General features: G+C 44.1%; 1 protein-coding gene across 1 annotated transcript; it reads right to left on the bottom strand.

Annotated features, from left to right (window-relative positions):
• Positions 1 to 44,286: 44,286 nt before the first annotated feature.
• Positions 44,287 to 103,532, bottom strand: LOC141105307 (uncharacterized). Its single transcript, XM_073595181.1, has 5 exons — positions 103,338 to 103,532; positions 98,751 to 98,896; positions 94,287 to 94,391; positions 49,396 to 49,499; positions 44,287 to 45,622 (listed from the first exon to the last, which is right to left on the bottom strand). Exons 1-5 carry the CDS (start codon positions 103,461 to 103,463, stop codon positions 45,450 to 45,452), a joined length of 654 nt encoding a protein of 217 aa, XP_073451282.1. The 5' UTR covers positions 103,464 to 103,532; the 3' UTR covers positions 44,287 to 45,449.
• Positions 103,533 to 144,179: the final 40,647 nt, after the last annotated feature.

Genomic DNA, 144,179 nt, shown 5'->3' with positions numbered 1-144,179 from the left:
TGATAGATCGATACTGCACTTGGGTGGGCTGGGCCGGGCCAGGCGGAGGGGCAAAACGCAGGTGCTAGCAGGTATCTGGGCTGATCCCGCTAACACTGCGTTTTTGGGAACCCTAAACTGCTGGGGACGCTAGTATAGATCTGATCGGATCAGATATTGATCCGTTCAGATACTATACCACTAAGGGAGGCGTATGTTGCATGCGTGGGTGTTAGCGGTACTGGCGCTAACCTGACGCTGCCTGGGGCTGGTGCTTGCCAGTTCACCAAAACGCTACCAAGAAAACTGTTAGCGATCGCAGGGATCAGGCCTGACTCTGCGAACGCTGCAGTTATGCGTTTAGTGTTTTGTAAGTGACAGTGATCGATCGATACTGCACTTGGGTGGGCTGGGCCGGGCGGAGGGGCAAAATGCAGGTGCTAGCAGGTATCTGGCCTGATCCCACTAACACTGCGTTTTTGGGAACCCTAAACTGCTGGGGACGCTAGTATAGATCTGATCGGATCAGATATTGATGCGTTCAGATACTATACCACTAAGGGAGGCGTATGCTGCATGCATGGGTGTTAGCGGTACTGGCGCTAATCTGACGCTGCCTGGGGCGACGCATATCCGCCGGGCGATCAGGGGGCTAAACCTTTATTCGGTAATAAACGGCGGGTGCCCTGACACTATAAAAAATTAACGAACTAACCAGCGCCACCCGTAACGGTTATACGGTGATCAGTGGTGAAAGGGTTAACTAGGGGGCAATCAAGGGGTTAAAACATTTATTAGGTAGTATATGGGGGTCCCTGTCGCTATATAACGCTGACGGCGAACCTAAATATTTACGTCCCTAACTAGCGTCACCAGCGACACTAATACAGCGATCAGAAAAATGATCGCTTAGTGACACTGGCAACAGGGGGTGATCAAGGGGTTAAAACTTTATTAGGGGGGGTTAGGGGGGTACCCTAGACCTACAGGAGGCTAACACTAACTGCCCTACCACTTCTAACTGTCACAAACTGACACCATGCAGCAATCAGAACAAAAAAAACTGCTTGGTGTCAGTGTGACGGGGGGGGGGGGAGGGGTGATTGGGGGGTGATCGGGAGGCGATCGGACCCCCCGCCCGCGGGAAGGCAATCACGTACCAGGTACGTGATTTTGCCTGCCCGTGCCATTGTGTTGACGTATATAGTCCTTAGGCGGTCGGCAAGTGGTTAAATACTCTATGGTAACCTCTTTTTCAACTCAGCATAGAGACATCAAAACCATCATTGAACGCCATTGGGAAGTGCTGAAGAGTGATCGTGTCCTGGGTAACATTCTACCCGAACGACCTAAAGTCATCTACAGAGGAGCTCCCTCCATACAGAATAAAATTGCCCCCAATATAATAGATCCTCCAGACGCCCCACTTTCTTTCACGAGTTGGTGGGTTACTTTCCATGTAAAAAATGTACAGTGTGTCAATACAACATAAATGGTAGACATAAGACACTGGAATTTCGATCAAATGTAACTAACAGAATCTACCCAATTAAAATGTTCTGTACTTGTGCAACGAGGTACGTTGTATACCTTATTACCTGCCCATGCGGGAAACACTATGTAGGCCATACTACTTGGACCTTTTGAGTCCGGGTAGGCGAACATGTTGCAAAACTAATTGGGGGGAATACTAAACATACCGTCCCTAGACATTATAGACAGTACTACAACCGAGATCCGTCTGGATCACAATTTCTTATTATTGACAGATATGTCCCCCCTGGCGGGGAGGGGCCTTAACTCGGGGCCTATCACAGTTAGAGACTTACTGGATATATGAGCTCCAGTCCCTCTCGTCATTGGGGCTCAATGTCCAGTGGGACATTAACGCCTTTATTAATCAATCCTAAATCAGTATGCTTTCTCACGTCTGTCTCCTTTTTGAACTGTAGATGTTTATGTCCACGTTGGATATTATTTACAATATACATTGTGCATATGACTTTTATAGAATATGTATCTGTCATTTGGGATTGCCATGTTGGACCGTGGCTCCATATATATTTTACACATTATATATATATATATATATATATATATATATATATATATATATATATATATATATATACACACACATTTTTAATTTTTTTGTTTTTTCGCATAGACATTATTCTAACGTCATCCTTAAAGGGGTTGTAAAGGTAAAAATTTTTTCACCTTAATGCATTCTATGCATTAAGGTGAAAAAACTTTTGACAGTACCGCCGCCCCCAGCCCCCCCGTTTTACTTACCTGACGCCTCGAATCTTCGCTCCTCGTCCTCGTCAGCTTCATTGCAGCTCAGCCTGGTCGCTGATTGGCTGCAGTGGATGGATTGAAAGCAGCGCAGCCATTGGCTCGCGCTGCTGTCAATCACATCCGATGACGCGGCGCGCCGGGGGGCGGGGCCGAGTGATACAGCGAGCGGCTATAGCCGCCAGCTGTATCACGGGAGCGCGCCCGCAAGCACTCACCACCGTGCGAGGGAGCTCGCATTAAGGTGGTAAATGCTTGCGGGGAGGAGCTGAAACAGCCGCCGAGGGACCCCAGAAGACCAGGTTCGGGGCCACTCTGTGCAGAACGAGCTGCACAGTGAAGGTAAGTATAACATGTTTGTTATTTTAAAAAAAAAAAAAAAACAACTTTACAACCCCTTTAAAGGTAACCTGGTTTACGTATATTTTTGACACAAGGTACATCAATATATACATCTATATTGTTTTAATTTGTAAAAAATAGCGAAATACAAGGTCTAATAATATACATATTTACATTGCCTGTTTGTAAGAATTGGCGAGACATGTTTATTTGTGTTTGATTAAATGTCCACCTTGCAATACAGGACCTTGTACATACATCCTAATTTTATACACATATGTTATTATTCAATATTTTTCAGTAAGACACTCCGTTATTAATCAATTTATGTTAATTTGCGGGAAAGCATCTCACTGTAAACATGGAGGCGGCTCCGCTGTGCGCTCCACCTGTCTCCTTCCACAGTGAGGCCAGGAGGGCAGCATCGTTACGTCACAACGCCGGCCCCTTAACTTAGACGCCACCAGTGATACAGCGATACATTCCGGGCATGTGCACTGTGAGTTTTAACAGAGTAATGCCCCGTACACACGGTCGGACTTTGTTCGGACATTCCGACAACAAAATCCTCGGATTTTTTCCGACGGATGTTGGCTCAAACTTGTTTTGCCTACACACGGTCGCACAAAGTTGTCGGAATTTCCGATCGCCAAGAACGCAGTGACGTCAAGCACGTACGACGAGACTAGAAAAGGCCAGTTCAGAACCAAGCGCGGCACCCTTTGGGCTCCTTTTGCTAATCTCGTGTTAGTAAAAGTTTGGTGAGAGACGATTCGCGCTTTTTCAGACTCGTGGCTTTCAGATCGTTTTCTGCCGTTCAGTTTGTGCTTGTGGGTTTGTATCTGCTCTTCAGTGCGTGCAGTCAGTTCGTATTGGAGTTTTCTGTGCGATCTTGTCCACTCGTTGCTGTTTTTCAGGTCGCTCTTCACAGGCCTTGCTGTTCTTCAGTGCGTTCTGTTACTTCGTTCTGAGCAGCCGACCGTTTTCTAGCCATGTTTCGTATGCGTACTCCTCGAAGAGTTCGTGCTGTGCGGGGGCTTGGTGTTGGGGTCCTGACCTTGACACAAGTCCAGTCCATGAACAGGGTGGGGAGGAGTTCATGGACCAAGAATTGGTTGCTTCAGCGTGACCAGTTCTGTCATATGCCTTTGCTCCGTGAGATCCGTGAGAATAATCCTGATGATTTCAGGAACTTTCTCCGGATGACGGACCCCGTGTTTCACCGTTTGTTGGCTTCGCTGACCCCCTATATTAGCAGGCAGGATACCTGCATGAGGCAAGCCATCACTCCGGAGCAGAGGTTGGTTGCTACCTTGCGGTATTTGGCCACAGGGAGAAGTCTGCAGGACTTGAAGTTCTCGACAGGCATCTCCCCCCAGGCTCTGGGTATCATTATCCCAGAGACCTGTTCTGCCATCATCCAGGTCCTGCAGAAGGAGTATATGAAGGTAAGATTTTTATCCTTTTATATCACATTTTATTGTATTGAATGTTTGATAATATATTGTATTTCTTCCCTCATTCCATAATTACCATGATTGTAATATGCTGTGAATGTCCCCTTTGTTCTCATGCATGCTGGATTTTTATGTAATTATTATTTTAGGTCCTTCATACATATTTGCCCTTCAATAACCTCCCCAGCATGGTGTCTCCTGGCCTATATTCACCTCATGTAGTCACTTAACAATGTATTTTATCAGCTCCATAGTAGTGCTTTACCCCAAACACCCCCTAAAATGTTTTGAAATGTTATTTTTGATTTAAATTCAGGCAGAGTGGCAGAGGCTTTTTTTTGTGGTGTCCCCAAATTTTTTGTAACCCTCCCTCCCCCAACTGCTAAGTCAGCTGATCCCAATTCTCTATCTTCAATCATCTATCTGCTGACTTTGCCAAACCCATACACACTATACCCATCTCTTTAGTGCTCAGATTTATGGATTCATTCCCCAAAGCATGTAGTGCAAGGGCCTGCCTGTATACTTTCCAATGGTACTGTTTAAAGTTCTTGTATCCTATTATGATCTTGATAGGTAATAGCAGAATGTCCAAATGTGCTCAAATGTGTACAGTGTGTATTTATATCTTTGTATTGTGACACTTCTTACCTGTCCAGTGGGCTGCCAATAGTGTAACTAAGGAGGGGCTGTTCCAAGTAATACCCTGTATTTAGGCATTCATCTCTCAATGAAGTGAAGAGGGTTACCTGTCCAAGAGTTCCCCCCCCCCTATAATGTTAGAAATGGCCCATGAGGGGGGGAGGGGGAATATGATAGGTGTACCTTATACTTTGTTGTTGTTAAATTCCCCTTAATAAATGCTATCTGGAGGTTGACCCATAATGTTTGTGTCTAATCTGCTTGCCAGGTTTCTGTGAAAAAATAGTAATGTTTATTGTTTTTTCCTCAACAGTTTCCTTCCACGCCACAGGAATGGCAGACTGTGGCCTCCCACTTTGCCCAGCGGTGGGACTTTCCTAACTGCGGAGGGGCAATTGATGGGAAACACGTCCACATCGTCCCACCACCCAACTCGGGGTCGTACTATTATAATTACAAGGGGTTTAATAGTATAGTGATGTTGGCGGTGGTGTCGGCTAATTACAACTTCTTGTATGTGGACGTGGGGAAGAATGGCCGGATGTCAGATGGTGGAGTCATCGCCCAGACGGAGTTCTACAGGCGTCTCCAGAATGGCAGCTTGGACTTGCCACCTCCAGAGGACAATGTTGAAGGTCTCCCATTTGTGTTCGTTGCTGATGAAGCATTTGCGCTGGGGGACCACCTGATGCAGCCATTCCCGATGAGGACCCTCACCCTGGAACAGAGGGTTTTTAATTACCGGCTGGCCAGAGCCCGAAGAGTGGTGGAGAACACATTTGGAATCCTGGCCAGCCGGTTCCGATTATTTATGACACCCATCCATATGGCGGAGTATAGACTGAACCATATAATACTTGCCTGCTGTGTTCTCCATAATTTTCTACAAAAACATTCAGCCAACTATGCTGGCTCAGTTGGGCCTGAGGCCGGAATCCCAAATACATCAACAATGACGGCACTTGAAAGCGGCCGTCCTGGCTTGCCCTCCCTGAATGCCCGTGATGTCCGGTTACGATACCTGGAGTTCTTTGCGGGTAGGGGGGCTATCAATATGCCAGACAATCTGTGACACCTTTTTCAAATAAAAAACAACCAAAAGAAATTCTTGGTGGACATTTACTGCTTGTGTTTGTTTTAGCTGACCCTGACAGAAATGTGTTGAGTGCAGAAAATGTCGTGATTGGGTAACCTTATAAAAAACAGTGTTGGCTGGTACTTCCTAAATGCAAAAACACATTTCACTACAAGTGCACTTGCAACTGCACTGAACCTGCACTTGTAGTGCAAAGAGGATTTGCCCTTAGGAAATAACCCCCATTTGTGCATAAAACAACAATTACATCACCCCAAAAGTGTTGTAGTGTTGAGACAATAATCCACACATTCTTGAGTAAGGCACTTTTTTATACCTGCACAATCACATGCGCATTTACCAAAGGTTTTTAAAACAAACCAACATGTTTGTTGTATAACAATGTTTGCAGTAGCATTATGAAAAATCAAAATATCCATTTCAGATAAAACAGGCCTGTGTAAAACCAACAAGAAAGCCAAAAAACTTGAACTTACAAAGTTCACATTAGGTAAAACCTGAAGGCTAGATCAGACATCAGTATTTAGGAACTGGGTTTGATCTAGCGTTCAGATGGGGGGAAATCACCCCTGGAAAAGCCAAATTTGGAAGATGCACACCAATTTACGAATGGCAACATGTGCTATCTGCCATCAGGGGGGATCAAGGGACGTGTTTTGGGGGAGAAAGCCTTTCCTCAATGCGACTTTATAATTGAGGAAGGTGTTGCACCCCCAAAACGCGTCCATTGATCTCCCGTGATGGCAGATAGCACATGTTGGCACACTGTGTGCATCCTCCAAATTTGGCTTTTCTAAACATTTTAAAAATTTTTGGAAGATTGGACCACATTAATAAAACAGGTGATTTTGTGGGGTTTAAATTCGCCCCAAAACATCAATGATGTTATTATTTTTTTTAATAACATCACTGATTTGGTTCTGGATGTTTTGCAATTGGAGATTACACCCCATGATCTCCCCGATAAGTATCTGGGCACTTTCTGAAGTAAAGCGTTCAGGATCCCTCACATCACGATCACCTAAAAAGAGATAAAGAACAAAAAAAAGGTCTCAAAAATCTGCCACCATCCATCTCTTTTACCTGAGCCTGTGGTCGCAGACACTCACCTGTTGTGGTGCCAATCTCCACCACGTCTTCTTCTTCCTCCTGCTCTTCTTCTTCGTTTGGGGGTATTTCACCTTCTTCCATAGGTGGGGGGTCTGTGGTCTCCTCGGATGAGGGCTGTCCTCCGAGTCTTTTCTCCCCTATGTAAAACAAAAATGGTATAATTAGCACACAGATATTTGATGGCAGAACTAGAAATAGGAAACATTGCTTGGAAGTGGGGTACAATTGTCTATTTTAGCCGAGTTCCAAGATGTATATTTTTTTTATTGCCCTTTGTCAAGCTGCAATACTTTACATGTTTGGTACAAGCTTCACAGATGGAGACCCCCCTATAGTATACACTGGAGCACCTGTGTGGCCCCCTAATAAAAATGGTGTTCTTGTGTCCCACACTAGTGCTCCAGTGTCCAGATGTGAAAACAGCTGCTCAGTGTCCTCTCTTTACACACAATCTAGTTGTCATTTCATTCTAGTAACAAACCCATCTATACAAACAAATCTTTGGCATCCAAGTAGGCCCCAAAAAATGTGTGAAAATGCATATGGCCTAAACAATGGTGTTCTAGAGGCCGAAATAAAAATGTTTGATACGAACGAATAATGGGCCCATGAACATTAAAGTTGCCCTTTTAAACGTTACAATTAATAAAAGCATATGGAGCAGAACGAACGTAATAAAGACAGAAAGAATAGGAACACAGCACAACTACTTACTTTTTTGCAGCACTCTCCGGATCTTTCGGTACTGCTCTGGCTCTCTCAACTTCAGGTCCGACCACCGCTTCCTGAGCTGATCTTTAGACCTTCGTACCCCGAAATTCCGCTCTAGACTCCTGACCACTTTACCAATGATTTTTGCCTTTCGGATGTTGGGGTTGGGGTAAGGCCCATATTTTCCGTCATAGTCGGACTTCCTCATGATGTGTACCATCTCCAACATCTCCCCAAACGACATATTTGTGGCCTTAAAACGTCTCCTTCTGGATCGGGACGTGCCTGGATCCGGCCTTTCCTCCTCCTCCTCCTCATTGCTATAATTAGCATGCACCTGCTGTAACTCTGCCATCATGCTCTTCACCCACTGCGCCGAACGAAAAGGGGCGGGGAATACACTAGAAAGAACGTCAGGGGCGGGCGGAGTTACACGCATGCGCAGTGTGTATAAAGCGTAACACGCGTGCGTATTACGTACGATCTGTGAGCGGAGGAAGGAGCATTGGACGCGCCGATCGTAAGAACGAAGGTAAGAGACAAACTTGTGCCTATACTGCTTCTAGATTGAGGCCTATATTGTAACAAGATTAGGAGAGTTTTGTCTGACATTAGGCTTTGTCTTGTGTTGTGTCTTGCAGTGAACATGGATATCTTAATGAGAGATACTGACTTCATGTCACTATTCATTGATATGCTAAGTGAGCTGCCCTGTCTGTGGGAGATTACCCACCCCCATTTCAAGAACCAAGCAAAGAGGAAGGCAGCACTGGAGCAATTGTGTGAAATTGTGAAGCAGGTGATCCCCACGGCAGACATCACTTATTTAAAGATTTTCATTGGTGGCCTGAGGAGCACATATCTGAGGGAGCGCAAGAAAGTCCTGGATTCACAGAGATCCAGAGCAGCAGATGACATCTATGTCCCCAGGATGTTGTACTATGACAGGCTGCACTTTCTGGCAGGCCAGACTGAACCAGGTCATCCCTCTCCAGTCTTCCTTCCACGCTTCCTTCCCCCCTGGCTGAGGCTTCTGACGCCCAACCTGGGCCTTCCAGGCCGCATGTGGAGGAGCCCAGATTGAGCCAGGTATAGCATTCCTCTAAATATTTCTGCTTGTCCAATCAATGATGTTAACTAGATGTTAGTTTGGAGTACTAATTTAGGATTGTGATTGATGATGCAAAACATTACAACTATGTCCCTTTTTCATACACAGGGAAGTCTCAGCCAGGAGGTGGCCGGGCCGAGCCGGCTGGCTGATCTGCAGGTCCCTCCACCCCCCCTGAAAAGAGAAAGTGGCAGTAGGACGAGTGCCCTAGAGGAGGCGGCTATCAGATTCTTTTGGAGGGCTACAGAGGTCCTGGGAGCACTCCACACCAGGCAGGAGAACATTGCTGCCTTCATAGCATATAAAATGCAGAGGATGGAGGAGGGCCAAAAAGCCATGTGTGAGGCCCTCATATCAGAGGCTCTGGAGAAAGGTATGAGGGGCCAAATTACACCTCACACACAGCTTTGGGATGGTCCTCCTCCTCCTCCTCCCTCTCCTCCAGGTCCTCCCAGTCCTCCTCCAGGTCCTCCCAGTCCTCCTCCAGGTCCCCCCAGTCCTCCTCCTCCTCCAGGTCCTACTCCTCCTCCTGCCACATCTCCAACTGCACAGCCACAGCCCGGAAGGAAGTGTGAAAGGAAGACCAGACAGTGATTGCCCTGGGTCCAGTCTGGTCGGCCAAAAAATGCAGCCTCTTGTGGTACCACAGCCTGGGGACACAGATGTCATCTGCTGCTATCCGGATCTCTGCGAATCCCGGACCAGACTGCACTCCCTTACATATGGACTCCTCAGGCCACCAATTTTGATGTTGAAGAATTGATGTCTGCCGTGGGGGTCCCAGGCTTCGCTAATTTCTCATGTTGATCCAGTGTTGCCTTCCTCTTTGTTTGGTTCTGATCCCTTAATAAAGGATTTTTGTTTTGAATTATACTCTCCTATGTGTTTTACTTCAAAAATGACAGTTTGTTTGTGAGGATTCAGGTACATTTCTAATATACAATGTGAAATGAACAAGGGACACCAACAACAAACAATCTCCTTGAGATTAAATAATAAAAGATATCAATGGTGTTGGGGTAACTTGCCACACAAAACACACACAAAAATATTCTGGAGTAAAAATAAAAATAACATTGAACAAAGATCAGCCTTGGAAAAAATCCAAACATTAAAGAAAAAAAAAGGCTTAAAAACAAAATAAAAAAAACATAAAAAATATAAAACTGTCAGATGTGACAACTAATAACAATATATTGAGGGAATCCCACTAAAAAAACACAAATAAAAGTTTGTGAGAAGTGTGTGTGAATATGAGCATCAAAACTACTTAATTCTTGTCACATTATAAAGAAGAAGAGAGTGCGCTGTATTAAACCATTTTTTACATTGCAGCGTGACGAAAGTGCTGTATCCATTGCGAACGCTAAGTTTACCAGAACGAGCTGTCCCGTGTCGGAATTTCTTCTGAGCATGCGTGGCACTTTGTGCGTCGGAACAGGCCACACACGGTCGGAATTGACGCGATCGGATTTTGTTGTCGGAAAATTTTATCTCCTGCTGTCCAACTTTGTGTGTCGGAAAATCCGATGGAAAATGTCCGATGGCGCCCACACACGGTCGGAATTTCCGACAACACGCTCCGATCGGACATTGTCCATCGGAAAATCCGACCGTGTGTACGGGGCATAAGAGCGAGACTTACAACACGGGATGCTATCACGTCATATTTTACATCCGTGCACTTCAATATACCTATCCAAAGCGAGGCTTGCAGCACACACGGCCAGCGCCATCTTGCTTACCCGGAAGTTGTTGTTTTTGAACAGCGTCGCCGATTGGAGCCACATAACAACATGGGGGTCTCTTACTGTATATATAGGGCAGTGTAAGCAGTGGTGTGGTACCCCAAATGATGTCCTAGAGGACGAAACGCGTCGGAACGGACTACTGACGCCACTGACACTGCTATACCATCCATTTACTGAGCGCTTTTTTATTCTCCAGAAATGTGAGTGTTTTTTATCTTCAACAAATATGCTTTAAGCTTTTTATACAGTATCACGCTATGTGCTTTCGCATTCTCTCCACATATATTTTGGATGCCTGATTGGACCTCCCTTTTTACCAAATATATCCTTACAAGCACCTGGGCTACCTGTAATTGTGTTCCTTATAACAGTTACCATCAAGGATCCCCACTTTACAAGCTCAATTGACTCAATTGAGTGGGTGTATGCCCATCTGTGTCCAATCTCTTTGGTAAGCCTCCTATAAGAGCGGTGGTGGATCTTCTATCAACACTTCATTTTTAATTTCACACTTCGGTGTAACAACATTTTTTTTTAACTTCACTTCTATACGGACTCACTTTATGTAATTAAGAACACCAAGTATATGTGCGCCACAATTTTGTGTGTCATCGTTATATGGACTCAGTTTATAAGAATGTCAATCATATGTTGTCACATGTTTATGGATCTTATGCACTGATAAGCATTACTTGTTGTATTATACGAAATAGTTTTATTAACTATTTTCTCACTCCTTAGTGCTGCACTTTTCTATACCACTATTCACCACTCCTCCACCACTGCAAAGAAGCTGCTGGCAGGACTTTTTGTGACGTCCTGCCAGCGCAGCGCCCCAGTGTGAAAACACTCGGGCTTTCTCACTGGGTTTGCAGCTGAGGCTTTTTTCAGGCGCTATTTTTAGCCCTGTAGTGCCTGAAAAACGCCTCCAGTGTGAAAGGGGTCTAAGTCCATGAAGTAGCAAGCACCTTGTTGGACTTAAATCATTGTGTGCCCGCACATTTATCAAAGTTGCTTATTTCCTTTTCTTCAACTTTAGGTTGAGATCGATTCCAAAAGGCAAACTTTGGTTTTGAGATATTTGTATGCATGCAAGATTGAGTGGGTAAGACCTGCTATTTTCTCCAGGAGGAAGAAAGGGAAAATCAGGAGCACTGACTCTTTTGTATCTATTAATTTCAATTCTGCCCAGAAGCAGTGGTGGCCTGTCCATTAGGGGCGCCTGTGCGCTGTCCCCTCTCTCCAGGCCACCCCCTATATGCAGTGGATAGATTCATGCATAGCATGAATCTATCCACGGCCACCGTGGTCGCCCCCTATTTATGTGTCCGGCCCCTTTCAGGGCACATGAATTACAGCGGCGGGTTTTTAATGAAGCACCTGATTAGAGCCAGAGGCTCTAATAGGCTTCAAAATAAGGTGGGCTCGGGTCGCAGAGGATGTATCCGGAGCCCACCCAGGTGTGTTGCAACAGTGAATGAATATCCTTCTACCGCCCAATCGGGAAGCAGGTATGAAACCCGTTTCCCAATTGGCCAAAATATCAGGCGATCATATTGGACACCTAGCACTGGGAAGAGCAGAGAGGAGACGCACCGCAGAAGCTTCTCCAGGAGAGGACACTGGAGCAGCTTTCTCCAAGCCCGCCATGCTGGAATATGGCTGTATCTGCTCCGACCACTGCTCTTACCGCCCACATCCAGGGTAAGGACTGCGAGTGGTGGTGGGGTGTTAGTGCCGTGCCGTGCGGGGGGGTAGGTGGCAGTTGTGTTAATACCGCTTCACCGGCGGCCTGGGGGGGTTGTTTAGGGGTTTGAATAGGATAAAGTGCGCTATACACTGTATACTATTGGATTGTACGTCTGCTGCCTGACACAAATTAGATTTTAATGAGGAGATTGAAGTTTTGAATGTTCTTGTTAGAATGATTCACCTTTCAAAGAACTTTTTTAATAGGGGAAGTGAAAGTTAAACTTTAATTTTTTTGCATGTAACATATCCTTGGTATTTCTACACAAGAGGGCGTGTGGTTTAGCAAAATTTTCATTTGCTTTATGCAGAGGCAGAGAGAGTGCTATGGGCCATGAGAGTGGAATGCAGACTGGAATTATTGTAAAATTATTCATTACTCATATTAAAGTGTAACTAAAGGCAAAACTTTTTTTTTTTTTTTTTTTTTTTTTAGGTTTGGATGGATTGGAGAGGGATTAGAACACCTGGCAGTTTTCATTGCTGTCTGTGCCCCAAAGATTCACCCTCTCTCCTATTTACCATTATCATTGAAAGTGAAATTAAAGGAAAAACACTCATTTTGGGTTGCCCCCCAGAGAAGTAATTGAGGGAAAATCTTCCAATGGGGACACTAAGAACGCTAAGAAAGCCTGAGAACGCCCACTTGACTACCCGGATCAAAAGTGTTTTTGACTCATATGTTATAGGATAGAGTCCACATCCTCTGGTGAGTGAGGACACAAGAGAGGGGAGCACAGCACGGTGTCTATATAAGAAGTCACATCATTGGTACAAGAGATTGCACTTTAATACTGCACTAAATAATAGTTGGGACAATATAGGACTATTAAATTATATTTTTTTCCACAAGTATCATACACTACATTGTCAAAAGTATTGGGACACCTGCCTTTACACGCACATGAACTTTAATGTCATCCCAGTCTAGGGTTCAATATTGAGTTGGCCCACCCTTTTAAGCTATAACAGCTTCAACTCTTCTGGGAAGGCTGTCCACAAGGTTTAGGAGTTTGTTAATGGGAATGTTTGACCATTCTTCCAGAAGTGCATTTGTGAGGTCAGGCACTGATGTTGGACAAGAAGGCCTGGCTCGCAGTCTCCACTCTAATTCACCCCAAAGGTGTTCTATTGGGTTGTGCAGGCCGGTCAAGTTCCTCCACCCCAAACTTGCTCATCCATGTCTTTATGGACCTTGCTTTGTGCACTGGTTCGCAGTCATGTTGGAACAGGAAGGGGCCATCCCCAAACTGTTCCCGCAAAGTTGGGAGCATGAAATTGTCCAAAATGTCTTGGTATGCAGACACCTTAAGAGGTCCCTTCACTGGAACTAATGGGCCAAGCCCAACCCCTGAAAAACAAACCCACACCATAATCCCCCCTCCACCAAATGATTTGGGCCAGTGCACAACTGTCAGAAACCATGAATCAGACTGAGGCAGAAGTACAGTTAAATCTCACTTGTTTAATAATAATAAAAAAAGGTAAACCGAGTAAACTTAGTCAAAACGTAGCCAGAGTTCAGGAACCGGAACGGATAGTCAGACAAGCCAAAACGTCAGGGAGCCAGAGATGAGCGTAGTAGAACATCAAGCAGGATCTGGAGCCAGAAGAAATGTCAACCAAGCAAGTCTTTAACAGGAACACAGGAGAGCGTCTCTAGAGATGTGGCCAAGGCGAAGGCAGAGATCATCTGGGCTGGACAGCTTAAGAAGGCAGGGCTGACGAGCAGGATATCATCAACAGGTGAGTCACTGTGGAGAGATAGGAGCTGGCAAATAGTTGACAGCTGAGCGGCCAGCTCAGAGAAGGAAGGGCTGAGCTCAGCCCTTAAAACAAAGCAACGTCCATAAAGACATGGATGAGCGAGTTTGGGGTTGAGGAGCTTGACTAGCGACAGCTCCTAATACTTCCAGGTAGGGATGAGCTTCGAGTTTGAGTCGAACGTAAGTTCGACTCGAACATCGGCCATTAGACCGTTCGTCGACTTGCGAACATTATGGGCCATTTGCGCCAAATTCCAGTGGCGAGTCATGGCCCATAATTCACTGTGGCATCGAAGTGCATTGCTGGCTGATGATTGGCCAAGCATGCACTATGACCCACATGCTTTGGCTAATCACAGTGCGGTAAGAACAGAGTGCCATAACTGGCCACAGGAGGGTTGCTTTGGCCAATTATGTCTCAGGGGATTTAGTACACGCCTCACACTAAATAAGGCCGCCTCGAAGTCGGCCTTGTGTAGTGTGTTCCGGCGTGCTGAGAGAGAGATAGAAAGAGAGAGACAGTGTAATTTCATTTGAATTAGAGTAGGCAGGCAAGTCAGTTAGCTGCAGTCAGTGTATTGTGTATATATATATATATATATATATATATGCATCCCAGGTGTTTTATATATATATATATATATATATATATATATATATATATATATATACACACACACACACACTGTATTCAGTTTAGCTAGATCCGTTCCTGTTATTCTCTTCCTAATATACTTACAGGCAGGCAGCTGCAGTATTTTCAGTCAGTGTACTGTATCCTGTGCAGTGTGCAACTAAAGCTAACTGCAGACAATTGCTGGTGTTCTCTTTCTAATAATATCTCAGGCAGGCAGCTGCAGTATTTTCAGTCAGTGTACTGTATCATGTGCACATTGTGCAACTAAAGCTAACTGCAGACAATTGCTGGTGTTCTTTTTCTAATAATACCTCAGGCAGGCAGCTGCAGTATTTTCAGTCAGTGTACTGTATCCTGCGCACAGTGTGCAACTAAAGCTAACTGCAGCCAATTGCTGGTGTTCTCTTCCTAATATACTTACAGGCAGGCAGCTGCAGTATTTTCAGTCAGTGTACTGTATCCTGTGCATTGTGCAACTAAAGCTAACTGCAGACAATTGATGGTGTTCTCTTTCCAATAATACCTCAGGCAGGCAGCTGCAGCATTTTCTGTCAGTGTACTGTATCCTGTGCACAGTGTGCAACTAAAGCTAACTGCAGCCAATTGCTGGTGTTCTCTTCCTAATAATACCTCAGGCAGGCAGTTGATTCAGCTAACTTCAGTATATTAGTGTACTGTATACTGGGCACAGTGTACAACTAAAGCTAACTGCAGACAATTGCTGGTGTTCTCTTCCTAATAATACCTCAGGCAGGCAGTTGATTCAGCTAGCTTCAGTATATTAGTGTACTGTATACTGGGCACAGTGTACAACTAAAGCTAACTATAGACAATTGCTGGTGTTCTCTTTCTAATAATACTACAGGCAGGAAGGCGATTCAGCTAGCTGCAGTATATTATATATATATATACATACATACATACATACATACATACATACACACACACACATACATACATCCCAGCTTTGTGCAGCTACATCTCACTGCAGGCCATTCCTTGTGTACCTATTCCAATACATCAAAGACAGTATGTCTAGAAGGCCAACAAGGAGAGGCAGACAGTCACAGGCCAATAAAACAGGGCAAGCAGGCTTTGCGTCTAGAGGCAACAGTGCTGGTCGTGGACACGGTGCATCCCCATCAGCACGTGGCCGTGGGGCATGCTTGTCCTTTTTTCTCGGCAGCTGGCCGTGTTGAGCCACAACATGCTGAAGAGTTGGTAGAGTGGATGACCAAGCCGTCCTCATCCTCCGTCCCCAGGCTACCTTAGCTGCCAATGCAGGGGCTGAAGCGGCCTATTCCTTGGACTCGAAGTCATCATCAGTTACTCCTTCCCTAGCCCCACCGGAGGAGTCCCCCGAACTGTTCGACCACAGTGTCGGGTACATGCTGCAGGAGGATGTGCAGGTCTTTGAAAGCTCTGATTATGGTACCCAGCTTGAGGAAGGCAGGTATTTGATCACCTCTGTGGTTTTTATTGTTTGTGCTATAAACAAAAAAAGAGCGACAGTTTAAAAAAAAATAAATAAATAAATATTTTTTATTTTTTGCTATAATACATATCCAAAATGTTTTTTGAAAAAACGAATTTTTCATCAGTTTACACCAATATGTATTCTACATATTTTTGGTAAAAAAAATCATAATATGTGTATATTGATTGGTTTGCGCCAAAGTTATCGCGTCTACAAAATAGGGGATAGATTTATGGCATTTTTATTATTTTTTTTTTTATTATTTTTTTTATTATTATTTTTTTTTTAATTTTTTTTTTTTTACTAGTAATGGCAGAGATCAGCAATTTTTAACAGCACTGCGACATTGCGGCAGATCGGACAGTTTTGACACTTTTTTGGGATCATTGACATCTATACAGCGATCAGAGCTAAAAATAGCCACTGATTACTGTATACAGTGGCTTGCGAAAGTATTCGGCCCCCTTGAACTTTTCAACCTTTTGCCACATTTCAGGCTTCAAACATAAAGATATAAAATTTTAATTTTTTGTGAAGAATCACCAACAAGTGGGACACAATTGTGAAGTGGAACGAAATCTATTGGATATTTTAAACTTTTTTAGCAATTAAAAAACTGAAAAGTGGTGCGTGCAAAATTATTTGGCCCCTTTACTTTCAGTGCAGCAAACTCACTCCAGAAGTTCAGCGAGGATCTCTGAATGATCCAATGTTGTCCTAAATGACTGATGGTGATAAATAGAATCCACCTGTGTGTAATCAAGTCTCTGTATAAATGCACCTGCTCTGTGATAGTCTGAGGCTCGGTTCACATAGGGGCGACTTGTCAGGCGACCTAGTCGCCTGACAAGTCGCCTCCCGTTCTGTGCTACGGAACCGTTCTAATAGGAGCGACGCAAGTCGCTCCGACTTAGAAAAAGGTTCCTGTACTACTTTGGGGGCGACTTGGGGCGACTTGCATAGACTTCTATACAGAAGTCGTTTTGCAAGTCGCCTCAGAAGTCGTTTGCAGGTCGCCTCGCTGAGGCGACCTGCAAGTCGTGCCGCCCCTGTGTGAACCGGCACTCAGGGTTCAGAGAGCATCATGAAGACCAAGGAACACACCAGGCAGGTCCGTAATACTGTTGTGGAGAAGTTTAAAGCCGGATTTGGATACAAAAAGATTTCCCAAGCTTTAAACATCCCAAGGAGCACTGTGCAAGCGATCATTTTGAAATGGAAGGAGTATCAGACCACTGCAAATCTACCAAGACCTGGCTGTCCCTCTAAACTTTCAGCTCAGACAAGGAGAAGACTGATCAGAGATGCAGCCAAGAGGCCCATGATCACTCTGGATGAACTGCAGAGAACTACAGCTGAGGTGGGAGAGTCTGTCCATAGGACAACAATCAGTCGTACACTGCACAAATCTGGCCTTTATGGAAGAGTGGCAAGAAGAAAGCCATTTCTCAAAGATATCCATAAAAAGTCTCGTCTAAAGTTTGCCACAAGCCACCTGGGAGACACACCAAACATGTGGAAGAAGGTGCTCTGGTCCAGTGAAACCAAAATCGAACTTTTTGGCCACAATGCAAAACGATGTTTGGCGTAAAAGCAACACAGCTCATCACACTCAACACACCATCCCCACAGTGAAACATGATGGTGGCAGCATCGTGGTTTGGGCCTGCTTTTCTTCAGCAGGGACAGGGAAGATGGTTAAAATTGAGGGGAAGATGGATGCAGCCAAATACAGGACCATTCTGGATGAAAACCTGTTGGAGTCTGCAAAAGACCTGAAACTGGGACGGAGATTTATCTTCCAACAAGACAATGATCCCAAACATACAGCAAAATCTACAAAGGAATGGTTCACAAATAAACGTATCCAGGTGTTAGAATGGCCAAGTCAAAGTCCAGACCTGAATCCAATCGAGAATCTGTGGAAAGAGCTGAAAACTGCTGTTCACAAACGCTCTCCATCCAACCTCACTGAGCTCGAGCTGTTTTGCAAGGAAGAATGGGCAAGAATTTCAGTCTCTCGATGTGCAAAACTGATAGAGACATACCCCAAGCGACTTGCAGCTGTAATCGCAGCAAAAGGTGGCTCTACAAAGTATTAACGCAAGGGGGCCGAATAATTTTGCACGCCCCACTTTTCATTTTTTTATTAGTTAAAAAAGTTTCAAAAATCCAAAAGATTTCGTTCTACTTCACAATTGTGCCCCACTTGTTGGTGATTCTTCACAAAAAATAAAAATGTTATATCTTTATGTTTGAAGCCTGAAATGTGGCAAAAGGTTGAAAAGTTCAAGGGGGCCGAATACTTTCGCAAGCCACTGTAAATGTCACTGGCAGGGAAGGGGTTAAGACTAGGGGGTGATCAAGGGGTTAAATGTGTTACCTAGGGGGTGTTTCTAACTGTGGGGGGATGGGACTGCCTAGAGGAGGAGACCGATTGCTGTTCCTAATCAGTAGGAACAGTAGATCTGTCTTTCCTCCCCTGACAGAACGTCTATTTACATTGACAGATCTCTGTTCTGTCTCTGTCAGGGGCAATTGTGGGTGGCCGGTGGGCATCGCGTCCACCGGCCACACGCGCCCCTAGAGCTCCTAAAGCGGCCGATGTACAGTTACAGCGATTCGTGCGGGGGAGCCAACCTGCCGCAGTTATATATAACTGCGGCGGCTGGTTCTTAAGTGGTTAAAGTGTAAGTAAACTCTCCTATCATATTCAGTCAAGGAAGCTGCCATCTTTGCCTCTGTTTAATCCACAACTGCCATGATGCTGCACATGTGATCAGTTATGACACTAGCCATTGGATGGTTTGACAGTCTGGTTTAGAGCACAACCAATGGGAGTGTTACATTTCTGGGACGTGCCGGAAATGAAAATGATTTATTTGTGGTGAGTGCATTGGTGTGTCACAATTAACCACTCCTAGAAGGAAGAAAGCACAGACCACTTTTTTCACACTGGTTGTGTGAAACTTTTTCTACGTGCTTTATAATTTTATATGCCATATAACTTTAAAAAGTGTGGCATTAAACTGAATTTGATGTTTTAAGTGTGAGTGCCGAACCTTTTTTCTTTCATATTTCCTATGATAGCGCCAGCTAGTGGTCAAATCGTGGTATAGATACATTTCCTCCATTTGCACATCTTTAATTTACAGTTATGTAAATATACAGTTTTGATGGATGAACAGCTATGCATATGTTTATAAATATACTGCCATGTGTTAGGTTAAGGCAACCCATTAATTTTGAATAGGTTTGCAGTGCATCACAAAGCACCACAACACACAATTAACAGATTTGCATAATTTTCTACTATACAACTTACGGCAACACACAGATGGTTCGCCTCTCTGTTTTGAAGGGCATTAAAATACAAGTTTATTGTTTTGCATTGTGCTGCTTATGTGTGTAAGACCCTTTTCACAATGGGGCATTTTTCAGGCGCTTTTGGGCTAAAAATAGCCTTAAAAACGCCTCCCCTGCAGCCCCAGTGTGAAAGCTCGAGTGCTTTCACACTGGGGCGACGCGCTTGCAGGATGTTAGAAAAAGTCCTCCAAGCAGCATCTTTCAGGCGGTGTGGGAGCAGTGTATATACCACTCCTCCACCGCCCCTGCCATTGAAATCAATGGCGCTTTGTGGGCGCTTTTAACCCTAGTGGGGGTGTAGAAAAGTGTAGAAACAGTGTACACAGAATACAGTGTAGAAAAGCAGGACTTTTTACATTTTTTTCTTCTCAATGGTATGAACCAGCAGAATACTTTAGGCCACACAGACAATGGATTCAGAACACACAGCTTCAGTTGTCCACAGGCTCCCTTTGGCCCAGTCTATCAATACGTGAAAAAGAGGGGGGAGGTTGGGACTTTGAATGAGGTGCGCATGATGCAGCCCAATCACACTCACAGAGGTGCAAACATATGTATGTTTATTAAGGACCAATGATCAACATGGCATAAAAACGCATGGCATACTTTAGACATAAAATAATCGCATATAGACAATAAATCTATGTATATACAACCAAAGGACATGATTAGGTACAATTATGCATCTTAATCCCCCAAGCAAGATAAAAGTCATGTGAAGTAAAGCACATCTGAAAATTGGTCAATGTGTGTTTGATGCATCAAAGGTAGGCCCGACACTGCGTTTCATGGACTTCAATCCACTTTTCAGGAGCCAGATGCACCTAAATTCTATAAAAAATGTATGAGAAGCAATATAGTATCATGGGTCTAACAAAATCAGCGGAACAGGGGGAAATTTGGGCATAATGGGCCATGCCAAAAAGGTTACTCACATGACAGCCAAAACTGGGACCGTGCGACAAAACAAAGCCAGGGGTAAGCCATGGAGCCTGGCCCGGGAGCTGAGAGGTGGACCTCAACGAGGAACACCGGACCGCACACACCAACACCCTGCAGTGGAGGGGATTTCTATAATGTAGGAAATATATAAAATGTATCTATGATGATACAAGTAACAAAAAAGGAGATGATATAAGCTGCGGATATCACCAAGGTGCTTGAAAAAAGCACCCGGAAGATTACCTTGAAGAATGCATGTGATGTTTGAAGCCACATAGATAGTACAGGATCAGGGTGTGCATAGGTTGTATCAGCACTGTCTCTGAATACCATAAAGCAGGGAGTGAGATGGAACGCCAGCTCCCCCTCAGCGTCACGCAGGCACGACACAGTGGAGCAAAACCTAGGCGAACGCCAGAGAAGCCCACGGCATGTCAGCCCAGCTGATATACCGACGTCTGTGTGTGCGACGCCCAACCAAGGAAGTCACATGCACAGTGCCGGGGGCGTGGCGCCGATGCACTTTGGAACGATCCGCCCAGCCAACCACCCCCAACCCCGTGGAGGGGAGGTAGGAGGGCGGACACCAGCATGCATCGCAGCTCCCGGGAAACAGGACATCTGCCCACCCACCGACAATGAGTCACACAGACCCAGTCTGGCCACAGGGAGTAAAAAATGTATAAAGTGGTAAAAGATCAAAGTATGTGAACTGTCAGTGCAATAAACGTTCCATATAAAGCATGCTGAATTACGGCCGGACCCAGTAGGAATCCGCCATAAGAAACGATGGGCTACAATCATGAGCATCTCCATCCCTAATCAATGCAAGCAATGGGGGGAAAGCGAACTTAGGACTTTAATTGGGACGCAAGGGAAAGTTTGCGCCCCCATCCTTAATATCATGAAAAAGAGGGGGGGAGGTTGGGACTTTGAATGAGGTGCGCATGATGCAGCCCAATCACACTCACAGAGGTGCAAACATATGTATGTTAATTAAGGACCAATGATCAACATGGCATAAAAACGCATTGCATACATTAGACATAAAATAATCGCATATAGACAATAAATCTATGTATATACAACCATGGGACATGGGCACTTTTAACCCATTATTCGGCCACTAGTGGGGGTGTAGAAAAGTGTAGAAACAGTGTACACAGAATAGAGTGTAGAAAAGCAGGACTTTTTACAGTTTTTTTCTTCTCAATGGTATGAACCAGCAGAATACTTAAGCCACACAGACAATGGATGCAGAACACACAGCTTCAATTATCCACAGGCTCCCTTTGGCCCAGTCTATCAATACGTTACCAATTGGAAGTCACTTGATTGTATAGGATACCATGCAATGTTCAGATCTGGCAGTTATGGGTTTCTCTGCAGTTTTGAAACCCTTTTCAAAGTTCCTTCTTTTCACACCTGTGTGATGTAGACCCTAATGGACTCACTGGAGCCAAAACCACAATCAAGATACAGAAAACCACATATGACACAAAAAGCATCTCTACATTCCTAATGATGATGTCATTTCCCTTAATTTTATCACATTTTGTCATTCAAAGTGTGAAAACATAGATCCACGTCCTGTCAGAGAGGAGACCGATGTGTGTTCTCAGTATAGAGCAACACAGATCGGTCTCCTCCCCTTGTGAGTCCCCTCCCCCTTCAGTTAGAAACACCTCCCTAGGAACACAGTTAACCCCTCAATCACTCCTTAGTTTTAACCCCTTCCCTGCCAGTCACATTTATACAGTAATCAGTGCATTTTTATATCACGGATTGCTGTATAAATGTGAATGGTCCTAAAAATGTGTCAAAAGTGTCCGATATGTCCGCCACAACATCGTAGTCACAATAAAAATCGCAGATCGCCGCAATTACTAGTAAAAATTAAAAAAAATTTTTTAATTCTATAAATCTATCCCCTATTTTGTAGACGCTATAACTTTTGCGCAAAACAATCAATATGTAGAAGAATACGTATCAGCCTAAACTGAGGAAAAAATGTGTTTAAAAAAAAAAAAAATCTGGATATTTATTATACCAAAAAGTAAAAAATATTGTGCTTTTTTCAAACTTGTCACTCTTCTTTTGTTTATAGCACAAAAAATAAAAAACGCAGAGGTGATCAAATACCACTAAAAGAGAGCTATATTTGTGGGGCAAAAACGATAAAAAATTCATTTTGGGTACAGTGTTGCATGATCGCGCAATTGTCATTCAAAGTGTGACATGCTGAAAGCTGAAAAATGGCTTGGGCAGGAAGGAGGTGAAAGTGCCCTGTATTGAGTTGGTTAAATGTATATTGGGTTTTCAGCTTTTTCCATCCATCCTTGATAGATAAGATGTTTCTTCCAATAGTCCATCATATCACAGAGAGAGTTGGTGAACTCATTTTTTGTAAAAATTCAAAATATGTATATGCCATTGTGCGCAATCAGTTAACCCGAGTGTGTCTCCCATATCCTAGGCCAGTGATGGAGAACCTTGGCACCCCAGATGTTTTGGAACTACATTTCCCATGATACTCATGCACTCTGCAGTGTAGTTCAGCATTATGGGAAATGTAGTTCCAAAACACCTGGAGTGCCAAGGTTCGCCATTGCTGTCCTGAGCTGAAGATAAATGCCCCATTTACCTCTTTATTACAATGGCTCTGAATATGCTACTAGCTGATCTACTCCCCTCATTCTTCTTTCCACTCCTACTGAAACTTGTGTTTGGGGATGAGGCAAACATTTCTAAAAAAAAATGATACATAAGGTGGCAGTGCCAGACACAATAGCCCCTCATCTTGAGCTTCCAACTTACTACATGGTAGCACCCTTAAAAAATAAACAATGTATTTCTCATCATAGGACCATATGGACCATGGATTACAATTGGCTGCATTTCATTTTGATGGTAGTCCTAACTTCTACCAAGAAAAAAGATTGTTCATTAACAAGTTGGAACCTAGGACTACACTGGATTTGAAAGCACATCAGTTGTTTTGTTCTAGCTCACGGTGTGGAGTAAAATCAGAGTAAGCAATTTAAGTACAGAAGAGAACTCTACACAACTGTGCAAAATCGAAGGTAAGGCTTAAGTTTAACTTTAATATTGTCATATAATGTAATGCTTTATTATATTTGTGTGCTTTTGTGTGTGTTTCATTTACTTTAAAATGCCACGCCTTTCCAGGATAATTTCATAAATATTTTATATCTGCTATTAATACATACAAAATAAACAGCGCTCCTGAATCACCCTTTCTTCTTCCTGGAAATAATACCAGGTCTCACTCACTCAGTCTTGAATGTATACAAATATCTAAAATCCAAATTTACTTTCTGGAATTAGACTCAACTTAACCCTCCTCCTACTGGATTCTTGTTTATTAGGCAAATTTACTGTAACATGGGGTGTCATATACTGTACAGTGGCGGCTGGTGCTCAAAATTTTTTGAGGGGTGCAAACAAACTGAGAAATTCTGATAAAAAAACATCAATTGCAGCAACATTGTGCCCATCAAATGCAGCCACTGTGCCCATCAATTGCAGCCACTATGCTCATCAAGCACAGCCACTATGCTCATCAAACACAGCCACTGTGCCCATCAAACGCAGCCACTGTGCCATCAAACCCAGCCACTGTACCCATCAAACGCAGCCACTATGCCCATCAAATGCAGCCACTATGCCCATCAAACGCAGCCACTGTGCCATCAAACCCAGCCACTGTACCCATCAAACGCAGCCACTGTGCCATCAAACGCAGCCACTGTGCCCATTAATTGCAGCCACTTTGCCATCAAACACATCCACTATGCTCATCAAACACAGCCACTGTGCCCATCAAACGCAGCCACTGTGCCATCAATCCCAGCCACTGTACCCATCAAACGCAGCCACTGTGCCATCAAACGCAGCCACTGTGCCCATCAAATGCCACTAATGTGCCCTATTAAATGCCACCACTGTGCCTATCAAAAGTTGCCACTGTGAACCCTCCCCTTTCTGCCCACTCGCCGTCTGCCCGGCACTTACCCTATCTCGGTGGTTACTGCATTGGTTACTGGTTACTGCATTGTGGGCCTCCCGTCCTTCCCTGCCTTCTTGTGATGTGGGAGGGGTGTACCCTTGGTTCCTGCTTAACAACGTCGCGCGAGTTGGCGTCCTCGTGGCCATCCACTACCGGAGCATTACCATCTCCTGGCGAACACATTGGAGAGATGGGCTGGCGCTAATTGCTGGATGGCTGAGCTGCCCAGGTGAAAGCGTTCCTCTCTCCATTGTTGTTTAGGTCCGTGTGATGCTGGGGGTGGGGCCATGGCGGTGCACCTATATAGGCCTTCCCTAGTCTGGGTCACACACACAATGCTCCTTCCTTATGATGGATCACACTCATATTCATGGATCATGGCCTCCTCCTGTTCATAGGTACACTAATTCTTTGTTTATTGTTTTTTTTCATTCTCCTTGGTTTCCTGTCATTGTGTTCATTTGACATATATCTTTCTATATCATTCATTTTCATCCTTCACTCTATGTCCTTCACTTTCACCTTGTTCCATTCTTCCACACACCTTATCACCCATTTGTGTATGTATGTACACACATATGTGCACATCACCATAACATTAATTTTTCTCACTTAGGTCCCCCATTGGGGGGTGTTCTTATTTTCACTTCATCATTGCACACACCAACTTCGGATGTGCCTGTGGCGGTCGCCACCACCCTCATTGGCCCCTGTGGCGTCCGGTGGCATTGCTTTGTGGTATTTTGGCGATCGTCGATGCTGCTCCACTGGTGGGCCGATGCAGACGTAAGTTGGACGCCATCCCCTCATTAAATAAAAAACAAATTTCCATATTTTACAAACTATTAATTAATTAACAATAAATACATTTTTTTTCTTCTCTCTCCACTGTTTAGACTTATTATATGCTTTATGCTCCTGATGTGTGGCTGTGATGCCACGAAACATGTCGAGCCTTTTTATCAATTTTTTACCCCCACCTCAATCATGGAATATCAAGATAACATATGAGCATATCCTTATTATCTGTCATTTTATTTATTCAAGGAAGCCATGCAAACTACTTAAGTTCTAACTATCATGACCTATGTACCATATGTATTGATTGTCACTGTTTGCCCTTTATTACATGTATATGTCTATATGACTGTGGTTCATTCCATACCATCCATAATGTTTTTTAGAGGCTTGATGCCCAAAATGTTTTATAGTGGACTACAGACTACTGTACTAAAATAAACCTTATTTCCCAGTCGCTTGACCAACCTTTTTACTTGCTGTGTGCTTCATTTAAAATCCCACCTCTCTCTCCCCGTATTTAACCAATGATAGGGATGTAGGCGGACACCCCTTTGATGCCCGCTTCATTTAAAGTCCCAAAATTTATTTTCTTCGTTGAATGTGCTACAGCAACTTTGCCTAACAGAGAGGAACACAGTAGGAGTGGAATTAAAGCTAAATTCCAGGAACCCAGACACTTTGATAAAGACATACTATGAGTTAAATCTGCCTGTTCATACAGCTGTCTGTTCTACAGAAGCCAGTCTCACGACCAGCTATGCACCGGAAGCACCATAAACCTGTCAGGTCCACATTAAAGCGATAAGAGTGCTTTCACACTAAAAGCACCCGTGCATCGGCGGTAAAACGAGGCTATTTTTAGCACCGCTTTACCGTCATTTTAGCAGCGCTATTCGGCCGCTAGTGGGGCAGTTTTAACCCCCGCTAGCGGATGAAAAAAGGGTTAAATCCACCTGCAAAATGCCGCTGCAACGGCATTTTGTCGGCGGTATAGCAGCGCTGCCTCGTTGTTTTCAATGGGCAGGAGTGGTGTATTCACTGCTCCTCCACCGCTGCAAAGAAGCTGCTGGCAGGACTTTTTGTGACGTCATGCCAGCGCAGCGCCCCAGTGTGAAAGCACCCGGGCTTTCTCACTGGGTTTGCAGCTGAGGCTTTTTTCAGGCGCTATGCAGGTGCTATTTTTAGCCCTATGCGCCTGAAAAACGCCTCCAGTGTGAAAGGGGTCTAAGTCCATGGAGTAGCATGCACCTTGTTGGACTTAAATCATTGTGTGCCCGCAGATTTATCAAAGTTGCTTATTTCCTTTTGTTCAACTTTAGGTTGAGATCGATTCCAAAAAGCAAACTTTGGTTTTGAGATATTTGTATGCATGCAAGATTGAGTGGGTAAGACCTGTTATTTTCTCCAGGAGGAAGAAAGGGAAAATCAGGAGCACTGACTCTTTTGTATCTATTAATTTCAATTCTGCCCAGAAGCAGTGGTGGCCTGTCCATTAGGGGTGCCCGTGCGCTGCCCCTTCTCTCCAGGCCACCCCCTATATGCAGTGGATAGATTCATGCATAGCATGAATCTATCCACGGACACCGTGGTCGCCCCCTATTCATGTGTCCGGCCCCTTTCAGGGCACATGAATTACAGCGGCGGGTTTTTTATGAAGCACCTGATTAGAGCCAGAGGCTCTAATAGGCTTCAAAATAGGGTGGGCTCGGGTTGCAGAGGATGCATCCGGAGCCCACCCAGGTGTGTTGCAACAGCGAATGAATATTCGCTGTTGCAACACTGATCCTTCTACCACCCAGTCGGGAAGCAGGTATGAAACCCGTTTCCCAATTGGCCAAAACGTCATATTGGACACCTAGCACTGGGAAGAGCAGAGAGGAGACGCACTGCAGAAGCTTCTCCAGGAGAGGACACTGGAGCAGCTTTCCCCAAGCCCGCCATGCTGGAATATGGCTGTATCTGCTCCGACCACTGCTCTCACCACCCGCATCCAGGGTAAGAACTGCGAGTGGTGGTGGGGTGTTAGTGCCGTGCCGTGCGGGGGGGTAGGTGGCAGTTGTGCTAATGCCGCTTCACCGGCAGCCCAGGGGGAGGTGTTTAGGGGATTCAATAGGATAAAGTGCGCTATACACTGTATACTATTGGATTGTACGTCTGCTGCCTGACACAAATTAGATTTTAGTGAGGAGATTGAAGTTTTGAATGTTCTTGCTAGAATGATTCACCTTTCAAAGAACTTTTTTAATAGGGGAAGTGAAAGTTAAACTTTAATTTCTTTGCACTAACATATCCTTGGTATTTCTACACAAGATTACGTGTGGTTTAGCACAAGCTTCCTTTGCTTTATGCAGAGGCAGAGAGAGTGCTATGGGCCATGAGAGTGGAATGCAGACTGGAATTATTGTAATATTAATCATTACTCATATTAAAGTGTAACTAAAGGCAAAACTTTTTTTTTTAGATTTGGATGAATTGGAGAGGGATTAGAACACCTGACAGTTTTCATTGCTGTCTGTGCCCCAAAGATTCACCCTCTCTCCTGTTTACCATTATCATTGAAAGTGAAAGTAAAGGAAAAACACTCATTTTGGGTTGCCCCAAAAAAAGTAATTGAGGGAAAATCTTCCAATGGGGACACTAATAAACCCACAACCATAAAATCAGTCTGTATATGCAGTAAAGTGTGCTTGTTGTACTCACGGTGGAACCTAAGGGGTTCATCCTCTGCATTGTGTTTAAAGGCTGTGTGATCCTATCTCTCTGATCCTCCTCTTCTTCCACTGTCTCCAACCCATCTTGTGATAGAACAGAGCATTAGGGGACAAGCTGCACATGCTCAGTTTGGTGTAGACATGTGCAGTTCATTTTGTTCCAAAATGAAATCTGGGCAAATTTTTTTTTTTTTTTTTTAAATTCAGATGTTTTTGAATCATCGAATTACAATAGTACCGAAATTCAACAAATCCGAAATAACAAAAAAAAAGCGTATGGAATTCAAATTTCAATCGATTCGAATAGGTTTCGATTTCAAATTCAAAACGTTTTAAATTTGAATAGTTTTCTAACTCAAATAGTTTTCAAATTCGAATTTGAATAGAATAGGAAATAAAATCATAGAATAAAAAAGGATAGAATAGAATAAACAAATAGAAAAAGAATAGAATTAAAAAAACAATAGAATAGTGTAGAAAAAATATAACCCTTTCCCAAAATTCAAGTAAAATCAATTAATTTTAAATAGAATAGAAAGAATAGATTAGACTAGGAAGATGGTTATATTCTTTGTATGTTAGTCTATTGCTTTTTTAATTCTATTCTTTTTCTATTTGTTTATTCTATTCTATTCTTTTTTATTCTATGATTTTATTTTCTATTCTGTTCAATTATTGTATCGAAAGAATAGATTAGAATAGGAAGATGGTTATATTCTTTCTATTCTATTCTGTTGTTTTTTTCTATACTATTCTCTTATTTTCTATTCTAATCTATTATTTTCTATTCTATTTAAATTCAAATTTATATTCTATTCAATTGTTTTTTGAATCATATTCTTTTCTATTCTATTCTCTTTGAATTTCAGAAGATGGTTATATTCTTTCTATTCTATTCTATTCCATTCTATTCTGTTATTTTACTTACTATTCTATTTTGTTCTGTTTTACTCTATTATATTCTATTCTTTTATTTTCTGTTAGATTATCTTCTATTCTATTCTATTTTTTCTATTCCATTCCTTTATTTTCTATTTGAATTCGAAAACTATTTGAATTTGAAAACATTTTGAATTTGAAAACTTTTCAAATTAGAAAACTATTCGAATTAGAAAAATATACAAAACTATTCGAATTCAAAAACTATTCAAATTCAAAAACTATTTGAATTTGAAGACTTTTTGAATTTGAAAACTATTTTAATTAAAAAACTATTTGAATTTGAAAACTATTTGAGTTTGGAAACGTGTTGAATTTGAAAACTATTCAAAAACTTTTCAACTTTGAATACTATTCAAAATGAATTTGAAAACTATGTGAATAGATTCAAATTCGATTTCCAAACATTTTGTATAAAATCGTATAAACGAAACGAATAGCCCTATGGTATAAGGAGACATGTATTAAAAAATTGCTGCTCATGCAATTTCATAGATATGCCAGTTACTGCAGACAATGTAGCAATTATCACTTATGTGTTCATACAATAATCACACACACGCAGCTCATTGTACAAATTCAGTGATGCAGAATCTGACTGAACTCCCATGCATGGAGTGACGTCATCTCCTCCTGGCCAATGAAATCAGCCAGCGATTGAGACCTGGATTTAGTAGCATTTTTTAATGAATTACAAAACTTTTTTTGAAAAACGCTATGCGCTATTTTACCGCTGATCTTAAAACTATGGGTAATGTTTCATGAATTGAGCCCATTATTAGTAACAGTACTGTTATAAGATTGTGTTTCTAACCACTAAAAAAGCTAACAGTGCAAATGGCATTAATTCATATACTATATGTTTCTATATTCTAACTTTATTAAACCTCTAATGATTATATTCACAGAAACTTATAAAAAAGTATTACAGCTTTATTTGCATATTTAAAAACATCGAATCTATCAATATTTACCCCAAAAAATTAAACATACCATATATACTCGAGTATAAGTCGATCCGAGTATAAGTCGAGGCCCTAATTTACCACCAAAAAATGGGAAAAAATTATTGACCCGAGTATAAGACGAAGGTGAGAAATGCAGCAGCTACTGTAAGTGGGAAAAGAGGGTCAACAATGCCCATCTGCAGCTGTATACCTCCCTGTGTCCCGTGCATGTGTCATGTGTCCTGTGTATATGTGCATGTGTCATGTACCTGTGTCCTGTGTATATGTGCATGTGTTATGTGTCCTGTACCTGTGTCCTGTGTATATGTGCATGTGTCATGTACCCGTGTCCTGTGTATATGTGCATGTGTCATGTGTCCTGTACCTGTGTCCTGTGTATATGTGCATGTGTCCTGTACCTGTGTCATGTGTATATGTACCTGTGTATATGTGCATGTGTCATGTACCTGTGTCCTGTGTATATGTGCATGTGTCATGTGTATATGTACCTGTGTCCTGTGTATGTGTGCATGTGTCATGTGTATATGGTCCTGTGTATGTGTCTGTGTGCATCCTACCTGTGTCCTGTGCATGCCTCCGTGTGCCGCTCTGCACCGATCAGCGTGTGCTATTCGGCAGCCATTCACTGTTCAAAAGCCGTGCCTCCTTGTAGTCATAGGTGTGCGCAGCCTCTTGCATTAGGGTGTGCACCCCAAAGCTCAAATACATATGCATGTGTATATGTACTGATGGTGTCAGTAGGGCAGTGGACAGTGTCAGTAGTTTTATTTTTATTTTTTTTAAATTATTTTATTTTGTAACATTTTTTTGGGATGAAATATCAGTGCTCTAAACAGGGGGAAATATGCAACACACAAGGCGATTAGGGTGTGCCCAGACACACCTGACACACCCTGTGCGCACGCCTATGCTCGTGTACGATCATGTAGGCAGACGGCGGTGACTCGTGTATAAGTCGAGGGGGGCACTTTTGAGCCCTAAAAAAGGGGCTGAAAAATTTGACTTATACACAAGTATATACGGTAAGTAAATTTAAATTAATGGTGTGAAAATATGTGATGGGTTCACTGCAGTTACAAAGGCGCAATTGCCTCAGCTGATATGCTAAGACCCCATACACGCTATTAGATTTTCTGCAGATTTTTGTTTTCAGATTTACCAAAATCATGTAGTGCAAGGGCCTGCCTGATTGCATACAAATTAAAACTCTTAAAGGTTTGACCTCATATTATATGATAAGTGAAAAAGGAAGAAAAGGGATTTTTACGGTGCAATTTATTCAAATATAAAAGAGAAGGCTATATGTTTTTTTCACTTTCTGTTAAAAAACAGTTTTATTGTTTACATTAAAAACAGACACATATGTCAATAATTTGTGACAATACAATTAAAACAGCGTGGTCAATAATAGAGGATAACATATAGGATATACGCTACGAATTCACAAATAGTCGTTATTGCATACTAGCCCGACATGTTTCGCATTAGTCGCTTTATCAAGGGGTATGCAATTGAGTAGCGAGTCATCCAATACTTTTAAATTATTCCCCAAAATAATTGACCCTAGGTGGACTCGTCAGAACCAGTGTATGCAGACACAGCCGAGCGGGATAGCAAGGGAGGCTAAATATGCAACCACAGGGAGCAGTCAGGTGAAGATCAAAGAGTTATTATAAGTTGCATCTGCGATCCGAGAGATGCAGTTAAACGCCAGAAATGGCAATAGCCGGAAATAAGTAAATGTAATATACGTTTGGAACTGGGAAACAGGACCTAGCTTAAGTCTTCGCTTGCAACCTCCGGCGCTGGCAGGTTGCAAGCGAAGACTGCCAGCGCCGGAGGTTGCAAGCGAAGACTTAAGCTAGGTCCTGTTTCCCAGTTCCAAACGTATATTACATTTACTTATTTCCGGCTATTGCCATTTCTGGCGTTTAACTGCATCTCTCGGATCGCAGATGCAACTTATAATAACTCTTTGATCTTCACCTGACTGCTCCCTGTGGTTGCATATTTAGCCTCCCTTGCTATCCCGCTCGGCTGTGTCTGCATACACTGGTTCTGACGAGTCCACCTAGGGTCAATTATTTTGGGGAATAATTTAAAAGTATTGGATGACTCGCTACTCAATTGCATACCCCTTGATAAAGCGACTAATGCGAAACATGTCGGGCTAGTATGCAATAACGACTATTTGTGAATTCGTAGCGTATATCCTATATGTTATCCTCTATTATTGACCACGCTGTTTTAATTGTATTGTCACAAATTATTGACATATGTGTCTGTTTTTAATGTAAACAATAAAACTGTTTTTTAACAGAAAGTGAAAAAAACATATAGCCTTCTCTTTTATATTTGAATAAATTGCACCGTAAAAATCCCTTTTCTTCCTTTTTCACTTATCTAATCTTTATCTGGGATGAGGTGCCTACTTTAAGGGTGTTTCCCTTTCCGAAACCACAAACCTGTATAACTCATATTATATGGTTTTGGTAAATCTGAAGCCAAAAATCTGCAGAAAATCTAATAGCGTGTATGGGGCTTAAGGCTAGCAATACACAGTTTGAATCTCTGCCCATTAATGGTTTGAACCGGCCGAGATTCGAACCATTAATGGGAAGGCTAAATGTACCAAGTTGATCGATGGATCAACTTGGGTACAACCAGCCTGCCAGATTTGCTTCCGATTATCGCAAGCGGTTGCTATAGCAGCTAGCGAAAATCACTGTCTTCTCCCAATGTTACCCCATTCAACCTAGGTGCTTTTAAACGTGTAAATAGCTATATTCGACAATTACATTAACATAACTACACTTGCAATAGAAATCCAGATATCAACCAGTGACATCACATCCGGCCAGTAAGGCGCACACCGACTTCTGGGTCCGACATTTGTACATGCAATTGCACCTTTTTAACCACTTAAGGACCAAGTCTCTTTTTGACACTTGTTGTTTACACCCTAGGGAATAAAATGGTGGTTGTTGCAATATTTATGTCACACCGTTTTTGTGCAGTGGTCTTACAAGCAATTTTTTGGAGGGAAAAGTTACACTTTTTTGACTTAAAAAATAAGACAACAGTAAAATTAGGTCATTTTTTTATACATATTGTGAAAGATAATGTTACACCAAGTAAATTTATACCAAACATGCCATGCTTCGAAATTGCGCCCACTCGTGGAATGGCGACAAACTTTGACCCTTAAAAATCTCCATAGGCGCATTTAAAAATCTCTACGGGTTACCAGTTTTGAGTTACAGAGGAGGTCTTTTGCTAGAATTATTGCTCTTGCTCTAACGATCGCGGCAATACCTTACATGTGTGGTTAGAACTCCGTTTTCATATGCGAGCGCGACTTACGTTATGCACTTGCTTCTGTGCGCGAGCTCAGCGGGATGGGGCTCTTTACTGTTTTTTTTTTTCTCCTATTTATTTTACTTTTTATTTTTACACTGTCATTTAAAAAAAAAAAAGTTGGAACACTTTTATTCCTATTACAAGGAATGTAAACATCCCTTGTAATAGAAAAAAAGCATGACAGGACCCCTTAAATGTGAGATCTGGGGTCAAAAAAGACCTCAGATCTCACATTTACACTTAAATGCAATAAAATAAAAAAAAATGAAATGTCACTTTTTATGTTGCAAAAAAGAAAAAATTTCCCTTTTAAGACCATTGGGGGAAGTGACGTTTGACAAATCTGCCACAGAGACCACTTTTATCGTATAGAGAACTGCCTTCTGAAAATACTGGGGTTATGACAGCTAGATGCTGCCATAACAAAGGTATTTAGCGTCAAAGTACCGACGTACAGCTACGGAGGTAAGTGGTTAAAATAGTGAGTGTAACCAAGTTTTTCGATATTTTTAAATAAAGTGAATTATACACTATGAGGATTTTTCCTTGTCTATCTTTTTACATGTGAGAGACACTAAGCTTTCTCAAACACTGCCGGGGAAAACAGAGGAAGGAGGAGAGAAGAAAAGGAGAACACAACAAAGGAATACACAGGAGCCTGAGAATGCCCACTTGACTATCTGGATCAAAAGTGTTTTTGACTCATATGTTATAGCCATAGGCGTGCGCACAGGGTGTGCCAGGTGTGCCTGGGCACACCCTAATTGCCTTGTGTGGTGCATATTCCCCCCTGTTTAGACCACTGATATTTCATCCACCCCAAAAATGTTACACAAGCTAAAAATTTTTGGGACAAGAAAATTAACAAAATTACACTGTCCACTGTCCTACTGATACCATCAGTACATATACACATGCATATGTATTTGAGCTTTGGGGTGCACACCCTAATGCAAGAGGCTGCGCACACCTATGGTTATAGCATAGAGTCGACATCCTCTGGTGAGTGAGGGCACAAGAGAGGGGAGCACAGCACGGTGTCTGCACTATATAAGAACTCACATCATTGGTATAAAAGACTGCACTTTAACACTGCACTAAATAATAGTTGAGACAATATTGGACTATTAAATTATACACTACATTGTCAAAAGTATTGGGATACCTGCCTTTACATACACATGAACTTTAATGTCATCCCAGTCTAGGGTTCAATATTGAGTTGGCCCACCCTTTTTAGCTATAACAGCTTCAACTCTTCTGGGAAGGCTGTCCACAAGGTTTAGGAGTTTGTCAATGGGAATGTTTGACCATTCTTCCAGAAGCGCATTTGTGAGGTCAAGCACTGATGTTGGACGAGAAGGCCTGGCTCGCAGTCTCCGCTCTAATTCACCCCAAAGGTGTTCTATCGGGTTGTGCAGGCCAGTCAAGTTCCTCCACCCCAAACTTGCTCATCCATGTCTTTATGGACCTTGCTTTGTGCACTGGTGCGCAGTCATGTTGGAACAGGAAGGGGCCATCCCCAAACTGTTTCCACAAAGTTGGGAGCATGAAATTGTCCAAAATGTTTTGGTATGCAGACACCTTAAAAGTTCCCTTCACTGGAACTAATGGGCCAAGCCCAACCCCTGAAAAACAAACCCACACTATAATCCCCCCTCCACCAAATGATTTGGACCAGTGCACAACTGTCAGAAACCATGAATCAGACTGAGACAGAAGTACAGTTAAATCTCACTTGTATAATAATAATAAAAAAGGTAAACCGAGTAAACTTAGTCAAAACATAGCCAGAGTTCAGGAACCGGAACGGATAATCAGACAAGCCAAAATGTCAGGGAGCCAGAGATGAGCGTAGTAGAACAGCAAGCAGGATCTGGAGCCAGAAGAAATGTCAACCAAGCAAGTCTTTAAGGCCCCTTTCACACTGGGGTGGTGGGGGCGTCGGCGGTAAAACAGCGCTATTTTTAGCGCTGTTTTACCGTCGTTTTTGCGGCTGTATTCGGGCGATAGCGGTGCGGTTTTAACCCCCGCTGGCGGCCGAAAAAGGGTTAAATCCGCTCGTACAGCGCGGCTATAGCCGCGGTATTACCGCGGTATAGCCGTGCTGTCCCATTGATTTCAATGGGCAGGAGCGGTTTAGGATCGGTGAATACACAGCGGAGGCTGTTTAGGGGCAGTTTGCAGGCGGTATTTTTAGCGCAATAATGCCTGCAAACCTCCCCAGTGTGAAAGGGGCCTAACAGGAACACGGAAGGGCGTCTAGAGATGTGGCCAAGGCAAAGGCAGAGATCATCTGGGCTGGACAGCTTAAGTAGGCAGGGCTGACGAGCAGGATATCATCAACAGGTGAGTCACTGTGGAGAGACAGGAGCTGGCAAATAGCCGACAGCTGAGCGGCCAGCTCAGAGAAGGAAGGGCTGATGCCTCAGGGGATTTAGTACACGCCTCACACTACATAAGGCCACCTGGAAGTCGGACTTGTGTAGTATGTTCCGGCGTGCTGAGAGAGAGATAGAGAGAGAGAGAGAGACAGTGTCATTGCATTTGAGTTAGATAGAGTAGGCAGGCAAGTCAGTTAGCTGCAGTCAGTGTATTGTGTATATATATGCATCCCAGGTGTTGTGTGTATGTATATATATATATATATATATATACACTGTATTCAGTTTAGTTAGATCCGTTCCTGTTATTCTCTTCCTAAAGCTAGCTGCAGCCAATTGCTGGTGTTCTCTTCCTAATATACTTACAGGCAGGCAGCTGCAGTATTTTCAGTCAGTGTACTGTATCCTGTGCAGTGTGCAACTAAAGCTAACTGCAGACAATTGCTGGTGTTCTCTTTCTAATAATACCTCAGGCAGGCAGCTGCAGTATTTTCGCTCAGTGTACTGTATCCTGTGCACAGTGTACTGTATCCTGTGCACAGTGTGCAACTAAAGCTAACTGCAGCCAATTGCTGGTGTTCTCTTCCTAATATACTTACAGGCAGCAGCTGCAGTATTTTCAGTCAGTGTACTGTATCCTGCGCACAATGTGCAACTAAAGCTAACTGCAGCCAATTGCTGGTGTTCTCTTCCTAATATACTTACAGGCAGGCAGCTGCAGTATTTTCAGTCAGTGTACTGTATCCTGTGCACAGTGTGCAACTAAAGCTAACTGCAGACAATTGCTGGTGTTCTCTTTCTAATAATACCTCAGACAGGCAGCTGCAGTATTTTTAGTCAGTGTACTGTATCCTGTGCAGTGTGCAACTAAAGCTAACTGCAGACAATTGCTGGTGTTCTCTTCCTAATAATACCTCAGGCAGGCAGTTGATTCAGCTAGCTTCAGTATATTAGTGTACTGTATACTGGGCACAGTGTACAACTAAAGCTAACTGTAGTGAATTGCTGGTGTTCTCTTTCTAATAATACTACAGGCAGGTAGGCGATTCAGCTAGCTGCAGTATAATCAGTATATATATACATCCCAGCTTTGTGCAGCTACATCTCACTGCAGGCCATTCCTTATGTACCTATTCCAATACATCAAAGACAGTATGTCTGGAAGGCCAACAAGGAGAGGCAGACAGTCACAGGCCAATAAAAGAGGGCAAGCAGGCTCTGTGTCTAGAGGCAACAGTGCATCCTCATCAGCACGTGGACGTGGGGCATGCTTGTCCTTTTTTCTCGGCAGCTGGCCGTGTTGAGCCACAACATGCTGAAGAGTTGGTAGAGTGGATGACCAAGCCGTCCCCATCCTCCTCATCCTCTGTCACCCAGGCTACCTTAGCTGCCAATGCAGGTGCTGATGCAGCCTATTCCTTGGACTCAAGGTCATCATCAGTTACTCCTTCCCTATCCCACCGGAGGAGTCCCCCGAACTGTTCGACCACAGTGTCGGGTACATGCTGCAGGAGGATGTGCAGGGTTTTGAAGGCTCCGATGATGGTACCCAACTTGAGGAAGGCAGTAACGTGAGCCCAGAGAGAGGGGTTGGCCAAGAAGGACAACAGCTGCAGCATACTGCCAGGTTTGCTCCAGTGATGAGGAGGGAGGGGATGATGAGCTCACTGACTCTACGTGGGTTCCTGATAGGAGAGAGGAGGAGGAGGAGGCACATCTCCAATGAGGCAGGATGCCCTCCAGGGGCCAGCTTAAGGGCAGCCATCTGACTTCATCACACCGCAGAGCTCCACAAGTGCAGGGCGCTGGTGACTCCACGCATTATTCCAAAAGTTCTTTGGTGTGGGCCTTTTTTGAGACGTGTGCAGCAGATCTGAAGCATATCAAGCGTGGACTAGACAGCAAGTGCTTGGGCACCACATGCTTAATCAGACATATGTCGAGCTCCCATGCAGCCCATTAGCAACACCACCTAAAAGACCCATACCAAAGAACAAGGCGAACCTCTCCTTGCTCCTCCTCATCAGCTGGGATCTCCAACCCCACTATACCATCAGTCCTCTTAGAAACCTGCACTGAGAGGAATGAAGGTGTAGAATTAGGTGTGCCACTGCCAAGTACTTGCGGGAAATATGCTATCGGTACACCAACGTCCGATTCTAGCAGGCAGATTTCCCTACCCCAGTTTCTCCACCGGCGAAAGAAGTTCGCTCCCAGCCATTCATATGCCCAGGGGTTGAATGCTAGCTTGGCTAAATTGCTAGCACTTCAACTGCTGCCTTTTCAGTTGGTAGACTCTGCCCCCTTCCGTAAGTTTGTGGAATGTGCGGTACCTCAGTGGCAGGTTCCCAAATGCCACTTTTTTTCACGGAAGGCAATTCCGGCTCTCTACTGGCATGTGGAAGGCAATGTCCATGCCTCGCTGGACAGGGCGGTCAGCAGTAAGGTGCATATTACCGCTGACTCATGGTCCAGCAGGCATGTACAGGGACGTTTCCTATCTTTCACAGCACACTGGGTGATTCTTCTGGCCGCTGGGAAGGATGCAGGACAGGGTGCAGTAGTGTTGGAGGTTGTTCCACCACCACACCACCAAAATTCTACTAGTGGTGACTCTGCCACACCTCTCTCCTCCACTCCCTCCTCTTCTTCTTCCTCCATGGCCTCTTCCTGTGCTGATTTGTCCTTGGAACCAGCGGTGCTCCGTAGGTGTTCAAGGGGCTACGCAAGCACGCAGGCAAAAAGATGCCATGCAGTGCTTGAGCTGGTGTGCTTGGGGGACAGGAGCCACACTGGGGCAGATATTCTGTCAGCTCTGCAGGGGCAGGTTCAGAGGTGGTTGACACCACGCCAGCTTAAGCCAAGAATGGTGGTTTGCGACAATGGCACCAACCTCCTCTCCGCCCTCCAACAGGGACAACTGACCCATGTGCCCTGTTTGGCTCACATCCTTAACTTGGTAGAGCAGCGGTTCTTGGCCAGGTACCCGGACTTACAGGATGTCCTGAGGCAGGCCAGGAAAGTCTGTGTGCATTTCCGGCGGTCATATAATGCCAGTGCTCGGCTGGCTGACCTCAAAAAGGAATTTAACCTGCCCAAGAACCGCCTCATCTGTGACATGCCCACCAGGTGGAACTCAACGTTGGCCATGCTGCAGTGGCTGCACATGCAGCAGAGGGCCATCAATGAGTACCTATGCAACTATGGCACCAGGACAGGGTCAGGGGAGCTTGTTTTTTTCCCCCACGCCAGTGGGCCATGATCAGGGATGCATGCACTGTCCTGTCACCATTTGAGGAGGCCATGAGGATGGTGAGCAGTGACAGTGAATGCATCAGTGACACTGTCCCTCTTGTCCACATGTTGGAGCACACACTGCATGGAATAATGGACAGGGCACTTGAGGCAGAACAGAGGCAGGAAGAGGAGGCCTTCCTTACCTCTCAAGGCCCCCTTTATCCAGAGAGTGTTCCTGCGTGCCTGCCGATCACACAGGAAGAGGACGAGGAGGAGGATTGTGTCAGCATGGAGGTGGGGCCTAGAACTCAGCATCAGCAGCAGTCTTCAAGGGATCATTTACAGTCCGAAGAAACCCATAGACTTGTACGTGGCTGGGAGGAGGTGACTGCGGATCATGTTGTCCTTAGTGACCCAGAGGACTCCGGACCGAATGCCTCAGCAAACCTACACTGCATGGCCTCCCTGATCCTGCAAAGCCGTCGCAGAGGGAGCAGAGGATGAAACATCTTCGGGAGGCCTTGCAGAAAGGTTTGTGCAACGCGTTTCCAGAGCCTGGGAGGTTACAATTTCCTGTTGTTGCTGAGGCTTCGGTCAGTCACAGAAGGAGCGGTGGAGAAGGTGGCCGTCTTATCGATGCATTCAGACAATTTTTTAGTCCGCAGCCCCAAGGTATGATCGGTTCCAGCAACCATAGCCAGCGTCTGATTCACATGGTGCAGGAATACCTAGTGGCAAGATCAGACTTGGACACCTTTCCCAGCGAAAATCCTCTGGGTTACTGGGTCTTGAGGATGGATCACTGGCCAGAGCTTGCACAATATGCAATTGAGCTACTGGCCTGTCCTGCATCCAGCGTTCTTTCGGAACGCACATTCAGTGCTGCTGGAGGCTTTGTAACCGATCACAGGGTGTGCCTGTCCACCGAATTGGTCGTTCGGCTGACCTTCATAAAAATGAATCAGTCTTGGATCACCAGCTACCAAGCACCTGATGCTGATGTAACCGAATAATTTTTTTTAATGTGAGATCCCTTCAAGACTGCCTATGCTGATGCTGAGTGACTATCCTGTTATGCTGAGTGACTATCCTCTTACTCCTCAATGTTCATGCTGATAGCTTGTAAGAACATTTTTGGTTCTGGGCACCGCCACCAGTGGCTAAAGTTCAGTTTTTCTGCCCCTGTTTAACAGGGGTGTGTAATTACAATTTTTGATGCAATACTTTACAGCAGGGCTCATTCCTGCACTCCAAATAGAGTATCTGTGAGGGGTTGCAGTGTTGTGGCACCAGCACCAGTGCCTAAGGCCCAATTTTTCTGCCCCTGTTTAACAGGGGCGTGTAATTACAATTTTTGATGCAATACTTTACAGCAGGGCTCATTCCTGCGTTCCAACTAGAGTATCTGTGAGGGGTTGCAGTGTTGTGGCACCAGTGCCTTAGGCCCAATTTTCAGCTCCTGTTTAACAGGGGCATGTAATTGCAATTCTTGATCTAATATTTCACAGCAGGGCTCGTTCCTACGCCCACCAAGAGTAACTGCGAGGCCTTACAGTGTTGTGGCAACACCACCACACCGTCCACCACCAAAGGCCCAATTTTTCTGACCCTGTTCAACAGGGCCATGTAATTACTATTCTTGATCTAATATTTCACAGCAAGGCCTGTTCCTGCGCCCACCAAGAGTAACTATGAGGGTTTACAGTGTTGTGGCAACACCAACACCTAAGGCCCAAATTTCTGCAGAGTATATAGGGCAGGCCCCTACTTTCAAACATCCAGCTTACAAACGAATCCTACTTGCAAAGGGAAGGAGACAACAGGAAATGAGAGGAAATCTACCCCTAGGAAGGGAAATTCTCTCCTGCAAGAGTTCTGTGTTTCACTAAAAACCCCAAATTTTCCAATCCAATTCTCATTGGGACAGAAAGTGAGATGAAATCTTCTGAACAGGTGCACAGACAGTAAAACAAATGTTACAGGGGTGATAACCCTTCCTTATGTTTTCCAAAAAGATTAAAAATAGATTTTTTGGCTGGAGCTACACGTAAAAAATGTACAAGAACAAACCTACAGTCCCTGTCTTGTTTGCACTGCCTGTATACTGCTGTTCAGAGTATATAGGGCCTGGGGGCCCCACGCCTTTCCTTTTTTTTTATTTGGGTGCGGGGTTCCCCTTAATACCCATACAAGACCCAAAGGGGCTAGTAATGGGCTGGGGGGGTTCTCAATGATTTTCATCCATATTTCCGGGACCAGAAATGACATTAAAACCGCAAGCAGTTTTAAATGACTTTTTTACCTTTAGAAATGTCTTTTTGAGCAGGGACTGTTCTAAACACGGGAAACACACGTCACTTTACAGGCATACTATAGACACCCCCCAGGCACGATATTTAAAGGAATATTTATCTTTTATTTTTTCACTTTAAGCATCATTAAAATCACTGCTCCTGAAAAAACGTCCATTTTTAAAACATTTTTTTGCATTGATACATGTCCCCTGGGGAAGGACCCGGGTCCTCGAACCCTTTTTAGGACAATAACTTGCATATTAGCCTTTAAAAGTCGCACTTTTGATTTCTCACGTTCGAGTCCCATAGACTTTAACAGAGTTCAAAAGTTTGTGCGAACTTTCGGTCCGTTCGAATGTTCTGATGCGAACCGAACTGGGGGTGTTCGGCTTATCCCTACCTCCAGGTGCAGGGAGTGGCACTGGGGACCACTTGTGCCCCATCGTACGCTAACTTGTATCTGGAAGGGTGGGATAGTTGATCGCATTATCTGCGCCATGTGTTGCTATGGCGCAGATATATAGATGGTATCTTCATTTTTTGCACAGGACCTAGCGATTCATTGTTATCCTTTGTTGATGAATTGAACATTAATAATCTCAATTTGAAATTCACATTTTCCCGGGACAATGAATGTCTTTTATTTGTAGATCTCTACATCAAGAAAGACAATGATGGTTTGATCAGTACAGATGTTTTCTGGAAAACCACGGCTGGTAATTCTTTGCTCCATTACAAAAGTGCTCACTCCTCTTATTTGATCAATTTAATACACAAAGGTCACTACCTTCAAGCCAAACGTAACTGTAGCAACGAGATTTTGATTTTGAAACCAGGCCAGTATTTTATGGGAGCAATTTCTACATAGAGGTTATAGTAAGAATTCTCTCAAAAAGGCATACAATGAAGCAAAGATTAATCCCAGAATGTATTACTTTTCCAGGGTAATCCAGAGCCAGTCCATCTGCCCAATTACTAAATTTAGCAATTAAAGTAAGGAACGCAGGAAGATTTTAAACCAGGAGTCTCAAACTGGTGGCCCTCCAGCTGTTGCAAAACTACAAGTCCCATGAGGCATTGCAAGGCTGACAGTTACAAGCATGACTCCCACAGGCAGAGGCATGATAGGACTTGTAGTTTCACAACAGCTGGAGGGCCATCAGTTTGAGACCCCTGTAAAACACTCACTGGCATCTCTTTCAGGATGATCCAACAATTAATTTATTTGTTGATCTTGAGCCTCGGATTACTTTTAGAAGGAACCAGTCTCTTAGAGACTCATTGGTAGCCAGTCACTTCTCCAAAAATAGGGGTAAAGATCCATGTGGCACACTCCCCCTGTGGCATCTTTAAGTGTGGATCCTGCACTTATCATTGTTATTTTAAATCAGGCACAGATATTACTTTATATAATGGTGAGGTTTTGAAAGCAACACATTTTGTAAATTGTGACACTGTAAGTGTCATTTATTTACTCACATGTGGTTGTGGGTGCTATTACATGGGGAAGACTAAGCGTTATTTTTGGAGACGCAGCAAAAACCACATATCTGACATTTAATGTGGTCTCATAGACAAGCCTATCCCCACACACTTTGCTACTTATCACAAATAAAAAAAATACAAACCTGATCTTTACAATTTCAGGCCTTGGCCAGGGTACATCCTCCAACATGGGGTGGGGGTGATAATTTTGATAATAAAATACTACAAGTAGAAGCTAGATACATTTTTTACTTCCGGGCCACGACATTTCCAAGGCTTAATGATGCCATAAGTTTTGCCTTTTTTCTCTAAACTAAATAGAATTGATTTAGTGTATATAAGAGTATTAGGAAGAGATTTTTCTCTTCCTTGGTGATGGGTATAGTTTTTTTAAATTATTGTGTATATATGATATGTCTTTTCTGATATTATTTTAGTGATTGTTCTTTTTGTGTGAGATCCAAGGTCCTGAGAAAGTGGGTCATCCTGCAAAACACGTCGACCTATGGTATATGGTCTCTGAGTATTTTATATTCATGTCTTTCCACTACCTGTTGTGGCAAAAGTGGCGTCTAATCAGACATTGTGTATCCTTATGTGACATGTTTTTAAATATGCAAATAAAGCTGTATAATTTTTTTATATGTTTCTGTGGTTATAATCATTGGAGGTATATTTACTGTAAAGTCTCACTGTTTTTTTTTTCATATGATTTCACAGGGATGATGCTTTCCAATGTTATAATTGTTGGACGCCACTTCACATAATACTCATTTTAATGAAATTAAATCGTAACAGACACATCAGATAAAGTCATTTATGACCCAGATGAAGTTCATTAGGTAATTTCAATTCACATAGATGGCTTTGAACTGCACAAATGGATTTATGGACAAATTAATTTTTAGTCCAAGCTTCATTCATTACTATGGCTGGGCCCTTCTTATGGTAGACACAGTCATCCAGTGGAGTATGGCCAATCCATACAAATTATGGCACAACAGACACAGGGCCTGCTGGGGACACAGCACAGTGAAGATCTCCAGAGTGGGGCTAAGGGTAAGTATTTTGTGGGTACACCAAGGGTGGAAGCTTTAATAAACAATTTCATTAAAAATGAAGAATTGTTAAACGGGATTGTACAAGTTCACGAAAGGTTGAATTTTTCTTTATCCACTATTAGCATTCATCATACCACATTCAGCTTGGAAGCCCAATTATTTATAGTTAAATCAGGTGGTGCTGTCACAATCAGATGTGACCATGAGCTTTAAAAAATAATTAAATACATTTAAAGTGGTTGTTAAGCCACTATTCATCCCATCCCCTCTGTTAAATAACAATATGTGTTTCCGAGTGTCTGATCTATATAAACAAGATGCAGATATGTACCTTATATCAGAGCATCTCCCAGCGCTCATGTGACTCCTCGGCTCTCTCCTCTCCCCAGCTGACAGCTATAGCAGGAGGGGCTGAGAACTCCCGCTGACGTCAGCCGGGGAAGAGAGAGGAGAGAGAGCTGTTCTGTCACATGAGTGCCAGGAGACGCTCTGATATAAGGTACATATCAGCATCTTTTTTTTGTAGATCAGACACTGGTACACATATTGATGTATAACAGAGGGGATGGGATGCATAGATTATAGTTTTTTTTAAAACAGCAGGAGGGGAGGGGCGGGCAGTGTCTCAAGCTGACAGGCTGACAGGGAGAGGGGAGAGGAAGACAGAGAAGAACGCAGCAGGGCTGCAGATGACAGAGGCACGTAAACTGACCATGGTGTTAGGGCTCAGCAGCCATGATAAACCGTGGTCAGTTTACAGGGGGGGCAGAACCAGGCAGGATGAGCCAGGTTTTATAGGTGATACAAGGTGCCAAATAACACAGCACAAGCACTGTGCTGTTATGCATGCTTTAAGGAACAGGGTGTATATTTTTTTTTTTCAGGGTATCAAACACTTTAACGCAAATGCAAAGTCAAAACAAATCATAGTAAAATACTGAAATATCAGACAATTGTTTTTTTATTTCTTATCAATATTAGCAAGTGTTGGTTAGCTTGATTATCATTACCGGTATATAACTAATTTGTCTACCTAAAAATTTTTTTACATTTTATGGGATATACAGTATATAGCTTTTGTTTTGTCCATTATTTTAACAAGTGATCTGCTTATGCTTTATATATGCTTACAAATGGGAAACATGTTTTATAAATGCACAATTTACACTTAAAATTTTTTTTTTTTAATTCTATATATTTTCAACTATTTTTTATTGTAACTGCAGCCTGCCCCATCATCTGTCAATCTGGCAGTAACAGTCAGATGAGTGGAATGTTATCAACATATTTGGCTGCCATGATCAAATGATCAGGAACCATTGAGCATGGTGCCCAGTCATTAGTTTGAAACCAGTGCTGTCAGTGGGTGCCCACACTGCAATGTCCAGTTAATGCCCAGTTATCACAGCCATGAAAAAATGACCCCTTCAAATGTCACAGTGAATTTTTAAAAATTAACACATATAAATACCAAAAGTAAAATTCTGTGGAAACTACAAACTCCATTTAAAACCATTCTCATGCAGAGAGCACACTTTCTAAGAACTGGGAAGTTATTACAAGTTTAGTAATATGGGGTTACCATGTAAAAATAAAACACCAGTAGTCAAAACTGGGCAGAAGGTATTCAAGAGCCCTTTGTAGTTACCACATAAAGAAAAAAAACCCACTGTAGCCACTTACACAGGGTCCGCAGACAGGAAATGGAAATTGAGTCATGCTAACTGTGGTTGATTGTGTGTTGACTAAAACAAACTGGTTTTTAGCATGATGGAAATGAATTCACTTATGTCCACTGCGCAGTCTCCATTTTTATCTGCCACTTGTAGCATTTCTTCAAGCTCTTTGTTTGTGAAATACAATCCAGCCAATTTGGATGCTTCTCTTAAATCTGCAGCTGTTATTTTTCCATCATTATCTGAATACCAGATAAAGAAAATTATTATACATTTTTAAAAATAAATTTCACACTGCTTCAAAGATTTAATTGGTACTAAACATATCCTAAAGATAAACATATAGTAATATAGCGTGTGTGTGTATATATCTGCTCTTCTGTATTATTGGCACCTTAATGAAAGAATAAGGAAACACTTTGGGAAATAACATGAAGATCATGGGGAAGAGAATGATAGAAGAAATATCTGTTATTTTCTTCCTAAGCACATTAGAAGTTCAGTAGTTTAGGTGAGATCCAGGATGGAAACTGTCATATTTGGTGTCAAATGTATCTGTGCTTCCTTAATCTTTGTTTGGTTCCAAAGATTAGGGATTTGTAAAGCAGACGTAAGGGAACTCCACGTATTGGTTAGTCTAAAGAACTACACCTAATTTGGGATTCCCCAAGGGCTAACCTGGATGGTATCTTAATTTATTACACGTTTTGTACATGTATTTACCCGCTGTTCTATCTATTATTAAATGTAGATACTTAAGTTCACCATCATACTTTATGAGTGTATCTATAAATTATTTCTACATTACATACACAAAAAATCCCTTATACTTTTCAAGTGTCATCAATCTAGCACAAATGCTAGCACAAACTGGTCTTCTGTGTCAGCTTAATTGGTCTGTCCAAGGACTAGAATGACTTGTCTCATGACCACAGAATGTTGTGTTGTAGGGGTCTGGAGTTGAACGGAGCAAATGGGACTGCCTCAAAGAGGCTGCCATCAGTCCCAGGACTCTTCAAGACAAAATTGAAGAGTCTGAATCTGGGAGCAGAATGTCTGAGTAAGGAAAAATCTGGCTTGAGTTGTATCTAGAATAATACCCAGATATTATAAGCAATGAGTTGGTTCCAGCACTGACCTCTGAAGGTCCAGGACCCAGCTGAACCTCTGCAAAGTCTGGACAGTTGTGATAAATATGGTCTTTTAGCACCTTGATGTTTGCTCAGAGGAGGTTGTCTAAATTTCCCTCAGTGGGGATACCTGTGGAGTGCAGCAAGGCAAACACAGGGGCCTGCAATTTGGTTAATACCTGGGGTGCAGAAGACAGCCCAAATGTCAGGGAACCCACAGCAAAGGCAAATAAACACTGGTGCACTGAAAATATGAGGAGATGCAGGTACAGATGCAGGTGTCCTTAAGGTTCACAAAGGCCAGAAAGTCTCCCTGATGAAGGGAGGCTATAACAAACCTCATGAATTCCATGGAGAATTTCTGGGCCTGAATATAGACATTAGAGCCCTGATATTCAAGATGGAGAAGATACCCCTTTTTGTCAGGGTACTGTAAACAGTTTGAGGTAACGCCCCTGGAACCATTCTGCTTTAGGCACTGGGGAGATTATGCTCTGCTCCAAAAGACCCACCAGGACTGTATGGAGATCTGCTAATCCATGTGGTGGCAGGTTGCATGCCATGAATTTGGGATGGGGCTGGGAGTAAAACTCTAGCTTGTAGCTCCTGAAAACTACTTATTGCACCCAAGCATCTGATGTTCAGGTTGTCTATGTGTCTGCAAATATTTCACCTGTCCCCTCACTTTGGAAAGTGATGCGGAAAGGGATTTATCAGAAGGCTTGTGGAACTTAGAAGACCAGCTTTAAAGGGGAGGCTTGGGAGTAATAAAAGCTACTCTTCTAGACCTCTGACAATAATTGGGTCTTCCTAACTAAGCCCTAGGCTTCTTCTACAGTGATGAGGAAGATAGGTACTTTTACTCACAGTAGCATCCTTCATGAGAGTATCCTGGGCAGCTCAGAAAAGAAGTTGTCCCTCTAAGGACATGCTAAGCAATTGATTGGATGGATAATAAGGGGAACCCTGCGCCAAAATTTAAAATAAAATGGCGTAGGGGTCCCCCTCAAAATCCATACCAGACCCTTCAGGTCTGGTGTGCATTTTAAGGGGAACCCTGCGCCAAATTAAAAAAAAAAATGGCTTAGGGGTCCCGCTCAATATCCATACCAGACCCTTCAGGTCTGGTATGGATTTTAAGGGGAACCCCACCAATATAAAAAATAATGGCGCGGGGGTCCCCCTAAAAATCCACACCAGACCCTTATCCGAGCATGCAACCTGGCAGGCCGCAGGAAAAGAGGGGGGACGACCCCCCTCCTGAACTGTACCAGGCTACATGCTCTCAACATGGGGAGGATGTCCCCATGATGGGAACAAGGGCCTCATCCCCACAACCCTTGCCCGGTGGTTGTGGGGGTATGCAGGCGGGGGCTTATCGGAATCTGGAAGCCCCCTTTAACAAGGGGACCCCCAGATCCCACCCCCCGTGTGAAATGGTAATGGGGTACCCCTACCATTTCACAAAAAAAGTGTCAAAAATGTTTAAAAAGACAAGAGATGGTTTTTGACAATTCCTTTATTAATGTCTTCTTCTTTCTCCGCTTCTTCTTCCATCTTCTTGTGGTCTTCATTCGGTTTTCTTCCTCCATCTTGTTCTTCCCCCACTTCTTCCTCTGCTTCTTCCTCCGATCCTCTGCTTCTTCCTTTGGTCTTCTCATCCGCATCTTCCTCCGGCTTCTTCTTCCCCGCTTCGTTCTCCAGACGATCTGCATCCATGGGAGGTTCCCGCTGTGTGACGCTTCTGTTCTTCTGACAGTTCTTATATAATTGAGGGCGGGACCACCCGGTGACCCCGCCCCCTCTGACGCACGGGGACTTCACAGGGACTTCCCTATGGTTTTCCCCGTGGTGTCAGAGGGGGCGGGGTCACCCATTATGTAACCGGGTGACCCCGCCCCCCTCTGACATCATGGGGGAAGAACAAGATGGAGGAAAAAAACTGAATGAAGACCAGAAGAAGATGGAAGAAGAAGCAGGGAAAGAAGAAGACATTAATAAAGGAATTGTCAAAAACCGTCTCTTGTCTTTTTTAACATTTTTGTGAAATGGTAGGGGTACATATGTTATACGTTTATATATTTTTTATTTAATTCATTTTTTTGTTTGTATCTCTGTACAGTTTTTTTCGCTTTTCTGATTCGTATATCCCCTGATGAAGCTATTGCGAAACATGTCAGGTTAATATACGAATAAGCCACTTCTGTTGAAACTGAATATCCGCTAATGACCACCTACTATAAATTGTTGACCACTAGTGATTAAAGTGGCCCTGTTTGTGTTTTAACTATATTTTCATTAAAATTATTGTTATATTTTTAAATTATTGGTTTTTCATTATTATTTGTAAGCACCGTTAAAATCCCTTCTTTCCTCTCCTTACTTTAATAACTTAAAGATTGTTGTTCACAAGCGCAAGCCATCCAACTTGAAGGAGCTGGAGCAGTTTTGCAAGGAAGAATGGGCAAAAATCCCAGTGGTAAGATGTAGCAAGCTCATAGAGACTTATCCAAAGCAACTTGGAGCTGTGAAAGCCGCAAAAGGTGCCACTACATAGTATTGACTTTAGGGGGGGTGAAAAGTTATGCACATTGTCTTTTTCTGTTATTTTGTCCTATTTGTTGTTTGCTTCACAATAATAAAAAAAAAAACATTTTCAAAGTTGTGGGCATGTTCTGTAAATTAAATGATGCAAATCCTCAAACAATCCATGTTAATTCCAGTTTGTGAGGCAACAAAACACGAAAAATGTCAAGGGGGTGAATACTTTTGCAAGGCACTGTATAGAGTCATTGTGCATGGCAGTGCAATTAAATTAGCACTGATAATTTTGTAGGTAATGTTCAGAAATAAATTTTTAAAAATACATAAAATTGTCTTCTTACCAATATCAATTGCTGAAAATCCTTTCTTAAGCTCTCTGTAGAAATTCCGGGCCAAACCATGCCAATCTGAAACAAGTTTTTGGAATGCTTCAAAGCTAAGGCTCCTGAAACAGATCAGTTACAGGAAATTCATAAAAACCCTTTCACAACAGCTGAGAAGATTAATCGACACCTTGTGTGCAGAACATGAGGACATATCAGATAGTTGAGGTTTTACACTGTATTTCCTTCTCTACTTGTTGTCTGATGTTGCTGTCTTGCTTCATAGCACAGTCATCTCTAGCAGGAGAGAACTGGGAAATAGTAGCAGAAGCTGCGGCAACGAATAGGAGCCATTTGCCAAGTTCATGAGTGCCTATTCAACTCATTCAGTAATATTTTTGTGTGTAACAAGATATCTAAAGGAGTGTAAATTCCCCTCAACACATTGCTTGTGGGTTAATGTTTTTTTTAAAGTGCCAGACTTTTTGTTCTTAAAGCGGATCTTCAGCCATTTTTTCATCTTTCCATCTATTAAATCTTCTGCCCTTGTTGTTTTAACTTTGGATAGTAAAACTTTTTTTTTCTGCCAGTAAATACCTTATACAGCCCACTTCCTGTTTCTTGTCTGGTAAAAAAACCTAGGCTTATGACATCATGCACAGCTCTCTCCCTCACTCTCGTGAGAGTTTGCCAGGAAGGGAGGGGGGATGAGTCATAATAGGGCCAATGAGAGCTGCAGAGCTGGAGATGTGCTTCTGTGTGTCTGTGTAAATTCAGGAAGTGAATAGGCAGCAGCTTCAGCTGCCCACAGTTATAATGGATGCAGCCAGACTTCGTAGAGGGAGATTTCTGCAGCATATTTGGCAACTACAGAATCACAGTATTTATAAAATAATATGTGGTTGGAGGGAAGCTTCAGAATGACAAAGATGTTTTTATTACAAATTATGTGAGCATGCTGCAGTGCTGCAGTTCCTCTTTAAATGCTAGAAAGTGGGCAAAGATAAATGATAAAAGGGAAAGGTGACTTTTGACCCTGGAAGCCAGCGGCTATTACATTGAGAATGTGCATCCTGGCATTGCACATTATTTGACATTGCATTCAAGTGTCAGATGATTCCTGAAGACATGGGAAATAGGAGCAAGGGGGATCATCTTCAGATGTTTCTCCAAAGGCTTCAACTCTCTGCTTTCATCAGGAAAAAACTGAGGCATTTCAGATTCACGCTTTAAATACAGGTCCTGTTTGGAATAAAACCCCTTGCATTTCCCCTCCCTTGCCCCCCCCCCCCCCCCCCCAACCTATTAAAAGTCAAAGTGGCCTTTTACAGCATTTACATCCTCAGTGTAGACATGACCAATCCTGTTCATTTCCTACCGCCATTGGAAATAGGTAAGAAGATACATGAACATAAACAAAATGGCGCCCCTTGTGTTTAGTTTCTATCAGTGTTTATCAATCAGCTGCTGCCATTAATTTTTGGTGCATTCCCAAAATATAATATGTTCTATATGTTGAGGCGCAAGCTCAAATACGAATTGGTGAATATGCAAGTAAGTATAAACAATACGTTATATATACAGTGCATCTGGAAAATATTCACATTGCTTCACTTTTTCCACATTTTATTATGTTACATCCTTATTTCAATTTTTTTTACATTCATTATTTTCCTCAAAATTCTACAAACAATACCCCAAAATGACGACATGAAAGAAGTTTGTTTAAAATCTTTGCAAATGTATTAAAAAAAAAATCACATGTACATAGCAGGTGGTAGGGTGTGTGGGGACAGGCTGGGGAGAGAGGTCTGTCAGCAGGGGGGTGTGAGGTGGTCATGGAGGGATATCAATCAGCGGGTGGGGGGAGTAACTGGGAATGATATCTTTTGAAGTAGGGTCTTGCACCTGCAGGTTGTGAAATGGTCACCTGTGATATTAGTTGAAGGGAGGTGGCTAACATGGGAAGTGGCTGTGGATTGACCTGGATGAAGGGGAGTGTGAAATGGATGATGTGTTTCAAGTTTCTTTCTCACTTTCGGTAATACTTACTGCCCTCTGAAAAGTGATCTGTCGTGGATTGCTTTTCAACTAGTGGTATAGCTGCAGCTGACAGGCGTTCATGAGGGTTAATTACCATAAGTAAGTAATATGCAAATAATTATTATATATTGTTTTTAAGGTAATTTACTATATTTTCAAAAACTGTACTCAAGCAGGCGGCTTAACGGACAAATTACTGACGTTTGAAGTTCTAACGTCCAACCAGTAATTTCACAGTAAATAGATAAATAATAAATTATTATGTTATAACATATAGCATAATAATATATGATTTAGCTTAATTATAACAGTACCTTTTCAGCAGCAGAAGAGTCTCATTCTCCCTCTTAAAGTGTTACTAAACCCAGCAATATGAAAATAGTTCATAATAAATCTTCTTTTTACATGAAAATATTGCCACTATATACCTTTTTGATTGATCTGTATACCACGGTTACATCATAAACTGCACAGTCTCTTCAGTGCTGAGAATTCAGGAAGGTGGAGATTTTCAGCCTGTATACACGCCCACATGTGTGATGTCAATATCATGTGACTTGGCTATCTCTGAGAACAATAAACTGTTGCAAATCACTGAGTAATTGGTTCTGAAGAAGCTAATAAGCAAAACGCGTCAACCATTTCTGTGATACCTTTTGTAACTATTCTGTTGAACCTCATAATCATTTGGATGATATTACTGTGTTTTTTCTATGTATGAATTTTTTTGTATAATAAATGTATTTTGAAGTAGTTTGTGAAATAGTTCCTCTCTGGTACCATAATAATCCATCATGTTGGTTCTCTATGCCTGGCTGTGGATAAGAATTTTACCCCCCCACAGTCCGGCGCCCTAAGGCAGCTGCCTATGCTGGCGCCGGCTCTGAGTAAGGTATGCAAAGGCATTTCAACCTTTGGATCAACCTGAATGAGTTCTACAGGAAAGCCAGCAGCACAACAACTAAGTGTGGTATTGTACAGTGTTATGATTTTTTATTTTATATCTAGCTTATATTACGATATATACAAAATCATCATATGTTTGTTATCACATTTTTTCAATCAAATATTGCTTTAGGATCTGTAATGAACCATTCTCCTGATGCATGCTGATTGTTTAGCTAATATGCTGGGGCATAAATAAAGATCATGGGGACCCTTAGCAAAATTCTGAGGGGGGGGGGGCCCTTGGGAGACCTCCGTCTGTGACACCTGGCAATGCCAACTGTGACAATGCTGTCACTGATCTTAACATACTGTATGTATGCTTAACTCAAACGCAGGTAAGAGAGCTGTCAACATAGTTAGTAACTAGGGAACAGTATTGTGGATAATTTGGAAAGGAACGTCAGCAGTGAAGGGAATTCATTTTTACCCTTCATTTTCCAGCTAATGACTCTGTCCTCAATAGCTCACCTGTCATGTTCAGCATATCAGATCTCAGGGACTTTCTCATTTTGCAAATTGTAATCCCTCTCACTGATACGGCCAGCAACACTAATGCCGGTACACAAGATCAGAAAATCATACGAAAAATACAGATTTCGGAGCGATCGTACGATAATCTGATCGTTAGTACAGAGCTGATCAGTTGACAGTTCATCCAATATTATTTGATCAGACATGCATGAAATTTTTTTTGGACGATGCCAGATCGTATGATTTTGGTTTAATCAGTACAGCTGTCATTCGAAAATGCAATACAAATGCATTACAACACATGACATCACTTCCGACTTTTCATTCTGTCGCACCCGAATTTTCGTGACTTTAGTAAACTCATCAGATTCAATCTGAAATTAGCATGCAAAAAAAAAAACAGACAATCATTCGTCCAATAATCTCATCGCGTGGATCGGGCATAAGGCCCCTTTCACACGAGGCGGACTCCGCTGCCACAGAATCCGCCTCGGTATGCCGGCTCAGTGGGAGATCTCTCCATTGATCTCCGCTGAGCCGGCGGATGACAGGTCCCTCTCTGCTCACTGAGCGGGGAGGGGCTTGTCAGGTGCCGCTGCCGCCTATGGAGGGATCGGATGAAAACGGACAGCATGTCCGTTTTCATCAGATCTCACCCGATCCAATCCGCCAGCGATGGACCTGGACGTAGGGCCATCCGTCTGCTTTTAGCGGATCAGACCGGGTCGGATGTCAGCGGACATGTCTCCGCTGACATCCGTCGCTCCATAGGCTAACATGGATTGCCCGTTCAGGTCCGCCGTCAAAACTGACAGGCGGACCTGAACGGTCCGATCGTGTGAAAGGTGCCTAAGAAGTAGTAGTCTAGTGTTCGGTAAAAATGTAAGTACAATACAATAACAATGTAATAATATATTGTATGATTACATAATTGTTGTACTACTACACACAATTACCCTACAACTTAATTCAACTCTACTTTTTTTTGCAGAACTACAAACGTCAGCCATCTTATAAGGTTTTAGCTAAGGAGGCGCTCTGTATTTTACCACTTCAGAATGACTGCATCAAGTATACAGAATTTATTTTTGAGTGGCTGAACTGTAATAGGTTCTGACTGAGGTCGATAAATCCACACTGCAATGACAGCTAAACAAAACAGATAAAGGAAAAGAAATCTGTGACTAGTAAAGATCCTGATGATCCTGCGCATTTAAAATCAGCTTTTCTATACTGCAGACATCATAGTTTAACCATTTCAGAAATGCGTGCCCACATGGGACTGCGAACAGGCGGGTTCTATAGGCATAGCAACGTACCTGTATGTCACTCTGTACTCCTGGGCACAGCGTGTGCGCCCCCACTGACTCCTGCTATGTCCATTCACAGTCAGCAGGTCCTGTGCCAATGATTCATGGTTGAGACCTGCTGATCGGCTGTGTCCAATCACAGCCCAGAGCCCTGTGTTGACAATCAACACAAGGCTCTATATACAGAGGGAACGGTCTCTTTGTTTCTTCTCCTACCAAAGCAGGGAGAAGGAACAAATATATTTTTAGTAACAAGCTTCACTTAATAAACACATTAACACTTGTTAGGCACACACTTAACCCCTTGATTACCCCAAGATTTTAACCCCTTCCCAGCCTGTGACATTAGTACAGTGACAGTGTAGTCCTGGATAAGATGGAGTTGTGAGACAGGACAAAGATTGCCTGACCTAGGAAAGTGGCAACAACTGCTACCATATTAGTGAGAAGTCATATGCCCTTAAGTTGTCTACCTTGAAGTTGTGAAGTTGTGACAGTAAAGCTTTAAAAATCTTTTCACTTAAAAAGCTTCACCTAATACACAAAAATCTATTCACTTAAAAAACTTCACTTAATACACACATAAACACTTGTTGGGCACACACTTAACCCCATGATTACCCTGAGATGCTAACTCCTTCCCAGCCAGTGTCATTAGTACAGTGACAGTGTATAGTATTAGCCCTAATCACTGTATTAGTGTCACTGGTGATGTCAGTGTTAGCTAATCAGTTCCCACCCAGCATCAGTTAGTGTCAGATTGCGCACCACTCTATCACAGTCCCACTATTAGTTGCTGATCATCGCCATTATAAGTATAAAATAAATAAATAAATAAATAAATAAATAAAAATTTCAGTATGTACAGTATACCATAGTTTGTAGACACTATAACTTTCACACAAGCCAATCAATATACACTTATTGGTATTTTTTTTATCAAAGACATGTAGCAAAATACATTTTGCCCTAAATTTTCGAAGGAACTAGATTTTTTTTTATATTGGATATGTTTTAGAGCAGAAAGTAAAAAAATATTGGTTTTAATTTTCAGAATTTTTAGTATTTTTTCATTTTAATAATAAAAAAAACCCCAAAAAATGTGGGGGTTATATACCACCCAACGCTCTATTTGTGTGAAAAAATATGATATATATTTGATTTGTGTACAGTGTTACATGACTGCGCAATTGCCAGTTAACCGCTTGCCGACCTGCAATTGCTCCTAAGAGAGCCAGAACGGGGATCTGTAAATGTAAACAGGCAGATCCCCGTTATGTCAGGGAAGTAGAGAGATCTGCTGTTCTTAGTGATCAGGAACAGCGATCTCTCTCTGCTCCCTCTCCGTACACTGCCCCTACAGTTAGAAACACCTCCCTAGGGAACACTTAACCCCTTGATCACCCCCTAGTGTTAACCCCTTCCCTGCCAATGACAATATATGCTTATTGCGATTTTTTTTTACCAAAAATTTGTAGAAGAATACATATTGGCCTAAACTAAAGGAGAAATTTGTTTATTTTTAATTTTTTTGGATATTTATTATATATAGTATAAAATAAAGTAAAAAATATTATTATTATTTTTTCAAAATTGTTGGTCTTTTTTTGCACAAAAAATAAAAACCACAGAGGTGATCAAATACAACCAATAGAAAGCTCTAAAAAAGGACCTAAATTTTGTTGGGATACAGCACCGCACGACCACGTAATTGTCAGTTAAAGTGACGCAGTGCCGTATCGCAAAAAATGGCCTGGTCATTAAGGGGGCAAATCATTCTGGAGGTCAAGTGGTTATTTTGCATCAACATCTTGCCTTACGGGGTCGCTTCCCTTCCTAATCCTAGGCCCCAGAGAACCTGAGTGGGCTGCTATGGCTAGTATTACACCACTGCAGTTCATTGACAGGTATATTTTGGTGCCTCGTTCACTGGTTTACATCAAAATGCAAGAATTTGGCAATCAAATATACCGTATTTATCGGTGTATAACACGCACTTTTTTCCCCTTAAAATCAAAGGAAAATCATGGGTGCGTGTTATACACCGATCACTGCTCTCTCTGAGGGAAGAGGAGCGAGCCCCGCTGTATTACTGTACATAGAGCCGCGATCTCCTGTGTACCTGTCACTCCGTCACTCACAGCCACGCCTCCTGGCCCCGCATTGGGCCACTGTTCTGTCTATCATATGAGCAGGGCCAGGAGGCGTGGCTGTGAGTGACGGAGCGTCGGGTACACAGGAGATCGCGACTCTGTGTAATTCAGCGGCACTCGCTCCTCCTCTTCCCTTGGAGACAGCAGGGATAATCCGACACTGGCGAGGCTGCAATGATGGGTAAGGTGAGGCTGCAGATGGGCACTGAACAATCTGCATTGTTGGTCAATTTATAGGCTGCAGATGGGCACTGAGCAGGGTGCATTGTTGGTCAGTTTAATGGCTGCAGATGGGCACTGAGCAGGGTGCATTGATGGGCAATTTAGAGGCTGCAGATGGGCACTGAGCAGGATGCATTAATGAGCTGTGACCCTAATTTTCATTCAAAGTAGTTTATTTAAAATGTACGTTTTTTTCCTTAAACTTCCATCCTAAAATTGGGGTGCGTGTTATACATTGATAAATACGGTATTTAAAACAGACTTCAGGCTGATAAGGCCACATATAAAGCATATTCTCTCTCCCAGACTAATTATGCAAAAGAATGTCATAGTGGCATGTTTTTGTACCTCCATTTATTATATTCTGTTCTGAAATTCCAAACTATATGTCAGTTAAGGATGCAAGCCTTGTGTGTACATTTCTCAACATCAGAGACCTAAACTGTTAATCCAGTTAGAGAAAAGCCATGTATGTGCTTAGTCATGTCTGTAATTTATACCTGACTTTGTAAATGTGCTTAAGAACAATAGAATCATTTCCCTTTTGTAGATATACTGAACAAAATTTACCTAACAAATTACTGACATCTAGTCATGTGCATGCCCTTTGTATACTCTCCCAGTGTTTTGACTGATAACAGTAACAATTTTGCAAATACTTGAAATAGAAAGAAAACATTATACTAAAAAAGCTTTTGCAGAATGATCATTTGATGTAGAGAAATATTGATGATTTCTAAAAACAATTTTTTGTGGAAAAGTATTTAAAGATAAAATAATGATGCAGCATTAAAGTGATACTAAAGTCTCGTTTTTCGTTTTTTTTTTTTCTTTAAAAATAACAAACATGTCATACATAACTGCCCTGTGCAGTGGTTTCACACAGAGTACAGAGCAGCCTGGATCCTCCTCTTCTTGGGTCCCTTGCTGGTTCTCCTGGCCCCTCCCTCCTGACAAGCACCCCCACAGCAAGCAGCTTGCTGTGGGGCACCCTAGCTGAGCCGCAGCTCTATGTGTCCATTAACTGACTTTGATTGACAGCAGCGGGAGCCAATCAGGATGAAGAGTCTCAGATGGCCAAAGCACTTGTGCACATTGCACATTGCTGGATCCAGATCCTGGATCCAGGGTATAGTAGCCATTAATGTGTGTTGAAGTTGAAGCTAGTGTAAATGAGCCCTTACACTTGCTTTGGCTTCAACACACATTAACGGCTAGTTTACACTTGCTTCAAAATAAGGCTTCGGACAAGCTTTGTTAAAGCTCTCTGAACGCTAGTCAAAGCTCCTGTCACTAAATAAAATGGTTAGATTACAGTCCTGTTTACACCTTGCTTTTGCTTTGCTTTGCTTCAGCTTCGCTTCAAAAAATGATACCCCATGTAGCTTTAGTGGTGCTTCAAGTGTCTTCAAAGCCTCCACAGAAGTTTATTGCAAAGCTCACTTAAAACCCCACCGAAGCCCCCTGAAGCCTCACCAAAGCCCCACCAAAGGTTAATTGAAGCCCCATCAAAGCTCCACCAAAGCCTCATCGAAGCCCCATGGAAGCCTCATCGAAGCACCAAGCAAAAGCAAAATGTAAACAGGACTGTAAGCTAACCATTTTATTTAGTGACAGGGGCTTTGACTGGCGTTCAGAGAGCTTTAACAAAGCCTGTCCGAAGCCATGTTTTGAAGCAAGTGCTAACCCTAAGAGAAGTTTGTTGATTTTTCTTTTGCGGTGCTCACCCTTTCAATACCCCAGTGCTGTCACTCACGTCCTATAATAATGTATGTTGCTCACATTACATGAGCACCCTTCTGTGCTGCAGTAAGGACTACTCACATACAGCACTAGGCAAGGAGAAGAAGAACATATAAAGTATTGGCAAACAGACAGCTTGAAAAAGAGTGAAGTTGTACTTTAAAATTGTATAATGTGTATCCAGCTTAAAAGAAGATGTAGTGCTTCCAGTGATTGTTTTTTCCTCATCGCATCTTCACCTCCTCGCCAATCTACATCACCTGGGACCCTGACAGCTGCATGACAGCACTTTTTCTCCCCCAGACAGACGAGGATAACAGCGATCTGCATGAGGACTAATCATTATTTGTCTATGACCTCTTAATATCTTGTAAGTGTTTTTAATCCCATTGTTCCTGTAATAAATCTTTTAACCGTTGCACTTAGAGACGCATTTCTCTTTCCTTTATGCTGCCTATCAGTGCCCATCAGAGCCGCCTGTCAGTGCAGCCCCATCAGTGCCCACCAGTGCCACCTCATTAGTCCCCATCAGTGCAGCCTATCAGTGCCCATCAATGCCGCCTCATCAGTGCCCACCAGTGTCCATCAGTGCAGCCTATCAGTGCCCATCAGTGCAGCCCCATCAGCACACATCGGTAAAGGAGAAAAATTACCTCTTTGCAAAATGTTATAACAAACTATGAAAAAATTTTTCATATTTTTTTCAAAATTTTCAGTCTTTATTCATTTATTTAGCAAAAAATAAAAAACACAGCGGTGATTAAATACCACCAAAAGAAAGCTCTATTTGTGTGAAAAAAATGATAAAAATGTTGTTTGGGTACAGTGTTGCAATTGTCATTCAAAATGCGATAGCGCTGAAAGCTGAAAATTGGCCTAGGCAGGAAGGGGTTAAAAGTGCCCAGTAGGCAAGTGGTTAAGCATGTAAATAGATAAGCAGTAATTTTTTAATTAATTTTAAGTTATGCTATGTGAATGGGAACATGTAACAAATATGATGTACTTTATGTGTTATCCCAATCTGACTGTAAAAGTGAACTATATGGTATGTGTGTAAGGCAGTAGTGTATTTAGGTTTTGTGCTGCCCTAGGCCTGACTAAACTCGTGCACCCCCTAATTTAAATATGACCCACTCCTTCCTGTCAAGGCCACACCCCTTGTTGTTTAAGACCCGCCCTGAAATTTTCAAGTGGGGACACTAATTCTGAGGGCCGGGGGGGGGGGGGGGGGGGCAATGGATTCCCTTAATTTGCATAGATTTCCTCTCACTTCCTGTTTGGCTATGGGGCAGGAAGTGAAGGGAAATCTCTGCAATGGGACAGGGATGGTAAAAAAAATAATATAGTTCTACTTTAAGCACAAATTTCTGATTTTATGGAGAGGACTAAGAAGATATAACCATGCCAATGGTGCAGCAGAAAACATACAGCACAGAGAGGAAGGTTTGTGGTCCAGGATGAGAGGAAAGCCAAAATTAGAAGCGGCGCCCCCTCCCACATACTAATTTGTCTCTCAGCCCAGTCCGCTCCACAAGACTGGTGCTACACTAACAGTGAAGCGCAAGCCGGCAGGGACTCTTTCCGTGCTGCCCCCCTGCAAAGTGCTGCCCTAGGCCTGGGCCTTGTTGGCCTAGGCCAGGATACAGCATTGGTGTAAGGAATGTTTAAAAAATAGGTGCAGGAGGAGGTTCAAGGAGAACTCTGTGATAGGGAATAGGATGTAGGACTTATGCGGATGTAGGACTTAAGGGTGGAGATCTGCCATCATCCTATTACCTGTGAGACCAAATTTGATCCACTTTACAAAATGCTATGATTGCTATAGAATCACATTGGAGACTAGGCTCCTATCACACATGCGGGCTGTTTGTTTCATCAGTTCAGTCGAAGTAAATGAAGTTTACATCAGTTTTTCATCCCTTTTTATATCGTTTTTTTTTAAATCCGCCAGCTAGAGTCCCTAACCACTTGAATCCTGAAGTCATTTTGTCATGCAAAAACTGACTGTTTGTCTGCTTACATCTGTTCTTCGCCCGATCCGTTTTTTTAACGGAAGAAAAATAGGGCTTTGATCCATTCCAAATTACGGATGTTGACGGAAGTGGATGTAAATGGATGTAAATGGATGATCATCCATTTACATCCATTTTTCCATAGGGATGCATTGATGTCTATTTTTCATCTGTCAACAGATGGATGAAAAATGGACAAATGGTCCGCATGTGTGAAAGGGTCCTTATAAGGAACTTCATTTTCACTCCAGCTGCACTGTCCGCACTACCCTTACAATGGCTGATCAGCTAAGGATGTACTTTCTGGTCTATTTAAAGCGGAGCTCCACCCAAAAGGGGAAGTTCCACTTTAAGCACTCCTTTCCCCCTCCTATTCCACATTTGGCATGTATTTTTTTGGGGCGGGAGCGGGTACCTAGTTTTGACAGGTACCCGCTCCCACTTCTGCTTGGACCGCCTAGGCGACCCGAGCGGAAGTTCTCCCCTCCCCCTCCCTCCCTGCAATCTTCTGGGACACATCACAGGTTCCAGAAGATTGGCCAACCAATAAGGAGGCGCAACGCAGTGCGCACCCAGCTGTGAAGCTGCAGGCTGTCACAGCCAGGTGCTCACACTTGTAATGCTGGCACCGGTGAGAGGAAATGGAGAGAATCGATGGTTCTGCTGACTTTTAATAAACACAAAATTGACTGGAACTCCTCTTTAAGGCCTCATGCACACTGGACATTTCTAAACTCTCCTAGAAGCCTGGCTGCAGCGTTTTGGCAAAGAAAAGTCTGACACATGTAAAAGTGTGTAACGCATTTACCAGCGTTTGCCCGCATTGAACATTTGGGCATTCATTTATTTCATTGGCCAAAAGAAATAATTTATTATGGTCATTGAAATAAATTAACGCTCAAACGCTGAGCGCGCCTAACATTAATATGCATTTACATGCATTAACGTGCGTCAAGTGTTTTTTCTGCCAAAACTTTGCTGCTCCTGGACGCACTGGCAGCAGGTTTTTTTCTTGGCTCTAAACTCCCCTGCAACTATATGCATCTAAAAGTTTATGTGTGTATGAACATGTAGGCTACCATGAAGGGGAGTTTAGAGGCAGGAAAAAACTACCAACGACCCTAGCAGTAGCTGTAAAAATGTACAGTTTTCATGAGGCTAATAATAATGAGTTGATTACAGCACAGGTCATTCTTTCCATTTGAAAGACATGCAAAAGCATAGAGGTTGCTATGAGTTTTGTGCTAAAACTTATAGACCTTGGTGTCCAACAAGTGACCAGCTGGCCCTCTGCCTGTGGCCTGCAAGCTATTGGGCACCAGGTAGATAGCAGCATGACAGCAAGGTGCTGGGCACTGGAATACTTTCTGTGTTCAAGCACCTGGCATTGAAAGAAAGACCGTACTTTGAGGCATCAAAGGACTTTGAGGACTTGTACTGCCCACAGTACAAGTCCTGGCATGGGGAGAGAGTGGCGCTGGAGCACATGATCAGATAAGTGATCAGAAATGCAGGGGGAGGGGTTAACTTTCACTGCAATGACCACCATTGTCGGGGGGGGGGGGGGGGGTGGAATAGTGGGTTACCTTTCACTGCCATTGACCACCGATGAAGGGGGATAGGGGGATTTCATTTTACTGCCACTGATCACCAATGTAGAAGGGGTTAATAGTACTGACATTAGTGCTGGGAGCTATTAATGCTTCCACTGTATAGAGTATTATACACCAGCTTCTTCAGTGTGCATTATGATACTCTGCGAAAAATGCACCAGGTATGACATTTTGGGGTGTAAAGGTGTTGGGGGCCTCACTTTTCAAGTTGACCACCTCTGGTATAGACAGTCTAGTGGCATGCATGTAAGGCTTGGGGAAATATTGCTAAGGTTACCATAGATGGGAGTGGATATTTCTGTAAAAATTGCAGTAAGTTGTAGCACTGTCTCCATAAGGAGTTGCTAAATTGTTGGTTTCTCAGTAGTGACCCTTAACTGGACCTGACAGCTCCGCACACACCAGTAGAAATAGGCCCCATCAGGGAATTGCTTATTAAACTGTTTCTACAATGACAGGTTGAGTCTGATATCAAACACAAAAACAAAAAATGCTAACACAGGGTCTATGACTCTCGTTTTCTCTGATGGAAGGCCTTGCAAAATACACTGTGAGAAAGAGTGGAACACACTGGCAGCAATTAAATAAACTCAGTAGTCAAATACTCACTATACCTCTCAGCAAATAGCTTGGGGTGTCTACTTTCCAAAATGGGGTCATTTGGGGGGGGGGGGGGGGGGTTGTGCCATCTGGGCATTCCATGGCCTCCGAAACTGTGATAGGCAGTGAAGAGTGAAATCAAAAATTTACGCCCTTAGAAAGCCTGAAGGCGGTGCTTGGTTTTCGGGGTCCCGTACGCGGCTAGGCTCCCAAAAAGTCTCACACATGTGGTATCCCCGTACTCAGGAGAAGCAACAGAATGTATTTTGGGGTGTAATTTCACATATTCCCATGGAATGTTTGAGCAATATATCATTTAGTGACAACTTTGTGCAAAAAAATTTGTCTCTTTCCCGCAACTTGTGTCACAATATAAAATATTCCATGGACTCGACATGACTCTCAGCAAATAGCTTGGGGTGTCTACTTTCCAAAATGGGGTCATTTGGGGGGGGGGGTTGAACTGTCTTGGCATTTTATGCACAACATTTAGAAGCTTATGTCACACATCACCCACTCTTCTAACCACTTGAAGACAAAGCCCTTTCTGACAATTTTTGTTTACATGAAAAAATTATTTTTTTTTGCAAGAAAATTACTTTGATCCCCCAAACATTATATATTTTTTTAAAGCAAATGCCCTACAGATTAAAATGGTGGGTGTTTCATTTTTTTTTTTCACACAGTATTTGCGCAGCGATTTTTCAAACGCATTTTTTTGGGAAAAAAACACACTTTTTTAAATTTTAATGCACTAAAACACACTATATTGCCCAAATGTTTGATAAAATAAAAAAGATGATCTTAGGCCGAGTACATGGATACCAAACATGACATGCTTTAAAATTGTGCACAAACGTGCAGTGGCGACAAACTAAATACATTTTTAAAAGCCTTTAAAAGCCTTTACAGTTTACCACTTTAGATTTACAGAGGAGGTCTACTGCTAAAATTACTGCCCTCGATCTGACGTTCATGGTGACACCTCACATGCATGGTGCAATTGCTGTTTACATTTGACGCCAGACCGACGCTTGCGTTCGCCTTAGTGCGAGAGCAGGGGGGGACTTTTTTTTTTCTTTATTATTTTTTTGCTTTTTTATTTTATTTTTAAACTATTCCTTTCATTTTTTTTTTTAAATCATTTTTATTGTTATCTCGGGGAATGTAAATATCCCCTATGATAGCAATAGGTAGTGACAGGTACTCTTTTTTGAAAAAATTGGGGTCTATTAGACCCTAGATGTCTCCTCTGCCCTCAAAGCATCTGACCACACCAAGATCGGTGTGATAAAATGCTTTCCCAATTTCCCAATGGCGCTGTTTACATCCGGCGAAATCTAAGTCATGAAATGCTCGTAGCTTCCGGTTTCTTAGGCCATAGAGGTGTTTGGAGCCACTCTGGTCTCTGATCAGCTCTGTGGTCAGCTGGCTGAATCACTGGCTGCATTATCAGGTTCCCTGTTGAGACAGGAGAGCCAGAGAAAAACACGGAAGACGGTGGGGGGGGGCATTCCCTCCCACTGCTTGTAAAAGCAGTCTAGAAGCTAATTAGCCACTAGGATTGCTTTTACATGAAAGCCGACCGCTGGCTGAAAAGAATGATACCAAGATGATACCTAAACCTGCAGGCATCATTCTGGTATAACCACTCAAAGTCGTGAATGGCGTACCTGAAGACAAAAAAATGGTTAACAATAAAACACAGTAAACGGTAAAGTATAAAAAATTGCATACCTGAAAACCAAGCATGATAAAACATAATAACAATAAAACATTGCAGAATAGAATACAGTAAAAAAGAGCAGAATAATAGAGAGAGAATATAGAGAGAGAGAACAACAAAACGACAACTATTTTTTAAAATTTTATATATATATATATATATATATATATATATATATATATATATATATATATATATATATATTTTTTTTTTTTACACTTTTGTTTGTAACTAACTTTTATAACTGTAACCGATTCCAGGTTTGGGTCTCTCAAAATGCGATGGCATCTTTTTTTTTTTTTTTTTTAATAAGTTTTTATTGAAAAACAGGATGTTCACAAAAAGGAGAAAATACATGTAGACATCATAATATGTGCAGATATTTTCAGCATTAACATCGTATCATCTCAGAAGAGTGTCATCTAAGTAAACTAAGTACTTCATCATAAGCGCTATAGTAACTGAAAAAGCAGAGATCTCAGTCGGAGACACTAAATCCTGTCATATTTTTGGTATGAAGAATAAATAAAAAGAGAGAATAGGGAGAGATAGAAAGAGAAAGAGCCAAGCAGTGTATAGGAGGAAGGGGGATGGGAAGGGGCTGCCGTCTGCCTCATGAGGGTCTACGTTACATTAAATCTCCATAAATGTTGTATATTCAACTAGATTCCATAATTTCCGCATACACGGCTGTGTATTTAAAGGCGAACCAGCAGGACCACATTTTTTTCTTCATTTCAGAATTTTTTTTATTGGAGTAGATCCTCCATATAGTACATATGATCCTCCATATAGTACATATGATCTACTTCCCTCAGCCATTGGCGTAAGGAAGGTATTTTAGTAGTTTTCCAAAACTTAGGGATAAGAGCTTTAGCAGCATTTAGTAGATGCGGGGTAATAGACTTTCTATATGATCCCGCTGATTCGCCTGTACAGTGTAAAAGGACATACCAAGGGTCATTAGGGACTTCAGAACCCTGAATCTCCTTAATCCAATAGAAAATAGTAAGCCAATATGGCCTTATCAGAGGACAATACCACCAGATGTGAGCGTGCGATGCAATATCTCCACAGCCACGCCAGCATAGTGGTGACTCTTGAGGGAAGAGCTTGTGTAAAGTTGCTGGTGTGTAATGCCATCTGGTCAACAATTTGTAATTAACCTCTGCGATTTTAGAGGCGATCGAGTTTGAGTGAGTTAAAGAGAGGATGGACGACTTCTCCTGATCTGTCAGATTCTTGTTTAAGTCTCTCTCCCAGTTGTGAAGAAATGTGGGGTAGTTAGCAGAGGTGAGTGAACCCAGTGCTTGATAGAAATAGGAAAGCGGTCTTTCTACCGGCAGGTCTCCTATAAATGCTGATTCAATCGGCGATAAGCTGGATGTATTGCGTAGAGGTTTTGGAAGGGACTGGATAAAATCCTTTAATTGCAGATATCTCCATTGATCCATTAGCGATGGGAATGGCGTCGAGGTGAGCAGTGATAATGGTACAATATTTGAGGCGTCTACGACTTGGTGTAATTGAATATTATTCCCAAGGTTCCAAGAGTGGAGGCTGGGATCAATATTTCCTGGTGTGGGAAGTAGTTGTGACCAGTCAGAGGCATAAGGGGGGAGTTGTATTGCCACTTCTGAGTTCTGTGTAGCAAGTCCCAGCATGCCAGAGTGGATCGAGTGAGTGGGGATGTAGTAGAGGGTAGGCATTGAAATTTCCCAGGAATCCAGATCAGTTTGTAAAGATCATTACCCCCTAGTGTCATCTCAAGTGTTACCCAGAGTTTTGATGCCTTGTATTTCCAGTCTGAAATCCTTGATAAGATTGTTGACATATAATATCGCTTAATGTCCGGTAAAGCTAAACCTCCTAATTTCTTAAGTCTAAACAATACTGATCTGGAAATTCTTGGGTTACGTCTATTCCAGACATATTTGCTTATAATTTTCATTACACATTTAAAGAAACTAGGTGGAATTTGGAAAGGTATAATTTGGAACAAAAATAGCAACCTGGGCAGTATGTTCATTTTGATCACACTGATCTTCCCTAGCCAAGAGTGTGCGAGCTGCGACCATTTTTGTAGGTCCGATTTAAGTGTATTAAGGAGGGGCATGAAATTAGCATGGAATAGAGATGATAGGTTAGGGGTCAGAAATATACCGAGATATTTCATTGCTGTTCTCTGCCAAGTGAATGGAAAGGATTTCTGAAGAATACTAGTTGTCTCTTGGGGGACTGAAATATTTAGTATTTCGGATTTCGACATATTGATCTGGAAATTTGAGACTTGATTATATGCGGAGAAGGCTTGTAGCAGATTGGGTAGAGTAATTATAGGTTGTTGGACATAAAATAGAATATCGTCCGCATATGCGGCGTATTTGTGTTCAAAATTGCCTATCGTGATGCCATAAATGTTTGGGTTGTGCCGAATTGTAGATAAGAAAGGTTCGAGTGAGAGGGCAAATAAAATAGGTGAAAGAGGGCAGCCTTGACGCGTACCATTGTGAAGTGTGAATGATTCGCTTAAAGTACCATTTATTCTCAATTGTGCCGTAGGATAGTTATATAGGGCAGATATCTGACTTAGGAGAGAAGGGTTGATACCTAGATGGGATAAGGTCGCTAGCAAGAACTCCCAGTCCACCCTGTCAAACGCTTTTTCAGCATCTGTTGATAACAACAGGGTGGGCTGGGAGGTATCGCAAACATGTGCAATCAATGAGAGGGTACGTAGGGAGTTGTCTCGGGCTTCCCTGCCGGGGATAAAGCCTGTTTGTTCCGTAGAGACCCATTTCAGTACTAAAGGGAGGAGTCTATTTGCTATTAGTTTTGCATAAAGTTTAGCGTCCAAATTCAAAAGAGAAATGGGGCAATAGCTACCACAAACGCTCGGATCTTTTCCCGCCTTCGGAATAACGGTAATGTGAGCATGTAGGGTTTCTGGCCTAAAGGAATCTCCTGAGGTAATCGAATTGGCATATTTAACCAGGTTCGGGAGCAAAATATCGGCGAATGAGCGGTAATATGTGGTTGTTAAGCCGTCTGGGCCTGGGGCCTTACCGTTGGCCATGGCCTTAAGAGCTTTGCGAAACTCTTCAATGGTAAATTCCCCGTCCAGGGTAGCTAAGACATCTTCCGGTATTTTAGGAAGATCGGCTTGTTGTAGGTATTCTTGTATAAGACGGCTACGGGACTCCTGATCAGGGATATGGTGGTGTACATTATATAATTGCTGATAAAACTTTCTAAATTCTGCAGCTATGGCAGGGGTGTGATGAGCTAACTCAGCTGTTTTAGTTTTAATTTTAGGTATAAAACTTGCGGCCTTTTTTTGTTGGAGGGAACGAGCCAGCAATCTGCCAGGTTTATTGCCCCAAAATGCGATGGCATCTTGGGAGACCCTGTGAAAGTGTGCCTAGTCTGTGCAATGCTGTACCCTACGCTAATACTCAACTAGTGTATGGTAGCGTTCAAAACATTCACCAATGCAAAGACCAGGATTGTTAGGACAGGAGGGACAATAATAGCGGGTGTCACGCCTATATCCGCGCTTGCTGCAGACACAACATCTTTTTTGGGGGGGTTCGCTGGGTAGGGGTACTCGGGAGGACATAAAGAAAATGCCTCTCATGCAGCCGACTGCATTTGGTTGGGGATGTGAATGGGGGAAGTACGGGTGCTGCAGAAGCGGTGGGTTCCCAATTAGGATTGGCGAATGCAGCAGGATGGGCACTATGGGCACGACGGGCCTGTGTTTGTCTTCTTCTTGGTGGCAGCGGAACACTACTTGTGCTTGCCACCTCACCAGCTTGAACTGCACTTATGGGACTCACCACGTCACCAAGTGTTACTGCAGTGCTGATTTGACTAAGACCGGGGTGTACTAGGCCGCTGGTGCTTGCCAGTTCACCAAAACGCTACCAAAAAAAAACTGTTAGCGATCGCAGGGATCAGGCCTGACTCTGCGAATGCTGCAGTTATGCGTTTAGTGTTTTGTAAGTGACAGTGATCGATCGATACTGCACTTGGGTGGGCTGAGCTGGGCCGGGCGGAGGGGCCAAACGCAGGTGCTAGCAGGTATCTGGGCTGATCTCACTAACACTGCGTTTTTGGGAACCCTAAACTGCTGGGGACGCTAGTATAGATCTGATCGGATCAGATATTGATCTGATCAGATACTATACCACTAAGGGAGGTGTACGGTGCGTGCGTGGGTGTTAGCGGTACTGGCGCTAACCTGACGCTGCCTGGGGCTGGTGCTTGCCAGTTCACCAAAATGCTACCAAAAAAACTGTTAGCGATCGCAGGGATCAGGCCTGACTCTGCGAACGCTGCAGTTATGCGTTTAATGTTTTGTAAGTGACAGTGATCGATCGATACTGCACTTGGGTGGGCTGGGCCGGGCGGAGGGGCAAAACGCAGGTGCTAGCAGGTATCTGGGCTGATGCCGCTAACACTGCGTTTTTGGGAACCCTAAACTGCTGGGGACGCTAGTATAGATCTGATCGGATCAGATATTGATCCGTACAGATACTATACCACTAAGGGAGGCGTATGCTGCGTGCGTGGGTGTTAGTGGTACTGACGCTAATCGGACGCTGCCTGGGGCGACGCATATCACCACCGGGCGATCAGGGGGCTAAACCTTTATTCGGTAATAAACAGCGGGTGCCCTGACACTATAAAAAATATACGAACTAACCAGCGTCACCCGTAACAGTTATACGGTGATCAGTGGTGAAAGGGTTAACTAGGGGGCAATCAAGGGGTTAAAACATTTATTAGGTAGTATATGGGGGTCCCTGTCGCTTATAAAACGATGACGGCGAACCTAAATATTTACCTCCCTAACTATCATCACCAGTGACACTAATACAGCGATCAGAAAAATGATCGCTTAGCGACACTGGCGACGGGGGGTGATCAAGGGGTTAAAACGTTATTAGGGGGGGTTAGGGGGTACCCTAGACCTAAAGGGGGCTAACCCTAACTGCCCTAACACACTAACTGTCACGAAGTGACACCATGCAGTAATCAGAAAAAAAAAAAAGAACCTGCTTGGTGTCAATGTGACGGGGGGGGGGGATTAGGGGGTGATCGGGGGGGGGATCAGGGGGTAAAGGGGGGTGTTTTGTGTGCCTGGCATGTTCTACTGTGTGTGTGTAGTGTAGTGTTACACTCACATTGCAGTCTTCTCTCCTCGGCGCCGGAACGGAAAATACCGAGCCGAGGAGAGATGACATCATTTCCTTTGCTGCTGTTTAGCATACAGCAGCAGAGGAATGATTTGATTGGCCAGCGGCAATCGCGAGGGGGGGGCCACGAACGGATGGTCTCCCCCTCACCTCTGATCGCCGCTGGTCAAAAGCGGACTGCCTCGGGCACCGGGGGGGTCCGATCGGACCCCCCCGCCCGCGGGAGGCAGATCACGTATATGTACGTGATTCTGTCTGCCCGTGCCACCTTGCCAACGTACATCGGCGTGAGGCGGTCCTTAAGTGGTTAAAAAAAAACTATATAAAAAGGGATGAAAAACTGATGTAAACTTCATTTACTTCGACTAAACTGATGAAACAAATGGCCCGCATGTATGAAAAGAGCCTAGTCTCCAATGTGATTCTATAGCAATCATAGCATTTTGTAAAGTGGATCAAATCAGATTCCAATCTCTCCACCATGGCCAAGACCAAATAACTGTCCAAGGATGTCAGGGACAAGATTTTAGACCTACACAAGGCTAGAATGGGCTAAAAAACCATCGCCACGCAGCTTGATGAGACGGTGACAACAGTTGGTGTGATTATTCGCAAATAGAAGAAACACAAAACATTGTCAATCTCCTTCGGTCTTGGGCTCCATGCAACATCTCACCTTGTGCAGTTTCAATGATCATGAACAGTGAGGAATCAGTCCAGAGCTACATGGGAGAATCTTGTCAATGATCTCAAGGCAGCTGGGACCATAGTCACCAAGAAAACTATTGGTAACACACTAAATCCTGCGGCGCCTGCAAGGTCCCCCTGCTCAAGAATGCACATATACAGGCCCATCTGAAGTTTGCTAATGAACATCTGAATGATTCATAGGAGAACTGGGTGAAAGTGTTGTGGTCAGATGAAACCAAAATTGAGCTCTTTGGCATCAACGCAACTTGCTGTGTTTGGAGGAGAAGGAATGTTGCCTATGACCACAAGTACACCATTCCCACTGTTAAACATGAAGGTGGAAACATTATGCTTTGGGGGTGTTTTTCTACTAAGGGGAAGGGACAACTTCAGCGCATCAAAGGGACGATGAAGGGGCTATGTACCATCAAATCTTGGGTGAGAACCTCCTTCCCTCAACCAGGGCATTGAAAATGGGTCGTGGATGGGTATTCCGGCATAACAATCACCCAAAACACATGGCCAAGGCAACAAAGGAGTGGCTCAAGAAGAAGCACATTAAGGCCCTGGAGTGGCCTAGCCAGTCTCCAGACCTTAATCCCACAGAGAACATGTGAAGGGAGCTGAAGGTTTAAGTTACCAAACATCAGCCTCGAAACCTTAATGGCTTGGAGAGGACCTGCAAAGAGGAGTGGGACAAAATCCCTCCTGAGATATGTGCAAACCTGGTGGGAAAACTACAAGAAATGTCTGATCCCTGTGATTGCCAACAAGGGTTTTGCAAGTCATGTTTCGCAAAGGGGTCAAATATTTATTTCACTCATCAAAATGCAAATCAATTAATAATGTTTTTGAAATGCGTTTTTCTGGATATTTTTGTTGTTATTCTGTCTCTCACTGTTAAAATAAACCTACCTTTAAAATTATAGACTGATAATTTCTTTGTCAGTGGGCAAACGTACAAAATCAACAGGGGATCAAATACTTTTTTCCCTCACTGTACATGCTTCACAGGTGTCCTCCGGTCAGCAGTCTGCCCCCAATGATTGTTCCTGTGGGCTGGATGGAAGTAGACTGTGCCTAATTTAATGATGGTGGATGAGGGGTGTAGGCAACACCATCCTTTTGTATTGCTACCATGTTTCTAGAAAGGGATTAGGGGTTGTCCTGAATTCTCCTCTTCCTCATTCCACTCTCCCACCAATAGGTGGGATTATCTTCCAGCCACAGAAGTGGTCAAACACAGTGCTGCCTCCCCCTCTCTCTCACCCACCTACCAGACATTGGCAGGAAGAGAAGGAAAACGGTGACCCCTCTAACCAGCAGGAGCAGAACAGCCTGGGCAAATTTATATTCATGACCTGTTGCCTGCTATCAAGGTTGTATTTGTTTGCTTAGTTTTGCATATTGGAAAACCTCCACGATTATCTACATATTGATCAGCTATTCAAACTTGTGTGAATTGGGAGATAGCCCTATCCAATACATATTCAGAGTAGATACCTTGTGAGTTGAGAGGGAATCTGTTTTTTAATAAAAGTTTGCAAATCTACTCAAGCATAGGCTACAAGCAGCATGCTCTGAATGTATATCTTATAGCCTACCATCTCAGCACAGATCCCAATCCCAGCCTACTCTTCAGACCCCCTTTCTAGCTTAGTCAGTTAAGTGTCTTCAATTCAGGTCCAAGTCCTTTCAATTTGATGAATAAGAGATCTAAAGAGAATTTAGTCGATTTTGTGCTAGCCTGGCAAGATCTTTCAGTGTCATCCCCACAGTGGTAGTCAATGTGTCCAACCATCTAGTAGCCGATCTTCCTCTTTGCCTGGTTCCTTCTTTCTTCTCAATCACCTTTTCCAGTGATCCCCCTCTTCTGACAATGTGACCAAAATAGGACAGTAATAACTTCATAATTTGGGCTTCTAGTGACCTAGCTGGTTTGATATGGTTAGTCCAGTTTTCGCAGCTTTGAATACTTTGTTGAGAGTCTTCATTGTGTAGCTACCAAGTGCTATTCTGCAGAATATTTTATCACTACTGGTTGCTTCATTGTTTATGAGCCCAGGAGATTAAAAAGCTTTACAACTTCTGTCCTATCAGCGTCAAGCTCAAAATCGTCTTTATTTTTAATGTTCACGATCTTTGTCTTGTTTATGTTCAGGTTTTAATCCTATGTCAGGGGTAGGCAACCTCGGCCCTCCAGCTGTGGTGAAACTACAGGTCCCATGAGACATTGCAAGACCCTAACAATCACAGGCATGACTCCTAGAGGCAGAGGCATGATGGGATTTGTAGTTTCACCACAGCTGGAGGGCCGAGGTTGCCTACCCCTGTCCTATGTTATGACTTTTGGCTTTGACTTTTCTCAGGCAATACAGCAAATCTTCTTAGCTGCAGGTGATGAACGTTGTGGCATCTGCATAATGCAGGTTGTTTATGATTGTACCAATACACACTTCAGTGTTATTAAAAACCAGTCAGTGTTGCCATATCCAGTTTCTCACTGTAGCTTCTTGCTTTTTGTAAAATAAGTTATGTCTCTACCAGTAAAGCCCCCCCTCCCCCCCGGGCAGCTCTCTGTCCCAAACTAACCCCTCAGTACAGACCCCTTAAGTACAAACACCCCTCAGTACAGATCCCCTTCCCAGCTTAATCCCTCAGTACAGACCCCCCCCCCCCCCAGTACAGTCCCCCCTCCCAGCTTAATAGCTTAATCCCTCAGTACATACAGTGGGGACGGAAAGTATTCAGACCCCTTTAAATTTTCCACTCTTTGTTATATTGCAGCCATTTGCTAAAATCATTTAAGTTCTTTTTTTTCCTCAATAATGTACACACAGCACCCCATATTGACAGAAAAACACAGAATTGTTGACATTTTTACAGATTTATTAAAAAAGAAAAACTGAAATATCACATGGTCCTAAGTATTCAGACCCTTTGCTGTGACACTCATATATTTAACTCAGGTGCTGTCCATTTCTTCTGATCATCCTTGAGATGGTTCTACACCTTCATTTGAGTCCAGCTGTGTTTGATTATACTGATTGGACTTGATTAGGAAAGCCACACACCTGTCTATATGACCTGTCTTACAGCTCACAGTGCATGTCAGAGCAAATGAGAATCATGAGGTCAAAGGAACTGCCTGAGGAGCTCAGAGACAGATTTGTGGCAAGGCACAGATCTGGCCAAAGTTAAAAAAAAATTTCTGCTGCACTTAAGGTTCCTAAGAGCACAATGGCCTCCATAATCCTTAAATGGAAGACGTTTGGGATGACCAGAACCCTTCCTAGAGCTGGCCGTCCCGCCAAACTGAGCTATTGGGGGAGAAGAGCCTTGGTGAGAGAGGTAAAGAAGAACCCAAAGATCACTGTGGCTGAGCTCCAGAGATGCAGTCGGGAGATGGGAGAAATTTGTAGAAAGTCAACCATCACTGCAGCCCTCCACCAGTCGGGGCTTTATGGCAGAGTGGCCCGATGGAACCCTCTCCTTAGTGCAAGACACATGAAAGCCTGCATGGAGTTTGCTAAAAAAAAAACTGAAGGACTCCAAGATGGTGAGAAATAAGATTCTCTGGTCTGATGAGACCAAGACAGAACTTTTTGGCCTTAATTCTAAGCAGTATGTGTGGAGAAAACCAGGCACTGCTCATCACCTGTCCAATACAGTTCCAACAGTGAAGCATGGTGGTGGCAGCATCATGCTGTGGGGGTGTCTTTCAGCTGCAGGGACAGGGAAATCGAGGGAAAGATGAATGCGGCCAAGTACAGGGATATCCTGGATGAAAACCTTCTCCAGAGTGCTCAGGACCTCAGACTGGGCAGAAGGTTTACCTTCCAACAAGACAATGACCCTAAGCACACAGTTAAAATAACGAAGGAGTGGCTTCACAACAACTCCGTGACTGTTCTTGAATGGCCCGGCCAGAGCCCAGAGCCCTAATTCATGTAAAACCCAAACCTTTGGTAACTGCTTAAAAGGTGTAACCAAAAGCAGGCCAGTTAAACTGAAAAACTTAAAAATATACATGAATCTTATATTCCCAATGCAAATATTCTTGTTGCTTTTAAACACTGCTGAGTGATTTCACTACACCTCTATACCAGTATAACATACCTCTCACCATAGACTTGCCTGACCCGAAGGTGGCCACAGTGTAACTTCACTTAGGGGCAGAGCAATGTCACTGACGTTACACCGCGGCCATCTTTAGGTCAGGCAAGTCTATGGGGAGAGATGGACGTTGCCATATGAAGTACTAAAAGCAATGCGGGTTTCATAATATTTTGTGTGCATTTTTATGTGGGTGTATCTTCATTTATTATCTTCATTAACCTTTTATACGAACTAATCATTTCTTTGTACTTGTGTTGTTATTGAGGATGTTGCGCTACATCCAGGGGTCGAGTCCTGTGGGAACGCATGGGAACATACTTTTTCCACAGCAGGAATGCTATTTCCTGCACCTGCATCCTGCCTCTGAGCTTCTAGCCGGCTCCCTCACACGGACGATGGAGAACATCTCATAAGCAGCCAGCAGCCAATAGGAGGATCTACTGCTGCGACACTGTCCTAGCCTTCCCCCAAAGCCGGATGGTGGCAGCACCACATTGCATGGTGGGAGATGTAGTTCTCCACACCCAGGGGCGGCACTCTAACAGCGGAGCGGCGGGCCACCAATCTCAGTCTCCCCCCCCGAAAATAGGCTGCCATAGAGGTGTATATGGACCTGACTGAGAGCTGCTGGCTCCGGCTCTGCCTCTGCCCCCACCTCCACTGCTAGCTGAGGCTCTACTGGCCACTGGTTGCCTGGCTGCCTGGTGTCTAGCAACCAGTGACGTCACGGCCACGACTCCCGCCCTGCAGAAGGAGCCAGAGGTGGCCCCAGCATTCAAAGCGGAGGAGGATTTAACTACCTCCTCCTCCACGCCTAGTGCTCTCTATGGTCCACCCACCTTCTCTATGATCTTCTCTGGGCCTCCACTCCAGCATACTCTAAGGGAAGAAGGGGGTTGAGGTTTAAGCCTGTAAGGTGAGGCTGGGCGCAGGTCAGATTTATACAGCTTGTGTCAAGTCTCATCATGTGTAGTCTGCAGAGCCACAGACCCATACAAAGAGGAGGGGTTCATGCTTGGACTTGTAGTCCTTCACTTTTGGGGGATGTGATCTCCCCAAAAGTGAAGGACTACAGGTCCCAGCAGAAACCCATGAGATCTAAGGGGTTAAATTCTTAGATCTCAGAGGCTTATGCTGGGACTTGTAGTCCTTCGGTTTTGGAGGGAGTCACATCCTTAGCTCTAAGGGGTTCCTGCTGGAACTTGTAGTCCTTCACTTTTGGAGGGAGTCACATCCTTAGCTCTAAGGGAATCATGCTGGAACTTGTGATCTTCTGTATCGTGGCCGTGCAGTCTCCGATCATCTCCTGTATCATGGCCGTGCAGTCTCTGACCATCTCCTGTATCATGGCCACGCAGTCTCGGACCATCTCCTTTATCATGGCTGTGCAGTCTCTGACCATCTCCTGTATTATGGCCATGCAGTCTCTGACCATCTCCTGCACCATTGTCTGCACGCAGTCTCTAACCATCTGTATTATTGTCCGCACACAGTCTCTGACCATCTCCTGTATCATGTTGCACTTTATTTGTTAAAAAAAGAGTATGTATATATATATATATATATATATATATATACACACACACACACACTTTTTTATTTTTGAGGGGGGGGGGGGTTGGGTGAGTTCCCACACTTTATTTCCCAAGACTTGACCCCTAGCTACATTATTAACTAATATTATAACTGCTTAAAAGAATTTGCTGTAATTCGGCTTTGATTTGTTAGTAAAGTTCATCTAAATCTGCTGGTGTATCCAACACTACCCTCTCCTCAGTTTGACAGTGCTGCTGTCCAGGGTGTCTCTGTTGCTCTTGCCTCCACACCCTACAGGAAGTATGTTGCTGGCCAAATCATCAGGTAAAAATAAAGGAAAAACAAGCCTAAAGAAAAATAAATAAATACAGCTACCATATTTAAAGCGGTATTAACTCCCCCCCCCCCTAAGAAAAAAAAAATGTAAAATTGCAGCTTACCAATTCTTAAATGTGATTACTTTATTTTCAGATGATGATCCAGGCAGTAAGTTTGCTATTTTTCAACTTATTTTGTTTAGACCAAGCTGTCCAGACAAAGTTACAGTTGAAAGGTTGAAACAAATCATTTACCACAGACAACGGGGCCAGATCTAGCCTGTCTGATCACTTGAATGGGCTGCCCTACGCTTGACAAACAGTTGAGCACCACCTGCAGTGGAGAAAATAGACTGTACCTGCATACATATAATAAAGTTAAAGTGGTTCTAAAGACAGAAGATTTTTTATCTTAACCACTTTACCACTGGGCACTTAAACCCCCTTCCTAACCAGACCAATTTTCAGCTCTCGGTGCTCTCACACTTGAAATGACATGAAATGACATCTACACATAGAAGAGAGGAAAGAAGTCCCATATATAGAAATTACAGTCAGCAAGAACAATATGCAAATAGAACACAACATTAAACAATGTACCGTTTACATCAAATATTTCAAGACACCCAAACAGATACTCACCACTCAGGCACGACTATCAAGAAACCCCTTACAGGGAACCCCAACCTAGGAGAGATTTTTTCCCAGGGGGTACAGAGGGAGACCACCAGCACGGAATGATGGAAATGCACCTTACAGACCACAAGGGGGATGGAGGCCTTTCCGGTATCCAATCAGGAACCAATATCAAGGAGACCCCCAAAGATATGGGGGACAGCAAGGAAGGAATCCAAGAACAACAAGATATACGGATGGAAGAAGGAACAACACAATTCCAGAAATGACTCAATGGGAGAAGAGGAGGGAACATATCTACAGACCCCAAAGAGGGGGAAGAGAAAACGAGCCAGAGGAAAGAGAGGAGGCATCAAGAAAAAGAAGGCGAGAGTATTAGGAAGAGGCATTTTTAATTTAAGTGAAGGTGTTTTTAATGAAAAGGAACTCAAAGTATTGGATCTGGGGTTGAAATATGCCCCAGACAAAGACTTGGATAAATTTGAGGCATACATAGATTTACAGAAGTTTATAAGGAAAATGAACATTAAGAAGTTTTTTGCCTCAAAGGAGCAGAGCACAAAGGCTAAGGAGAATACCCAATTTAGACATTCCAACCTGAGGAACAACATAATATTTAACCCTAAAATGCAACAAAAGGAGAGTCTATTGGTTTTCAAAAAATGGTAGAAGAGGATATAAGGAAATTAAAGGTAAAGAGGTCAAGAAACAATAATATATTGAAAACAATAAAGGAAATAGAAAAGAAGAAACAAATAATCATACGCCCAGCAGACAAAGGTGGAGGTCTAGTCATACTTAATAAAATTGATTACGAAAACGAGATGAATAGGCTGCTGAGAACTCCTGACACATATAAAAAACTCAAAGGAAACCCAAAGGGTGAATACGATAAGAAGTTGAAATCATTTGTCAAAAAAGGAGAAGAATCAGGCATTCTAACGAAGAAAGAAGCAACATTTTTAACTCCAGAAGCAGCAAAAACTCCAGTAATCTACTACGTCCCAAAAATACATAAGGACCAACTGAATCCCCCCGGTAGACCAATAATAAGCCTGATTGACTCACTTTTCTCTCGATTAGGGGCATACATTGATGGATATCTACAACCGTTGGTGGCAGAAGGCAAGTCCTACTTGAAAAATAGTAAACAGCTCATTGCCGAACTTAGACACTTTGAAATACATGAGGAGGATATTTTAGTAACAATAGATGTGAATTCCTTATATACCAACATCAAACAGGAAGATGGACTAAGCAGTGTGGAATAGGCATTGCATAAACTAATGGGTTTAAAAAATTAACAAATTAAATATATTTCTGAGGGCCTAAAGCTAGCCATGAGCCACAATTACTTTTGGCACAAAGGAGACTACTACATACAAACAAAAGGAGTAGCCATGGGGGCAAAGTATGCCCCCACTGTGGCAAACTTGTTCTTGAACCGGTGGGAGGAAGAACAAATATTCAGCGTACACAGAGAAAACCTTAAATTATACCGAAGAAACATAGATGACATCATCATAGCATGGAAAGGTACAGAAGAAGAATTACAAATTTTCTTTGATGAGATAAATCAGAACATCTATGGAATCACCTTTACAGGCAACTGGAGTACGCAGAGTATTGATTACCTTGACCTGCAAATTTATAAACATAACGGGTCTTTGAACACCCGTACATTCTTCAAAGCTACGGATAGAAATGGATATATTCCAACCAGCAGCTGTCACCACGCTCAGTGGATTAGCAATATACTGAAAGGGCAATTAATGCGTGTGTATAGAAACCGTAGTGACAAAAAAGACTTTGAAGAACAATCAAGCATAATAATTAAAAGGTTCAAGGAAAAGGGATACAAAGAGACAGAACTAATAGCCTTGAAAGAAAAAGTCTAGATGATGGACAGAAATAAGATGATTGACAGGCTCCCACCGGTAAAGAAGAAGACGAGAAAATATACCGATACGGCCTTTCTTACCGGTTTCAACAGACAACACAAGACCCTAGAAATGATAATCAAAAAGCATTTTCCCATTTTACAGTCTGACAAAGTGCTGAAGTCTATATTACCCATTAGACCTATTTTCATATATAGGAAAGCACCATCTTTGAGAAACAGACTTGTACACAACGCTTTAGATCCTCCTAAGCCAATTAAAATATCTAATAACCTCAAAGGGTTTTTCAAGTGTGGAAAATGTTTACCATGCAAAGTCAGCAAAAAAAACAATAAGAAAAAAAACCAAATTTCATATCAACAGCAAATGAAACAGAATATAAAATAAACAAGCTAATCACCTGCAGCAGTACCTACGTTACTTATGTTATAGAATGCCCATGCCATAAACAATATGTAGGGAGAACTACTAGGCGATTAAGTGATAGAATCAGAGAACATATCACTAACATTAAAAATGGATTCAATAAACATAGTGTCTCACGACACTTTAGAGATTACCACAGAAGAGATCCATCGTGCATGAATTTTTACGCAATAGATAAGATAAAAGGCCATTGGAGAGGTGATAACAAAAGGATAAAGGTTTCACAGAATGAAACAAAATGGATTTTTAATTTAGATACTCTCCAACCAGCAGGAATGAATATCGACCTAGACTTAAACTGCTTCTTAACTAATTTTTGATTCATTGATTATTTCCTCTTCACCACCATTATTAATATTTTCCCTTGTACTCCCATTAATTTCCAACCATTCTTCCCCCCTCCCATTTCCCCCTTTTCCCCAATTTCACTATCCTTTTTATCATCCTATCCATTTGATTCTACACATGCTCCCAAACATACGGATACTTCTTAGGATGATGATAAAGTCTCACATATGTAGTTGTATATGATAGATTCCGACATATATATATTCCCTTTGGACCTAACAACTAATATTCCCTTTGGCTCTAAAAACTGATGTTTCAATTCATCAATTAGTACATGTATATGCCTCCTCGTTTACATATTTTTTTTTCTCCCTCCCCCCTTTTTTCATCCATACATGTGGAGATGTATGTTCATATATGTATTTACATATATGAATTTTTACATATATGATTTTTTTATACATTTTTTTAAATATATTTTTTTTATCCATATATTTTATATATTCTATATATATATTTCATATATATTATTCCACAAAACTAATTAAATATTATTCTTTCTTAATTTTAGGTACTTAATGTTTGTTTATTTTATCTAAATTTTTCCTTTTTTTAATTTTGTTTTGTATTTTTATTTTTATTCAATATTTATCTTTTCATTTACCAATATTTAATTTTCATATATTTATTTAAAAAAAACATTTTGGCATACTTATTATTTATATATTTTAGCATATTTTCTCTGTAAAGTTTCATGCGATTTTAACCGGTACATGTTGGTGGACTGTAGTGACCTGGGCAGCATCACGGCTTGGCTTTAATTAATGATATTTACAATATTATCAAAACCGCTAGTATAATTAATTGATTGGGGGCCTTACTCTTCCCGTAGGGGCTCCTAGGAGAATGAGATTATAACACACTATCGGGTAGTGTATTAGAAGGACCCTTGATTGGGTGTCTTTCTGTTTACTAAAATATCCTATGGGCTTCGGTCTATAAAATCCAATCAAAAATGGCCGCCGTGCTACTTTGCGCAAGCGCTGTAGGGACACTACACCCTATATCAAGCAGGAGGTGTAGCAATATGGACGCTCCAGATGACGTCTTAGATGACAAAACGCGCAGAGCGTCATTGCGTCACTTCCAGTCTGAGCGGCGATTGTTGTTTACACAGCACCGACTCCTGTTTTACTTTCTTGCATGACAAATACATTGTAAATGTGAGTATATCTCCTAAACATTTTATCAAATAAAGATTTTTCCTAACAATACAGTATTACACTATGGGCATTACTCTTTCCCCTATGTGACACCTCGGTGGGAAAGCCAGAAAAACATTTCTCAGATTGCCCAGCAGAACTCCAGAGAGCTGCACAGTGGCTCACACTGTGAAGGCATAACACCCCTGGGGGGGTAATGTCATCTGGTGAGTGCAATCATATTATCAACACGGATATCTTCACCTGGCACCACTGTCACTTGAAAGGATAATCAGCACCTAATTTTGATGAAGCACTGGACACTGTATTTTGAGCACAAGTCACTTTATTTATTGTATGGACTAATTTATTAATGATTTAGTGTTTGCAACAATTTCACTAATTGTTTTGTACTGTGGTGTAACACAGAAACATATATTGAATTGAACATTCATTTTTTTCACTAACATTCATCATTATTAATTTTAATTTATCTTTCACGTTTTGGTTGTATTTAATTATTGGCACATTGGATTTTTCATATACTAGATTTCTGATACAGCAGATATCCACATTTATTATTTTTGGCATTTTAGTTTGCGGACTCCAGAGGGTGTAGCACATAGGTGGACACCCTATCTGACATTTTGGTACTCACCAACAGAGGGTGTAACACCATTATGCATACAGGCTACTTTTGATTTTTGCCCCTAGGGGGTGTAACATCAAATTAGTGGTTTTCTATAGCATTGCGTCTGTTTAGAAGTTTGGCATTTATATATTCTTGCATTTGTCTTTTCAAACACACCCTGAGACCATCAGACAGAGGGTGCAACACAGTTTATTTCAGCACACAAGGTGCAATTTTTTCACATGGTGATTTCACATTACTACCTTTCACTTTGTAATTTTCCCTTCATCTCTATGTCTCTATATTGGGAGAGACAGAGGGTGTAGCACACCCACCTTTTTCTGGTCTTGACTTACCATTTACGGGAGGGTCTTCACATCAGGACCCAGTCAACTATCCCTAACATTTTCATTTTTACATTGTTATATTAAATTTCATGTCTTTATTTTTACTATATTTTAAGGGAAACAGCGCCACGCCTACACTCTCTTAAACCATGACATATAAAAAAATATCAGACGTTAGTGTCACTTTAAGGTTCTCTATTCACTCCTGTAACCAATGTCAAAAATAGCACCAAAGTCTCTATTCACAATCTCAACCTAATTTTAAGGGAATGTATTTTTCTGTACTCCTTAACTTTTTACATAAAGTACTTAGTTATAGAACCATGACTTTATATTGGTTACTCAGCACAGATCGCCACATCATGATCAACAAAATTAGGAAGGAAATATCTTGCTTGCCATTGCGTTTTTCTGTTTCCTGTTTGGCAATTCACAGGTCTAGCTCAGTATGTGATACGTGCAGTCTGCTGCAACATAAACAGAAGTTTATGTTTAGTTCTGAATACTTTGTTTGCTACATAGTTTTAAGCATATATGTAGCATTTCAGTTAGCCTGAGGTAATAATTACTATTACAAACTAAAACTATAACATATAAGCTGGCCAAAAATACAAGAGGGCAGACAGATGTGAGTGCTTTCAGTCTTTTTGTTGCCATGCACGTAAACGGAATGCCTGGCTCAGCTGACTAGTCCTTGTTATGCCTATGGAGAGGGGGAAAACATGTCACATGGCAGCAACTCAATGCATTTAGGCATCCAGATGTGGTGAAGATGACTTGCTGAAGTTCAAACCGAGCATCAGAATGGGGAAGAATGTATTTGAAAAACTGCTGATCTACTGGGATTTTCACGCACAACCATCCCTAGGGTTTACAGAGAATGGTCCAAAAAAGAGAAAATATCCAGTGATATTGTGTTGTGTGGAGAAAAATGCCTTGTTCATTTCAGAGGTCAGAGAAGAATGGGCAGACTGGTTTGAGATGATAGAAAGGCAACAGTAACTCAAATACCCACTCGTTACAACCAAGGTATGCAGGAAACCATCTCTGAATGCACAACAATACAAGATTAGAAAAATGTTGCCTGGTCTCGATCTCAGCTGCAACATTCAGATGGTAGGGTCAGAATTTGGCATAAACAACATGAAAGCATGGATCCATCCTGCTTTGTATCAACGGTTCAGGCTGGTGGTGTAATGGTGTGGGGGATCTTTTCTAGGCATACTTTGGGCCCCTTAATACCAATTGAGCATCGTTTACACGCAACGGTCTTCCTGAGTATTGTTGCTGACCATATCCATCCCTTTATGACTGTGTACCCATCTTCTGATGGCTACTTCCAGCAGGATAATGCACCATGTCACAAAGATCAAATCATCTCACCACTGGTTTCTTGAACATGACAATGAGTTCACTGTACTCCAATGGCCTCCATAGTCACCAGATCTCAATTGCATAAAGCACCTTTGGGATGTGGTGGAACAGGAGTTTCGTTTAATGGATGTGCAGCTGACAAATCTGCAGCAACTGCGTGACGCCAATATGGACCAAAATCTCTGAGAAATTTTTCCAACACTTTTGTGGAATCTATGAATGAATCCACGAAGAATTAAGGGAGTTCTGAAGGCACAAACAGAGAAATCAACCAGCGCAGAAATGAAAAAATAAACCCTAAAAATACTGCAGCTGAAATACTGAGGGTCAAAATAACAAATCCCGTAAATAACAATGTAAAAAAGGCAGTACAGCGCAGAAAAAACACTCCCAAAACTAAAATTAATCTGCCAAAGGAGGTTCAACCAGTTATTAAAACCAAGGGTTCACATACTTTTTCCACCTGCACTGTGAATGTTTACATGGTGTGTTCAATAAAAATATGGTAATATTTAATTCTTTGTGTGTTATTAGTTTAAGCAGACTGTGATTGTCTATTGTTGTGACCTAGATGAAGATCAGATCACATTTTATGACCAATTTGTGCAGAAATCCATATAATTCCAAAAGGGTTCACATACTTTTTATTGCAACTGTATATATATATATATATATATATATATATCAGGCCCAGATTGGCCATAGGGCAAAGCGGGCACTTGCCCGGTGGGCCGCGGCTGCCGGGGCTGCCAGGCTGCAAGTCCTTGCGGGGCCCAAGGCTTGAGCCTGCGCCGCTCATCCAGCCTCTCTGCGGCCGCCCGGCTGCCAGTTAAGCTCAGCCATTGGTGCCGGGGGAGGAGCTAGATGACACGTCTTCAGCCTCTCAGCGGCCGCACGGCCGCCTGTATAGGTCAGCTGTCGGTGCCGGGGGGAGGAGCCAGAGCAGCCACCTGCTGCAGACACCTTGGAGCCGGTCTTCTGTCGAGAAGTGCCGGAACAGAAAATGTGAGTTCAGCCCCCCTGTAAACTGGATAGGAGGAGCGGTGGGGGCGGCTGCATATAGAAGAATAATTTTCTCCATCTTCCTCCTGCAGTATTGGAATTCCTGCGAGAGGTAGAGGAGAAGCAGGCATTCCGAGACTGCAGGAGGAAGATGGAGAGAATTATTCTTCTATATGCAGCCGCCCCACCGCTGCTCCTATCCTGCTTCTCTCTGCTGCTCCCCCCTGGGCTCTCCACCGCACCCATACTCTCTGCCACCCCCCATGCTCTCCACATCACCCCCATGCTCTCCGCTGCCCCCCTCTGCTCTCTGCCACCCCCCATACTCTCCACCCCCCATACTCTCCACCTCCCCCCATGCTCTCCGCCACCCCCACATGCTCTCCACCCCCCTCATGCTTTCTGCCACCCCGCATGCTCTCTGCCACCCCCCATACTCTCTGCCACCCCCCCATGCTCTTCACCTCCCCATACTCTCTAAATCCCCCCATGCTCTCCACCTCCCCCCATGCTCTCTGCCACCCCCATACTCTCCACCCCCCATACTCTCCACCTCCCCCATGCTCTCTACCACCCCCCATACTCTCCACCTCCCCCCATGCTCTCTGCCACCCCCCATACTCTCCACCCCCCATACTCTCCACCTCCCCCATACTCTCTGCCACCCCCCATACTCTCCACCCCCCATACTCTCCACCTTCCCCCATGCTCTCTGCCACCCCCATACTCTCCACCTCCCCCATGCTCTCTACCACCCCCATACTCTCCACCCCCCATACTCTTCCCCTCCCCCCATGCTTTCTGCCACCCCCCATGCTCTCCAACTCCCCCCATGCTCTCCACCTCCCCCCATACTCTCCATCTCCCCCCCATGCTCTCTGCCACACCCCCATACTCTCCACCTCCCCCCATGCTCTCAACCTCCCCCCATGCTCTCTGCCACCCCCCCATACTCTTCACCTCCCCCCATGCTCTCTGCCCACACCCCTATACTCTCCACCTCCCCCATACTCTCTGCCACCCCCCATACTCTTCACCTCCCCACATACTCTCTAAATCCCCCCCATGCTCTCCACCTCCCCCATGCTCTCTGCCACCCCCCATACTCTCCACCCCCCATACTCTCCCCCTCTCCCCATACTTTCTGCCACCCCCCATACTCTCCACCCCCCCATGCTCTCTGCCACCCCCCATACTCTCCACCTCCCCCCATGCTCTCCACCTCCCCCCATGCTTTCTGCCACCCCCCATGCTCTCCAACTCCCCCCATGCTCTCCACCCCCCCCTACTCTCCATCTCCCCCCCATGCTCTCTGCCACACCCCCATACTCTCCACCTCCCCCCATGCTCTCAACCTCCCCCCCATGCTCTCTGCCACCCCCCCATACTCTTCACCTCCCCCCATGCTCTCTGCCCACACCCCTATACTCTCCACCTCCCCCATACTCTCTGCCACCCCCCATACCCTTCACCCCCCACATACTCTCTAAATCCCCCCCATGCTCTCCACCTCCTCCTATGCTCTCTGCCACCCCCATACTCTCCACCCCCCGTACTCTCCACCTCCCCCATACTCTCTGCCACCCCCCATACTCTCCACCTCCCCCCATACTCTCTGCCACCCCCCATACTCTCCACCCCCCCATACTCTCCACCTCCCCCCATGCTCTCTGCCACCCCCATACTCTCCACCTCCCCCATGCTCTCTGCCACTCCCCATACTCTCCACCCCCCCATACTCTCCCCCTCCCCCCCATACTTTCTGCCACACCCCCATACTCTCCACCCCCCATGCTCTCTGCCACCCCCCATACTCTCCACCTCCCCCCATGCTCTCCACCTCCCCCATGCTTTCTGCCACCCCCCATGCTCTCCAACTCCCCCCATGCTCTCCACCTCCCCCCATACTCTCCATCTCCCCCCCATGCTCTCTGCCACACCCCCATACTCTCCACCTCCCCCCATGCTCTCAACCTCCCCCCCATGCTCTCTGCCACCCCCCCATACTCTCCACCCCCCCATGCTCTCTGCCACCCCCCATACTCTCAACCTCCCCCCATGCTCTTCACCTCCCCCCATGCTTTCTGCCACCCCCCATGCTCTCCAGCTCCCCCCATGCTCTCCACCTCCCCCCATACTCTCCATCTCCCCCCATGCTCTCTGCCACACCCCCATACTCTCCACCTCCCCCCATGCTCTCAACCTCCCCCCATGCTCTCTGCCACCCCCCCATACTCTTCACCTCCCACCATGCTCTCTGCCCACACCCCTATACTCTCCACCTCCCCCCATACTCTCTGCCACCCCCCATACTCTTCACCTCCCCCCATACTCTCTAAATCCCCCCATGCTCTCCACCTCCCCCATGCTCTCTGCCACCCCCATACTCTCCACCCCCCATACTCTCCACCTCCCCCATGCTCTCTGCCACCCCCCATACTCTCCATCTCCCCCCATACTCTCTGCCAACCCCATACTCTCCACCCCCCCATACTCTCCACCTCCCCCATGCTCTCTGCCACCCCCATACTCTCCACCTCCCCATGCTCTCTGCCACCCCCATACTCTCCACCCCCCCATACTCTCCCCCCCCATACTTTCTGCCACCCCCCCATACTCTCCACCCCCCCATGCTCTCTGCCACCCCCCATACTCTCCACCTCCCCCCATGCGCTCCACCTCCCCCCATGCTTTCTGCCACCCCCCCATGCTCTCCAACTCCCCCCATGCTCTCCACCTCCCCCCATACTCTCCATCTCCCCCCCATGCTCTCTGCCACAACCCCATACTCTCCACCTCCCCCCATGCTCTCAACCTCCCCCCCATGCTCTCTGCCACCCCCCCATACTCTTCACCTCCCCTCATGCTCTCTGCCCACACCCCTATACTCTCCACCTCCCCCATGCTCTTCACCTCCCCCATGCTCTCTGCCACTCCCCCATACTCTCCAGCTCCCCCCGTGCTCTCCACCCCCCATGCTCTCTGTTGCAACCCCATGCTCTCCGCCTCCCCCATGCTCTCCGCCACTCCCCCCTGTGCTCTTCACATCCCCCATGCTCTCCGCCACCCTCCCTGTGCGCTCCACCTCCCCCATGCTCTCCACCTCCCCCCATACTCTCCATCTCCCCCCCATGCTCTCTGCCACACCCCCATACTCTCCACCTCCCCCCATGCTCTCAACCTCCCCCCCCATGCTCTCTGCCACCCCCCATACTTTCCACCCACCCATGCTCTTCACCTCCCCCCATTCTTTCTGCCACCCCCCATGCTCTCCAACTCCCCCCATGCTCTCCACCTCCCCCCATACTCTCCATCTCCCCCCATGCTCTCTGCCACACCCCCATACTCTCCACCTCCCCCCATGCTCTCAACCTCCCCCCATGCTCTCTGCCACCCCCCCATACTCTTCACCTCCCCCCATGCTCTCTGCCCACACCCCTATACTCTCCACCTCCCCCCATACTCTCTGCCACCCCCCCATACTCTTCACCTCCCCCCATACTCTCTAAATCCCCCCATGCTCTCCACCTCCCCCATGCTCTCTGCCACCCCCATACTCTCCACCCCCCATACTCTCCACCTCCCCCATGCTCTCTGCCACCCCCATACTCTCCACCTCCCCCATGCTCTCTGCCACCCCCCATACTCTCCACCCCCCATACTCTCCCCCCCATACTTTCTGCCACCCCCCATACTCTCCACCTCCCCCCATGCTATCCACCTCCCCCCATGCTTTCTGCCACCCCCCATGCTCTCCAACTCCCCCCATGCTCTCCACCTCCCCCCATACTCTCCATCTCCCCCCCATGCTCTCTGCCACACCCCCATACTCTCCACCTCCCCCCATGCTCTCAACTTCCCCCCATGCTCTCTGCCACCCCCCCATACTCTTCACCTCCCCTCATGCTCTCTGCCCACACCCCTATACTCTCCACCTCCCCCCATGCTCTTCACCTCCCCCCATGCTCTCTGCCACTCCCCCATACTCTCCAGCTCCCCCCGTGCTCTCCACCCCCCATGCTCTCTGTTGCAACCCCATGCTCTCCACCTCCCCCATGCTCTCCGCCACTCCCCCCTGTGCTCTTCACATCCCCCATGCTCTCCGCCACCCTCCCTGTGCGCTCCACCTCCCTCCATGCTCTCCACCGCCCTCCCTGCGCTTTCCACTGCCCCCCTGTGCTCTCCACCTCCCCCCATGCTCTCTGCTGCCCCCCTGTGCTCTCCTCTTCCTCCCTGTGTTCTCTGCCTCTCCCCTGTGCTCTTGCCCTACCCCAGGTTCTCAAGGTTCTTCCCTGTGCTCTCCAACCCCCCATGCTCTTTCCTGGTCTCCCCCCCCCCCCCACACCTATGCTGGGTTCCCCCCTACCCTCTCTCAGGGGATCTGTCAGGGTGGAGAGTGGGAAAGGGGCCGGTTAACATGTCATGGGCTGCTCAATCCAAAATGCCTATTTTTTGTCCCAGTCTGGGCCTGATATATACAGTATCTCACAAAAGTGAGTACACTCCTCACATTTTTGTAAATATTTTATTATATCTTTTCATGTAACAACACTGAAAAAATAAAATGTTGCTACAATGTAAAGTAGTGAGTGTACAGCTTGTATAAATAACAGTGTAAATTTGCTGTCCCCTCAAAATAATTCTACACACGGCCATTAATGTCTAAACCGCTGGAAATAAAAGTGAGTACACCCCTAAGTGAAAATGCCCAAACTGGGCCCAATTAGCCATTTTCCCTCCCCAGTGTCATGTGGGAAGCAGGCGTGTTAAATTTTATGTTTTTGCACTCACTCTCTCATACTGGTCACTGGAAGTTCAACATGGCATCTCATCTAATAGCAAAGAACTCTCTGAGGATCTGAAAAAAGATTTGTTGGTCTACATAAAGATGACCTAGGCTATAAGAAAATTGCCAAGACCCTGAAACTGAGCTGCAGCACGGCGGCCAAAACCATACAGAGGTTTAACAGGACAGGTTACACTCAGAACAGGCCTCACCATGGTCGACCAAAGAAGTTAAGTGCACATGCTCAGCATCATATCCAGAGGTTGTCATTGCTAAAATAGACATATGAGTGCTGCCAGCATTGCTGCAGAGGTTGAAGGGGTGGGGGGTCAGCCTGTCAGTGCTCAGACCATATGCTGCACACTGCATCAATTTGGTCTGCATGGTTGTCTTCCCAGAAGGAAGCCTCTTTTAAAGATGATGCACAAGAAAACCCGCAAACAGTTTGCTGAAGACAAGCAGACTAAGGACATGGATTACTGGAACCATGTTCTGTGGTCTGATGAGACCAAGATAAACTTATTTGGTTCAGATGGTGTGAAATGTGTGGCGGCAAACAGGTGAGGAGTACAAAGACAAGTGTGCATACAGTCAAGCATGGTGGTGGGAGTGTCATGGTCTGGGGCTGCATGAGTGCTGTCGACACTGGGGAGCTACAGTTCATTGAGGGAACCATGAATGCCAACACGTACTGTGACATACTGAAGCAGAGCATGATCCCCTCCGTTCGGAGACTGGGCCGCAGGACAGTATTCCAACATGGTAACCACCTCCAAGATAAGCACTGCCTTGCTAAAGAAGCTGAGGGTGAAGGTGATGGACTGGGCAAGCATGTCTCCATATCTAAACGCTATTGAGCATCTGTGGGGCATCCTCAAATGGAAGGCAGAGGAGCGCAAGGTCTATAACATCCACCAGCTTTGTGATATTGTCATGGAGGAGTAGAAGAGGACTCCAGTGGCAACCTGTGAAGCTCTGGTGAACTCCATGCTCAAGAGGGTTAAGGCAGAGGTGGAAAATAATGGTGTGAGTATTTATCACTTCTAGCACTATAGCAAATGGGACAATATCATTCAGACAAGATTTCCAATCCTGTCTTATTAAGCTTTCCCTCATTCTAAAATTAAAAAAAAATTAAAGTTTGTATTGCAGTTGGGCTTTTAACCACTTAAGCCCTGGAAGGATCTGCCCCCTTAATGACCAGGCCATTTTTTGCGATACAGCACTGTGTCACTTTAACTGACAATTGATGCTGTACCCAAACAAAATTAATGTCTTTTTTTCCCCACAAATAGAACTTTTTTTTGGGTGTATTTGATCACCTCTGCGTTTTTTATTTTTTGCGCTATAAACAAAAAAAGAGACAATTTTGAAAAAAAGCAATATTTTTTACTTTTTGCTATAACAAATATCCCCCAAAAAAATAAAAAAAACAAATTTCTTCATCAGTTTAGGCCGATATGTATTCTACATATTTTTGGTAAAAAAATGTGCAATTAGCGTATATTGATTGGTTTGCGTAAAAGTTATAGCGTCTACAAAATAGGGGATATATTTATGCCATTTTTATTATAATTTTTTTTTTTTACTAGTAATGGCGGTGATCTGCGATTTTTAGCAGGACCCGATATTGCGGCAGACAGATCGGACACTTTTGACACTTTTTTGGGACCACTGACATTTATACAGCGATCAGAGCTAAAAATAGCCACTGATTAATGTATAAATGTCACTGGCAGGGAAGTGGTTAACTCTAGAGAGCGATCAAGGGGTTAAATGTGTGTCCTACGGAGGTGTTTCTAACTGTGAGGGGATGGGACTGTCTGGAAGAGGAAACATATCGCTGTTCATAACCAGTATGAACAGCAGATCTGTCTCCTCTCTCCTGACAGAAAGGAGATCTGTCTGTTTACATTGACAGATCCCCATTCTGTCTCTCTCAGGAGCGATCGCGAGTGCCTGGTGGACATCGCGGCCGCCAGGCACGCGCATCGGCTCTGTCGTCGTGCCCCCTAGTGGTCTTAAAGCAGCCGACGTAGGGCTATGGCGATTTGCCCAGGGGAGCCAACTTAAGTGGTTGATAAAGTGAAATTTATTGACCTGAGTTCCACTTTAAAGTGATTGTAATTGCAATTATTTTATAAAATAACAAACAGGTTTATACTTACCTGCTATGTGAAATAGAAATGGAGTGGCCCTGAACCTCCTCTTCTTGGGCCATCTGCTGGTCCTCCTGGATCTTACTTTTTTTGGTATGCCACCATAGAAAGCTCCTTCCTTTTGTGGCACACCTATGGGCAAAATCCTAAGCCGTGCTGTCTATGTCAATTGACACAGAAAGAGCTGCTTGTCCCCACCCCCAGCTTCATCTTCACAGGATTTGGCTAACAGCAGCTGGAGCCAAAAGCTGTGAGACTGAAAAGTGAGAGGAGAGAGCTGTTGCAGACAGGCACAGAGCTGGATCGAGTGAGGACTCGGGTAAGTATTTTGGGGGGCAGTACTTTTACCTAAACATTTTTTACCTTAATGCAGGAAATGCATTAATGTAAACAATGTTTATGCTTTAAAGCAACTTTAACCTTGTTTTTCTTCACAGGACAACAAAGAAATAAGTTCTGTTCACCCTTCACACCCAACCAGCTTCTTTCTATGTGGCTGACATATGCAGCTAGGTCCCATCTGTAAATACAGGGCATACAGTACATCACGTTATGTTCAGCCCAAACAACATACTATTCGTTTACATGGATTCTGATCCTAGACCTTTCCTCTGCATCCTCCTGGTCACTGCACACATTAACCCCTTCACATCTGGAGAAATCTCACATAGGCCTATATTTCACTCATGGTCCAGATAGAAGATCACAAGTCCACCTGGGGCTCATGGAACATGGCTCGTCCAGTCATGAGGGGATATTCTCTCACCATCAGGTAGAGGACTCCTTTTCCTCCATCACCACCCACTCCAGAGCCGACCAAACTTGCACTAGTATATATATTTTCATTCCCGCAGGCATTGGCTGTACTCTGTACTGAGGCTCTTTGTTACAGCAAACCTTCTTTTACCGATCACAAATTTCACAGTACGGTCTATTTCATTGGTAATGCAAGGTTCCAAATCATGGCATAATGTTTTCCAAATAATGGCAGTTTAGCATATATCAGTTAGTCACATCACTGAATCTGGCTTAACTGTGAGGGAGCAATGAGGTACTCGCAACCTGTAATAAGTCCATGCTCCACTTCCCATTAGATAAAGGCAATGTCCCCCATAGCCCCTCCCCCGAAGTGAAGAGCAGGCCTTGAACCCCTTAACTGTCCTCTATTTTCTGTGGCTTCAGACAATCTCCTCCATCTCCAAAGTTCCTCCTACTTTGTAAAGGGGCACCCCACACCAACATTCTACCTGGAGGAGGAGCAACCCTTAAGGGGAAATCTACCGGCCTACACACTAATACTTACCTTTGCCATGTTTCCCGCCCTTCCATTTGCCCAAGGAAGTGTTGAGATTTAAACCCCGTGTGAGCACAGTCAGTGTTTGAGTTTACACAGGGTTAAAGTCCAATATGTGACAGTGTTTGCGCCTAGTGATTGGCAGGTCAGGACCAAGTACTGCATTTTGAGAGGAATATGAGAACTCACATGCTACTTTATACCTGGAATTACTGGGTATACATTCATTATTACTCCCACAGATGAGTGGAAAAGCAGAAATGTGCAGTGTAAAGTAACAGATATTGGAAAAGACAGACTTAATATTATTATATATTCTTCACTTTTTCTAATATTCAAGTGCTGCAGTGGGAAGAGGGAATTACAGTATAAAATATAATGCAACAGGTGAGAATACTGCTTGACTTGACACTTATGCATTACCAGTTCCTACTGTATGATGGCAATTAAGCTACCTACCCGCAACAAAATTCCAAATCGAAATTCGGACATTTTTGTTATTTGGAGATTCGGATCTAACAAATGCCAACAAATTCAAAATAAATATTAACACAACAACAAAATGTATTTGTTTAATTTGGATGTTTAAAGCATCTGAATTAAATGAATGATTCCAAATGATTAGATAATAGCTGGTTGTTAAGGATCGTCCAACCGGCCGCTGCATCCTTAACAGCCATGACTTATTTGCTGTTAGCGGGATTCTCCACTGATAGCAGAATGTAAGCAAACAATGCCGGCTTTAACAAAAAAAAAAAACAAATTTCATGAGGGCCCCCCCCCCATCCATACCAGGCCTCTCTGTGTCTGGTATGGTTTCTAAGATAACCCCACAGCAAATGTTCTTTTTTAAATAGTGTGGGATCCCCTTCAAAATCCATACCGGACCCTTATTCCAGCAGGTCAAGAAATGGTGGGATGAGCCCCCGAACCATACCAGACCACATGCCCTCAACATGGGAGGGGTGCTTTAGGACTGGGGGGGCTTCCCCCCAAAGCACCTTTTCCCCATGTTGAGTACAAAGGCCTGTTCCCCACAACCCTGGCTGGTGGTTGTGGGCTATGTTCTCTGTAGTAAATCCATCATCAATCACGATGAAATCTGCTGATAACCTGAAGATAACAAAAAACTAATTTACCAAAAAAGTGTCAAAAATAAATAAAAACACAAATTTGACAAGTGCTTTATTTGACAAGTACTTTATTAAAAAAATAAACAAAAAAAAAATGTCCCCAGAAGAAAATCCAACATCAATCATGATGCATGCCCACCGCTGACCCCCCCCCAAAAAAAAAAAAAGCAAAAAAAGAGGTCCGCACATGATGCTTGCCTCCTGACGACTGAAACAGCTTCAATTTTCACTGACAGTAAATAAACAAAGGGGCGGGGTCTTGTTTATTTGCCATCGATGGGAGCCAAAGCTATGTCAGTCGCCGGGAGGCAAACGTTGTGTGCGCACCTCTTTTTTTGTTTTTTTTTCTTTTTCGGGTCGGCAGTGGGTGTCCATCATGATTGATGCTGGATTTACTTCTGGGAACATTTTTTGTGTTTTTTTTTATATAAAGGACTTGTCAAAAACTGTTTTTGTGTTTTTATTTATTTTTGACACTTTTTTGGTAAATGAGTAGGGGTACTATACTGATTCACATGGGGGGGCGGGATCTGGGGCTTCCGTATTCCGACAGGCCCCCTGCCTGCAGACCCACACAACCACCGGGCTAGAGCTGTGGGGAAGAGGCCCATGTCCTCATCAACACAGGGACAAGGTGTTTTTGGGCAGAAGCCCTCTGCCCGAAGGCACCCCCCCATGTTCAGGGCATGTGGCCTGGTATGGTTCAGGAGGGGGGCTCACCCTCCCTTTCCTGATTTGCTGGGCTGTATGCTCAGATAAGGTTCTGGTATGGATTTTGGGGGGCACCCCACAGGTTTCTTTTTCAATTTTGGTGTGGGGTTCCCCTCAAAATCCATTACAGACCCAAAGGGCCTGGTATGTATTGAAGGGAATCCCCACACTGTTTCTTTTCATTTTTAAAGTCGGCATTGTTTGTTGACATTCTGCTGCGGTAAATCTGGGAGCAAGCAGACAATTTGGTAAAACTTTCCTTTTAGGTGAGCTTGCTTGATGTTGTATTAAACATTGTACATTCCCATCACTTACTGATTGTTTGATTCCATGATTTTCCTTGTGTGCTCTTTTCCTCTATCATTAACTACTAATCCAAGTAACTCTAGAGCATTGTGCACTTCAGTTTCATTAAGAAATCTAAGATAGAAAAGAAGCGTGATTAATTTTAGGAAACGTCACTGAGATTACTAATAGAACAATCCAACCACCTTTCCTATAATGTTTAGAGGGAAGAAAAGAATATGTGACCGAGATCCATGAATTATATCACTGCTACTTCAACTACTAATACTATTATAACTACTTTTAATAATAATGCTTAAAATAAATACTAATAATATACATTAGGCAACCTCTTCTGGGAGTTGTACATCTGTATAATTTGTACATGCTGTATGTACTGTATAATTCAATAAAGGTTTTAACCTCAGTCAGATACTGATTCTGAACAGAGAAAAGGGTGCAGCTAAGAATATCAAAGGGAACGAGGCCACCATGTGGTTTCTAGGGATAAGCTAAATTGAGAGTTTTTATTTCACTAAAAGTTTGGTGAAATGTCATTTTAGCAAAATGCATTGGAGTAAATGAGGAAGGCAAAATTAAAGTAGCACTATAGGCAAAACTTTTTTTTTCTTTTAATTTTCGATAAAGTAGGGAAGGCTATAACCCCGGTCAGTTTTTTATTTTTCCCATCAGTATCCCATAAGGGAATTTTACCTCCACTTCTTGTCCCATAGCCAAAGCAGGAAGTAGTAAGAGAAAATCCCTGCAAATTAAGAGAATCCCTTGGGACCCCCAGGTCACCAAAGCTAAAGCCCCCCATTGGAAGATTTCCCCTCTATTACTTTTTTGGGGACAACCTTTCCCTTTCAATGATAATGGTAAACAAGACAAATAGAGAGGATGAATCTCCCTAACTGAGGCACAGACAACAATACAAACTTAATAGGTGATCTAATCCCTCTCTGTCCAAAACTAAAAAAGGTTTTGCCTTTAGTTTGGGGTGCATTGACTTTAAATGGCTTATGTGGGTTCCAGAAGCTCATTTAAACTATTTTAGAATTGTTGTGCCAAAAAGTCCCATCATTAGTTTACTTTTTTTTTGTTACTAGGGAAAGTACAAATACATACTATGAAGATATATAAGTTAAAAAACAGTAAATCTGACTTTCACTAAACTTTCACCATGAAGATTCACCTGCATTGAATGCTTGGTGAATATCAGATAATCTACTTTTTAACTATAACCCAAAGTCTATTTGTTGTTTCCTCAAAAGAATTTTACAACTTTCACACATTTTCCCAATTAAATCCAAGCAGAAAATGAAAATATGAAATGTTATCCATATCAAACTAAAAGAGCTGCTATGTCAAACATCTGATGTATTGACTAATAGGGTAGATGTGCACGCTCAAAGGGCTGCTGTGCTTAAAACAATGTTGCAAGCATAAATAATATAACTATATGACAAAACATAGCAATATGGCAACTATGCACAAAGCATGCTTTGCAAAGTCAATTTACTGTATGTTGTATTTTTATATCCATTAAAGGCCTGTACACACGGGCTGAATGTTGGGAGACATCAGCCGGTTAAAAAAGAAAAACAACCGAGATTCGGTTCGTGTGTATACCACCCTGTCCAACAGACGGCGGCCATTTGGCCAGGTTCTGTCAGACGAGCATGCTGGAAAACCAGCAGCCGACCGACTCCCAATCAGCGCTCTTAGCTAATGGCAGGGAGTGCTGAGTGGAGTGTTCTGGCGACGGCCTGTCCCCCTGTCAGAACACAACAGCTCAGCAGGGGAGATTGCCGTACTAACTTCGCATAGTTAGTACAGCGGTTCAGACCAGCTGGATTGAATGAAAAAAAAAAAACTCATAGTGTGTAACAGGCTTAAATCTTATCTGACTTTTGATGATTCTAAGGACCAGCTCCCTGGGTACCAAATCTGATACACTTAGGACCCTTTTCCACTGAATTTTCTTGGCACATTTTTTACAAGGTAGGTCATTGGGTCTTTTTGTAGCTCTCCTCAATTTCCCAGCCTGGAACTGGTATGCAGAATGTGATAACACATTGTGAGTTTGTACACACAGACTTGGGCCAATTTAGACAGGAGCCAATTAGTCTTCCAGCATGTCTTTGGAGTGTGTGAGGAAACTGAAATACCTCAAAGAAACACGCACAATCACTGAACAAACATGCAAACTCCATGAATATACAATGATAAGGCATACCTAGAGCGTGTCAGAACTTAGGTGGACTCACTAACACACTTTACTAGACTGATTTGTGTTTAATAATAACAATGAACAGTGCCAAAAAATGACAGTATTAAGATCCAAATTACATCTACCTTTATGAGATATATCTGGACAATTTAGGGAGATCAGTGAAGGGATATAAAAAGAGAAAAGACACCAGTGAAAGGAGATCTGTGTGTTTAGAGGGAAGGGAGACGTCTCTAGATGTGCTTTGACTGACAGGTATAGATCAATGATAAAAATGTATTTTAAATGATAAAAATGTAATAAATACAAAGCAAATTATTGGGTACAAAAGAACAATTGACTTAAAACTAATTTGTTGAGAAAATAAGCTAGGTCCCAGTTGCCACACAAATTACCAGGCCTGCATTAAATACACAACACTGGAACAGGGCAGAGTGAATAGGCCCTAAATGAGAAAAAAAGAGTTTTTTATTTGGTAAAATGTGGTAATTTTGTAGTGAAATCAACTGTGTCTAAAGCATGTCATTCATTTTTAGTGGCTTCCAAAAAACTGCTTGTGGTCTACTGATTTCCAAAAATGATGTTCCTTATTCATAGATTTTGCCAAAAGACATTCTAAACAAAGGTCTACACGGTAACTTATTTCCTTCTGTCAAGGAAGGTTTGATTTCTGCATAACTGTACTCTAATACAGCTGGACCTGATGATGGAAGGAAAAAACCTATTGACAATTTGAATTATGGGGGTGTCCATTGGGATGTGTATTATGTTGTGTTTAGAGATGGATCAAAGTTTTCATGTTTTAATGAACCTTTGATTTTCTTACTTCACCAGACATGTTTCATAGCTGAACCTTGTCATTTCCTCAGTTTAAAAGTGATACACAGATGTTCCAAACTTCCTGGTTGTTTTGTATTCACCAGTATGTGTCTGTGTGGAGTGCTAAACTTGATGTCTTTCTGTATCATTTGTAAAGGAATGGTCCGAACAAAACTGGCAATTCTATATTTAGTAGATGCTGGGGAGTTTAACCACTTAATTTTTTTACATCTCTAAAGGATTCTCTTACAAATCTTCAGTTGCTTTCCTTGGTCTGTACACATGCTGTGGCCTTTAATGAAGGGTTCATACTCTCCCTGTTGGATTTAAATGTTATCCCTTGCAAACTCTCCAGCAGACAAGAATAGAGTTGTAAATATGACAGGATCTCTCTCTGTTGAAATACGAAAGGTATAAGAAGCCAGGATCTGACTCCACCGGAATAAACCTATAACTAAATCACCAATTTTGAGTGCACTGACTCTTTAAAGAAGAAGTCTCATTACAAATGTTATTTTTTTGCTTCTGCTCCCCAGGTCACAAAATGCATTTAGCACTTTATCCTGTTCCTCTAGATTGTGTTATTGCTGGGATAGCCACACCCCCCCCCCCCCCCCCTTACTGCTGTCTGAGCTCCATCTAGTAGACAAATATTTAATTAGCTGTGATTGACAGCACTTGTCTTGGGAACTAGGCACTCCCCTGAACTTCATCATCACTAGGTATGCAGAGGGAGGGGGTGTGTCCATTTCCCTGTTTCACCCCTTCTGTCTTTTCCTTGGTCTCCAGGACGCAGACAGCTGGGCCACACAGCATCATTGGTTGCTAAGATGCAGACTTCTGGGCTACATAGCGTCATTGGTTGCTAGGACACTGATGATCGGGCTGCACAGCATAATTGGTTAGAAGGATGCAGGTAGTTGGGTGGCACAGCATTACGCTTTTTTCCATGGTGCAGGTGGCCAGCTGCCTGCACTACAAAAGCCAAAGAGGCTATGTGGCTTGCCTGCCTGCATCCTAGCAATCGATGATGCTGTGTGGCCCAACTACCTGTGTCCTAGTAACCAACGACACTGTACAGCCTGGCTGCCTACATCCTAGTGAACAATGAAAGGACAGAAGGGGAAGAACAGAAGAACTAGTTGGGAACCATCTAACTAACATGCCCCCTTCCACAAGCACCCTACTGAACAGAGGTCAATGGCAACTAAGCTAATTGTTAGTTATGTCCACAAATCAGACTTCCATCAGGGATAGAGCAGATTTCCTTCATTGGAGAGTCTAATATAGTATTTAGACATGAATATATGGACCTGTGTTTAATTTTGTAATGCTTATGAGAGTTCTTTAAGTTTGATTCAAGGTGAACAAAGGGACTCTGTGGTCCTGAAAGTGTTGCTATTGTGTATTTACACTTTTTTATTGTTGTGCATTGCACTTACCCAGTGTTACTTGAATTTACACATTTGAAAACAAGCCTTAAATCTTTTGTGTTCTTTGTTGATGACCATGTTTCTGTATTTTCGACCGAATTTGACATGGCAGCTATTTGATGTCCATTCCCCCATTCTTGAAGAGCTGCCAACAGCTGAGATGAAGAAGAGAATCAGTAGTATAGAATAGAATGATAAGCAACTCTGAGATAAAATTATAGCATGTTGAATGTCATTATGGAGTTCCACGACCAGGGTTCCTTCCCTGTTAATGTTATTTTAATTCTAATTTAGCTAAATTGATAAAAAGATTTTTAATATACAAGTTTTAATTAACAAAACAAGCACTTTTTGCTTTATTGTTTTCAACAAATATAGGCATAAGCATTTTTATGAACAACTATTCAATAATATAAAATACATCATAAAAAAAAAGTGAAAATTACTTCTGCTCTACTATATAAGTTAATGCACATGTGAATAGTTGGCGCTTAACACAGATTGTGTTCCCACAAAGATAAATAGCAAAATTAAAATAGTGAAGCGCAACCACCCTCAGCTGAGCAGCAGGGTGTATTAATGAGTCAATTAGGTGAAAATAATCAAAATTGAAAACAATCTATATAATCTAGCAATATGCAAAGAAAATGTCCATATATATAAATATATATATATATATATATATATATATATATATATATATATATATATATATATATATATATATATAGTGATTGTTGCTAGTAGATTCAAGACATTAAATCCAAAAGAAAAACTCTTCTCAGTAGGGCTGTTGATGATTAAAATTTTTGTGTTCAATTAATCGATTTTTTTTTAATCGATTAATTTTGATTAATTATAATGCACATACAGATCCAACTACTTTTAGCTGACGTCATTCGTAGCTCCTCCCCCGTACGCGTTACGTTCAATCAGAACTTCCTTAGAACTTCCTCAGCGGGGCTGGGCTACGGCCTCACCCTACATTCTATTTAAATAGCACCGTTGTGCATCAGGAGGACCGATGGAGAGCAAGAGACATCCATCACCTGCTGAGACAGCAAAGTGTCAGCTCTTTGGAAAAAAAGTGCCCTCATCATAAATGTTTCTTGATTGCTGGATAACAAATCAATGTCAGTTCATTGTCAAACTGACTTACAGCCAGGAAAGCCCTCAGATATGTTGATTTTCATAGCCAAGTCCAGGATTTACATAGATGTTTATCTGAATACTTTGACCAGTGAGATCAATCAAATCGTTAGGATCTGTCTTCCTCAATTTATGATTTCAGGGACATCGACGTCACCAGACTCCTCCCCCCTTCCCTTCATTAGCAGACAGAGGCACTTGGGGAAGGGGGGAGGAGTCCGGAGACATTGATGTCTGTGACGTCACCGGATCTCTGACGGAACTCCCTGAAGACCCGGAAGCCGGCGGAGAGGTGAGTGCTGATCAAAAGAATTTTGATCGATCAAAAAAATTAACGATTAATCGAGAAATTAATCTTTCATTTTCCCAGCCCTACTTCTCAGTGCACATGTCTATATCTTCACAAGTGATGAATCCAAAATAAGTGATCAAGCACATCACCGTGTCCTGCACCGTGTGCTCACCTCCCATGAAGACCCACCATAGGGTCTAATGGCACCTTCCCCTCAGGGGTATAAATCCAGCAATCTGTTGTTCCTCTGTCCTCATAAGAGCTCCCAATCACTCAGATGCTGTTCCTCGCAGTTACAGTATATGTCGTAAGGGCAGGAAAAAACTTAATATAGTGTTTTACCATTTAAAAACAACTTTTAATAAAACCACAGTAAAGAACTCACATTTACAGATGCACTGTCCTGGTACATGCTGGTAAAGCGCTTGTATGATAAAGATGGGCAATTCTTTGAGGTGTTTCCTCACTGTACTTGTGACTACATCAAGAGGACCTCTTGATATAGTCACAAGTACAGTGAGGAAACACGTCGAGACGGAGCCTGTGACATCATTACATCCATCTAGGAAGCAGTTCACAAGCCGCTGGGGACACAGGGCCGAGGATCTGCGGATATTTCAGTGATCCAGGGATTGTCCATCTTTATCATACAAGCGCTTTACCTGCATGCACCAGGACAGTGCATCTGTAAATGTAAGTTCTTTACTGTGGTTTTATTAAGAGTTGTTTTTAAGCGGTAAAACACTATGTTGAGTTTTTTCCTGCCCTTATGACATATAACTATGAGGAACAGCATCTGAGTGATTGGAAGTTCTTATGAGGATAGAGGAACAACAGATTGCTGGATTTATACCCCTGAGGGGAAGGTGCCATTAGACCCTATGTTGGGTCTTTATGTGAAGTGAGCACATATAGAGACCCGTGGAGGACACAGTGGTGTGCTTGATCACTTATTTTGGATCTGTCACTTATGAAGATATAGACACATATATATGGAAATTTTCTTTGTATATTGCTATATTATATAGATTGTTTTCACTTTTGATCATTTTCACCTAATTGACTCATTAATACACCCTGCTGCTCAGCTGGGGGTGGTTGCGCTTCACTATTTTAATTTTGCTAAAATACATCATATTTGTATTATGTCAGCTGTCAATTGAGTTTTTATTTTATCACTACTTGTAGGTTATGACTGCTTTTATATTGAGATGGCTACAGGAAGTGTACTAAGTGAAAGGGAGGGTTAATGTCAAGGTAAGTGCAATGATTAAGGTTACAAGGAGGGGTTAGTGTTAGGGTTATAGAGCGGATTAGTGTGAGGGTTTGTGTAAAGGTTAAGGTTACAGGGAGCATTAATGTTATGGTTATAGAGGGGGCCAGTGTGAGGGTTTGTGTTAAGGTTAAGGTTACAGGGAGAATTAGTGTTAGGGTTATAGAGAGGGCTAGTGTGAGGGTTTGTGTTAAGGTTTAGGTTACAGGGAGGATTCATGTTAGGGTTATAGAGGAGGCTAGTGTGAGGGCTTGTGTTAAGGTTAAGGTTACAGGGAGAATTAGTGTTATGCCCCGTACACACGGTCGGACTTTGTTCGGACATTCCGACAACAAAATCCTAGGATTTTTTCCGACGGATGTTGGCTCAAACTTGTCTTGCATACACACGGTCACACAAAGTTGTCGGAAAATCCGATCGTTCTAAACGCGGTGACGTAAAACACGTACGTCGGGACTATAAACGGGGCAGTGGCCAATAGCTTTCATCTCTTTATTTATTCTGAGCATGCGTGGCACTTTGTCCGTCGGATTTGTGTACACACGATCGGAATTTTCGACAACGGATTTTGTTGTCGGAAAATTTTATCTCCTGCTGTCCAACTTTGTGTGTCGGAAAATCCGATGGAAAATGTCCGATAGAGCCCACACACGGTCGGAATTTCCGACAACACGCTCCGATCGGACATTTTCCATCGGAAAATCCGACCGTGTGTACGGGGCATATGGGTTATAAAGAGGGCTAGTGTGAGGGTTTGTGTTAAGGTTACAGGGAGGATTCATGTTAGAGTTATAGAGGGGGCTAGTGGGAGGGGTTGTGTTAAGGTTACAAGGAGGATTAGTGTTAGGGTTATTGGAGGATTAGTGTAAGGGTTAGAGTTAAATAGAGGATTATTGTAAGAGTTACAGGGAGATTTATTGTGGGGGTTTGTGTAAAGGTTAGGGTCACAGGAAGGATTAGTGTTAGCATTATAGGGAGGGTTAGTGTAAGGTTTAGCGTTATAAAGAAGATTAGTGTTAGGGTTAGAAGGAAGATAGGGAGATTTGAGACCCTTCTTTGTGTTTCTAGTTCTTTAGGAACTGCTTTATACAAATCATTTGCTATTTTGCTAATTTTTTTCCAGTATTAGTACCTAGTCTAGAGATTAAAGCAAATCTATGGTCAACATTCAAAATCATATATTAATTTACACATTGTATTTGAATTATTACTCTATTAATCTGAATAATCTTGTTCCTTAATGTACTTGAGAACATCCCAACACATTTAAGGCTTCATGTATACATAGCCTACCTTGACCACCACCATGAGAAAACGAAAAAATATGGCAAAATTGCGCCATGATTTTACTGCGATTTTGCCGTGCTTTGCGGCTGGCGGTCAAAATGTTCCTATCCTGAGGGCAATTCTTCCGCATTCAGGAGAGGGAGGTTGAGGGAAGTTGAAGCTCCCCTAACCACAGCAGCTCCTAAACTCTGGTAAAATTATATGTGTACATGGACACATAGGCTTTTATGGAGTTGAGTTTAGGAGCTTTGGCAAAAAAAATGTCAAAAGCTCCTAAACTCAAGTTTAAGAGCTGTAGTGTACATGAAGCCTAAAGCATTCAGGGAATCCAGGAAGTTGTGGGAAAAGAAGGCCAGCAGGGAGGTTGCACTCATAACATAAAAGGAGATTTTTCAAGTAAACTTACAGTATATTGGATTGTCAAAAAAAAAAATATTGTTTGTATTGTTATTAAAATGATATTGTTATAAAATGAAAGTGTATGCTGTGACCATACATCTCCTTTAAAAATCTGTAACAATAGTCACCTCTTTTTAAATTTTCTTTCTAAATACTATACACAGCACTGAATAATATTTTGATAAGTTATGCATACCTTTTCTCCTGGAACTGGCCTGGGAGTCTGTGTGAATTCAAACAGTAACTTTTCTGCTTGCGTTATTTCAGAAGAAGACGTTTTTTTAACAGTTTTCTTCTTTAATTTCTTTTTAGCTGCCAGCATTTTGGTTGTCACAAACTCTTTACACACACATAGACTGCAATGTTTGTTTGCATTTCTATTGGCAACCAGCAAGGAAAGGAAAAGACAGCTGCAAAGCCAATAAGCATCCACTAGATGGCAGAAAGAGACTGTGGGTTTCACACTTTTATACTTCTCAGTGAGAATCAGTATGCTGCAATAATTACCTACTGTGTACTGATATCTATCTATCTATCTATCTATCTATCTATCTATCTATCTATCTATCTGTCTATCTGTCTATCTGTCTGTCTGTCTGTCTGTCTGTCTGTCTGTCTGTCTGTCTGTCTGTCTGTCTTATAGTGCCATTGTTATTCTTCCCATCTGAACATGCACGTTGTTTGTCTGTCATTCAGATCTACTGGTTTCAAAACTTTCTATGTCACTGACCTGAGGTCAACATGCTGATCAGAGTTTACAGCTGTTGTCTGACCTCATTTCCAGCCTGCTTGTAGGTCAGTGACTCAAAGAGCTTAAGACCAGCCATACATTACAGGGTTGAAGGAAAGAAAATATCTTGATTCCCCCATCAGTACAGTCAGTGTTGATGAGGGAATTTCCTCCGCAGTGCTATTGTGCTTTGCCGGCAGGGAGCACAGAGAGCCTTACCCACTGGCAGAAAACAATCATCACTGTGGGCTGCTATAGCAGTAGTGATCGGGTGACAATAACCTGATAGGCTGGTTGTACTGAAGTTGATAGATGGATCGACTTCAATACAACCAGCCTGCCTATAGATGGATTGAAATTTAGTTGGTTTCTGCTGAACCAGACACATTTTTAACTGCCTATGGCAGCTTAACTAACTTAGTGATTAGATAATGTACACTCATCAAAGTAAAGGTTTTCTTTACAAAGTGAATGTTTACTTCCCTTAGGAAGTAAGGTGAAACTGTCCCTTTAAAGCATGAATAACAGCACTGTGCTGCTGTAATGTAATTGATCCCTTTCTATGTTCTAAAATACCTGGTTGATCCAGCCTGTTCTTGTGTTCCCCTATGTGAACTGACCATGGCTGCTGATCCATGATACCGTGGTCAGTTTACATGTCTCCATCATCCAGCTGTGTTTTCTGAGTATCTCCCCTCTCCCCCTCCCTCCCTGCCTGTCATTTTGAGTCTGTATAATGAGAGCCAATCTCCTCCCCGCCCCTCCCCTCTCCTCCTGCTTCTATTCCGCTGCAATACATAACCACATTACTTGTATCCTCTCTGTTTTACGAAGCTATAAAGTACTGTGTGTCAGTTTTTTTTTAATTATAATCCCAAATACCTTCTTTCACAGCGCCGCTCTGCAGTCACATGACCTCCCTCTGCTGGCCAGCTGACATCAGAGAGGAATCCCAGCCTCTTCCAATGCTCTCCTTGGATCAGGTAAGGAGAGTGGAGGGAGGTCACCTGACCGCAGAGCAGCATTGTGAAAAAAGGAATTTGGGATAATAATTAAAAAAAACTGTCACACAGTACTTTATAGCTAGCTAAAACAGATGGGATACAAGTAATGGGGTTATGTGACTTCACAACCACTTTAATTCTTCTAGGTACACTTGCACACAGTTTTTGAAGGGACTCCGCTGGTAGGTTGTTTCAAACATCTTGGAAAACTAACCACAGATCTTCTCTAGATGTAGGCTGCCTTCTGTCTCTTCATGTTATCCCAGACAGACTCAATGATATTGAGATTCAAGACTCCTTGTTTTTTTTTTTTTAATGCTGAAGTTTCTGTTTAACCGCTTTCTGACCGCCTCGCGCAGCTATACTGCGGCAGAAGGGCACGTACAGGCAGATTATCGTACCTATACATTGCCCTTTAAGAGGTTTTAAAGGCATGAGCGCCCACCGGGAGCTCCATGAACGTGATCGTCTCACAGTGAGGAAGAACGGGGTATTGCTAATATAAACAAACATTTCCCCATTCTGCCTAATGACACTGACAATGATCACCACTCCCTGTAATCGGGACACACAGCCCCCCCCCACAGTTAGAATCCCTCCCTAGGACACACTTAACCCCTACAGCGCCACCTAGTGGTTAACCCCTTCACTGCCAGTCACATTTACACAGTAATCAATGCATTTTAAATCACACTGATTGCTGTATGAATGTGAATGGTCCCAAAATAGCGCCAAAAGTGTCCGATCTGTTCGCCTTAATGCCGCAATCACGATAAAAATCGCTGATCACCACCATTACTAGTAAAAAGAAAAATATTAATAAAAATGCCATAAAACTATCCCCTATTTTGTAGACGCTATAACTTTTGCGCCAACCAATCGATAAATGCTTATTGCAATTTTTTTTACCAAAAATATGTAGAAGACTACGTATCGGCCTAAACTGAGGAAAAAAAAAAATTTTTTATTTATCTTTAAGAGCCCTTGCACACTGGGGCGGGGGGCGGCGTCGGCGGTAAAACGCCGCTATTATTAGCGGCGTTTTACCGTCGGTATGCGGGCGCTAGCGGGGCGGTTTTACCCCCCGCTAGCGGCCGAGAAAGGGTTAAATACCACCGCAAAGCGCCTCTGCAGAGGCGCTTTGCCGGCCGTATAGCCGCGCCGTCCCATTGATTTCAATGGGCAGGAGCGGTAAGGGAGCGGTATACACACCGCTCCTTCACCGCTCCGAAGATGCTGCTAGCAGGACTTTTTTTACCGTCCTGCCAGCGCATCGCTCCAGTGTGCAAGCCCTCGGGGCTTTCACACTGGAATGAAAGCAGCGGCACTTTCGGGGCGGTTTGCAGGCGCTATTATTAGCGCAATAGCGCCTGCAAACCGCCCCAGTGTGCAAGGGCTCTTAGGGATATTTATTATAGCAAAAAGTAAAAAATAATGCGTTTTTTTCAAAATTGTCGCTATTGTTTTGTTTATAGTGCAAAAAATAAAAACCGCAGAGGCGATCAAATACCATCAAAAGAAAGCTCTATTTGTGGGGAAAAAAAGGACGTCAATTTTGTTTGGGAGCCATGTCGCACATCCACGCAATTGTCAGTTAAAGCGACGCAGTGCCGAATCGCAAAAAGTGCTCTGGTCTTTGGCCAGCCAAATGGTCTGGGGCTTAAGTGGTTAATGATATTTGCTGGACCTTGCAGCTTCCTCTCAGTTATGGCAGAGTATCTCTCGCTAACTTTCAATTATATTCTTGGGTGGCTGCCATACTCAACTCCTACTCTAGACTTAGTAATCTTGTCTTTCAAGATCTGCATGCTCACCCTGCGCTTAACAGGTTGATGAAAACAACTATCCTAGTATGGAATAAAGCTAGAATCAAATTCCACTCCAAAGAGGTTTTTTCACCGCACATTCCTTTGTGGGGCAATCTGACTCTCCCTCATTTTTAGAGTATCCCTTACTCTGGGTAGTGGGCCACTAGAGGTGTGGTAAACCTAAAACATATAGTTGTCGGGGGGTTGTCTTAGGACCTTTTCTGGTCTTAAATATTAATTTAGGCTGGGTTCAAACCATTGCGAATTGGATGCGGGTTCCCCGCAGGTGAAGGTGGCTAGTGGGGTTAATGGGGAGGGAGGAGGGGTAAGTCAGGATTATCAGGTAGGAAGATGGGTTGATACAGTTAGAGGGAGTGGTAGGGGCTCACAGAAAAGCCCTGGGTTTGAGCACCTAACAGATTTGTCAAGTTGGGTGAAGATGTGGGGTTATCAAGTTAAGAGGTGGCAGTCCTAGATGTCACTGCTCCCCCTAACAGCTAGGAGAGCAGCCCATCTATTAGGGGTGGTGAGGGGAGTGCAGGTAGGCCTAGATAGTTGGTGGTAATAGGGGATTCTATAATCAGAAGGACTGATTTGTCGCCAGGATCGCCTCAACCGAATGGTTTGCTGTCTCCCGGATGCCAGGGTTCGGCATGTGGTACTGGTTGATAAATTACTGAGGGGGCTGGGCATGACCCAGCTGTCTTGGTCCATGTTGGAAAAAATTACAGAATATATGGAAGGTGGAGGCTCCTTAAGAACCAATTTAAAGAACTAGGCTGCAAGTTGAAGGGAAAGACCTCAAAGGGGATATTCTCTGAAATACTATGTAACTATGTAACTATATTGTCTGTGCCATGCACAACACAGGAAAGGCAGGGGGGCAGGGGGAGATAGCAGAAAACAAAAACTCATGCGCACAAGTATGCTAATCAGGTGATCTATAGTTTGAAATAGAAAATGTTTCAGGCCTTGCTGCCCTCCAGGATGGGGGTATCCTAACAATCAAAAAAGGAATAAAAGAGAGAGGGCGCACCAGTCTTGTGCATTATCTTTAGAGTTTAAATTTTATTGAGTAACAATATAAAAACTACTCACAAGCATGTCAAAGGAACCACAATTTAAAAAGCCGTTAAGTGATGGCAATTGGTCTGATGGCCACCGCCTCCAGAAGGTGAAGAAGAGGATGCAGGGACCACCGCTGTCTGACGCGTTTCGAAGGATAACCTTCTTCCTCAGAGCCTCGAGATTAGAGAGCTGAATGCATGGCTAAAGACCTGGTGTAAGAAGGAGGGATTTGGGTTTTTAGAGCACTGGGCTGACTTTTCATTGGGGTGCAACCTACAGTGCGGACGGAAAGTATTCAGACCCCCTTAAATTTTTCACGCTTTGTTATATTGCAGCCATTTGCTAAAATAATTTAAGTTCATTTTTTTCCTTAATTAATGTACACACAGCACCCCATATTGACAGAAAAACACAGAATTGTTTTTTTTGCAGATTTATTAAAAAAGAAAAACTGAAATATCACATGGTCCTAAGTATTCAGACCCTTTGCTCAGTATTCAGTAGAAGCACCCTTTTGATCTAATACAGCCATGAGTCTTTTTGGGAAAGATGCAACAAGTTTTTAACACCTGGATTTGGGGATCCTCTGCCATTCCTCCTTGCAGATCCTCTCCAGTTCTGTCAGGTTGGTTGGTAAATGTTGGTGGACAGACATTTTTAGGCCTCTCCAGAGATGCTCAATTGGGTTTAAGTCAGGGCTCTGACCGGGCCATTCAAGAACAGTCACGAAGTTGTTGTGAAGCCACTCCTTCATTATTTTAGCTGTGTGCTTAGAGTCATTGTCTTGTTGGAAGGTAAACCTTAGGCCCAGTCTGAGGTCTTGAGCACTCTGGAGAAGGTTTTCATCCAGGATATCCCTGTACTTGGTCACATTCATCTTTCCCTTGATTGCAACCGGTCGTCCCGTCCCTGCAGCTGAAAAACACCCCCACAGCATGATGCTGCCAACACCATGCTTCACTGTTGGGACTGTATTGGACAGGTGATGAGCAGTGCCTGGTTTTCTCCACACATACCGCTTAGAATTAGGGCCAAAAAGTTTTATCTTGGTCTCATCAGACCAAAGAATCTTATTTCTCACAATCTTGGAGTCCAGGTGTTTTTTAGCAAACTCCATGTGGGCTTTCATGTGTCTTGCACTGAGGAGAGGCTTCTGTCGGGCCACTCTGCCATAAAGCCCCAACTGGTGCAGGGCTGCAGTGATGGTTGACTTTCTACAACTTTCTCCCATCTCCCGACTGCATCTCTGGAGCTCAGCTACAGTGATCTTTGGGTTCTTCCTTACCTCACTCACCAAGGCTCTTCTCCCCCGATAGCTCAGTTTGGCCAGACGGCCAGCTCTAGGAAGGGTTCTGGTCATCCCAAATGTCTTCCATTTAAGGATTATGGAGGCCACTGTGCTCTTAGGAACCTTAAGTGCAGCAGAAATGTTTTTGTAACCTTGGCCAGATTGGCCAGATCTGTGCCTTGCCACAATTCTGTCTCTAAGTCCTTCAGGCAGTTCCTTTGACCTCATGATTCTCATTTGCTCTGACATGCACTGTGAGCTGTAAGGTCTTATGTAGACAGGTGTGTGGCTTTCCTAATCAAGTCCAATCAGTATAATCAAACACAGCTGGACTCAAATGAAGGTGTAGAACCAATCTCAAGGATGATTAGAAGAAATGGACAGCACCTGAGTTTAATATGAGTGTTACAGCAATGGGTTTGAATACTTAGGACCATGTGATATTTCAGCTTTTCTTTTTTAATATATAATAGTGTAGCGCTATGTGTATATATGAATTATAAATCTTATATAACTAAACAGTGAGCAGGAACCTGACCATCCCTTGCGGGGCAAAATAATGTTGAAACGACACTGAGTGATTCAAAATAACACTTGAAATACAGTGAATATTGTAAGTCAATAATAAGAAAATAATATAGTGGGTCTAAGAAACCATACATATGTGGCAAATCAACCAATAAAATCCATAAAACTTGACAAATATATTAATAGTGACTAGTGGAAGACCACCACCAAAAGTCTATGAGGGTTTGAGTGTTGAAAGAATGATGGAAATAAAACTCTCGAGTTTCCTCGTGAACGAAATTGGTCACTTCTGGCAGATGAATAAATAGATAGATAAGGAATCACAGATGGATGGAGGGTCTAAATAGGTGGCGGGACCATCACCGGAGCATCAAAAGAGGCTTACCAGAATCAGGTGACTTGAAAAGACCTACGTCTTACAAGTCTAAAAAAGCTTATTGACCACCAGGTCTGGCAAGATGAATCATCAGATATCCTCAACTTCCAATGGGGGGAGGAGTCTCACCACAGCTTCAAACGTCCCCAAACGGTCCAACAGGCCAAACGGATGTTTCAAATATTCCAGTAGTAGGATGATGTCACTGCTGCAGATGAGTCCCCTCACACACAATAACCTCCAAGCGCACTGTACAGCTAGTAACGGCTGTGTTTCTCCAGGGAGAGCGAGCTCCGGTCCTGGCTATGGACAGTCACAGGGAAAGTCAGTACTAGAGCCGAGAGAATTCACCGACGAGTGACGAGACAAGGCTGCCGTCTGCCCGTGCTGGGCAGACGGCAGCCTTGTCTCGTCACTCTTGGTGATTCATCTTGCCAGACCTGGTGGTCAATAAGCTTTTTTAGACTTGTAAGACGTAGGTCTTTTCAAGTCACCTGATTCTGGTAAGCCTCTTTTGATGCTCCGGTGATGGTCCCGCCACCTATTTAGACCCTCCATCCATCTGTGTTTCCTTATCTATCTATTTATTCATCTGCCAAAAGTGACCAATTTTGTTCACGAGGAAACTCAGGAGTTTTATTTCAATCATTCTTTCAACACTCAAACCCTCATAGACTTTTGGTGGTGGTCTTCCACTAGTCACTATTAATATATTTGTCAAGTTTTATGGATTTTATTGGTTGATTTGCCACATATGTATGGTTTCTTAGACCCACTATATTATTTTCTTATTATTGACTTACAATATTCACTGTATTTCAAGTGTTATTTTGAATCACTCAGCGTCGTTTCAACATTATTTTGCCCCGCAAGGGATGGTCAAGTTCCTGCTCACTGTTTAGTTATATAAGATTCATAATTCATATATACCCATAGCGCTACACTATTATATATTATTTTTAACCCTTACTTGTGCCTAGAGGTGTGTTAGCTGCTAACTGTATACTATATAAAAAAATTTTTTTTTTAACACTTTCTGGCGCAGCTCTGTACTTATTTCCCCATTGATTCTATCAGTTTTTCTTTTTTGAAAAAATTTGCAAAAATGTCAACACTTCTGTGTTTTTCTGTCAATATGGGGTGCTGTGTGTACATTAATGAGGAAAAAAATTAACTTAAATGATTTTAGCAAATGGCTGCAATATAACACAGTGTGAAAAATTTAAGGGGGTCTGAATACTTTCTGTCCCCACTGTATATGCTAAAGATGGTTTTCACCTAAATGGAAGGGGGTCTACTGTGCTGGAGGGGAGGTTTATGGGAGGGCTTGAGGAGTATTTAAACTAGAATTATGGGGGGAGGGTGAATTTGATTATAATGGGGCAGACAGGCCAGCTCCTATTGATGGGTGGAATGGGGAAAGATGGGGGAAGGCTATGGCAGATGATATGAAGGCTCCTATGTTACAAACAACGATTGGAAATGGTACTACTTGTACTAAAATAAAAAAATATGCAATATACGTTTGCAAAATGTGACAATGAATTAAAGTGTTTTTTCACCAATGCCAGAAGTCTGCCAAGCAAAATAGGTGAGTTGGAAGCTCTGATGCATATCTATGATCCACTCTATGTGAATGAGTATGGGGGTACATCGTACCCCTACCCATTCACCTGGGGGAAAAAAGTGCCAATAAAAAAACACACTAGACAGGTTTTTAAAGTAATTCATAAGGGAGCTCCGGGGGTCTCTTCCGACTTCAGGGGTCTCTCCTGACTCCTCTGCTCTCTCCGGCCTCTTCACCCGCTCTCTGGCCTCTTCTCCCGGTCTCCGGTTCTTGTCAGGAAAGGCTAGCCAATACTCAAGATGGCGGCCGAAGAAGACGATCTGTGACTTCAGCCCCTGTCAGAACACCTCCGGTACATTCGCGTGCGCCCGTGCGCGCATATGCGCGCGCATGCACGCATTGTCAAGAAGGGCATGCCAGCACTCAAGATGAATATCCAAGACAGTCTGTTTCCTCAGTCAGAATGCCAGTGCGCCAGGACGCGCCTTTGCACATGCTAACACGAACACATGCGCATGCGTGCCGGCGCACGCACGTGCACCCTGTGACAGCTTTTGGCATCCAACAGGCTATTTAAACTCAGCCAGTGCCCAGACCCAGTGCTGTCCGTTCTACAGCGTTCCTGTGTGTTCCTGTTTGCCTGTATCTGATACCTGTACCTGTTATCTGACCCGGCTTACCTCTGACGCTCCTGTTTGCTGCCTGCATCTGACCCGGCTTGTTTGACCACTGAACCTGCCTGCTCCCTCAACCACTTGAGTAGTCTACTACTTGAGCTGCCAGCCCATCACCGACCCGGCCTGTATCCCGTCTACACTTTTGCCCCTGCACCTGCTCCTGACATGCCCGCCAGTGTATGACCCGGCCTGCCTGTACTTGCCTTCTCTACTATCTGGAGAATCCCACTGAACTACCGTTCCACCCACAGCTGCTTCCAGTCTCACGGTCTGTGACCCATCAGGCACTCGTGCGACTCTGCACTCCCGCGTCTCCTGTCTGCTCTATCGGCGGGCCTCGAGTCAGAGGTGTAAGAGAGGCCGTCCTCTGCATATCAGGCTCTACCATCAGGTACATGACAGTAATGGACAGCCATGTCTGAGCCTGCGCAGGGACCCTCTCCCATGGAGGAACTTTGCCAGCACATGGCCGGCCTGACACAGGCCGTCAAGGACTTACAACGGGACTACACCCAGCTGGAGGGACGATTACAGACTCTGTCCCACTCTACATGCTGCCCAGGGACCACCACAAGCATCCTCCTCTCCACAAAGAACTGCTTCTGCTCCTGCAGTGGTCATGCTCCCACCAGAGCCCAGGGTACTAACCCCAGACAGATTCCTGGGTGAACGCAGCAAGTTCCGGAACGCATGCGAACTCTACTTCGCCCTTCAACCTCGCACCTTTTCTTTGGAAACTGCTAAAGTCAGCTTTGTGATTTCCTTGCTGCAAGGTGAGCCACAATCCTAGGCCCATCGCCTTCTGGAGCAGAAGGCTGAATGTTTATCAGAGTTCATTCTTCAGTGCCTTGGCTCAGCTGTAGGAAGATCCCCAGCAAATGGCTTCTGCAGAGGCAGCTCTCCACTCACTACAACAAGGTCGTAGGGCGGTGGAAGACTGTTTCGGAATTTAGATGATGGGCCTTTGACACCAACTGGAACAACGCCGCTCTACGGTACCAATTCCGTATGGGCCTCTCCGAACCGCTCAAGGATGAGCCAGCGCGAGTAGGCGTACCCTCTACCCTTGAAGCCTTGATTGATTTATCCATTCAAATCGACCGTCGTCTGAGAGAACAATGGTTAGAAAGAGCTGCAGGTCCATCCCGTCCAGTATGGATGTTACCCCGGGTACCCAGCCCCTTCAATCCTGCTCCACCAGCTCCTGCCACAGCCGCTCCTGACGCTCCAGAACTTATGCAGCTGAGCCTGCTGCGCCCTTCTCTCTCCACTGAAGAAAGACAATGTCGTCGCCAGCAGAACCTGTGCCTGTACTGTGGGGGATCAGGACATTACGTGATGTCTTGCCCAGTTAAACCTCGTAAGTTCCTCTCAACCACTTCTTCCTCGTCAACTCCAAGTTTACTCAACAATTCTGCTCATCTTACTCTTCCTATTTCTTTACAGCTGCCAGGAGGGACTATTCAGACTTCTGCCATAATTGATTCCGGAGCCTGCAGCTGTTTTGTGGACTTGACCTTTGCTGCTAGACATCATATCCCATTACAACCCAAGACACAGAAGCTCTCTGTTTATCTGACCGATGGATCCATTATTAAATCCGGAGCAGTTACTCATGAAACTATTCCTCTGCTTACCACCATTTCCAAAGACTAACAGGAACTGCTATGTCTGGACGCTATCGCTTCCCCTTTATTCAAAGTCATTCTTGGTATGCCCTGGCTGAGGGCCCATAACCCCCACATTGATTGGACTAAGGAAGGAATTAAGTTAGTCTCCCCTTACTGCATCCAGTACTGCTTACAGACCCCCTGTGGTGTACCCGCTCTGCTATGCCTTGACATGGACTCTGAGACCAGTCAGCTCGTGCCCACAGCCTACCATGACCTTTTAGATGTATTTAGCAAGAAAGGGGCAGAGAGCCTTCCCCTTCATCGGTCTTACGACTGTCCTATAGAGCTACTTCCCAGAGTCGAAGTCCCTTTCGGGAGAATCTTCCCCCTATCCGAAGGTGAGTTGGCAGCTCTAAAAGACTACATCGATCACAATCTTAAGAAAGGGTTCATCTGCACTTCCACATCTCCAGCTGGGGCAGGAATTTTCTTTGTTGAGAAGAAAGACCATTCTTTACGACCCTGTTTGGACTACCGTGAGCTCAACAAAGTTACAGTTAAGAACCGTTATCCACTTTCATTAGTAAGCAAACTTTTTCAGAGACTTGGCTCCGCCACCATATTTACAAAACTGGACCTTCGTGGCGCCTATAATTTGGTGCGCATTCGAGAAGGCGATGAATGGAAGACTGCCTTTCCGCACACAATTTGGGCATTTTGAGTATCTCGTAATGCCCTTTGGAACTCTTCGGCCACTTTCCAGCACTTTATTAATGACGTTTTCCGAGACTGGACTTGTTTGTTATTGCATACCTTGATGATATACTAATCTTTTCTTCCTCCCTAGACAACCACCGCAGACATGTCAAAAGTGTATTAACTCGCCTTCAGCAACATGGATTATACGCCAAACCCGAGAAGTGCGAGTTTGAACGCCAGAATATCCAATTCCTGGGCCTGAACATATCCACCGAGGGTATCAAGATGGATTCCCAGAAGGTCACAGCTATCTTGGACTGGCCAGCTCCCGGTGACAAGAAGGGCATCCAATGCTTCACAGGTTTTGCAAACTTTTACCGAAAATTCATTCGGGGGTTTTCAGCGATCATTGCCCCCATCACACAACTCACCAAACAACGTTCCAAATTCCGTTGGTCCCCAGAGGCTCAGGCTGCCTTCGAGGCTCTAAAGAAGTTGTTCACTTCCGCACCTGTTCTGAAGCACCCCGACTCGGCCCTACCCTATGTTTTAGAAGTGAACCAAAATAAAATAAATTGTAGCGCTAAAAAACAAATGTGTAAATTATCTCTGTGCACATAAACATAATGTCCCAATGGTGACGTGTTGTTGAAGCAAAAAACAGTCCACAATCAATGTATGTGATCCGTGTGGCAGATCATTCAGCTTCTCAACGGTCAGCTCAGGTATCTTCAAGATAAATAGATAGATGGAATACGCTTACCGGACAAGTTGGATTCTACTGCCGTGAGCATAGAATCGATAACGCTTTGTGCCACCAAGGGCCGAGGTGTAGAATGATGGAGGCAAGGGTAGAGCCTCTGTCAGGCGTGGATGTCCCTCTCGGTCCGCTGGAGCTGGATCAAAATGGTTCCCAAAGGCAAGTGGTTTCTCAATTCACCGGAACATAAGAAAAAAAGAGGGATGCTTCCACATAGTGTAACTCGGTATATTTTTATTGCTAAAAAAACGCAATACATGGAGCATAAAACATAAAACGTGATCACGGGTAAAAGCAGTGTATGGGGTGAGTAAAAACGCCCTACGCGTTTCGATCCAAAGATCTTCAACAGGGGCATGGAAACAGCAGTTGGTGCTATCCTGTCCCAAAGGCAGGGTCCCAAGGCTCAGTTGCACTCTGTTGCATTCTTTTCTCGTAAACTGTCAAACGCGGAGAAGAACTATGATGTCGGGGATCGCGAACTTCTAGCGTTCAAAGCAGCTCTAGAAGAATGGAGGTACCTTCTTGAGGGGTCTGCGCATCCAATCTTAATTTATACAGACCACAAGAATCTAGAATACCTAAGGACGGCAAAGGGGTTGAGACCCCGGCAGGCCAGGTGGGTGCTTTTCTTTTCTAGATTTGCTTTTCATTTGACATACAGACCAGGATCTAAGAACATAAAGCCAGACGGACTATCATGCATGTTCAGCAAATCTCAAGAAGTCTCCCCTCGGGATACGATCCTGTCTTCTGGGAATTTCCTTCTTCTACAAGGGGGCTTAATGACCCGGATCAAGCAAGCCTCAGTGGGGAGTTCCGCACCACCCGGGACCACCTTACGGGCAAAGGAAGGGCTACTCTGGTACTAGGATAAGATCTTTGTGCCGGAGGATCTGCGAACGGCCACTTTGGGTATGTGCCATGATCACGTGCTTGCAGGGCACTTTGGCATCAGCAAGACCTCCGAACTTGTGCAGCGAACATTTTGGTGGCCTGGGGTGGCGAAGGACTGTAGGAAATACGTAGAATATCGTACTACTTGTATCTGCAACAAGAGCAGCAAGTCCAGGGCTTGGGGTCTGTTGAAACCGTTACCCGTCCCGAATAGACCTTGGAGAATGATCTCAATTGACTTCATTGTGGAACTGCCCCCATCCGAGGGCTATAGTACTATTTTTGTGATCGTCGACTGATTATGCAAGATGGCCCACTTCATTCCCATGAAGGGTACTCCTTCTGCACAAGAGACTGCGCGGATTTTCATCAGAGAAGTTATAAGACTCCATGGGGTTCCGGCAAATATCATCTCTGACAGAGGGGTCCAGTTCACCTCCAGATTCTTGAGATCCTTGTGCGAATATCTTGGGATTGAACTTTCATTTTCTTCAGCCTATCACCCGCAAACAAATGGACAGACAGAAAGTACTAACCAAACACTTGAACAATATCTACGCTGCTTTTCTTCCTTTTCATAAGATGACTGGGTGTCCCTACTTCCCTTGGCCGAGTTTTCCTACAATAATTCTACTCACTCAGCCATGAAACAATCTCCTTTCTTCGCAAACTACAGGGATTTCTTTAACTCCAACAACAAACTGTCACAGGAGACGATGGCTAAAACTCAAGCTTACAACAAAGAGATCTTCGACAAGAAGAGAAGAGGGGAGATGATCCTAAACCCGGGGGACCAAGTCTGGTTGGCTACAATGAACCTGAAGCTAGCCTGTCTTTCGAGGAAATTAGGTCCCAAATTTGTAGGACCTTTCCCTGTAAAGAGGCGGATTAACAATATCGCTTATGAACTTGAATTACCAGATACTTTCAGGATCCATCCTGTGTTTCATATAGCCTTGCTGAAGCCCGCTGTCCCTAACCCTTTTCCGGATCGAAATACAGGCCCACCCAAACCCGTGGTGGTGGACGGGGAAGAGGAATTCGAAGTGGAGGCGATCTTAGATTGCAGGAGAAGGAGGAATCAAGTTCAATACCTGATTAAGTGGAGGGGATACGGCCCAGAGCACAACTCGTGGAAACCAGAAGCCAACATTCATGCCCAAGAACTTGTCCGAACCTTCAAGAGCGTTTATCCTGACAAGGTGGCCAGATTGGGCATCCGGAGGCTGCCCGTTAGGGGGGGCAATGTCAGCAAAGGTTAGCCAGTACTCAAGATGGTGGCCGAAGAAGATGACCTGTGGTCTTAGCCCCTGTCAGAATACCTCCGGTGCATTCGCGTGCGCGCATATGCGCATGCACAAGTGTGCCCATTGTCAAGAAGGGCATGCCAGCATTCAAGATGAGGATCCAAGACAGTCTGTTCTTCAGTCAGAATGCCAGTGTGCCTGCGCGTGCTAATGCACGCGCGCACACCCTGTGACAGCTTTTGGCGCCCAACAGGCTATTTAAACTCAGCCAGTGCCCAGACCTGGTGCTGTCCATTCTACAGCGTTCCTGTGTGTTTCTGTTTGCCTGTATCTGATACCTGTACCTGTTATCTGACCCAGCTTGCCTCTGACGCTCCTGTTTGCTGCCTGCATCTGACCCAGCTTGTTTGACCACCGCACCTGCCTGCTCCCTTGACTACTTCGCTGCCAGCCCATCACCGACTTAACCTATATCCCGACTACCCTTTTGCCTCCGCACATGCTCCTGACGTGACCGCAAGTGTATGACCTGGCCTGCCTGTACTACTATCTGGAGAATGCCGCTGAACTACCGTTCCACCCGCAGCTGCTTCCAGTCCCACGGTCTGCGACCCATCAGGCACTCATGAGACTCTGCACTCCCACACCTCCTGTCTGCTCTATCGGGGGCCTTGAGTCAGAGGTATTAACGAGGCCGTCCTCTGCATATCAGGCTCTACCGTCGGGTACATGACAGTTCTTCTTCCGGGCTCCTCCGCTATCTTCTGCTCTTTTGCCGCTCTTTTGCTAGCGTTGGCCCGGTCTTCTCCGTCATTTTCTTCCCTCTTCTCTTCTTCCGATGTTGACACGATGCTCTCTCCCGCTGTAATGCCATGTGCGAGGTGCGCAACGACTTATATAGGCATGGGGCGTGGTCACCGGGTGATGTCACCCGGTGACCCTGCCCCTTATGACATCACAGTCCCATCATGCCCCGGGAGTGTCGTAGAATAGGGTGACCAGGTACCGCCTCTGCAATACTGCAATCACTGAGAAGCAATTGGTCGGGTCGCATGTCCTTGCGGGGCCCAAGGCAGCTGCGCTGCTCTCTGAGCACGCTCTGCTCACCCAGCCTCTCCGCAGCCGCCTGGCTGATAGTTCAGCTCAGCCATCGGAATCATGAAGGGGGAGGAGCTAGAGGAAGACACCTTTGGTCTCTCGACGGCCACCAGTGTAGTTCAGCCGTCTGTGCCAGGGGGCGTGACCATGAAGGGGGAGGAGCTAGAGGAGACACCTGCTGCAGACACCATGGAGCCGGATCAGAGAGAACGTGAGTGTGGCCCCCTGTAACCTGGATAGGAGGAGCGGTGGGGGTGGCTGCATATAGAAGAATCATTCTCTCCATCCTCCTCCCGCTGTCTCTCAATGCCTGCTTCTGCTCCTCTCCCTCTCGCAAGCTTTTAGAGACTGCAGGAGGAGGATGGAGAGAATGATTCTTCTATATGCAGCCACCCCCACTGCTCCTCCTATCCTGCTGCCCTCCCCAGTGCTCTCCAGCCTCCCTCCCTGTGCTCTCTAGCCCCCCCAGTGCTCTTCACCTCCCCCATGCTCTCCAGCCCCCTCCCTGTCCTTTCCAGCCCCCCCAGTGCTCTCCAGCCCCTCCAGTGCTCTCTGCTCCCCCCTGTGCTCTCCATCTCCCCCCATGCTCTCCACTTCCCCCCCGTGCCCTCCACCTCTCCCCCAGTGCTCTCCAGCCCCCTGTGCTCTCCACCTGCCCCCTGTACTCTCCAACTCCCCCCATGCTCTATGCTGTCCCCCTGGTTCTTCCGCCTCTCCCCCATGCTCTCCGCTGCCCCTGTGCCCTCCGCCTCTCCCCCAGTGCTCTCCAGCCCCCCCATGCTCATCGCTGCCCCCCTGTGCCCTCCACCTCTCCCCCAGTGCTTTCCAGCCTCCCTGTGCTCTCCACCTCCCCCTGTGCTCTCTACCTCCCCCTGTGCTCTCCACCTCCCCCCTGTGCTCTCCACCTCCCCTCTGGGCACTCCACCTTTTCCCCGGTGCTCTCCAGCCCCCCCAATGCTCTCCACCTCTCCCCTATGCTCTCCACCTACCCCCATGCTCTCCGCTGCCCCCTGTGCCCTCCGCCTCTCCCACAGTGCTCTCCAGCCCCCCTGTGCTCTCCAGCCCCTCCAGTGCTTTCCACCTCCCCCTGTGCTCTCCACCTCCCCCTGTGCTCTCCACCTCCCCCATGCTCACCGCTGCCCCCCTGTGCCCTCCACCTCTCCCCTTGTGCTCTCCAGCCCTCCAGTGCTCTCCAGCCCCCCTGTGCTCTCCACCTCCCCCTATGCTCTTCACCTCCCCCCATGCTCTCTGCTGCCCCCCTGTGCCCTCCGCCTCTCCCACAGTGCTCTCCAGCCCCCCTGTGCTCTCCACCTCCCCCTATGCTCTTCACCTCCCCCCATGCTCTCCGCTGCCCCCTGTGCCCTCCGCCTCTCCCACAGTGCTCTCCAGCCCCCCTGTGCTCTCCAGCCCCTCCAGTGCTTTCCACCTCCCCCTGTGCTCTCCACCTCCCCCTGTGCTCTCCACCTCCCCCATGCTCACCGCTGCCCCCCTGTGCCCTCCACCTCTCCCCTTGTGCTCTCCAGCCCTCCAGTGCTCTCCAGCCCCCCTGTGCTCTCCACCTCCCCCTATGCTCTTCACCTCCCCCCATGCTCTCTGCTGCCCCCCTGTGCCCTCCGCCTATCCCCCAGTGCTCTCCAGCCCCCCATACTCTCCAGCCCCCCCAGTGCTTTCCACCTCCCCCTGTACTCTCCAACTCCCCCCATGCTCTATGCTGTCCCCCTGGTTCTTCCGCCTCTCCCCCATGCTCTCCGCTGCCCCTGTGCCCTCCGCCTCTCCCCCAGTGCTCTCCAGCCCCCCCATGCTCATCGCTGCCCCCCTGTGCCCTCCACCTCTCCCCCAGTGCTTTCCAGCCTCCCTGTGCTCTCCACCTCCCCCTGTGCTCTCTACCTCCCCCTGTGCTCTCCACCTCCCCCCTGTGCTCTCCACCTCCCCTCTGGGCACTCCACCTTTTCCCCGGTGCTCTCCAGCCCCCCCAATGCTCTCCACCTCTCCCCTATGCTCTCCACCTACCCCCATGCTCTCCGCTGCCCCCTGTGCCCTCCGCCTCTCCCACAGTGCTCTCCAGCCCCCCTGTGCTCTCCAGCCCCTCCAGTGCTTTCCACCTCCCCCTGTGCTCTCCACCTCCCCCTGTGCTCTCCACCTCCCCCATGCTCACCGCTGCCCCCCTGTGCCCTCCACCTCTCCCCTTGTGCTCTCCAGCCCTCCAGTGCTCTCCAGCCCCCCTGTGCTCTCCACCTCCCCCTATGCTCTTCACCTCCCCCCATGCTCTCTGCTGCCCCCCTGTGCCCTCCGCCTCTCCCACAGTGCTCTCCAGCCCCCCTGTGCTCTCCACCTCCCCCTATGCTCTTCACCTCCCCCCATGCTCTCCGCTGCCCCCTGTGCCCTCCGCCTCTCCCACAGTGCTCTCCAGCCCCCCTGTGCTCTCCAGCCCCTCCAGTGCTTTCCACCTCCCCCTGTGCTCTCCACCTCCCCCTGTGCTCTCCACCTCCCCCATGCTCACCGCTGCCCCCCTGTGCCCTCCACCTCTCCCCTTGTGCTCTCCAGCCCTCCAGTGCTCTCCAGCCCCCCTGTGCTCTCCACCTCCCCCTATGCTCTTCACCTCCCCCCATGCTCTCTGCTGCCCCCCTGTGCCCTCCGCCTATCCCCCAGTGCTCTCCAGCCCCCCATACTCTCCAGCCCCCCCAGTGCTTTCCACCTCCCTCGGTGCTCTCCACCTCCCCCCTCCCCCCTGTGCTCTCCACCTTCCCCCATGCTCACCACTGCCCCCTGTACCCTCCGCCTCTCCCCAGTGCTTTCCAGCCCCCCCGTGCTCTCCACCTCCCCCTGTGCTCTCTACCTCTCCCCTGTGCTCCCCACCCCCCTGTGCGCTCCACCCCCCCTGTGCTCTCCACCTCCTTCCTGTGCTCTGCACCTCCCCCATGCCCTCTGCCTCTCCCCCAGTGCTCTCCAGCCCCCCTGTGCACTCCACTTCCACCATGTGCTCTCCACCTCCCCCTGTGCTCTCCACCTCCCCCATGCTCTCCGCTGCCCCCTGTGCCCTTCGCCTCTCCCCCAGTGCTCTGCAGCCCCCCCAGTGCTCTCTAGCTCCCCTGTGCTCTCCACCTCCCCCATGCTCTCCGCTGCCCCCCTGTGCCCTCCGCCTCTCCCCCAGTACTTTCCACAGTCATCCAGTGCTCTCCAGCCCCCCCAGTGATCTCTGCCTTCCCCTGTGCTCTCCACCTCCCCCATGCTCTCCACTGCCCCCCTGTGCCCTCTGCCTCTCCCCCAGTGCTCTCCAGCCCCCCCAGTGCTCTCCAGCCCCCCAGTGTTCTCTGCCTCCCCATGTGCTCTCTGCCCTCTGTGCTCTGCTGCCCTCCCTGAGCTCTCCGCCCCAACCCGTGTTTTTGCTTCCCCCTGTGCTCTCCAACCCCCCACCCCCTGTGCTCTCCAACCCTCCTATTCTCTCCAGCCCCCTTGTACTCTCCTCTTCCTCCCTGTGTTCTCTACCTCTCCCCTGTGCTCTTCGCCCCCCCATGCTCTCCACCTCCCCCACAATGCTCTCCAGCCCCCCTGTGCTCTCACCCCACCCCATGTTCACAAGGTTCTTCCCTGTGCTCTCTGCCCCCCCCGTGCTCTTTCCCAGTCCCCCTCGCCCCCCGCACCTCTCCAGGGCCCCCCCCTCTCCCGGGGAGCCATCAGGGTGGATAGTGGGGAAGAGGCCGGTTAACATGTCCTTGGCTGCTCATTCCAAAATGCCCGGGCCTATTTTTTGTCCCAGTCCGGGCCTGCCTGTGATGTATTTCAGTTATCTTGCAAACCTGGCCTTTTAGTGGGTCCTGAGGACAGAAGTTGAGAACCACTGCCCTAGAGAATAAAATGGCAGTCGTTGCAATACTTTACGTCACACAGTATTTGTGCAGTGGTCTCACAAACGCAATTTTTGGGAAAAATTACACCTTTTTGAATAAAAAAATAAGAATACAGTAAAGTTAGCCCAATTTTTTTTATATTGTGAATGATAATGTTACGCCGAGTAAATTGATACCCAACATATCATGCTTCAAAATTGCACCTGCTCGTGGAATGGCGACAAACTTTGACACTTAAAAATCTCTATAGGCAAAGTTTAAAATTTTCTACAAGGTTGCCAGTTATGAGTTACAGAGGAGGCCTTTTGCTAGAATTATTGCTCTCACTCTAACGATCGTGGTGATACCTCACATGTGTGGTTTGAACACCGTTTACATATGCAGGAACGACGTATGTATGCATTCACTTCTGCGCACGAGCACGGAGGGACAGGGCACTTTAAATTATTTTATTTTTTTACTTTTTATTTTTTACTTTTACACTGTCCCTTTAAAAAAAAAAATTGGATCACTTTTATTCCTATTACAAGAAATGTAAGCATCCCTTGTAATAGAAAAGACGCATGACAGGACCTCTTTAATGTGAGATCTGGGGTCAAAAAGACCCCAGATCTCACATTTACACTTAAATACAATAAAAAAAAAAAGTATTTTTATTCAATAAAAAAATGTCCCCTTTAAGACCATTGGGTGGAAGTGAGGTTTAACGTCGCTTCCGTCATCCAATATTATGGAGTTGAGTGGGGGCCAGCAGTCCCTCACTCGACTTCACGCCTCTGAGGGGAAAGCATCAGATCATCTCCGCCGCTACCGACGGCTCCGGTAACCAGCAGAGATGACTGAGACGCGGCGGGAGGGGGGTGGGCACCTCTCCCGCCACCGATAAAAGTAGCAAATCACCACAGAGACCACTTTTATCTGAAAGTGAACCGCCAGCCGTTTTTAAAGATACTGGGGTTTTGGCAGCTCTCTGCTGGCATAACAACGGTATTCAACACCAAAGTAATAACGACAGCGGGCGGCCCGGAAGTGGTTAAGGTCATCACAGAGGACAAGGGGGCACTCTTTACGTCTAGAGGAAAAAAAAAAGTAATCTCCAAATACAGAACTGTTTCTTCACAGTAAGAGCTGTGAAAATGTGGAATAGACTCCCTCCAGAGCTGGTTCTGGCCAGCTCAGTAGATTGCTTTAAAAAAGTCCTGAATTCTTTCCTAAATGTAAACAATATAACTGGGTACTAACATTTATAGGTAAAGTTGATCCAGGGAAAATCCAATTGCCTCTCGGGGGATCTGGAAGGAATTTATTTAACTGCTGTAGCAAATTGGATCATGCTTTGCTGGGGTTTTTCGCCTTCCTCTGGATCAACTGTGGGTGAAGGATTGTGTATGGGATTGTATTTTATGTTGATGGATGGACTTGTGTCTTTTTTCAACCTGACTAACTATGTAACTATGTAACCTTTCTTTTTGGTTATCATTGTACCTGTGTCATTTACTATTTCCCTGTAAACTGCTCATACTGATTCCTTGTGTTCTGTGTATTGTTGCAACTGTTGGAATTTTTATGTCAATAAAAGTTCTTGTAAAAAAATGATATTGGCTGTATGTTTGGGGCCCTTGTCCTGCTGCAGAATACATTTGGGGCCAATCACATGCCTCCTTGATGGTATGGCTTAATCGATATGTATCTGCCGGTATTTCTCAGCATTGAGGACACCATTGATCCTGACCAAATCTCCAACTCCATCTGCAGAAATGCAACCCCAAACTTGCAAGGAACCTCCACCATGCTTCACTGTTGCCTACAGACACTCATTATTGTACCACTCTCCAGCCCTTTGGTAAACAAACTGCCTCCTGCTGCAAATACATATATATTTCAAATTTTGACTCATCAGTCCAGAGTAAGGATGAGCTCAGACGTGTTTGCAAGCCTCATGTGCAGAGCCCGCCAGGAAATTGGCACTGCGGAACGCTAATCACAAGCAATAAGACATTGTCCCGATGCGCGGCTGCAGACAATGGGAAATGTCTCACTGCTTGTGATTAGCGCTCCGCAGTGCTGACTTCCTGGAGGGCTCTGCACGTGAGGCTTGCAATTTTGCTGTTGCTATTTTTCTGCACCCCAGTTCTTTTGTTTTAGTGCATAGTTAAGTCGATTGGCGTTGTTTCCACATCGGAGGTATGGCTTTGTGGCGCCAATTCTTCCATGAAGACCACTTCTGGACAAACCTCGTCGGGCAGTAGATGGATATACCTGGGTCCCACTGGTTTCCACCAGTTCTGTGCCGATGGCACTGCTTCCGATGTCAAAAAGAAGTAAGCATGATGTCTTTCATCTGCTGCATTAAGTTTTCTTGGCTGACCACTGCATCTGCGATCCTCAATGTTTTCCGTTTCTTTGTGCGTCTTTAACCACTTCACGACCACCCAATAGCAGTTTTACTGCTACAGGGCAGCCATTGTGCGCAGGATCACATATATATAAACTTGATTCTGCACTTCCGGGTATCAGGAGCGAGTGCGTGCTGCCCGCAGCTCACTCCCACTGTGATTATGCACAGCGGGAGTTGATCGGCAGGTACAGTGGACTTGATGTCCATGGAACCTGCCGATCGTTCAGTACACAGGCAAGGCAGATTGCCATTCTGTCGGTAGGGAAGGCATGGATCCTTTGTTCCTGCAAAGCAAGGACACGGATCCATGCCTTACCCTAGTAAAAGCACATCCCACAGTACACAAAATCTCTAGCTAGCTACACATTTAACCCTTTAATTGCTCCTGATGTTAACCCCTTCCCAGCCAGTGTCATTAGTACAGTGACAGTGCATATTTTTAGCACTGATCTCTGTATAAGTGTCACTGGTCTCCAAAAAAAATGTCAAAAGTGTCAGTTAATGTCCGATTTGTTCACCGCAATATTGAAGTCCCACCATAAGTCGCTGATCACCGCCATTACTAGTAAAACATAAATAAGAATTCCATAAATAAATCCCATAGTTTCTAGAGGCTATAACTTTTGCATAAAACAATCGATATACGGTTATTGTGATTTTTTTTTTACCAACAATATGTAGAAAAATACATATTGGCTTAAATTTATGACGAAATTTGATTTTTTAAATTTTTTGGGGGATATGTTTTATAGCAGAAAGAAAAAATATTGTTTTTTTTTCAAATTCGGCATTTTTTTTTGTTTATAGCGCAAAGAAATAGAAACCGCAGAGGTGATCCAATACTACCAAAAGAAAGCATTTGTGGGGAAAAAAGAAAATTATTATATTATAATTATTATTTGGGTACAATGACTGCGCAATTGTCAGTTAATATGCTGTATCGCAAAAAATGGCCTGCTCGTGAAGGGGGGTATATCTCCTGTTGCTGAAGTGGTTAAAAGAGCTTGAACAGCAAATCTTGAAACCCCGGTCTGCTTTGAAATCTTTGCCTGGGAGAGACCTTGCTGATGCAGTATAACTACCTTGTGCCTTGTTGCTGTGCTCAGTCTTGCCATAGTGTATGATCTGTGACATGAAACTGACTTCCACAACCTCACCTTAGTAGCAGAATTTGGCTGTTCCTCACCCAGTTATAAACCTCCTACATAGCTGTTTCTGCTTCAGTTAATGACTGTGTTTCAACCAACATATGAAATTGATGATCATTAGCACCTGCTTGGTAAAATTAGTTAATCATACACCTGACTTTGTGCAAGTGTACAAAGTGTGCAAGTGTAAGAATTGATGTGGTTTGAAGCCAAAGGGTAGTCACACCAAATATTGATTTGATTTAGAAATTTACTTCTGTTCACTCACTTTGAATTTTGTAAATTGATAGAAATTAACAATTAAAATGTACAGTATATATTTGAAAGCATTCTTACTTTACAGCGTTTTTTCACGCACTTTTGCACAGTGCTGTATGTTGCCTTCTCTGGTCCCTCTTTTCCATCCTCATCAGTACACTAACATTACCCGCTTCAGCCCTGGAAGATTTTACCCCCTTCCTGACCAGAGCACTTTTTGCGATTTGGCACTATGTCGCTTTAACTGACAATTGCGTGGTCGTGCGACGTTACACCAAAAAAAAAAAATTGACGTCCTTTTTTTCCCACAAATAGAGCTTTCTTTTGGTGGTATTTGATCACTTCTGCGTTTTTAATTTTTTGCGCTATAAACAAAAAAAGAGTGACAACTTTGAAAAAAAAAGCAATCGTTTTTACTTTTTGCTATAATAAATATCCCCAAAAAAATATATAAAAAAAACAAATCTTTTCCTCAGTTTAGGCTGATATCTATTCTTCTACATATTTTTGGTAAAAAAAATCGCAATAAGTGTATATTGATTGGTTTGCGCAAAAGTTATAGCATCTACAAAATAAGGGATAGATTTATGGCATTTTTATTATAATTTTTTTTATTATAAATGGCGGCGATCTGCGATTTTTTTCCTGACTGCGACATTATGGCGGACACATCGGACACTTTTGACACTATTTTGGGACCATTGTCAATTATACAGCGATCAGTGCTATAAAAATGCACTGATTACTGTGTAAATGACACTGGCAGGGAAAGGGTTAAACACAAGGGAGCGATCAAGGATTTAAGTGTGTCCTAGGGAGTGATTCTAACTGTGGGGGGAATGGGCTACCACTGACATGATAGCGATCACTACTCCCGATGACAGGCATCTCCCCGTTCTGCCTCTCCGTGACACGATCATGGGACACCAGCGGACATCGACGGACGCGGTCACGCTGTACAAGATGCGTGCACGCGCGTCCCGCCGGCGGCATGCTCATGGCCACTAACCCCGCCAATTAAAGGGGTCATACAGGTACACCCATTTGCCCTCCGCTGGGGGGGAACAAACAGTGCACCCACTCATTCGTTATTGTCACACAACTGGGTGGGCTCTGTTCACAGTGCTCTGCGACCCGAGTCCACCCTTTTTTGAAGCCTATTAGAGCCTCTGGCTCTAATCACGTGCTTCAACCCCCCCCCCCCCCATTGGAACTCATGCATCTGACGTCCTGCATGGGAGCCAGACGCATGGATAGGGGGGACGGCATCCATGTGTCCTTAACCGCTTGCCGAACGGCTCACGCCGATATACGTGGGCACGTACAGGCATATTAATGTACCTGTGCATTGCCCTTTAAGAAGCAGTTTGCGGGCGCGTGTGATCGTGGGTCCCGCGGACTCGATGTCCGCGGGGTTACCCGTGATCGTCTCACGGAGAGGAAGAATGGGGAAATGCTGATGTAAACAAGCATTTCCCCGTTCTGCCTAGTGACACTGACACTGATCACAGGTCCCTGTAATCAGGAGCGGTGATCAGTGTCGTGTCACACATAGCCTCTCCCCCCAATGTTAGAATCACTCCCTAGGACACACTTAACCCCTACAGTGCCCCCTAGTGGTTAACCCCTTCATTGTCAGTCACATTTACACAGTAATCAGTGCATTTTTAATCGCACTGATCGCTGTATAAATGTGAATGGTCCCAAAATAGCACCAAAAGTGTCCAATCTGTCCACTATAATGTTGCAGTCATGATAAAAATCGCTGATCGCCGCCATTACTAGTAAAAAAAAATAATTAAAAAAATGCCATAAAACTATCCCCTATTTTGTACACGCTATAACTTTTGCGCAAACCAATCAATATGTGCTTATTGCATTTTTGATTGATTAGAAGAATACGTATCGGCCTAAACTGAGGAAAAAAAATGTTTTTTTATATATTTTTGGGGATAGTTTTATAGCAAAAAGTAAAAAATAATGCGTTTTTTTCAAAATTGTCGCTATTTTTTTTTTATAGCGCAAAAAATAAAAACCGCAGAGGTGATCAAATACCACCAAAAGAAAGCTCTATTTGTGGGGAAAAAAGGATGTCAATTTTGTTTGGGAGCCACGTCGCACGACCGCGCAATTGTCAGTTAAAGCGACGCAGTGCCAATTCGCAAAAAGTGCTCTTGTCTTTTGCCAGCCAAATGATCCGGGGCTTAAGTGGTTAATAGACGGGCCACCCCTGGTAAGCTGCATATGGACATATGGATGCAAACTATCCTAGCTAATGTCCACTAGGGATGAGCTTCGAGTTTGAGTAAAACTCATGTTCGACTCGAACATTGGCTGTTCGCCAGTTCGCCGAACAGCGAACAATTTGGGGTGTTCGCGGCAAATTCGAAAGCCGCGGAACACCCTTTAAGTCTATGGGAGAAATCAAAAGTGCTAATTTTAAAGGCTTATATGTATGGTATTGTCATAAAAAGTGTTTGAGGACCTGAGTCCTGCCCCAGGGGACATGTATCAATGCAAAAAGAAGTTTTAAAAACGGCCGTTTTTTCTGGAGCAGTGATTTTAATAATGCTTAAAGTGAAACAATAAAAGTGTAATATTCCTTTAAATTTCGTACCTGGGGGGTGTCTATAGTACCCCGCCCCCCTCTGACAACACGGGGAAAGCCACAGGGAAGTCCCGTGAATTCCCCGTGCGTCAGAGGGTGGCCCCACCCTCCATTATAGAAGAAGTGTCAGAAGAAGCGAAGCTTCACGCGGCTGAAACCTCCCACTGAGGTGGATCGTGCAGACGGAGCAGAGAAGAAGCCTGGAGGAAGATGCGGGACGAGAAGAGCAGAAGAAGAAGAAGATGGAGAAGAAGAAGATGAAGAAGAACACTGAAAGATCACAAGAAGAAAGAGGATGGAAGAAGAAGCGGAAAGAAGAAGAAGTTAATAAAGGACTTGTCAAAAACCGTCTCTTGTGTTTTTTAACCGTTTTGACACTTTTTTGTGAAATGGTAGGGGTACATTTATACCCCATTACCAATTCACACGGGAGGGCCGGGATCTGGGGGTCCCTTGTTAAAGGGAGCTTCCAGATTCCGATAGGCCCCCCGCCCGCATACCCCCACAACCACCGGACAAGGGTTGTGGGGATTAGGCATTTTCCCCCACCAACATGGGGACAAGGTGCTTTGGGGGGCTATCTCAAAGCACCCTCCCAATGTTAAGGGCATGTGGCCTGGTACGGTTCAGGGGGGGGGGGCGCTCTCTCATCCCCCGTCTTTTCCTGCGGCCTGCCAGGTTGCATGCTCGGATAAGGGTCTGGTATGGATTTTTGCAGGGACCCCACGACATTTTTTTTTAAATTTTGCCGCGGGGTTCCCCTTAAAATCCATACCAGACCTGAAGGGTCTGGTATGGATTTTGAGGGGGACCCCCACGCCATTTTTAAAAAAAATTTGCCGTGGGGTTCCCCTTAATATCCATATCAGACCTGAAGGACCTGGTATGGAATTTAGGGAGACCCCCATGCCATTTTTTTTTAAAATTTTGGCGGGAGGTTCCCCTGTGGGGAAATCCCATGCCGTTTTTATCAATGAACTTTTATGTGTACTGTCGGACCGACAATTCAATGTAGTCGTGAGTAGTTTTAAATGACTTTTTTTTCCTTTGAAATGTCATTTTGCTGTCAGACTGTTCTAAGCACGGGAAACATGCGCCCCTTTACAGGCATACTATAGACACCCCTCAGGTACAAAATTAAAAGGAATATTATACTTTTATTGTTACACTTTAAGCATTATTAAAATCACTGCTCCCGAAAAAACGGCCATTTTTAAAACTTCTTTTTGCATTGATACATGTCCCCTGGGGCAGGACCCAGGTCCCCAAACACTTTATCCACACCAAGGCTTAATCATCATGCACATGATTAACCTCTGCTGTGGGTGAAACATAATGGGGACATGGCTTTAGGTAGGAGTGAGCGGTGTATGGTCATTGCAGTAAACTGTAGTATTGGCTGGAGTTTAGTGTCATTGGTGTGATGAGGCTCCCTATTTGGATGGTGGACTAGAGTGGAGCAAGAGCAGACTCCAGGGCTTTTGCACCCGGCTGATTGAAAGGAATAGAGGAGGATACAGGCTGGCCTGTAAGCGGTGAAAGGGGTTGGGTTTATCATTTACCGCTGATTTCCTTATCTGACAAAAGGATCACACATAATAGCTATATGCCCATTGTTCTAGCGGGCTTATATAAAGGAACAAGCTAAACCCGATTTTAAATAAACATTTGAACAGGTCTCTCAATTGGAGTATTTATAATGAGGACCTGAGGCTTTTACTTAACTTATCTGAGACATGTATTTAAATGATCAGATATGTTTCTGTGGTAACTTTTTGCTTATTTGGCTCCCAAATCAGTATTATCGTTTAAAAACTATGGGGGAGATTCACGAAAGTTGGAGAGAGCAAAATCTGGTGTAGCTCTACACAGAAACCAATCAGCTTCAATGTTTTATTGTCAAAGCTGAAGTTGAACAAGCTGAAGTTAGAAGCTGATTGGCTACCATGCACAGCTGCACCAGATTCTGAGTGCTCCAGTTTTAGTAAATATTCCCCTATGCTCTTTACGAACTAAACTTTATTGTAGTTAGAAATTAGAGACTGAGATCAAGTTAATTAAAAGTAAATTTGACATATCATGGCTTCATGCCTTTTGCCTTTTTATTTTTCTATTGTTATTCATGCAACTTTGTTCCATTTAGTGGTTAGCCAGCGTTAGCGTGCACAATGACTGTATGTGACTGTATGGACCTCTGGCACCAAACGTGTGGCTCATGGGCTGCAGACAGTCAATTAGTGCTCAGGTGCTCAGCTTAAGCCCACGTTCACATTTAAATTTGACATGCGATTTAACATGTCAAATCACATGCTAAATCGAATAGTTCCTGCACTACTTTTGGCGACTTCGGGGGCGATTTCAATAGACATCTGTGCATGAACCCACACAGATGTCTCTTCGATCACCCCAGAAGTCAGACTGAAATGCCGGTTTGAAATTGTGTGAGTTCAGCCTAACTCGCACAATTTTAAAACCGCATTCAGTGTGGGCTAAATGTAGCCCAGTGCCCAGTGCCCTTCAGACCTCAAATCAGATGAGAAAGTTTCTAACCACCCCCTACTCGCCCAATCGGCTCTCAGAGCTCTCCTCACTGAACTCTGCAGCATGTATTTTCAGCCCTCCCCCCCCCCCCTGTTTTTTTCCTGAAGCTTTATAAATTCAGTACTTTGTACAGAAGAGACGGATGCTAATAGACAGATAATAGACAGATGCAACTTAGGAGGATTTGTTTCATCTCTGTGTATCACCTGAAGCCAGTCACTTCACTGGATAAAATTAAGGGTTTACAACCACTTTAATGCCCTGTACACACGATAGGATTTTCCGATGGAAAATGTGTGATAGGACCTTGTTGTCGGAATATCCGACCGTGTGTAGGCTCCATCACGCATTTTCCATAGGAATTTCCGACACACAAAGTTTGCTATAAAATTTTCCAACAACAAAATCCATTGTCGGAAATTCCGATCGTGTGTACACAAATCCAACACACAAATCCAACACACAAAGTGCCACGCATGCTCAGAATAAATTAAGAGACGAATGCCATTGGCTACTGCCCCGTTTATAGTCCCAGCGTACATGTTTTATGTCACCGCATTCAGAATGATCGGATTTTCCGACAACTTTGTGTGACCGTGTATATGCAAGACAAGTTTGAGCCAACATCCGTCAGAAAAAATCCATGGATTTTGTTGTCGGAATTTACGATCAATGTCCGACCGTGTGTACAGGGCATAAGAGAGAGTTCAAGATTAGTTTAAGATACGGCTGCATTCACTTCAACCATTTGATGTAAACAAAAATCCTTTATTTCTTTTCTTCATTTGCCTTACACATAATTGGGTATATAAAATACCTTGGTTTTATCGTAAATATCAAATTAAGTACAAAAGGACATTACAAAGTGAAGTTATTTAACTCCTCTAACAAATCAATCCCAGACATTAGCAATATGTGGTAAAATAACTTATAATGGTTTCTAAGGCCCTATTGAGTGAGAAGACACCATATGCTGACAGTTTATATATATAACTTTTAAGAGCCCAATGATTTTTACAGCTATATACTTCCTATCCAAATATCAAACCTGACCCATCTATTTTAGTATTCCACAATACCTAAGGAATAAAAATATTTAGTACAATGAGTCAACTACAGACCCACCAGCCTTTTAAATGTAAAGGACAGACACTAGCTCAGACTCTACAACCACAGCTAGACCACTATTTATTTTTAAATACTATGACACAAGGGGGTTTATTTACTAAAGGCAAATCCACTTTGCACTACACTTGGAAGTGCGGTCGCTGTAGATCTGAGGGGGACATGCAAGGAAAATAAAAAACTGCATTTTTGCTTGTACATGATTGGATGATTAGCAGAGCTTCCCCTCATTTCAGATCTTCCCTTCAGATCTACAGCGACTGCACTTCCAAGTGCACTTCCAAGTGCACTTGCAGTGCACTTGTAGTGCAAAGTGGATTTGCCTTTAGTAAATCAAACCCAATGTCTCCTTCTCCATGTTGTTGTAGTCCAGTACCTGACTACAAGAGTGAATCTGGACAAGTGAGTACAGGGCAGTATATTTTATTTATCACACAGTAAAAAATAAAAATTATACACATAAAAGGCCATCCCCACATGCACTGACATGGTATGCATGAGAGAGGGATGGCCAAGAGAGGAGAACTGGTGGTGATCAGTGTGCCAGAAGAACAGAAAAGTGTCACCGCTGTTTCTCTGCTCTGCATGTGAGTGAAGTTTCTGCTGTGCTCTAACCCCTTGTATCCACAAATCTCTACCCTATTGACACCATCCTCCACTCTACTGATATTATCCTCTGCCCTACTGACTCACACCATGCACTGCCCTACTGATGCTGTCCTCTGTCCTACTGACTCCATCCTCTGCCCTTCTGACACTGTCCTCTGCCCTGCTGACACTGTCCACTGGTCTACGGACATTGTCCACTGCCCTTCTGACACCGTCCTCTGCCCTACTGACATCATCCTTTGCCCTACTGACTGACACCATCCACTGCCCTAATGACACTATCCTCTGCCCTCCTGACACCACCCTCTGCTCTCCTGACACTGTCCTCTGCCCTACATGACACTGTCCATTGCCCTACTGACACTGTCCATTGCCCTACTGACACTGTCCACTTTCCTACTGACACTGTACTCTGCCCTACTGACATCATCTTTTGTTCTACTGACTGACACCATCCACTGCCCTAATGACACTATCCTCTGCCCTCCTGACACCACCCTCTGCTCTCCTGACACTGTCCTCTGCCCTACATGACACCATCCTCTGCCCTCCTGACACTGTCCACTGCCCTACTGACACTGTCCACTTTCCTACTGACACTGTACTCTGCCCTACTGACATCATCTTTTGTTCTACTGACTGACACCATCCACTGCCCTAATGATACTATCCTCTGCCCTCCTGACACCACCCTCTGCTCTCCTGACACTGTCCTCTGCCCTACATGACACCATCCTCTGCCCTCCTGACACTGTCCACTGCCCTACTGACACTGTCCACTTTCCTACTGACACTGTACTCTGCCCTACTGACATCATCTTTTGTTCTACTGACTGACACCATCCACTGCCCTAATGACACTATCCTCTGCCCTCCTGACACCACCCTCTACCCTCCTGACACTGTCCTCTGCCCTACTGACACCATCCTCTGCCCTCCTAACACCATCCGCTGCCCTACTGACACTGTCCACTGCCCTACTGACACTGTCCACTGTCCTACTGACACTGTCCTCTGCCCTACTGACTTAATTTTTTGTGATACTGACTGACACCATCCACTACCCTAATGACACTATCCACTGCCCTCCTGACATCATCCTCTACCCTCCAGACACTGTCCTGTGCCCTACTGACACTATCCTCTGCCCTACTGACACCATCCTCTGCCCTCCTGACACCGTCCTCTGCCCTCCTGATACTGTCCTCTGCCCTCCTGACACCAATCTCTCCCCTCCTGACAATGTCCTCTGCCCTCCTAACATTGTCCTCTGCCCTACTGACACCATCCTCTGCCCTCCTGACACTGTCCTCTGCCCTCCTGACACTGTCCTCTGCCCTCCTGACACTATCCTCTGCCCTACTGACACTGTCTTTTGCCCACCTGACCTCCTGACACTATACTCTGCCCTCCTGACACTGTCCTCTGCCCTACTGACACCATCCTCTGCCCTCCTAACACCGTCCGCTACCCTACTGACACTGTCCACTGCCCTACTGACACTTTCCACTGTCCTACTGACACTGTCCTCTGCCCTACTGACCTAATTTTTTGCCCTACTGACTGACACCATCCACTGCCCTAATGACACTATCCTTTGCCCTCCTGACATCATCCTCTACCCTCCTGACACTGCCCTGTGCCCTACTGACACTATCCTCTGCCCTACTGACACCATCCTCTGCCCTCCTGACACTGTCCTCTTCCCTACTGACACCATCCTCTGCCCTCCTGACACCATCCTCTGCCCTCCTGACACTGTCTTCTGCCCTCCTGACACTGTCCTCTTCCCTACTGACACCATCCTCTGCCCTCCTGACACCATCCTCTGCCCTCCTGACACTGTCTTCTGCCCTCCTGAAACTGTTCTCCGCACTATTGACTGATACCATCCACTGCCCTACTGACTGACATCATCCACTGCCCTACTGACTGACATTTGTTTTGTTTTTTTGTGTCAACTTGTGTCACTGCACAAACCGACACTTATTTCGTGTCACCGCACAGCAGCAAGGTGCATTGCGTTTTCTGTGTGGTGACATTCAGGGCCATCCAGTGATGTTGCATAATATCACACATTTTTGGAACACAGAGAAACACCGCTTTTTGTTGTGAACATTACACTTAAAAAACTATTGTTTTCTGTGTGTCATTATAGTTACCTGCATTTATCCATGAGGAAAAACGCAGGTAGCTGTCTATAAATGGGCCCTTAAAAGGCGTGAACCCCAGTAATCTTTGATCTCTTCCATGTTGTTCAGGAAGATCTCCACCTCTTCTCTAGAAGGTAGGCTTTATAAAAAATAATAACGGGAAACCAATGTTTATTTTTATTTTTTCGATTATTCTCTTATGACATATTTATAGAAATGAAGAAAGAAAACTGTCACAGAAGCAGCATACCATTATATAAAAGCAGAAACGTGTTTTCCTGTTGCATCATGGTAGCACACATTTGGGTTGTGACTCTGCCCCTCAAAACCTGATAGGACTTAATAGCTATAAATTGTAAGAGAGGACCCACCTCAGCATTCTCCCTTTTGTCCTCACCTGCCTTATTGGACATTCCTATCAGGTCCATAAGATTGTCGGACTCAAGACGCAGAAGAAGCAGCTCAGGACACTGAGGCAGTCGCGCAGGCACTGGGAGTAGAGCTAGACACTCGATTAAACAGAGTACAACTTCCCCAAGAGAAGACAACTCTCCTAATTCAGAAAATGAAAAGATTACTGGCAGCAATATTGATTCCAACCAGAGAATGCCTCAGCGCCCTAGGCTCGATGTCAGCAACCATACCAATGGTTCAGTGGGCCCAGTGGCACACAAGGCCATTTCAGAATTAACTTCTGAGGCAGCGGGATGGAGTGTCGATGTCTCAACCAATCTTTATTTCCAATAAAGTCAAACAGTCCATATGGTAGTGGACCCATATACACAACCTCAAGAGGTTCAGGAATGTAGTTCCCCCTCCACAAGAAGTTGTCACTTCCGACACCAGAAGGGAGGGATGGGGAGCCCACTTTCCGGACCAGGCAGTCCAGGGTCTCTGGCCGTTCCAAACCCGGGAGATTGTTTCAAACATACTGGAATTGAGAGCTGCCTTTCAAGCCCTCTTAGCATTCGGTCCCCTCTTGAGAGGCAAGGGGGTGTTCCTACATATGGACAATAAAGCGGCAGTAACTTACATCAACAGACAGGGGGGCACCAGGAGTCGTTCTCTTATGGAAGAAGTTCGCTCCATCCTCGAATGGGCAAAAATGAACCTGATGGATCTGAGGGCGGTGTACGTCCCCAGGGCACAGAATCATCTAGCCGACGACCTAAGCAGAAATTTCCTATCCAACAATGAGTGGTCTCTGAGTAGTCATGCCTTCTCTCTCTCATAACCCAGACCTGGGGTATTCCGGACATAGACCTGGCAGCAACCCCAGAGAACAAAATGCCGGAGATACCTTTCGAGGGCTGCTTACACATCGGCGCAAGGGATAGACTGCCTGCAGCATCCATGGAAGTTCCAGTTAGGCTACATATTCCCTCCAACTCCTCTGATAGCGAGGCTCCTGTTCCGACTCAAAAGATCAACATCAGCAGTGATAGCAATGATTCCCTTCTGGTCGAGGAGGCCATGGTTCACAGCGCTCATGCAGAATCCACTGCCTCTTCCAGTAACATCAGATTTACTCTTCCACGGCCAATTTCTTCACCCGTCACCAGAGAAACTACATCTGACGGCATGGAGGCTGAAAGGTCTAGGTTCCTAGATCAGGGTTGTTCTCAAAGAGTGGTAGAAACTCTACTCCAAACCAGAAACTATTAAAATGGCAAAAAACAGATGTATCCAACAGTTTGTTCATAACACCATACGTTCAGAATGGTACTGAGAAAGATTTCAATAGGTATCTGTTGCATAGAAAATCTGAAGACCAATAAAGAGTCCCAAACAGGTGGTAGTGTCTATACACCGCGTAGATAAATTGAGAGAGGTAATACACAATAATTGGATCCCCCGTATGGAAGCAATGCAGGCTTACCGGAACCGTTGGACTCACAGAAACATATGTCCCCTGAGTCAGTAATACTTGTATTGCCACCGGGCAATGAAGTGGGGTCTCCCGATGGGACAATATGGAATCCAGATGCTGTTTCTAGGGCTCCCGACAAAATTCTTTCATGTATAACCCGATTTCGTGGTGGCTCATAGAAGGTAAGAAAAGGGGCCACATAGTATAATACCGTTTTCTTAAAATAAGATTTATTAAGGTAAAACACTTACATTCTCCATATTAAAAAAGCGCTTATAGTAAAACTGATGGCAGGCAGTGGAGTCTCCCGACGCGTTTCATCTACTCAGACTTCATCTGGGGTACCCTACCACTGCTGCCATACTCACTTATATATGTACCAAGACCCCCTTTGATGAGAATCCGGCGTGTGCCACTTGTTTACTTGCACTTCCGGGTATCGCCAAAATGGCGGCCCCGCGTGCGTTCCAGGCCTCTTTCTGATAACCACTATGCGTTCCAGCCTTCCCTTGTAGATGTTATATATAAAAATAAGGAATAAATATGCCCATTTACTACGGGATTCCCAAATATTATGAATACTGGGTGTCTAAATTGGTGTATATAGTTAAAAAGTTCAGAGAAATAATAAAGAAATAGTGTGAGCTGGAGAGGAATCAACCGGATGTCTCACAGGAAGTGAGTGAAACCGGATGACCGCTCTTCATGACGTGTATAGCGTCATCTTCCGCTCGAGTGGAACGCAAGCTAGGCGGCTGTCCGCCACATGCGTGCCACGCCTCAGTGTAGCAGTAGACATGTCGCGATGTCGTCACCAGCGGTCCGCTCCGACAACACGCCCACCGCTAGGGAAGTGACGCGCCATTGTGCAGCACGTACTGTGTACTATGTAAATAGACAGCTATATATACACAATAGCCTAATGTTTGTTCAATATATATTTTGAAAACAAAAACAGTGTGAAATCCCTCATTATAGGACTAGTCATAATGTGATTGTGAAAGCACAAATTATAAAAATAATTATAAAAGTTAATTTAATAGAGGTGCAACAAAGGTGTATAGTAACAAATGGTGATCTATCTGCATATTAATAGCAGATATATATATTGCACTGAAGCAATAATTCTAAGTGTATATATTTATGGATTTTCACCCACATACACTTGGTGTAACTGTCTACTTTATGTGCAATATTGATGTGAACTAAAAAAGAAAAGAACCGTGACTCGAAAACAGTTACAAAAAATGTTAAATATAATATGTACCAAAAATCTCCTAAACTCCATAGTCCTGGAAATTATACAAAAAAATATACAAAAAAATGCTCTGTGCTGCAAGGTCACAGAGGGTATAGGTCCAAGACGGATTCTCAATAGGTGATCAATATTATACAAAATTACATACACCATATAGAAAATAAAAATAAACATCAGATAATGACATGTACAAAAATACACATAAGAATGAATTTCATATGTGTAGTGCATAATTGTCTAAATGGATATATCTAATCCCACTAACTTGTAGACCCTAAAATTCATTAATAAAAGTATTTAATGCAATAGGTAATGTCTATTAGCCTATAAGAAAAAGCCTAATCCCACCAATTCTAAGATTCATTAATGAAGGCGTTAATATCTAGATCCACTTTCATACCCCATGGATGAAGGGACCGTAGTTCATGGATCCAGAACATTTCTAAACGAGAAACGCCTCTGGTCAGGGCCCCGCCTCTCCATGGGGGGGTGTACTTGTCAATTATCATAAATAGTGAGCCAGCAGGGTCGCTGTTATGAACCTCTTTGTAGTGTCTGGGGACACTATGTTTTGAGTCTCTACTTTTGATGAGACTGATGTGTTCACTCACTCTTATCGTAAAGGTTCTGGTTGTTCGGCCCACATATTGTTTGCCACAAGGGCAAACAATTAAGTACACTATATATCTAGTATTGCATGTACAGAAGGGTTTGATAGTGTATCTCTTCCCTGTAACCGTCGAGGTGAATTCCGTCAATTTTCTTCTTATCGGCATGTTGTGTCGACAAACAACACACTTTTTACAGGGATAAAACCCCGTCCAATCATGAAAAAAAGATGGACGTACTGGAGGGTTAATGATATTAGGTGCTACCTGTCCCTGTAGGGATGGTGCTCCCCTAAAAATAATCTTAGCTTGTTCCGGTAGTATCTTTCTCAAGATATTGTCTTGTCTTAACATCCCCCAGTGTTTTTTCATGATACTCTTGATTTGTTTGTGTTGTATTGAGTATGTGGTAGACAATGCCCATTTATAAGTGGTATCTGGTTCTCTCTCCGGTTTTGTTGTTAAAAGAGTATTTCTATCTATGTTGGTCACTCTTTGGAGTTCGGTATCCAGATCTGCTTGGTTATACCCTTTGTCCAAAAATCTCTGTCTCAAGACTTCTGCTTGTGTAGTAAATGTATCCACATCGGTACAATTCCTACGGAGCCTTAGGAATTGGCTCCGAGGGACAGCATTGAGCCAGGAACTGTGATGACAGCTATCTCTGGGGATAAAACTGTTCCGGTCTGTTGATTTAAAATAGGTATTAAACTTAAATTGACCATCCACAATTTTAATTTCCAAATCCAGAAAATGGATCCCCGTTTTGCTGGCTTCGTATGTAAGAGAGATGCCTCTGTTGTTAGAGTTCAGATCCTCAAAAAAACTCGCTAAAGTCTCAAAGGTACCACTCCATAGGAGGAGGATGTCGTCTATGTATCTTGCCCACAACACCAATGATGTGGTGCGGTGGGTATAGACGACATCCTCCTCCCACTTGGCCATAAAGAGATTCGCAAGACTTGGAGTGAACTTTGCTCCCATGGCTACACCGCGCTGTTGAAGATAATAGCGCTGGTTAAACCAAAAATAGTTGTGTTCCGTTGCGAATTCTAGAAGTTCTATCACGTAGTCACTCTGAAAAGATGCCAAGGACTGCTCCTGATCTAAGAAGTGTTTAACTGCTTCTATGCCTCTTTCATGTGGTATACATGTATACAGAGATGCTACATCTGCTGTCGCTAAGATGTAGCCATCCCGCATACTTATACTTTCCAGGAGTTTGATTGTGGAACCCGTATCCTTCAAAAAGGAAGGTGTTTTCTTAACTACAGGTTGCAAATAAAAGTCAATATATTTGCCAATTCGTGAGGTAATGGAGTTAATGCCACTCACGATGGGCCTACCTGGAGGACAGGTCGGATTTTTGTGGATCTTTGGCAAAAAGTAGATAGTGGGAATTCTGGGTGCTTTAGGTATCATGAATGCTTTTTCTTTTTTATTTAAAATTCCACGGTCATATCCTTTATTTACCAGTTTTTGAAGTTGTTTTTTGTATGTGTTGGTGGGATTGTTGGCAAGTTCAGTGTAGGTACCTGGTTCATTTAGGATCCGGTACATCTCCTCCTCATATTTATCTTTATCTAAAATCACTATGCCCCCACCTTTGTCTGCCGGGCGGACAACTATGTTTTTCCGTGAACATAGAGACTGCAGCCCCTTTTTAGATATTGAGGGGTGTCTTATGCGTTTCTCAGGTAGTTTCGCAAGGTCGTCCAATACCAGGTCTCTAAAGATCTTAACGTCGGGTGCCATAGGGACGGGAGGGGTGAACAGAGAAGGATTAGAGAGTCCGGAGTGCACAGTCCCTGAAGAGGCTGCTGGATAATCCGTCCTCATGGGATTAGTAACAAGATATCTCTGTATATTGATTTTACGTATATACTTATGGACATCTATATAAGTATGAAATTTGTTTAATTTATTTGGTGGGGCATATTTCCTAAACTATGGAGTAGGGCTGCAACTAACGATTATTTTCATAATCGATTAGTTGGCCGATTATTGTTTCGATTAATCGATTAATCGGTTAATAAGCTTAAAAAAAAAAAAAAAAAGTGTGGTGTAAAATTTAGTTAATATGTAAAGTTTAAAAAAAAGCAATTTATTGTTAAATATCTCTATGCAGTGGTAAATGTAAATAACTATATGGTTAGGGAGCTAAATATCTAATCAACTCTGAGAATAACAGACAGAAGAGATATACTATTAGAGGAGATGTACTGTATATACTATTAGAGGAGAGATATACTGTATATGCTATTGGAGGATATATACTATTAAAGGGTGAATCTGGTAAATTACATCAGACTCAGAGATCAATATTTTTTTATTTAAAAAACAAACAATGTCTTCCTTCAAAAAAAAAAAATGGCATTTTAAGAACGTTAGTTCGATTTTCTAATCGTTAGTGGGGTCAAATTGATGTTCATTTTCAACCATGGTGACAAATAATAGGAAACTTCTTGGTCAAAGGAATTTTCCGACGGTGTGTGTGTGGTTTTCCTTCATTTTAAAAACAGAATGTTAAAAACAAGTGAAAATTTCAAACATTCTTTCATTCAGCGAATGTACAAAGATTTTTCGTATGAATATTCTCATCTGAAAATTGATCCGTGTGGCCAGCATAAGGCTCGGTACACACCTATGCAGTTTGCTTTTGGTCTATTTCTGCAGTGCTTTTTGCTGTGCATTTTGATTTTTGCACACGTGATTTTGCTGCGATTTGCGTTTTTGCATTTTTTTTGGCCAACTTGTTGTTGGGCAGATTAAAAAACACAAATTTCTGCAAAAACGCAATACATGCTTTTCTGCAGCTTCTCCATTGAAGTATATTGAACCAAAAAAGCACCGTTTTGCGTTAAAAAAAGTCCCTGACCCTTTCCAAATACGCAGCGGCTAAAAAAAGCATAGATGTGAACGCGTCCCATAGGAAATCATGTAAATGAACTGTAGTGCAACCAGGTCTAAGACGTTTAGTAACATAATGGGGTTAAAAAAAAAACTAAAATTAGCCCTTTATAGTACAAAAAAAACCCAGATAATCACTACTGTAAGGGGTTCATTTTTTTACTGTAGAACTGTGGAAGTTACATTTACAGTAGCGATTATTTGCTCTTTTTGTACTATAAAGGGCTCATTTTAGTTTTTCTTAACCGCATTATGTTACTGGCCGATTAATCGATTATGAAAATAGTAATCGATTAATTTCATAATCGATTAGTTGTCGATTAATCGATTAGTTGTTTCAGCCCTACTATGGAGTTTAGGAGATTTTTGGTACATATTATATTTAACATTTTTTGTAACTGTTTTCGAGTCACGGTTCTTTTCTTTTTTAGTTCACATCAATATTGCACATAAAGTAGACAGTTACACCAAGTGTATGTGGGCGAAAATCCATAAATATATACACTTAGAATTATTGCTTCAGTGCAATATATATATCTGCTATTAATATGCAGATAGATCACCATTTGTTACTATACACCTTTGTTGCACCTCTATTAAATTAACTTTTATAATTATGATTGTGATTGTGCTTTCACAATCACATTATGACTAGTCCTATAATGATGGATTTCACACTGTTTTTGTTTTCAAAATATATATTGAACAAACATTAGGCTATTTTGTACATATAGCTGTCTATTTACATAGTACACAGTACGTGCTGCACAATGGCGCATCACTTCCCTAACGGTGGGCGTGTTGTCGGAGCGGACCGCTGGTGACGACATCGCGCCATGTCTACTGCTACACTGAGGCGTGGCACGCATGCGGCGGACGGCCGCCTAGCTTGCGTTCCACTCGGGCGGAAGATGACGCTATACACGTCATGAAGAGCGGTCATCCGGTTTCACTCACTTCCTGTGAGACATCCGGATGATTCCTCTCCAGCTCACACTATTTCTTTATTATTTCTCTGAACTTTTTAACTATATACACCAATTTAGACACCCAGTATTCATAATATTTGGGAATCCCGTAGTAAATGGGCATATTTATTCCTTATTTTTATATATAACATCTACAAGGGAAGGCTGGAACGCATAGTGGTTATCAGAAAGAGGCCTGGAACGCACGCGGGGCCGCCATTTTGGCGATACCCGGAAGTGCAAGTAAACAAGTGGCACACGCCGGATTCTCATCAAAGGGGGTCTTGGTACATATATAAGTGAGTATGGCAGCAGTGGTAGGGTACCCCAGATGAAGTCTGAGTAGATGAAACGCGTCGGGAGACTCCACTGCCTGCCATCAGTTTTACTATAAGCGCTTTTTTAATATGGAGAATGTAAGTGTTTTACCTTAATAAATCTTATTTTAAGAAAACGGTATTATACTATGTGGCCCCTTTTCTTACCTTCTATGAGCCACCACGAAATCGGGTTACACATGAAAGAATTTTGTCGGGAGCCCTAGAAACAGCATCTGGATTCCATATTGTCCCATCGGGAGACCCCACTTCATTGCCCGGTGGCAATACAAGCATTACTGACTCAGGGGACATATGTTTCTGTGAGTCCAACGGTTCCGGTAAGCCTGCATTGCTTCCATACGGGGGGATCCAATTATTGTGTATTACCTCTCTCAATTTATCTACGCGGTGTATAGACACTACCACCTGTTTAGGACTCTTTATTGGTCTTCAGATTTTCTATGCAACAGATACCTATTGAAATCTTTCTCAGTACCATTCTGAACGTATGGTGTTATGAACAAACTGTTGGATACATCTGTTTTTTGCCATTTTAATAGTTTTTGTGATCTAAACTAGCGCTACACTATATATACCTGCACTATTTACAAATTTCCTTATTTGGTGTGTGAACTGCTATTACTGAGTAAGCGCAGTGTCTTTGAATATTTTTTCCAAACCAGAAAGGCCACTACCAACGACACCTACAAGAGAATCTGCAAAAAATTCATCTCATTCTAACAACAATGTTGGGACACATCATCACTAGAGGTGCCACAAATCCTCGCGTTCCTGCAGTATGGTCTGGAAAAAGGCCTAGGCTCAAATACCTTAAAAGTTCAGGTCTCACACTATCGGCCATGACAGGAGTAAAGGAGTAAAAATAAGACCTCCCAGGAAACCTTTCCCAGCATGGGATCTATCAATGTATTGGAAGCACTATCTCACAAACCTTTCTTCCCTACCGGAGCCATTTTCTTGTGGGATTTATTGCTTAAGGTCACATTCCTCATTGCCATAACCTCAGCAAAGAGGGTTTCAGAGATGCAAGCGCTA

Source organism: Aquarana catesbeiana, linkage group LG08 (assembly GCF_042186555.1).
Source record: "Aquarana catesbeiana isolate 2022-GZ linkage group LG08, ASM4218655v1, whole genome shotgun sequence".
NCBI classification, from domain to species: domain Eukaryota; kingdom Metazoa; phylum Chordata; class Amphibia; order Anura; family Ranidae; genus Aquarana; species Aquarana catesbeiana.
The sequence above is the reverse complement of the archived record's forward strand: the minus strand, read 5'-3'. Positions and strand labels throughout refer to the sequence as shown.

Coding starts and splice junctions, on each gene's coding strand:
- LOC141105307 (XM_073595181.1), bottom strand. CDS start 103,463: ATGCTGGCAGCTAAAAAGAAATTAAAGAAGAAAACTGTTAAAAAAACG. Junction 49,500..94,286: donor ATCATGGAATCAAACAATCA/GTAAGTGATGGG, acceptor GATCTGTTTCAG/GAGCCTTAGCTTTGAAGCAT. Junction 45,623..49,395: donor ATTTTCAGCAATTGATATTG/GTAAGAAGACAA, acceptor TCTGGTATTCAG/ATAATGATGGAAAAATAACA.